The 121896-nt window shown below is 44.6% G+C and overlaps 2 protein-coding genes and 1 long non-coding RNA gene across 6 annotated transcripts; all 3 read right to left on the bottom strand.

Moving 5' to 3' along the window:
• Window positions 1-779: 779 nt before the first annotated feature.
• LOC148835121 (uncharacterized) lies at window positions 780-8777 on the bottom strand. The gene is made up of 3 exons (XR_016091091.1): window positions 8087-8777; window positions 6584-6781; window positions 780-5288 (listed from the first exon to the last, which is right to left on the bottom strand). It is a non-coding gene; the product is annotated as an uncharacterized LOC148835121 (long non-coding RNA).
• Window positions 8778-8792: 15 nt separating this feature from the next.
• sema4gb (sema domain, immunoglobulin domain (Ig), transmembrane domain (TM) and short cytoplasmic domain, (semaphorin) 4Gb) lies at window positions 8793-70451 on the bottom strand. Its single transcript, XM_088917075.1, has 15 exons — window positions 70320-70451; window positions 58174-58397; window positions 40870-41030; window positions 39697-39759; window positions 38392-38490; window positions 37375-37468; window positions 36002-36115; window positions 34540-34694; window positions 23998-24173; window positions 17237-17381; window positions 15709-15931; window positions 14683-14798; window positions 13752-13906; window positions 12898-12959; window positions 8793-10368 (listed from the first exon to the last, which is right to left on the bottom strand). Exons 2-15 carry the CDS (start codon window positions 58283-58285, stop codon window positions 9494-9496), a joined length of 2550 nt encoding a protein of 849 aa, XP_088773201.1. The 5' UTR covers window positions 58286-58397; window positions 70320-70451; the 3' UTR covers window positions 8793-9493.
• Window positions 70452-72725: 2274 nt separating this feature from the next.
• On the bottom strand, window positions 72726-102496 carry LOC148835119 (uncharacterized). 4 transcript variants are annotated; one of them, XM_088917934.1, is made up of 23 exons: window positions 102307-102496; window positions 95531-95574; window positions 93635-93813; window positions 92852-92963; window positions 92110-92510; window positions 89556-89681; window positions 89151-89205; window positions 87490-88592; window positions 86283-86362; window positions 85927-86040; window positions 85271-85438; window positions 83848-83950; window positions 82877-82964; window positions 82467-82608; window positions 81931-82024; window positions 80806-80982; window positions 79830-79924; window positions 79229-79316; window positions 78857-78994; window positions 77997-78074; window positions 77488-77574; window positions 77209-77277; window positions 72726-75617 (listed from the first exon to the last, which is right to left on the bottom strand). In XM_088917934.1, exons 4-23 carry the CDS (start codon window positions 92961-92963, stop codon window positions 75429-75431), a joined length of 3507 nt encoding a protein of 1168 aa, XP_088774060.1. In that variant the 5' UTR covers window positions 93635-93813; window positions 95531-95574; window positions 102307-102496; the 3' UTR covers window positions 72726-75428. The 4 variants fall into 4 exon arrangements, with proteins under 4 accessions (XP_088774060.1, XP_088774059.1, XP_088774061.1 ...); XM_088917933.1 differs by having other exon boundaries at window positions 93635-93810; XM_088917935.1 differs by lacking the exons at window positions 92852-92963; window positions 93635-93813 and having other exon boundaries at window positions 102307-102468.
• Window positions 102497-121896: the final 19400 nt, after the last annotated feature.

Raw genomic sequence — 121896 nt, 5'->3', positions numbered from 1 at the left:
CACTCGTGCCACCTCCAGGGTGTCTTGACAGTTTGTCATCTCATTCCCTTTAGCTTTTGGCGATTCTGGTGGAAAGGAGTACGCGGGGGAGGGGGGTTAGGGAGGAATTTTCTCCCTCGCTCGCAGCTTTCTTAGACCATGGGGAAAGGGGGAGGGTGTGCTTAGTGGAAATTTTAGGGAGGCGGAAGCTATCACTTGGCCTCCCTTAGCATCGCCATTACTGACAAGTGGCAACAAAAATTGTTGGCACAGTGGAAGCTTTACTGCACATTGTCACCGTAAGAGCCTGAGAATTGCTTCCATCACCATCAAGTAACCTCCTTGCTTAGGCCACATGTGCAGTGAAGGGCAATATGAGGATGAAGGTTTTGTTCATCTAATGTCCAGGAGCAGCGTAGTGGTTTGAGTCCCTGCTGTTATACATTAAGGGAAGTACTTTAACCCCCAGTTGCTCCAGTCCACCAGCTGTGTGAATGGGGACTGGCAGTGCCGGGAGCAGGCCCTGACACAGACTGGTGTCCCATCCAGGAAGGGAGTCGTGTGATTGCTGTTAACTTAATGCCATGGCAACCAGGGTAAGCGCTGGATCAATGTGGCTCAAATATGTAACTCTGTTTCTAATGTTATTCACCAAGACAAAAACCCATTGGTGTATGTGCTGTGTTTAAACAGTGATGGACATTTCATTCTTTTATTTTAAATAAATAATTTGTACCCTTATGTTCTCACCAACATATAAAAAATTTCACACATTTTCACAAACAGAAAGCAAGACGGAATTGTTTTTTCAACTTTATTTTACAAAAGAATACATCTCTCAGAAACATTAAACTTCTCTTACAGGAACTTTCAGAAATTTAAAAAGTCTTTTCTTCCTTAGAAACGCATAACCTCTTTAACAAATCAACTTTTTAAAAATATCTTCAGAAATAGTACCAGATATAAAAATCTCTGGCCAGTGCCCTGATCATTATTGTGCCATAAGAAATGCTTTTGTTGTCGGGGGTGTGGGGAGATGTCTGCTTCCAGTTTTTTTATGAAACAGTTGTGCTAAAAAGCTCTATCCTACAGGACTCCCAAGTGTCAGGGGAAGACGGAAGAGAAAAAATGTGGATGTGTACTATCTTCCAGAGCCTCTCCTTCCATTATTAATACTTTAACAACATTTATTCTGGAATTGTGTCCTTTGAATCCTTGGTTTTGGGTCAATCTAACTTGAATAGCATAATGAAGTAGGGAAGGAGTGAGTGGCCCTGTAGTGTAGACCTCTGGGTGCTTCTGTTGCTCACCCTGTGTGACTGATCTGCTGGTGGACTACTGATTTCCCAGGCTGCAGTACACAAGGGAACAGACACCACCAGCCCAGGATGGTGCGCAGTACGTCTCTCCCAGCTGCAGCCTTTAGAGGGTCCTTCACTCCACAAAGTGGAAGGTAGGGTGAGAGGGTGTTAATGTTGAATTGCTTTTCGTTTTGCCAATTATAATTGACCAAAAAATGGGAGTTGGTGTCACCTTCACATATGCAAATATTGCATTATGGTTGTCCCCACAAATTCCTTGTGCATCTGTCGATGCGATCGCCAGCACACCAGATCACTCTGACCCCGACTGTATGTGCGAAGTAGTTTGGCACATAGCTGTGCTCTTTTCCATCCCAGAGCTTTATCACAAAGGTCACCGGAACTAAATTATCGGCAGGCAGGAGGCAGAGCGGGTACATCACACGAACGCTCTAAAGCCACAGACTGCTGAGCTTATTAGTTATTACCATGCAGGACGACGGTAGTAAATTGTGCTGCCACAGACGGAGCATATTTCAGCTGAACATTCCACAAGATTCTGTGCTACAGAACATATTTTCTAGTGCAGGATAACAGTATAACTATATAAAGAGCATATTTAGAAAAACGTGAAATAAAACTATTCACAATCACATACAGCAAGGTACAACAATCTCATCCTTCGAAGACACAAATTCTTGCCCCACTGACTTTTTGGACACAGCAGGAGAAGACAGGAGCTGCTAATGTGGGCTTAAGAGTCACTGCACTAAAGTTGCCGGTTTCAATTGTTTCTTATGCCAACCAATCCAAGCTGAGATCAGTGAGCATGAGAGTTAACCAAACAGATTTCTGTTCTGGCTCTAATCTAGGGTTAGGCACAGCTGCAGCATCACGCTGGAACGGTCTTGCAGCACGTGGTATTTGTGAGCAGAACGCAGCGTGCTTTCCACTCATCGGCATGAGTGCTCCTTGGCCTGTTTCTCACTCTTACGAGGGTCATCTCTGGATCCTTCTGAGTGGAGCTAAGCTGTTGGGGGCCAGTACTTGGCTTTCAGTGAGCAGTGATTGCTTTAACCTGCCCCGTGAAGCCTATCCTCAGGTCTATGGTTGCCTGGGGCATCATGGGTGTTGTGTCCTGGGACACTCAAGCACCCATTAGCTTTAGTTTCCAAAGCAGGAAGATGCACCACATGGTATCAAATAGTCTTTATGGAGTTCTCATATTTGTAATGTAATAGCATATTATAGCCTATGTTTAAGCGTATACTGTATGTTAATATTACTGCAAAAAGTTTTAAATCTAAAATTGATGATTTGATGGTGTTTTAAAAACGGAGGGTCCTGTTGGGTTTCATGCAAGACGTGCAGGCCTGCACACAGGAGAGTGAATGCCAGCTGTCCTGTCTTGAGTGCATCAGCAAGCGTCTTCATCAACGGAGTCTGCAGGAGCTCATGCAGGGCTGGCACGGTTTCCCATAGCAACGACTTTAAAATGACAGTGGGAGTTTTTCTGAAACAGCACACATCTCTAGTCTCTTCTTTCATGCAGGGTTGCAGAAAACCAGGCCAACTCTTGTGAAGTTCCCTCCAATGTACCTCTAGTAGATGTTTCACAGTCTTATATTTAAAAATGAATAAAAGGGCAATTGGGAAATGGTGTAGCCATAGCTTCATTAGTTTTTGTCTCTATAAATCTAAGGTGGCACTAAACTGAAGACACTTTCTCTAAAGCTCATTTTTTCCCACTCTTGACATGCTACGAAGAGACATGCAAGTTCTTCTCTCTTTACAGGTGTTTAATTAAATTGCGTTAATGCATTTCAGAAATTAACACCCCTTTTCAGCCTATTGTGACAACGCTGTGCACTTTTAGTGTTTTGGTGGCCCATTTCCAATACTTTCCTATACATTCCCACTATGTAGCTGGTTTCCTATTACTCCCCTTTCTTCATAACTGCCGTTTGTCTGTAGCTCTTCAGACTGAGAAATGATTTCCATTAGACAGGTGGTTAAGTTCATAGAGAGCCTTTCTCTCAGAAACATCTCTTTTCCCTCCCGTGAGGCTGTAGAGACTCTTGGTCCTTCATCTGAGGTGTGAAGATCTGTCAGTGCTGCACTGCCAGGCTGTGTCTCACTCCTCCAGGTGCTGTCAGCCCTGATCTAGCAACCCAACACTGTTCCTCGGCATCGTACTTCTACACCACTGAGCCTGGAAAACAAGCTGCCACGCCACCACCAGCACAGAAGCTGTGACACAACTCAGTACAGCAGTCACCACACCTTCCTCAAGTTACACCTGAGCTCGTCGCGTCTCACAGGCCAATCCTGCTCTAGCAAGAACCCCTGTGAAGCTCTCACTCTCCTTCCTGGCTGGAGTCGAGATGTAGACTGAATCTTTCTTCGAAGCTGGACACTGATTACCTTTAAGAGGGGTGGCTAATTTCATAGAGATCCAGTACCAAAAGCTTTTTTTTCCCTACTATGGAACTCCCTTCCTTCTGACTGCTCTATACTAACATAACCCAGCCCATGAGCCTTCCTCATAGAGCCACCACTCACTACATTATATATGTGTAATGAATTTTCACTAGAAAAGCATACCATACCCATATTGCCAATCCTGCCCATAATCCCTTGCACAGCCTTTTGCCTTATTTGTACAGTATAATTTGTTGTGTACTGTACTCAGTGTACTTGGTGCATTAGCAATTTTTATGAGAGTTTGTCTCAAAATATCTTACCCTTCTAGCACTTGTCAACTTGCTGTATCTATAGGTAAGAACTCTTGACAGATTATAAATCTCAATATGAAGCCAGACATGAAAAAGACACAAACACTTCAAGGACATGTCCTGTTGTCATATAGATTTCCTATATTCTCAGGTTTCAATTCCCTTTTTCCTTTATACTTTGTCTTAATTAGCGCTGTTTATTTCAAATTAGTTACTGTTCAATATAATAAATGCATATTGTACTATAGTTTACTATAAAATTTCCTTTCTTTTCTCTGATTTATCAATGTATTGTCTCAGGTCACCATATCTCTAACTACTGCCTTTAAATTATTAGGAGGTTCAATTTCATTTACCAAATTTTCACTCAGCAGTTGACCTTTAAGAAAAGCAACTCTTTCAGAAAATGAGGACTGGGGGTTTCCTGTAACATAAATATGTGCGTGCAATGTGCTGTGCGCATCCACACAAAATGGGCTGATCCAGATTAAAAAGCAGGCACCGGGCCTGAAAGAAAAGCAAGTTTCACTGTGGCTAGCCTTTGTGGTCGGCTCTCGGCTGACGCAGCGATGACTCACGACCCCCGTGCACCTCCTCGCTCAGAGAGCAGGGCGCCTGCTTCGGGTCCTCCTCGGAGTTTTGGCAAGGCAAGGTCATCCTTGCCGTACTCGGGAATCAAAGCAAGAGAGCTAGCAAGCAGGATGAAGTCTGCCACCGCAGTCCATGTCCAAAGAATTAGCCCACACTTATTCCATAGTGCAAGTCTATGCGCAGTAGCCTGTAAAACAGGCATCGACGACAATGTTGAGCGTGGGGAGGGGGGAATTTCTCTTCATTGACGAGTAGCACATGGCTCATATTTATTGCTGAAGAAGGGTGACATTGCTTAAGAGTTTATTTGGAATCCCAAAGTCACATGTTTATGACTGGAGTTCCCTCAGTGAGAGGAAACAGCTGCCCTGTGATCATGCAGGAAGCCCTGCTCTGGGGCAAGAGCCTCATCGCCACCAGGGTTTCCATGTCTTGAGGCATGCAGTAGTCAGCAGATGGCCATGCCGACTCCAGCACAGCGCGTGTGAAGAACACCAAGGCCGATCTCCTTCTACCCAGAGAGACAGGCGATGGCAGGGTATTGGCTGGGATGAAGACCGTGAAAGGCCTCAACAGGATCCTTGTCCTGCTTCCTTCAGTACCCTCATCCCGTCCACCGCTCTGAAATCTCCTCCTCCAAAACACACAGCCGGCACAGAACAGCCACTTTGAATATCCAATGCTGATTTTGGGAAAAAAAAAGTAAAGGTTTGCATCAGAATAATGTATTTACTACAGACCTGCCATCTTACTCACCCCACCCTAATGGGGGTGACCTCCCTGTTCACCCAGACACCTGTCAGTCTTTTGTAAGCAGAGAACACAGACATATCTCTCTAGCTGAGCCTCTCCTAAATGATGAGACACTGCTCCTTCCGTTTAGCCTGGATTACTAGGAGGTACTCTGTAGAGGGCAACACTGTCGGTTTCTGGGTTCATAAAGGTTAAACTCCCGGTCTCACTCGTTCCTCACCAAAGGAGTTGATAAAAGAGAGTGTAAGGAAAGCTCTCTCTCACACTTCATCACTCTTATTTCCCTACAGTTTTCATATTATTAATTCCTTTTAGTCAAGCACTTCAAGATACAACAGCATGATAAGGCGCTATTCAAATTAGCATGCACCAGGGAAAAATGTTTCAGTATCAATTTGACTATCCCGTGTAAGACGTTTCCTGCAAAAAGCCTTTTACTTAAAACAGTTTTGCATTTGATAGGGACCAAAGACATGACTCATGAAGCCATGCGTATCCTCTCCAGAAAAGTGAATCATTTTCTTTCAAGCTGACAAATGTCTTGATTAATCAACTTCACCTCTCTCAGCTGCCCTTCAATTTCAAGTGTTAATCACTTTTGTCTGTCTCATTTTGACCTCTGCCCGAAATCGGAGCCTGAGCAGTTCCTAACAGCAATCATTCATGCTGCACTTGTTCAAGCTGCCATTGCTGGTGTGAGAGTGAGTAGGCTGTGTGCCCTTTTTTCTTCCTGGATTAAAAGTTGTAGAATTCATATGCAAGAAGGTATTTTTTTATTACTGGACGGCCACAAGCTCAATCAAAATCAAGAAGTTTTCTGCTGGATGAAGGCACAAACCCTTTGGAAAAAAAAATTGAGAAGCCATCCTCTAACCAGAACCAGGATGGAACCTCTAATGGATCGACAGACCATCAGGAAACACAAAAGAAGCATTTTGAAGACACTTGAGTTCTGAGGAGACTTGGAAGACCCATGTGGTTACATATAGCCAAATTCAAAGTCCAGGGTTGACCCACAGGGAAAGTTAAACAAGATACATTATCATTCAACTTGGCTAACATCCATACACCTATTAATTCTTATACAAATGTTTTTTGAATGAATCTTAAGACGAACTGAGCTGAGAACATGCAATTCTCAATGCTTTCCTTTAGCGCTTTAATAATGTTTGGTTCTGGGCTGTAAACCACAGACTCCAGGTGTACCTACAGGAAAAGGTGTACCTGTGTTACATCTGGGCTGAGATCCTTCCACTGGGCCATGGCGTCCTGTCCCCCTCGAAGGTACCGTTTCATCCCGTCAAGTTTGCGTAGTCGAGGCAGACTTGCGATAACCCAGTTTAACTTTTTCCTCTGGCTTTTCACCTGTCCAACTACACTACCGACCTGCAGGAGCTGAGCGAAGGATTTTATTCCATCGCTCTAAATAACAGCAATATGTAAGATGTATTTTTTTTTATGATGATCATAAACAATCAAATGGTTGCAGGGAAAAAAAGGCGTGAGGACCTCCTGAAGAAAGCTGGCGGTGTGATCAGCGCCTCCTCAGGAAGAAAGGGACAGACTGTTCACCTTCAGGCTCAATAAGTGGCCCTTTTTAAAAACAAAAACGATCGGTTTTACAGTTCAGCAGAAGTGGCCCCAGAATGAAAAGCCTGCTGCGCTGTGTTTACATCAGCTCTACACCAGCACTTGTCTTTCCACTGCGCTGCAGCCCCAGTTCCTGCCCTCCCGGCAGGCCCTCCAAGAGCTCAGATGAGGCCCGGGGCCATTTCACATTGTGAGGCCCCCTCATTGTTTGGGAAGAGGGATAAAAATATTTTAATGTAAAGAATGGCATGATGGGAAGATTAAGGCGTGCATTCTGAAAGTCCTAAAGAATGGGAGATTCAGCACTGAAAGAGCCGTGACCTTCAGTCGAGAATCACAGTATATAGTAAAAGTTCCAAATTCGACTCGATAAAACACAGCCAAAGGCTTAAAGTGGAGGACCGTGCACCATTGGCTGAGGAGAGGCCCACCTGTGAGGTGAGGCCCGGGTCATTTGGCCCTGCTGGCCCCCCCTCCAGTAGGGCCTGCCTCCTGGTTGTCTCTCAAGAGCCGAGAGCCGTTTATCTGCTGTAAAAAGCCTTCAGCAAATCCAGCGAGATCTTTCCAGTGTGCAGAAACAAGGTTAAAAGCATTCTAGAGAGCAGGCCTAATTAATTAGTGGCTATCGTAGCTGTGTGTAGTCCCTGGAGAGAGAAAATGCTATTCCCTCAATCTCTGGTACTGTGTGAGACAGCCCTCAGTCCTGCTGTTGTTCTACTGTTGTTCTCTGTCTGTCAGAGAAGTAAAATCCAGATAAATGTTCGATTTCATCTGTTCACAGCAGGAATATCAAAACTGCAAGGCAACTTTGCTCCCAAGTTTTCTGCATGTACTTTATAAATGTCTAAAAGTTTAAAAGGAAGTATATAACCTAATAAAAATATCTGTAATATCAGCAGGAAAATCAGCTGAGGATAATCTGGCATTAGAAAAACACTTAACAGAATCTCTCAAGAGATACAAAAAAACTCTTTGTATTTGGCACAAATTTGATATTTTTAATGATTCATTACTTTCAGAATTGAAAGAGAAGTCGATGCTATCAATTATACTTCCCCATCTTGACCAAGAGGTGGACCAAGGTCACAAACAACAAAGAGACCAGGCACAAAACAACACAAGGTAGTTATTGCTTACCTCTCGTCTTGCTGTCATGACAATGGGCCCAGTTGCTGGGGTCTGTCCAGCGCCACTTGCAGGTTAGTCAGGCTTACAGCATCCTTTCGTGTCAAGCCCTGGGGCGTGACGCAGAGATGTCAGAGTTTCATCTCGTGCACACTGCCTTTTGGACTGAGCTGTCTGGAGGCAGACAGGCTGGGGTCTTTAATACAGCAGGAGAGATGGGGTTGACAGGGCAGGACCAGTCTTGATGGGGTGAGAAGCAGGGCAATCTTGCTTGGCCTCTCAACTTTAGTCCCTAAAGGTGGAGGGTGAAGGGAAAAAAAACATGTATCCGCAAATAAAGCAGATTACTCCCCATGGTCCTTGATCCGTCTGAAGTCGCTTTATCCCAGACATCCATTCCTGTCGCAGCCCCTGTCTACAGGGTAGAGTGGAGAACTTTGTATTTGAAACTGAAGGCGACCTCCAGCTTCACTGTGGCCACAGATACAGCCGCCCTGTTTCCTCCTGACCCCATCAGCTGCACACTCACGACCCTGCCTGGTCCCATGTCCCGTGCACATCGAGAGCAGCGGCTGAACCAGAGAGAGGCATGTTCTTACAGGGCGTTTCAAGGGGTTAACACTGATTTCCTCGCTCGATCTCCTTCCAATGGAACAGCTTTGCAAAAAAGATGTCAAATCCCTGCTCCGAGTCAAACCACAATCGGTACCAGTCATTACTATGCTTATTTTTTAGTTTTGAATATTTAAGCATTCTACATGAAATATACAGCAAGTACAAAAATATTTACAAATCAAGCAGCTCATAATTTATTGTTTAAAATCGCCTTTTGTTCGGACTTGTATGGTTGGCTGTTCATACGCAGCCATGCGACAGGGTAGCCTTTCCTGGTCTTCTCTCAGACCCTCCTCTGTAAAACAAGGCTGACTGGTGGGTTTCAGTGCCAGCTGCCCGGGCACTCAGCTCCACATGGGACACCTCTGTCCCTCTGTCCCAGTCCAGCACCCGCCCTGCTCCAGCACCAAGCCCCGAATCCCGTGCCCCCCTCCTTCAGGAAACAATCCACACGCAGGCACCACTGCACCTGGAATATGCTGAGGTAGATTTGAGTGGGTCTGGCCATTTTTGTTCCCTCTGAAGAGCACAAGGTCAGGCTCCAAAACAACCCCACCGTGTCTCTTATAACACAACGTTTTTCCAGACTTTGATTTCCTCCCGAGGCGTAACCAGAAAAAGGTGCGACAACTTTTTGCAGCTGTTGTCGACCTGCCATTGTCTCGGGAGTTTTGTACTGAAATCTGTGAGTTCGGGGCGTAAAACAAACAGCTGGGGCTCAGGCACTTGTACAGCAGGTGGCAGCGGATGATTAAATACAGCAATTAGACCGCCCCACCACAAGGGGGAGCCGCTCAGACGGCGCTACACAGAACTCTCGTCGGGCTTGGCCAGTAACTGGGTGTGCTTCCTCTTCTCCAGGATGCGGTTGAGCTCCTCGGTGAACGAGTGGTAGAGGGGGGAGGTGGTCTCGGGGTCGCTCTGCCGCAGCAGCACGTAGCTGTTGCCGTTCATCTTGCGCAGGACGCTGGGCAGGGTGGCGGAAAGGCCGTTGGCGTACTCCGAGGAGGGCAGAGGCGGCGGGGGCGGGGGAGGCGGCGGCGGCTCCTTGTTCGGGGAGGCGTGGCCCTCGCCCGGGACGATCTGCAGCAGCCCGTCGGCCGTGTCCGCCTCGTGCTCTCGCCTGCCCACGCAGTTGCTGGAGATGGTCTGCAGCTCCAGGTGGGAGCTCCTCTTGGCTGCGCGCGAGTTTAGGGAGTACTTCCCCCGCCGGCTCTGCAGGCAGAAAGCCACGTAAAGCAGCACCACTGTCAGCACGAAGCACAGCCCCCCCAGCACCACGATCAGCGTGATGTACACGGCCTCCAAGCTCCGGAAGATCAGGTACCCAGGCTGAGAGGGCAGAGGCGCGGGGAGGGTGGGCAGCTGCGGCTCGGAGGAGGGGAAGACCTGGATGGTCGGTGGAGGAAGATCCCGGCGAACCTTCACGATGTAGGCGGCCACCAGCACTTGGACCCCGTTCTCGGCAGCGAAGCAGCTGTACTTCCCGCTCTGCTCTGGCCGGGCCTCGACGATGAGCAGCCCGTCGGTCCCGATCCGGTAGCCGGAGTCGGCGCCGTAGCCCGGCAGGTCGCTGCCGTCCAGCGTCCACTGCGGGACAGCCAGGTTGGAGCTGAGCTCGCACTGCAGCAGCAGGTCGTCTCCCATCAACACCGAGCGGCGCCTGTGCCCCGCCGACTCTGCGGAGAGGACACAGGAGCAGCACAGTCACCAGACAGCAGCACGCGGAACACAGTGACACAGCAACCTTGCTGTGCTTACACCTGCCTTCCCAAGACAGCATCATCCTAAAGACTGGGCTGTCCTGTCCTCATGCTGGAGGACTGCTGTGTCTGCGGGTTTTCATTCCAACTCGGCTCTTAATAACTAAACCAGCTGGTTACTGGCTTCACTGGACCAGTTTAGCAGTGTCTCCTAGCTCTACAGGTGCTGCTTCTTTAAAGAGACAAAAACCTGCAGAGACAATGATCATGCAGGACCAGGACTGGACACCCTGCAGACACACTGACCCTACAGGACCAGGACTGGACACCCTGCAGACACACTGACCCTGCAGGACCAGGACTGGACACCCTGCAGACACACTGACCCTGCAGAACTAGAATTGGACCCCTGCAGACACACTGACCCTCCAGGACCAGGACTGGACACCCTGTAGACACACTGACCCCATAGGACCAGGCCTGGACACCCTGCAGACACACTGACCCTGCAGAACCAGAATTGGACCCCTGCAGACACACTGATCCTGCAGGACCAGGACTGGACACCCTGCAGACACACTGACCCTCCAGGACCAGGACTGGACACCCTGTAGACACACTGACCCCATAGGACCAGGACTGGACACCCTGCAGACACACTGACCCTGCAGAACCAGAATTGGACCCCTGCAGACACACTGACCCTGCAGGACCAGGACTGGACACCCTGCAGACACACTGACCCTGCAGACCAGGACTGGACACCCTGCAGACACACTGACCCTCCAGGACCAGGACTGGACACCCTGTAGACACACTGACCCCATAGGACCAGGACTGGACACCCTGCAGACACACTGACCCTCTTTTTTCTGATGTAATACAAGAGTATTTTTAGTTTGCTTTTAGGAATAGAACAGTAATTTTAACTTTAGTATTACTGCTAATTTGGCTGATGCTTTTATCCAAAGCAGCTTGTACATTTTTACACAGTATTTATACATTGAAGCATGATACTGGAGCAGTCTGAGTGAAGTGCTGAACCTTGCTCAACAGTAGTGCCCCACCTGGGATTCGAACCCACAACCTTCCAGTTATTTACCCAGAGCCCTGGCCATAGACTTGCCCAAAAGGCTGAGTACAATGGAAATATAGGGGTATTGCCCTTTTCCAGGAATTTAATATGTAGTAAATGGGGATTAGAAAAACATACTTACATAAGCTTGCTTTAAAACACATAATGATATATCTAGCTTGCAAGCTAAAAATACTTATTTTCTGCAGATTCATTCAATGTGACCTGAAGAAGCACATTTCCATCTTCACTCAGAAAGGTGACAAACTCAGCACAGTTGTTCAGCATCCAAATAAAGATTTGAAATACCACAGAATGGCAGAAACACAGAATCTGAATAAAACAAGGACCAAAGGCTGCAAGTGAGAATTAAGAGCAGGTGTGCTTAGGAATGACATTGAGTAGCACTACTTTACACAGAGAGTTGTGGGTGTCTTGAGCTAGTCACCTCACCAAGCTTTTGAGAGATCAGTGGGATCTCAAACATGCCAAGATGAGATTCTTGGTTCATTAATTCATAACAACCCAAAATTAAATGGTCTACAGTGAAAGTAGATATTTTTTATCCCTTATATAAGATATGTAGTGACACTCTAAGGCTTTCATTTGATCAACTGCAATGATACTGTAAAGGCTGAAGATGAACCACACTGTTTTAAAGCATGACGTTCATCCATATCTATTCTTCTTATACAGTACTTCTAGAAAAACAAAACTTACAGCAGCAACGTTGCAGTGTTTCTAATCACTTTGACCTATGAGGGCTGATATCTGCAATGCAGCGGTCAAGATGCACAAAATGTAAATCCTCTCGAGAGAGGAGAGTTTAATAACAGGCAACTGCTGACTGGAGTTTCACAGGCTCTGACTCCACCACTGAGAGTCTCCGCCTGCGATAAAACTCGTCTGGTCTGAAAACAATGGAGTGGCAACTGCATACTATTAAACCCAGTAAAGAACAGCAGAAAACTAGCAGTGCATATTATCAAGACTTCTCTCGATTACTGTGATAACTGCACTGATTACCGATTACCTTATCAACTTGGTGTGATAAGACAGACTTGCTCTGATCTGCACTTACAGTAGATCCACCTCAGCCTCAGCAAGTGACCTTAAAGAGATTTGCTATCGCTGGATCTGTTTAAGGAAACAAGGTGCAGTCCATACCAGAGCCACAGTGGCTCACTGGGCCAGAGCTCATGCTGGTTCAGTAGCGTTAAGCAGACTAGACAAGCATGTAACTCTCTCCCTATCCATGGAGACACACAATTAGCAAGCTATCAATACTCTGCACTTTGTGTTGACACAGAGGTTAAAAAAAATGTGGGTGGTAAAACACAAAAGGGCTCTCAGCCTGTTGTGCACTCGGGGGGCGATCTCCCCTGCCCTGCAGGGATCGCTCTTTCTGAACAAAGGAACAGTCAGCATACCTTCACCTGTGCTGTTCCCACAGCCAGAGTTTCCATTCTTGATGTCCTGGGTCAGGCTGGATCTGGAGGAGAACAAACGCAGCTCGTCACACTCCCTTCACTCTGTGCCCTCCCGTACAGTACACACAGACCACGGACTGGGCACTCCTTGTCTTTATCACCTGCCTGGTCAGGTCAGTGGGCTGTGGGACGTTCTGCACACCTAACCGCAGGTCCAGGAATGGTCAGGAAATAGCCGCACAGCTAGCTGGTCTGTAAGTAACCTTCCAAGCAGCAATTTTCCTTTAAAATTGCTTCATGCACATACATAGTTTCATACTTTTAGTCAGTATTGACTGTTTATTATCTGCCTCATTTAGGAATGTCTCTGGGGTGCACTGTTATCTCATATATTTTCTAAAATGCACTGCTGTGCCAAAGTCTTAAGATAGCATCAGGAGTTAACAGTATATTTATGTCATGAGCATTAACAATTTACTGAAAGCCTCCATTAGTATTTTCTGCTATTATAACAGCTTTGACTGTTATTAAAATAGCTTAGTCTTAGGTGAGAAGAAGCCCTGCTTGTCATTCAGCATCTTTAAGTCACACTGATTACATGATCACAGCAACTCCAGCTCATGAGCCAATATGAAGAGCTGTAATAGTCAACCCCTTACACTTACCAGCCACGTCTAACTGACTCACTGTCTGGTGTTCCTCTTTAGACAACCACCAGGCTAAAAGGCTTTTCTGTGACCTCAAGCCCCTGGACAGTTAACAGATTCAAATGATCTATACTCTGGCAAAGACCAGCAGAGAACAGCATTCATTTCAAAGCCACAGCGTGTCACATTCTGCTCAACAGCCCCCACCTGTTGGTATGCGATGCTATCTCAGAGCAACGGGCCCCGTCCCAGCCGCAGTAAGGATCCCGGGCGAAGATGCAGTTGTAACAGGAGGTATATCTGTGACAGGAGGACAGGGGCAGCTGCAGCACCCCACTGCTGGAGCCCACGTAGATACTCCTCTGGAGGAGGCGGAGAGAGCCGTTATCAAGGAGGATTGGCACACTGGTCAACAGGACAAGGAAGGATCACAAAAGGAAGAAGAATCTAGCTGCCAGGAGGCCTAATATGTCTTTTTCACTAATTCATTTTAATCCACGTGAAACCATTGAAGATCCCACGTGTTCAACCCAGCCCATATATATCCCATCAGGAGATGATGGACTAATTGCAGTCACTCAAGTTTAAACTCTTGTTTGAAGTCCACTTCTGTGGCCTTGACTGCACTTCTAGTGTTCCACCAGCTGGCTGGCAGTGAGGCATTTCAGTTTTGGAGGTGTCGATTAAATTTGCACGGACCTCATTTTCTTTTTCTGCCATTTCTCAAAAGTGCCTGCGAAACAAAATGACCTCATGTCAATTGCTGGTGCAATAATTTCAATTGTGGGGAAAAAAAGTCAACACCTGGTTGCGCTCATGATTGTTCACAGAAATATATCAAAGATAACGATACAGTAACCTTCAAAAAGGAGACAGAGAGGAAATCCATCTCTTCACCCATCTCTTTGGATGAAGAACAGAACAGTTTTTCAGGTGCGGAGAGCTGAGTGTGTCCAGACAGTTTTCATTTTTTTTAAGTTTGAGATTTCAAGGAAAATATAAGCTTAGGTTTCCCAGAAGCACATGGGAATGCCCAATTACTATAGTATCCTGAATCCAAAGAGACACCATCTGGCTGGGACACTGGCTAACACAGCTGCCGCAGTGCTGCTGACTGTAGGGCAGACTCTCAGCTCACCTGGGCCTCGGAGATGACCAGCCTGTCGATGGGCTGCGGCTTTTCAAAGAGCTGCATCTCGTCAATGATGTGCATATGAGGACCGATCCCCACAGCCCTGTGCAGCCAGCCATCATCTGCAGGGGAGCAGGACGTCACGTCAAGACATGAGGACAAGAGCTGGTCACATTACGTTCATTCCTGACTGAGGGCTCCTGGAGACTCATCCTCACTGCTGGGTTTCCTTGATCTTTCAATAGATGGAATCCTATCCCTGAGGCGGGTAATAGCGTCGAGTACTGGATTTAAAATTACATAGGAACATATAAAATATCCAGTATATTTTATTTTCAAATGGATAACTTGCTCAAACGCCAGCTGTTCAAGGAGGATTTTCTCCTTTTAGCAGTCTAACCTGAGGACACAACTGGAAACTATGTGAAAGCAAATCTAAAACACAGGAGATCCTTCTTTACACAAAAAGTTGTGGGAGTATGAGACAAGTTACCCAGCTCTGTAGTTGAAGGCAATACCCTGCCTTCCATCATGGATGAGATCCATGTCTAAATTAGCTGCTGAAAAAGCAAAAGGGCTAGATTGTCTGAATGGCCTCCTCTCGTACATTAAGAGCACCTAATATCTTGACCAAATGCCAATACATTAAGGAAAAATGTGTTATTGTATTTTTAATGAGAAAAAATAGTGGAGAGGGATAAACACTTCAACACTACAGTGACTTAAAGGACTTAAAGTACTAATAAAATACTGTATGGAGAGACACAGTGTGATTTCAAGATATAGAGCTCACCCAATTAAAAATGGACATTATCCAGAAACAAGCAACTGGCCAATTTCCTTAAAGTATCTTTACACACATGGTAGAAATAGTGGCCTTTTGCATAACCCTTAATGATGCTCTGGACTGGATGAGGAAATACTTCTGAGTTTGGGCCTTTGCGTTGTGCCTCTACCATGTTATCTCAACGATGCAGCTGCTCCTCAACATGGGAAACCTCTAGTGTATGTCTGGACACCCCCGTACCCCACCTGTTCCGATGAACAGCACGTCGTAGTTTTGTCCGTCCAGAGCTGTGACTCTGTGCACGGCAATTTTGGTGTAGTCCACGTTCCTCTTGAACAGCAGGGGGCGCTCTTGCTGGGGGCGGACCTGCTGGAACATGAGGGGGTGTCTCCTGACGAAGTTGAGGACGCTGTCTGGGAAGTCCCGCGAAGAGTTGATTCCCCGGGCCCTCAACTCGTTTGTGATGCACTGAGAGGCAAAAGCACAAGTGCTCTCCGATCAGGGAACAGCAGCGTGACACAGGCCTAGCCTGCGCTGACTCGGACGGTCTGGCAACACCAATTTTGCACTCAACCCATTCTAGTGCCTACACCAGCCACAGAGCTCTGCCGTCAGTATAAAACGAGCCCGTCTGTCAGAGCCCTGCTGATTCCAGTGAAGCAGGCTGAGATGAGGTCAGTGGAAATGCTTTACAGTTAGTATTTCAATAAATCTCAACATCAGGCTGGCAAACCACGGCCCAGGTGAACATACAACATGACGGATTTCAACCAGCAAGTCTACAGTATGATAAAGCCTTTCTAAAATAGGACATTTCCACAGGCAGAGATCTGAGAACTCCTTGGCATGGTATATAAAAACTTATCTGAAGCTGTGCTTAATGCACATGGACAGGTGTGTTTAGATTTCAGATTTCACTACTCTGTGGTTACAGTCTACTATAAGGGGCAGAGGTCACCTGAAGCTGTTAAGGGCTGATAAAAAGCAATGTGTACAATTGTGACGTCAGTATGCCCGAATCCCCAGCGCTCTTAATGTGCAAACCACCAGTCAGTCTCACACTTGAAGAACTAAGGCACACACATGGGCAAACAACCACAGTACATACCCTTGGGAGTATTCAAACACTCACTACTAAAAATATCAAATTCCATAAGGCTCAGATTTGCTTTTGAGTAAATTTGCTTTTGATTTTGAGTAAATCGTTACTTAAATGAAGTAACTTGAAACACTACACACCACGGTAAAACATCAGGCATAAAAAACACACAGCAAAACAAAATTTCTTGTAAACATAAAATGAACACTGTTACTGAGCTACATGTGTGGGCTCTCAAGTCCTTCATGGTGCCTTCCATGATTTTCACCTTCTCTCTACCTGGAGTTCTGAATAACTGAACAACCGAGAGCCACTAATGTCACTTAACACGAATGCATTTTTATATTGGGGTATGTAGTGTTCATGAAGGCGTTAAGATGGTGAATTTCCACCTCATTCAAGAAAAACTCTCTGACGTTTGTTGAGTAAAAGCATATTAACCTGAACTACAGCAGCTCCAAGCCTCTGACACTGATAGATATAGGAGGAGTCCCAGTCCCCAGACAGGGTGGAGGTCCCCCTGGAGAAGTGGAGCCAGGCCTCACTATGCCTTTTACGCTCTCTATGAAACGCGGCCTTGTTATGGGTGATGACTCATCCGCTAATCTATCTGCTACTGCTCAGGCGGGATCGTGCAGGGATCCTCTCTCAGGAGGCTGGGACAGTGACCTCACCGAGCCCGGACGAGGTTCTGGGACCTTCCCAGTGTATTCGGTCCACTTCAGAGCGGAGTCCTGGTTCTCCATGTAGGTGCCATCAAAGGCCCTCTTTATGTTCTCAATGGAGTACTGGCAAATCGCAGAGGCCTTGACGTTTTTCCTGCAGGAGAGATAGAAAAAAAGAGTCCAGGGTTAATATTTCTACAAAATACAGACTTTGCTGCCACAAAACCAGAAACTTAAAAGCAGAATACTGCCCTGCTGCCAGTATGAAAGTCCACAGTGGATAGGGCTATTCCAAACATGCGTGTTTACTTGTTCTCCATCTTAAAACTAATTATACTAATTGCCAGGACAATCGTAACAAAAAGTCCAACAGGTAAACTGTAGGCCCCTGATTTTCCATTGCAAATGACCTGGGTTAATCTTTCTGTTGTAAGTGACAGCCTGAGGGTGCAGAGCTGCATTAAAAGCATTGTGACAATATCTCCTGAAGATCTGCTTCATAGTCCTGGGCCTTCTTACACACTTCTGCTTTTCAAAGGGGACATCTGTGACTCATAAGGAAGTTCTCATTCCCTGAAGGCGAGATCAAGTAGACAAAGTATTTGAAAGTTTTGTTTGTTTGCTGTACGTCGGTAATACCTGCCCACACAGGCTTTGCAACAAAGAAGTGAGGCACTTCACTATTTTAACAAACACCCCTCCCGTACTATAATAACCTGGCTGCATCACGGCAGAGGCCACCTAACGTGGCCTTAAAGAGCAGCTGATTGTTCTGTAGTTCCAGATCCTTGTCTGCTGAGTCAGCGGCACCTGATCCTTCTCTGGGCTGAGGCCACACCACAGCAGCATGACTCAGCACACACAGGCACCACGGACATCTGACACTGCAGGGACTCATGAGTTTCAGTCAGGGCCTGAGTGGTCACTTGTGTGATGGAGACAGAGCCTGGACTCTGGCCAAACCTCCCAAGATCAGGAACAACAGAGTGCTGCTCAGACTTCACTAATCAATTATGCAAAATAACCCTAGTACAATGGCCTTTTGTGTCTCCCAAAAAAACCATACATGGACTACAAACACTAAGCTATTGATTCCAGTTATTTTCTACTTCCAAATACCTATGACCTTGTTAAACATCTACTGACGCTTTCAAAGACAAAATCAAAAGCCAGGCTCTACATTTTAAAATGCCCTCCAAAAACAGCATAGTAGAATTGTTCGGGTTTCTTGCAACACACACTTGGGATAAACATCATCCTTTCACACTAGCAGGATCTGCAAGATGCACAAGGCTGGGCTACTGAATCATATTGCTATTGTTTGTGCCTGCTCCGCTCTATGCTAGGTATTGTGCCACCTACTCATTATTTGTGCGCCATAGCATAGCTGCTCTTAAGTAGCTTTGTGAGATAAGTGTGTGCAGAGTATAGAGGTGCTGGGGAAACTTCACAGCAAAAGATTTTCACTGAGTATGGCAAAAATAAAACTGGTATTATCTCTGGGTATAAAATACTCTTTAAAATGAGCCTAAGCTCCCTATTATGTCACTAAGTCTGGCTTTCTACAGTACAGCAGTCTCCAGAGAGCGGGTTATGAATAAAAGATATCATTCTGCCAGAGGGGGGAAAAGTTGTCAGCAGTTTCTCCCAGTCAACACAGAAACAGGCACAGGAGAAGGACATTGACGTCAGCAGGATTGGGGCCATTATTATTCTGGACCGGCCAGTGAGTGAGCTCTTCTCTCGGAGGAGAAGGCTAGAAGCTCTTGGTTTAATAAGTGTACCCTTTATTTTTTATCATTAATTATTTTCAAAGTGCACCTGCATGACATTTTTACGACATACCGTACAGATAACATTTACCGCAGGCCCATTAACTTTACATTGTTATATTTTTTTTCCATTTTCTTCTCAGAATCCTGTAGGTTCTGCAGCTTTTCCTTCAACTTTTGATGGATCTATCCCTCTGTTTGTTCACTAGCTTTATCCCTGTGCATCTGAGCTTCTGAGCATCCACACTCAAGCAATATCACACAGGATATTTCTGTACAACTTCACTCATTTATACAGCTAAGCAAGGTACTGAGTAATGGACTTTGCCCAGGAGCACAACACCAGCATCCTCTCCAGGACTGGAACCCACAACCTTCCACCTACAAGTCCAAACCCCTGACGACTCCCCCACACTGATCCCCCATGTCAGTTCCAATGTGTGAATTTCTGTTCTTGTTAGAAAACACTGCTCAAGCTTACAGGGCTTCACAGTTCACGTCTGTTTGCACTGAGCACCAGGCTGCTGCTGGAAAACATGGCCTGCTCCAGCTCTGGCCTGCCTGCGCTCCAGGAGCGAGCAGCTACACCGATCGTCCGCGACAGAGTCTCTCGGCAGAGAGGGGTGCTTCATTTGCACTAAAAGTGGGATTTTTCCCACTTCCCACTTCATTCCACAACCCTGTTGTGCAACAGGAAACTCATGGAAACTGAAAAGTGTATTTAATGCAGGGCAGTACTCTAGCCACAGAGCAGTTGAGCAGTGCTGGAAAGCAATATGGGAGTTCCCCGAGGGCTGACTTAAGGCTGTATTTAAGGACAGACATGGGCAGTAAATGACTGGCAAACCAGCAAACCCTATAGGATTTCTGTCTAGCTACTGAGAACTGTGGAATACAGCTTACAGTGACTGTGTCACTGTCAGGACCACAACGATACAACAGTGAAGTGAAGGAACAGCATCCAGGGAAATGACCTGGCTCTGTGGTAGGATGCCTTCACATCTTGTATTTTGCATTTGTATGCATTCGCTACCTGTCCTGATAGACTAAACATGATATACTGCCTTTATGTCACAGTGTCAGCTAAGAATTTGTTGCCAGCAGCCATATCACCCTGCAGCTCACAACTGGCAACCCACTGAAGCTCAGCAGGTGTGAGCCTGGTCAGTACCTGGATGGGAGACCTCCTGGGAAAAACTAAGGTTGCTGCTGGAAGAGGTGTTAGTGGGGCCAGCAGGGGGCACTCCCCCTGCAGTCTATGTGGGTCCTAATGCCCCAGTATCGTGACGGGGATACTATACCATAAAAAGGCACCGTCCTTTGGATGAGACGTAAAACTAAGGTCCTGACTCTCTGTGGTCATTAAAAATCCCAGGGCGTTTCTGGAAAAGAGTAGGGGTGTAACCCCTGTGTCCTGGCCAAATTTCCCATTGGCCCTTACCAATCATGGCCTCCTAATAATCCCCATCTATGAACTGGCTTCCTCACTTGGTTCTCCTCTCCACTAATAGCCGATGTGTGGTGAGTGTACTGGCGCACTATGGCTGCTGTCACATCATCCAGGTGGGGCTGCACATTGGTGGTGGTGGTGGAGGAGGACAGTCCCCATTACCTGTAAAGTGCTTTGAGTGGAGTATCCAGAAAAGCGCCATATAAGTGAAAGCAATTATTATTATTATTATTAAGAATTTAACCTAGACTTAAAGTGATTTATGTGCCAACCATCCAAGGTATTTAGATACACGTTTCAGAACGGAAGAATAAACTTTCCTTCGTGAAAATGCAGGAAAATATCTTTTAAGTTGTCTGTAGTTTTCTTTAGATACTGAAGACAGTTTACTAATCAGAAAGCCATTTGGACCATCTAGTCCTTTTTGTAGTGAGTAACTAATTGAACAGAGAATCTCTTCCAGACATTTATTGGAAAAGGCCAGGGTATCGGCTTCAACTACATGGCCGGGTAGCTTGTTCCACACTCCCACCGCACTTTGGGTAAAGAAGTGCCTCCCGTTCTCAATTTTAAATCCCTTTCTCATAAGCTACCTAAACTAACTCCACACCATCACACAGCCCTGGGCTGTAGTGAAATTATCCCATTGTTTAAATTCACACACACGTAAAACCAACTACAAGAACTCTGTCTTCAATGAAATCAGCTGTTCAGTCTTGACTAAGATCTTTCTACTGCAAAACCTTCAAAAACATAAAATAAAATGAAAAAGAAATTATTTTATCTTGGAAACAGCGGGGATGTACCTTGCTAATCTTTGATTTTTTTTCCCTTCCCCAAAGGGCATGTTTCATGAGACCCTGTGCTCCGTGCCCTCATCGGGAGGCAAGGGCCCTATTATTCAGAAGCTCTCTGAATCTAAATCTAGCTTTCAAATCCTACCAGTTCCTCATCAGACAACCTCAGAAGTTTAACCTTACCTTTACATAACCAACCGTCTCAAGCAAACAACACCAAGGAACCAGGTCTTCAAAACTGAGCGCATATTTCAATCAGAGGATCGTCTTTTAAGAGTCTTTTACGAGATTAAGTGTAAACTGAGACTTGACAGAGGTACAGTGACTCACATCCTCAAAGCACCCAAGAGCAACAACAGCCAACGAGGACCAGCCATGAATTAGCATTCCTGGGATTTTATGGAACAAGGAAAAGTGAATTTGGATTGCTTGTTTTGTTTTCCTTATGTATGATGTGCTCCTGATCCATAATAAAAAAATCTTTATTTACAGCTTAGAGCACGTGTAGCAAGGGCCTAGCCTTCTCACAATTTCCTATCTGCTGTACTGTACAATACTATTGCTGTCCCTGTGCACTGCATGTTAATTGCACTTGTCTCACTCCATTCCTGCACCTCCTGCACTGTGCAGACCGCTGTGTTGCACTGTGTAGAGCAGACTATACTGTGCAGATGTCAAAACTGTTTTTGCCTCACATTCTAAGGACTTGTATTTCCTCACTGCAGGCCCTGAACAAAACCAGCCTTGGATAAATGTGTCCAGAGGATGAGAAAGGTTAAAATTTCTGTGCATCTTGTACAATGTCTCAGGAATGCTTCTAAATATAAAATGTGTCCTTTGGATCTGAGAGCTGAAAGACCTGATAGACTAAATGGGCTGTTACATGGAGAGTTAATCCTGTTACTTGATTTGCTTGTCCTGTGGGCAGCTGTGCGATGAATGACAGTGCTCAGCTGGAACTGAAGGACTGGATGTATCAGACGGGCAGGCTGCCTGTCACATAAATGTATTTTCTCTCCCTTTAATTTCCACTGACACATACTGTACAGAAGTACGATACAGAGCTGTTTACAATACTGCTCCGTGGAGTCCAATCCGCTACTTACATATGGTGCTGTAACAAAGAGCATAGCTCTCCCAGTTGATTAAGTGCAAATTATGCAGGAATACTGTCTCCCGAGCTGCTATTATACAACAAGCCACAGAGAATTAGAATGCAGCCCAGCAGAATAGACAGTGTGTGGTCTTGCATGGCTTTTTGAGTTCAGTTTACACATCAGGCCCCATTAGGACCAAAACTGCACAGGAGGTACAACAAGAAAGTGCAAGACTCTGTTCTAGAGACAGTTTCAACGACAGGTAGACATTAGGGAACCCAGTTTCTGGGATGTGTTCTCAAAGTGCACGCTTCCATTTACAAAAATGTTACTAATGCTTTCTAAGTGATCTCTGTCCCCTAACTGAGAAAAAAGCATTCAGGGCCACATGGCTGTTCCGATGTGTTCTAGAGTCTAGAATCTAGACATTCTGTTACAATTCTTGAGTTGCACTTGCGACAAATAAACAATGTGCACAACCTTATTTCTGTTGGCAGATCTCTTGCTCGACCAACTTTAACAACTGCTCTGACATGAGACTTAATTAGCCCAGTAAAAAAGCCTGTGATCAGTTTAATCTGTCAGCTAACTTTCCAATTGATTCAATTACAGATCAGGGCAAAATAATCATTATATGGAACTTTAAGGGAAACTTAAAATGAGCTTTGTTTCATAATTTACAAATTTGCATGGCTTAATTAACAAAGCTGGCTGTCCTGTGATCACAATTAGTTGGCAAAAGCTGGAGACCCAAACAGTAATGTGAGAGGGCATTAGGACCACTCAATAATAAAGGACTCAGCAAATCTTGCTCATCTGTTTTTCAGCAGCTTAATGATCCAAGGACCCTGAGTGACTCAGCCTGCTCAACATGACTGAGCAGCTGTTCCAAACGCCCACAAACTGCAGAGTGTTTGACTGCTAAAGCAATTTCATTCATTTTTCTTTCTGCATTTCTCGACCTTAGAATCGCAAACAGCCATTAATCAGCCTAGCCATGTTTCAGCTGGAATTAGATAAAGACAACATATACATACACATCCTCCAAACGTTTCACCATAAGAGCTTGATCTGCTGTCCACTTGGACTCTCACGGTCAGGCTGACCACCTTGACACTCACACATCAGAATGTCCAGTCTCTGACGTGTCAGGCTGACCACTTGGGCTCTCACACATTAGGCTCATAGAGTACAAAAGCAATGCCAAAACCACAGAGGGACACCCGATGCAGCTCTCTCTGATAATGCTGCATGTTTCCAGGTTCTCAGAACAGCAACAGGGCCTGCTCTTGCTATCAAAGCTGAGGAAGCCCTGGACAACTTTAACTGCGCGTAACCTAGACAGTTCTTGCCAAATTATGTGCACCCCCAAGGGGGATTATGGTTATAGATCTAAAGTATCTCTATACTATTAGGTCCGATGTGTATTCATAGCAGGTGCCTTAACACTCAGGAGCCCCAGACCATCACTGTTCATTGAGTTTCATAAAGCATATCGTGCTGCTTTCTACCTAAATCACCTCTTTAAGATCTGGGTGTAAAAATAAAAAGAGGAAAGTGTGGATTTAGAAACGTGGTCCACCAGCCACAGAGTTGCCCCGCCCATCGGCCGGCGACGCCCCCCTGCGAGTCCCCGCCCAGGCCCCGCCCTCACCACTGCGAGCCGAAGACCCCATAAAACACGCTGCTCCGCCAGCCCTGGCTCTGCAGCACGAACATGCTGCGCAGGATGTTGAAGTGGAAGTCATAGTCGGGCATGGAGCAGACGAGGCGAGCCTTGAGGAAGGAGGTCCACTTCTTCTGCAGCGTCCTCAGACCACCCCAGTCACCCTGTGTGGGTAGCAGGAGACTCATGAGAAATCAACACAACTCAACACAGCACAACACAACAGCAGTCATCTAAATGGCTGTTCTCTGACCCTTTGCGTAGCAGGCACAGGGAAGTTCATGGCTACAGCACAGCACCAACTGGATTTATTTCCACTGGATTTAGTTCAGTCTTTCTACTTCTTCCTTTTCCAATGTAAATACAACTCTGCTGTTCAAGAGCTCACATTCACTCCCATCGCCTCGCAAGCAGCTACCGGAAAAAAAAATGTCAGAAAGCAAGAAGTGATGTGAAGGTTGCTTCCAAGGTAACTGATGTTACACTGTCACCAGCCGAAGATAATGAAGTCGAAACGGAGCTGGAGGACGTGTTACCACTAAGCTCAGTGTTCATTTGAAACATGAAATGTCAAAACTAATACATCTGAAGGGCTGACACTCTTGAGACACTTTCCTCTTAGCTGCCAACAGTGTAACATCAGTTACCATAAGAGTAACCTAAATTAACTGGGCCCTGAGACAGACTTCCCTACATCAGCAATCGGTATTGGAGAGTGGCAATAAGCAGAATTTAAGACCAGAGTGGTTGAGGAGTGTGGAGATAGCAACCCTCCCTAAAGCAGTAAGTCTTCATATCCCGCTGAAAACAGATTGTAATTTAGGGTAAATTGCTGGTATTATGCAGCAGTGTAGAGCAGTTGACAGGACGCTGGACCAGAGGGGTCTGGGCTCCAATCCTAGCTGGAACACTACTGTTGTACTCCTGATCAAGGTACGTCACTCAAGCTGCTCCAGTATACCCTGCTGTACCGATGTGTATTCACGTCATTACCGAAATGAAATTCAAATGGAAATTTGTTCTCAGTTGACTAAACTAGTAAAACAATATATAGGAAATACAGTGCAAGAAAAATACAGCAGCCAAACAACTACCAAGTAGCAGTTCAGCTTGTAAGGTAAACTTTACGGATATTTCTTGTACACCCCCATCCGCCACCCTGAAGTAGTAATGAACCAGTGTAAGCTAAAAGCTGGAAAACAAGCTGTGTGATCATTTGAGCGAGATTTAACGTGAGTCTAAATCACAACATCTCCATTTACCACCTCGCCGGCTTATTTATAACGCGCAGGTGAGAGACACATCTCAGATTGGACCATAAGGGCTTGAAATAAATGCCCAACAGAGAAATAAAAAGCACCATTTGTACTTTTAACAGGAAATAAAAAGATGCCACGCTGTCGACAACAGGCAGTTCTCTCACTCTGTCACTTCCAGTTGGGCTGCGATACATGCAGGGACTTGCTGAGGCAATTGCACATTCGCTAACTCACAGCTACAGTTCCCCTCTTGCCTCTCTCTGTTAATGACAAATACTAGAACAGAGGCACTTGGCAGCTATTATTAACTGTGAACATTGTCCCCATCAACCCATTCGTCCATCCATCTCCTAACTGCTTTATCCAGCACATTGCTGCAGGGGAGCGGGGAGCTGTGGCCTATCTTGGCAATCAACAGATACAAGGCAGGATCCATCCTGGACAGGACACCAGTCCATCGCAGCGCACACAGACACAGAGACACACAGAGACACACAGAGAAGCACAGAGTCACACAGTGAGACACAGAGAGACATAGACACACAGAGATGCACAGAGTCACACAGTGAGACACAGAGAGACATAGACACACAGAGATGCACAGAGTCACACAGTGAGACACAGAGAGACATAGACACACAGACACAGAGACACACAGAGAAACACAGAGAGACAGAGAGACAGAGAGACACAGACACACAGAGGGTCAAGTTTCCCAAAAGTCAATTAACCTAATAGCATATTTTTGGACTGTGGGAGGAAACCAGAGCACCTGGAGCAAACTCATGCAAACAAGAAGAGAATGTACTCCAAACTCCAGACAGATACTGTAGCACCCCAGCTCCAGACCTGAACCTAGCTCCCCAGGTGAATCCAAGCAGCAATGATAACCGCTGCGCCACCATGCCTCCCTGAATATTGTCCTGCAATATTATAAATAAAATTAACAGTGCACATAAAAGAGACAGTCCAATATGTCTCCATTAGCACTTGCAAATACTGGAACCTAGTGTCAGTTTGAGATCCTGCTATTCTTATTTGGAGTTTATCCTGGAATACCATTTTATCTCCAAGATTATTTTTGGAATGCTGCTAAGAGGAACATCAGGCTACTACTGTATGTGGGTCAAATCCAAGTTCAGGAGGGCTGCTGTGTCTGTGGTTTTCTTTCCAACTCAGCTCTTAATGAACTAGACCAGCTGGTTACTGGCTTCAGTGGACCAGTTTAGCAGTGTCTCCCAGCTCTATAGGTGCTGCTTCTTTAAAGAGACAAAAACCTGCAGAGACAGTGACCCCATAGGACCAGGACTGGACACCCTGCAGACACACCAACCCTGCAGGACCAGGACTAGACACTCTGCAGACACACCAACCCTGCAGGACCAGAATTGGAGACCCTGCAGACACATTGACCCTCCAGGACCAGGACTGGACACCCTGCAGACACACCAACCCTGCAGGACCAGGACTGGACACCCTGCAGACACACTGACCCTGCAGGACCAGGACTGGACACCCTGCAAACACACCGACCCTACAGGACCAGGACTGGACAGCCTGCAGACACACCGACCCTACAGGACCAGGACTGGACACCCTGCAGACACACCAACCCTGCAGGACCAGGACTAGACACTCTGCAGACACACCAACCCTGCAGGACCAGAATTGGACACCCTGCAGACACACTGACCCTCCAGGACCAGGACTAAACACCCTGCAGACACACCAACCCTGCAGGACCAGGACTGGACACCCTGCAGACACACTGACCCTGCAGGACCAGGACTGGACACCCTGCAAACACACCGACCCTACAGGACCAGGACTGGACAGCCTGCAGACACACCGACCCTACAGGACCAGGACTGGACACCCTGAAGACACACTGACCCTCCAGAACCAGGACTGGACAGCTCAGAAAAAGATCAGATCTGTCAATACTTTAGATCAGATGAAGCGTGCTACTGTGAATACAAAGCTTTTTGATTTGTCTGAGGAACACACAGTGTAACTGTCTGAGATCGCTGGGAGAAAAGCTTATGGAACACAGCAGTCCTGTCTGACCTGAAGTTACACACAAGCCGAGGGCAGTCTTGTGTTTGCTGCAAGACCCTGGAGTGAACTTTGCACTTGCTTGTTTCTCCATGTTTGTGGGTTGACTGTGTCAGGGTTCATCACCTATCATTCGAGCAAAGAAGGGGGAGGAGGGATCGGGAACATGACCTCTGTCCCTCTGGAGAACAAACAGCAACAGGCTGTAGGAGCCTGTTAACCCCTGCTGTGCCACACTCTCTCAGACACCCTCTCCAGTGCGATCCGCCTTCTCAGCACCACTGTGGCTGAGGAATAAGTAACTGAGGCACTGTTCCTCATTGTTCTTGTTACAGGATGTGATTCCGTTTGGGAAAAGAACTCTGAAGACACTTTTGCCATATAACACACCCCTACTCCCACAGTTAAGGACATTTTCCTTTTGCAAATACCAGGAACCTTTTCCCTTGTTATTTTTCCAAAGCTCCAGTCCTGACCTAAGGTAAACATAAGCTGTCAATAAAAGTGTGCTAAGCTGATCGAAAGACCTTCTAAGAGCATTATTACTCCACATGCCGCTTTTTAATAGTCTGCTTTAGATTGACCAACTTAAAAAATAAAGCCCAAGAAGGATTTTTTTTGTACCAGGAAACAGGGCAGAATTTTTTATTACACTGATGTTCAAATGCTGTGCTGTGAGTTTGAAACGGAATTTACTCATACTTATTCCTCATAGCTCAAGAGTCTCGCCTTGGCCTCAGTTCAATCACTCAGTTGGAGGTGCTTTCCCTGCCTGATATACCATTTCCTTTTCCCCCACACATACGGCAGGGTCAGTCCCTCTTGAACAAGTGCAGCAAAACTGTCAAGTAACTCAAATCCACAGGCTTTTCAGTCCCACCTTAAAACTGCATGAGTCTTCATGGCCTTCCAGTCTGAATTCTGACTGAAACCGGACAATTACATGGAAATTCTGAAAACCTATTATATAAGTTTAACATGAGAAAAGTCATGTGTTTTACGCACCGATGAAGCTTTTCTTAACTGATACCGACAGCTGAATGCAACAACTTCACTGTGTGTGTTGTTTAGGATGCATTTTTATAGATGACAGTGTATTTATTGAAGCCTTTACTTATTTTCACCTTATCTTATATTCAGAGTTTAAACATAACATCATATGATGTATAGCCCAACATTTTTATTTTATTTTGTTTTATTGAGAAATACAACCAAGTGCTGGTTACTAATACCACAAATTTGTTGTGGCACTTTCTGTACTAATGCTGCTGCAGTTATAAACAATATTACAGAGCCAATAATGTAGCTGAGTAGAGCTAGACCATAAATGCTTCTGTTTAAAAAGACACTGGAATATTCTTCTACCGACTCATTATGTGAGAGTAGCTAAGTCAACGCCAGGGAGGTTTTTCTGCAGGAAGAGCTACAGTGCTGCCTTGTTATCCTGACTTCAGCCTTCTGTCTCCAGCAAGTGAAGCAGCTCCACTCTTTCCTGAGGCAGCGTTCATTACTATTCCAATCACACGGCTGGTTCCTCTCCAGCTGCTGTCAAATGGATCTGGCCGTTTTCTGCAGGGGAACAGCTCAGTTCAAGTGCGAACAGCAGTGCACCCTCTCGTCTGACCCAGCAGACTTGGCCAAGAGCCGCCGCCTGCGTAAACGTGCCACACGACTGGTGCCGTGCTGACAGCGGGCCACTATTTCGGCAGGCCCCTGTTTTATCAACGACTGAATAGTTTTCTACCTCCGTTTCATTTTGAGATACAGGAACAAAAAAAACAAACATTTTCCTTAAAGGTTCATTAAGAAGGAGATTGAGAAGAGATTAGAGGCAAGCTCCTGGACCTTGAAGAAAAACGGGTTACATCAAACTCCAAGACGCACAAGCCAGAGTTCACAGGTAAAAACTGAGAACAGAGCTGTTTAGGTCTTAAAGACAGGAGACCTCTTTACACACAGTGCTGTGGGCTAACAAACTGCGCTGCTGGGATCTCCAATAGTATCGAATTCGTCCTTGACTGCCCTCCTTGTGGCACAGCAGAATTCACTGCTGCCTGGAGGAGGCGCAGTGTGGCTCAACACTGGCCGCGGGCCTGACAGGCTGATGGAATCCCTGCTGGGTCGATGCAGTCTAGGTCCCGAGGTTGCTACTGAGTGTCGAGGAGGTGGGGGAGTGGAACAGGGCTCCTCCGGTACGGGCCTCATTAGCTTAAGCCCTGGGGTCACGTGACCGACCTCTAGGCGCACCTGGCTGTGCGTTGTGTGACCTCAGGGTCTGGGAGATGCCTGAAAGACAGCGAATCGAAGCGCGGCCAGGAACAAACCACACCTGCGACACAAGCAAGGTGGGTGAGTGAATGTCAGCCTTCTGGCAGGGGGACCCCCGATTTATGTTCAACTGGGACCCCCGCCCCGCCAATATCAAATAAAAAAAGAAACAAGTAATAGGTTTATTCCATGCTGAAAAGAGAAAAGAGAAAACACAACCTTTCAGCAGTGGAGCCTATTACTATTAACCTATTACTTGTTCCTTTGCAGACTACGCATGCTGACGCAAATACCCACTTAAACCTAAACCTACTAAAAAAAAAAAGTACATTTCTCTTGGTTGACATTACTAATCAAACATTAAATCATGGTCTGTATGAAAACTGTAGTTGTAATTAAGTAATTCAGTTGACTGTAGCATATAACATGTGATAGTATCTTTGTAGTCCTCAGATTTACTTGATCTTCATCTTCAGGAACGCACACACTCCACCTGAAGTATGCTCTCCATCTTCAACAAGTACTTCACACCCGGTGAGGAAATCTCTACCATACCTTTTGCACATTGACATCAAAAACCAAAGAATGGTCCCCAGACCTCAGTTCAGGGGTCCCCTCTCCTGACTCTAACTTTCCTAAATTCTTAGGTCCTTTGTCAGAAAAAAGAACTGGATCTCTTTAGTCTTGAATCCAAGTATTTGAAATCCCCAAAGGCATAGACACAGTCAACCCAACAGATACAACTGGAAACTATGTGGAAGTCCATTTAAAACTGACAACAGGAGGCTTTTCTTTGTCCAAAAAGTTCTGGGAGTTTAGAACAAGCTACCCAGCTATGCTACTGAAGCTGATACATATTCATGCGTTCAAGTCAGATGAGATCGTTGCATCAATTTGTATTTGTAACTTTACTATGTTCTTATGGTCTTGGGTTTTTTTCGCACTGGGGGTGGAAGTACTATGTGACAATGCACAGAATCCATCTCCCCAACTAAAACACAGAGTATCGAGAACCTTTTAAACTCAATGTCCCCCTTCGGTTAATACAAAACCACAGGGCCCCTCTGGTGCATGGGCTAATAATTTTATTTAAACACTTTCTCAAAGTGATTTAATGATTTTCAGTGCTATATGTGAACTTAATCTTACATCAATGAAAAATATATTTTTTAAATAGTGAAAAAGATGATCCCATAGTGAAAGCTGTATGATCCAAATTCAAATCTTAGTGAACTTTGAACTTTTAAATAAACTTCAAAATTATTTTTCATTTTCAGGGTTAGAAAGAATCAGCATTTTAATGACTGCTTTTCAAACCACAATAAAAGTAAAATGAACACAGTAACTTGTAAAACCTCCAATTTACATCACAAAATAGATTAAATTTCCAGGTATGCACAGTGCCATATTCTGTGATTCAGAAGAAGGCAAAAAGACTTCCGGTGAGGTGAAACAGCCCTATGACATTGTAAACAAGCAGACTTGTGAACACATCTTTTTTTATCCAATAGAAATATTGCTCTTAACTTCGAGACAGTTTTGCTGACAAATACTACTTACTTGTTAACTCTGCATGCAGATCACATTGGAACATTTCTACGGTGAAATGTCTGAAGCTGCAATTATTCACTTGTACATCACATTACATGTGTAATTACAATGACTAGTGAGCAGGAAGGGCTGCTTCACGTCACAATTTTTACGAACTCTCGTTCTCGCCCATAGTGAGAGCAGGAGTTAGCAACAACAGTGGAGACTTACAGTTATAAGACTTACAGACTTAAGTTTATGATTTTGTGCTTAATTCGAAATTTGTAATTTTTCCTATACCATCAATGAATTTATTTTGTAACTGAGATTTAATAACCGGTCCGAGAAATTGGACCCCTTTAACGGATCACCTCAAACATGATCAATGTGAACTGTGATGCTTCATGTTTGCCAGAAGATTTAAAATTCCAGGCTCGTGGAACAAAGAGCACAATGCAAGTCACTTTCAATGTAAGTATGTTGCTTCATGTTGATCATCAAAAGTGCAAAAAATCCAGCTACACACGGACAGGTGGACAAAAATGGGTTGAGGATGCGTAGCGCTTACTGTGATCCGATCAGACTTTGTCTACATATAGTGCTAACTAAAGTTTTGATTAGAAACATTTGCTGGTTAGTAGCAAATATATGTCAGTGACTAAAACACTGAATCGGGAAACTCAATCTGAAGGCAAGTCTCATGGTTCCACTTATAAATTCCAGCAAAAAAACATATGATGTCTGAAAAATTTGGTGTGCACTTCGAATGAGCTGTATATAAAAAAACTCCCACAGACCCCTTTGAATCCTTATGTGCTCCCCTATAATCTAGCACTGCCAGTCTGGAACTGCTACAGTATAATCTGGAACAGTAAGAAAGAGACCAGCAGGCTTGTGTCCTGCGGAGCTGCACAGCTTAAAATTACTTACCCTGTTCCCCACTGTGAGAAAGGGCCCATCTAGACTCTACCCCTGCCAGACTGATGTGAATTGCTGTCCTGGCTAAGGCTGTGCTGCTTCAGCATATCTACAACATCTGCCAAGGAACGTGTGTGACACGTGATGCTTATGATCAGATACTACATGCGACTTAACTACGTTTCACTTAAATAATGGCTGGCCTTTGTGTTTTACATCTGGAGCCAAAAAAGCTTGTTGTCAAACTCATTCTCAATCCACTGAAATGTAGATCAATATACAGTCATACAGCAGTCATGTTCAAGGATAAACACAGCAAGCAGATTCTGCACACATAAAAGCCTTTCATTTTCTGCTTTGGACAGGTAATTGATCTAATGTGGGCTGTGCAATAATGCCACAACACTGGATCTGCAATTTCCCTCACGGGATCAATAAAGTATCTATCTATCAAAAACCTCCAATCTGAGCTACAGACACGCATGTTCTTCCTTTTCAGGGGAAGCAGAGGTGCTCAGGGCAGCCCTATATGGTTTGTACTGTGTATCGGCTGGGATTGTGCTTTGTCCTGTATGCACTACAGCTGTAGCTCAAACACAGCTCCTTGATTAAAACAAGAGCTTATCTGTCGGCAAGCAGACACTAAGACTACAGACATTGAAAACCCATGAATTGGTCACGAAAAAAAAATGCAGCACGTCCTAGAAACTTTAAATTCTACAGACGAGGCAGGAATGTTTTTAATGACTTAAAAGAAATACACAACAAAAAAGGGACAGTTTAGCAATGTATGGTAAACAGGTTCCTAAAAGGGTCAAACTCATCCAGATTCGACAGGAGGGTTGTGGGCTCAGACAGTGAGCTGTCTGGAGAATGAAGTGAGCCTCTGTTTTGGCTGCCTAGCAACAGGACTGTCCTGAAAGTCCCACAGAAGGCCGCTGAAAAGACAGGAACGCACACACTCCACCTGAAGTACGCTCTCAAGGTGAAGTGGCCAGCATGCTGTGAAGCAGACCACACACAGAGAGTCAGACTAGACTGGATAGAAAGAGACCTTAAGAAACATGAAAGGGACGAGACCGCAGTAGTATTTCTTGCTCATCTGGGAAAAGCAGATGGCTTAAGGCTATTGCTGAGGCTGAAATGGAAAGCACAGGTTTCATTTCTTCATAATATTCCATCTAATTAGAAGGGAATTTTGTTCTTAAGAACATTTAACAGCATCTGTACGAACACATTTTAGGCAGTATTTTACCCATCTTTCACTCAGTCTTCCATGGTACTAACATGCTTCTGTGATGTTGAGGCTCTTTCCATATCTGGACTCACTCAGGTCCGGACCTCACAGTAGGCTTACAAACGAGAGGAGGCCCATCCAGCCCGTTTGGTAGTTAATAATTAATCGAGGTCATGACCTCATCTAGCTGTTTCTTGAAAGAAACCAGTGTATCGAATTCAACAATATGGCTGGGCAGCTTGTTCCACACACCCACAACCCTGTGTGTAAAGAAGTGCCTCCTGCCTTGGGTTTTTAATGCTATTCCATATAGTTACCACTTGTGTCCTCTGGTTCATGTTTCACTGTTCATTAAGTCCTCTTCTTTGACTTTGTCTTCAAATGCCTTTTAGGGTTTTTAATACTTGTATGATCCTCTGGGATTACTTCAACAAGCTTGTTGAATACACCCTGTTACTCTGTGATTACTTTAGTGCACTTTACTGCAATAGACCGCAATACTGAGATTAATCACAGGAAAGTTCACAAGCATAGTACTGCACAACCTAAGATCTAAGGACTATGTAAACCAGAGAATGCAGTAAAGTGCTATATTCTATAACCCCTTTAATTAGAGAATTAAAGGATTAACATCATGCCCTGTTAACTGGATCATCCAAGAAATTACTTCAGAAACTACAGTATATCCAGAACTGTGCTACCAAAGTGCTCACTAAGTCGAAAATGTCTGAACATTTTTGTCCTGAGCTGAAACACCTGCAGTGGTTACCAGGATAGATTTCAAAATGCTCTTGTTGACCTGTCAGGCACTACAGGCTGTCTCCTGTGCACCTTCAAGAGTTCCTATCCCCACACGTCCCAGTTTGCTCACATGGTTCCGCTGGCTCTAGGCTCCTCAGCGTTCCAAGGGCTTCCCATTGTGCGCTATGGGACTGAGCCTTTCCGGCGAGAGCCCCTCGTCTTTGGAATACTCTTCCAGTCTCACCTCAAGACTTACTTGTTCTTCAATACCGAACTTAATTACTTTTCATTTCATAATTTGTACTTTTTTGTCTTTAATTTTCTTTTTTGCTTACTGTACATTTTAAAATGTGTAATTAATGTAAACTGCCTTAAGAGTGCTCTGCAAGGTACCATATAAGATATAAACAGATTGATGTGATTGTGACGACAGTGCAATGATGATGGTACCAAAGCACAGTGCCAGTACTGGCCCCTCCCCACACCCCAAACCCACGCACACAGACACACCCAGGCTCTCACCTTGCACACCCGTGCCACTCGCGCCACCTTGGCCTGGCTGAAGTAGGGCGTGGGCTCCGCGCTCTTCTCGGTGAAGAAGAAGTAGACCTTGTCGTCGTCACCCACGGAGCTGTTGAGGCTCTCCCTCAGGAGCACCGAGTCCACGAATTCGGCCTCTAGACGCGACAGAGCTCAGAGGTCAGTATCAGCCTGTGACACAGCATTACAAGCCGTGCTCCTCACAGGCTGGGTGATCTGAGGGGATTCACATTCTTCACTGAAGAAATCTCTTTTGTGAGCATAAAGCTGATGGCATTCGAGTAGTAAACTTTCTCACTGTGGTGGCTTGTGTGCTGTCCTACAACCATCCATCAATTAACAAATGTGATTCATTCATTCAAAAACTGTTCATAAGGTGAAAATTTGTAAACTGAAAATAAAATTCCCATATTTTTACAGATCAAACCTTCCAATGTAATCTCAAGGTCTAGAAAATCACCCAGTATTATTGATTTTCTGCATAACTAAGGACCGAATTCTGAAAGTAATAACACAATAGCTTGTTTAGGATAATTACCCTCTTTACCCCAGTACAGCAGTTAAGATTAATAAAAACTCAAAGAAGGCCGACGAACTGAGGACCGGGGAGGAGTCAGTGGGAGGTCATGCTCTCTGTAGCGTCTTTGGTTTGGCTACGAAGGAGGCGCTTTTGTTGTCGTGAAAATCTAGTGGTAACTGGGAAACACAGGCCTGAAAACGCACTCTTCCTTACAGTGAAAATTTGTAAATCGATACATGAATGTAGTGCGTTTTAAAAAATAAATAATAGCAAGCTTTTCAAACAGCAATGCCAGCCTGGTCAGGAAGGGGAAGTCATCTGCAGGCCAGTAAAAGCCCAGCCATGGAGATCTCTCCGAAAGTCCGACTCACACTGTCAAGCCCGCCACAAGTCTTAAAGGTCTCATGCCACAACTACAGCAGACTTCACCTTGTTAGTTGCTGATAGACCAGTAAAAGTCTTTCTGCAAACGAAGCTCAAAGCCCATCCTGTGAACCAGAGAGACGTGTTCGTCTGATGTTCACCTTTTCCGTGCGTCTGCGAAACTGAGAGGGTAGAAATGACCCCTAATACCCCTAGGTTTCTCTGTTTCGAGTACTGTACCTTCCAAAGACATTGTTTTAAAGAAACTCTTGCAAGTCTTTACAAGACACAGCAGCAAGGTGCCAAGGCCAAGGAAATGCAACGTAAATGACTGTTGATGTGGGGTGGGTAATCATATCCACAGTTTGGACCAGATTTCTCTAAAATCACGGACTGTTTATCCTGCTGCGGTTTTTGTCATGAAAAACCCCATAAATCATAAATGGAAGTGGTGTACAAGCTTTCGGCCATCACTGCAGGTGTGATCCAGTGGCTTTTCCAGTGATGGCTTGAATGTGCTGCTCTTGCAGCCCCGGCCTCCCCGGCCCCCACGACCCTCACCGTACAGCCAGCGGGTGGGGGCCTCCTCCGTCTTCAGCGTGGGGTAGGGGAAGTTGCGACGGATGTCAGGAAGACTGCGAAACTCGTACTGCGAGGCGGAGTACATCTCTCCGTCTGTGGAAAAGGGCAGCGATTGTGGAAATGTTAACTGGCCACTGGGAGCGCCAAACAGGGTGACAGGATATTGACTAGTCCGACAGTGCCGGGAATGAATTCCAATAGTCCACTACATGTCACTACATTGCCACTCCCCCCACAATCCCCCGGTCTGGAAAGATGATTGAGTTTTCAAGATTGAAAAAGCTTAGCGGAGCGCGGTTCTCTTATCAATAAGATAATAGTTATTTTTGTTACCCTGAATATTTGGAGGTGGATGTGATATAGTGGTACATGTGAAAGACTTGTTTTTTAACTCACAACATAAGCTCTGTTCACTCTCCATCACACAAATTCCCCCCAGACGCCAGATTTTCCCCCACAATGCAGCACTGCTCCCTCCAGACCGTTCCATGCCTGCCGTCTGTGACGCACACACACCAGCAAACTGCGCGCCTGCGTGTCCACTCTCTGGCCAAGCGCAGAATTGTCAATAACAGCCTGTTATCCTCTCTGGATATCCTCACTCGAAGACTCTTACAGGCGAACTCTACAGATAGCAACTGAACGTAATATGAGATGCTCTTGCATAAACAAAACTGCTCTAGACAAAGAATGACAACTTCCAAAAACACAGAGAATCTGAATTCTGGCTAAAATAATAACCACTTTTCATCCCACATCAACAGAAAAATACCCACTTCATCGACCTGGGTGATGTTTGGAGGCCATTTGTGCCTATGAGGTGAAGGCAAGAAATTACTTCACCAGTTGGATTAAGGAGGACAGACTGCAAGCCCACTGCAGACTTTACTTAGTACACCGAGGTTAACATTAGACTATGCTGGCACCCCTTGGGTGAGATGCATCTCCTCCATGGAACCCTCTACTGGTATTAGGGAAATCTCATTTCCTGCTCTTCTTACATCTAAATTTAAAATACAGAAATCTAAGCTTTCTGCAGGGTTATTTGAGGTGCTGAAAACGCAACACAAAGCAGTGGATTTGAATTGAAATCACTGGCCGGAGGCGAGTAGGGACACAAGATGGTGAGTGCAGCCAGACACAGACGCAGAGACACGCGTCACCGGGCCGGGAATACAACCAGCAGGGAAATCCGACAACTAGGAGCAGGTGTTGCCCACTACTTTTCGAACCCTCTAGCTGTGTGCGTTATCTTTCCGAGATGCCCTCTGTTAGTGAAACTGGGATGAAATCCCAACGGATCTCATCAGAGCGGGATACCAGCAGCTGCGGGCGTCGGGGCCGGGCCGTACCTGCGAGGAGCCCAGTGTAGCCTTTGGCTGGGTCATGGGGACACTTCTCTCTCCCGTCCTCGGGGGCGGACGAGATCCGAAACTGCTCCATATCCTGGGGACAGGGGGGTGACAGGTGCTCAGCAGGTTTCTGAGGAAACTCAACTCTGGCAGGCTTCTGAGAGCTAAAACTGTATGATCCTTTTTTTGGTTTTTGCTTTTATTTTCAAAATGTGCCATTCCACAATATTTTTGCGACAACCGCTCCTTTAGAGGAGCGTGTTCCAAGCTCAGCTGTTTCGACACTCTGACGCACATGGCCTCGATTGGGCACTTTACAAACATGATAGCAGAGGAAAAGCTGTAGGACCAATGCCAATTACCTTATGAGTCAATTAACCTTCAGTGTGACCGATCCCACTGTGGCTTTCCAGCTTCTTTTAATTAATTTTTGAACAGTTTTGAAAAGCCAAATTTTAAAATTTAAAGTGCCGTTTTAGAATGTTACTAAGGCACACGCAGACATAAACACGCACACTCACAATAGGGCCAATTCACACAAAAGAACAAGGAAAGGTTTATTTCATGCTGAAAAGAGAAGAAACACAACGTTTCAGCTGTGGAGCCTACTTCGGACCCTAAGTGGTATGTGCTCAAAACCCAAAGAAGGCTCCACAGCCAAAACGTTGTTTCTTTTCTTCTCTTCTCAACATGGAATAAACCTATTACTTGTTCCTTTGCAGCCTACACATGCTGACGCAGCTACCCACCTGAACTACGGTACTTCAATTTACAGAAAAGCCAATTTAACAACCAGTATGTCTTTGGCCTGTGGGAGGAAACTGGACAAACCGAAGGAAACCACGTGAACACAGGGAAAACATACAAACTCCACCCAGACAGCACCCCAGGTCAGGAATCGAACCGAAGGCCCCAGTGTTGAGAGACAGCAATGCTAACCACTGCGCCAACCCTGCTGGTACTAATTTGTTCTTATTAAGTTCTTCATATAAAAACAAAAACTTTGAAAATCCTCACAATATAGGTGCAGACGGGTCGGAAGGCGTATGTTCCGCAGGTGTATAGGTGAGTTTCGTTGAACCTCTGGAGGAACCGGATGTGATTAAAACATTCTGTCTGCAAAACATTACACACAAGAAATCAAAAAGTGATTCGGAAACAAAGTCAAGCATTTGGGGATAGGCGGTTCTTTTTTAGATTCATTTCACTACGTTGGCATACTTGGCTTTTTTGGTTAAATGTGAAGTGGGGTGCTTGTAGATAAAATTAAAGATCCAGTCACATCACACGGAGGCTCTCCTGGCTCCTCGTACCCTCCTCCTACGTGCTCAAAACACTCCACATGTGTTTGGTGCTCGGAAGTCAGAGAAGAAAATGTGCTGGAAGGCAGAGGTTCAGTCCCTACAGGCGGTGGCCCAGCAAGCCACTCAGTTGCCATAAATAGCCAACTCCCGATGACCTGGGGGGGATTAACCTACTTCAATTAGGCAGATAATTAGTTTCAGCCATTTAGATGAGCGATGGGTTGAAAATCCTGCAATGACTTCTTATTTCTCACACTCCCTGCCTGCTGTGCTGCTCTGTGCTGCTCTGCACTACCTGTGGCGTCACTGTGCTGTCGCGTTTTCGCTCACACGGTCATTGGGGGTGCCAGCTCTGCACCTTTCCTTGTGCCTTACTGCGTTACAGTGACAGGGCAGCTAATGTGTTGGCTCTTATTCTTCTGGGCTCCTGAGCACATCACTCCTGCAGTATACAGTCAGCTCACAAAGCCGCAGGGATGTGGCCAAGGGAAATGAATAGCCTGGCAGATCCACCGGGGTATGTGACGCAATACCCTGGTAGGGTGTCTAGTGTGTGGGTGTCAGAGAGCTACGAACCTTTTTTATCTTGATCAGAGAAGACATTAAGGGGACCTGATAGAAGTATCCAAAATCCCCAAAGGCACTGAGAGATCAAGCCAGCCAATTTGTTCAGAATCAACAGTGATATACAAACCAGGGGGCACAAGAGGAAAAGGTGTGGGAGTGCAATTAAAACTAAGTACAGGAGGGCATTTCTTTACACAAAGGGTGGTGGGAGTGTGGAACAAGCTGTGTTATTGAAGCCAAATCCCTGGCTTCTCTCAAGAAACAGATGGATGAGATGCAGGGATCAATTAACTACATCTAACTACATGGGCTGCACGGCCTCCTCTCGTTTGTAATTGCTCTTTACATTCTTCAATGATTCGGCTGATCAGGCCTTTTGTCTCAAGCGATCACCAGCTGTTCTGAGCCAGTCGGCTACACAGGCATGACTACAGAGGTCCAAGAGCGATACCTGGTTGTCTTTCCCTTTGCTCCAGCACTGCTGCTTTTGATAAAGTGGTGCTTCCCAAAGAATCTGAAAACGAAAATAAAAAAAATAATTGAATTCTCCTATCTACTTAAAATAATGACCTGAAACTATTAAAGGTTTTAACAAATCCAAAGAGCACCAGTAGTAGTCAGGCAGTGGTCTTATAGCTCACAAATAATAAGAAGAAGAAGCAGAAGAAGAAGATCATCAGGCGCCATTCCTTGTTTATTTAAAGTTTCATGTCTTGCCTAGGGCACTATCTTTAGAACTACGATGAAGTGGTAGTCTTGAATACACTGTGCTCAGCAGCATCAATGCTAAGAAACCTCTCCTGCTACAAATGGACTAGATGGTCCATGGTTTTCTCGTTCATAACTTTTTTTATGTCTGACGTAACAACTTCCAGTCCTTTCTGAGGGAGGCGGGAGGATCTCCAGTCTCAGCCGGAGGAGCAGAGAGGGAGCCTGTCCTGCTATAATGGTTTTTGATCTCTGCAGCTATTCAATGATATGTTTGTACAGTTAATGTCTTTGAATGTTCTGTTAATTGAATCTGCTTTGGCAACCCTATGATTCCTCAGTGGTGCCAATAAACCTTGGTGAATTGGAATTTGGAAATTAGACAAAACTCGCTGCGTATTCAGAATTTATTCACAAGTGCATCCGAAAGCACAATAGTTTGCAGAATTAACAACAGATAAGGAAGTAAACCAAGGAGACTGAGATATAAGTATTGATTAGACTTTCAATACAAGCTCTGGTACTGAAGAAATAATCTAGAACTTGATATGAAGGCTTGCCAATCCTGGTCCTTGTGACCCAGTGTGAGCTGCTTTTCATCCCAGATGAGAGTTCTCGGTCACGTAGTTCTGCTTAGACATCTGTCATCCCTTTCTGCTACTTAAAAGCTGAGTATTGACGTTAGTTGTGAATCATGCAGTTGACTGGAAATCTCAGTTTATGAGCTAGAAGCAATAAAATCTAATTAATTCAATTATTATTTCAATAAGAGATGCTATGAAGTAATGGAAACTAGCAGGACACTAGCGTCATGTTAACCAGGACAGGGCTGGTTGTGGTGTCTGGACTGTCCTCTGTTTTAATGGATGAGCAGCCCGCGCTGTGCACTGGCAGCGCTGGGTGTCGGTGTACTCACGGTCCTGTGGTCGCCCCCGGCGATGTTGCTGGCGTTGAGCGCGAACATGGCCCCCCTCGCTCCGACGTACAGGACCCCCCCCTCCTCCTCCTCCTCCTCCTCCAGCAGCAAGGTGCTGTAGTTCAGAGCCGGGCCTTGGAACCAGCGAGCTCCCAGCAGCCCTGCAGCGACACAGGCAGGCAGGGTTCAGTGTGCGCATTGCTCTTCGACCCAGATCCAGCAAATGGGCCAGCCTGCTTCGCTCTGCAAAGGGTTTACACCTTCCATCGGTGTGACGTGGGCCACAGCGCAGCAGATCAGGGGCGAGAAAGGAGAAACTGCTTCACCAGTCAAATAAAGGCGGACATTTAGGGTGGGTAGGTTCTGCAAATCAAAAGTCAACTTGAGCCAGGACACTGGAGTTAAAAACCTTTACCCTTACAAACACTCCTGGGATCTTTCCTGACCAAGTAGTCAGGACCTCAGTTTGATGTCTCCTCCAAAAAATGGCACCTCCTACAGCACATTCTGGGGCACAGGTAGGAGAGTGCCACCTACTGGTCCACCAACACCACCACACCTCAGAGAGTAACCTGGTTCTTCTATAGGTCCTCCCACTGTTGTACAGTACTCTGCCCTGCTGCGTGTTTTCAAGAGCTGAAGTGCACACTTGCCTTTTACAGGAAACTTTCACAAATCTGCTGAAATAACAACATTCTGTCTCTTTTGACTCACAAAGTTAAAGCACTGTGGTTTCTTTCTTGTACCTCTTTACTAAAAGAAGGTAAATGCACACCCTTCAAGGTGACACCGTTTTTATGTGCCCAGACATCCACCCAGAGAATGCGGAAAAGAACAGTACTTATATGTAAATTATACTGCTGCAGTGTATTTGTTATAATTGTCTGGACGCAGTTGGTGAGTCTGCACTGGCAGGGAGAGATGATTTGGGATGTTCTACAGTTTTACAGGGCCAAATAATTGGAAATGGGATGATGATATGAAAATGACAAAGGTTAAACGAACACACTAGTGCTTAAAAAGAAATTGGATTTTTAATCTACAGCAGTCCGAATTCATTTATTCTGGTTCTGTTGACCTGTTTTGCAAACCATGCAACCATATTGCAAGTTTATGCAGATAGCTGCCAGTAAACAGGTACTTTTGCATTTCAGTCTTGTGTCCAGATCTTTTCCTGTTAATGCATGCTACTGTAGCATTCTCCTTCACAGGCTCAAGTGTGCTCATGTCTGCACAGCTACTCATTGCACAAAGCGTCTGATTGGCCTAAGTAATTGCTTAGTGTTCAGTTTACCCATTTCTTTTCAGAACTATGTGGTGACATTTGGGGAGCTATGTTTGGAGTCGATTCATCTTGCACAGGCATCAGCCTGTCACTGGCCTGCACTGTCCATCAAACGATCAAAACAGATGGGGCATTCACAGCCAGGCTGCTCTCTGCTGAAAATCACGTTCTCGCATCAGCAACATTTGCATTTTTATAACCCATTTAACAAAGCACGACAAGATGTGCACATCACTGCAAAAACAGCATCAGGGTATGAAAATAAAAGAGGAAATGGGAAATAAAATGTAATGGTTTATAATATTTTGTTACGAGCAATAACACAGCATTGATAACCCACGTGCTTTGGAAAGTTACCACATGACAACGTCTCACCTTCTTATTGTGCCAGGTAGTCTCGTCAGTGTTATACATCCTGCACTGCCAGAGCTAGTTAATGTGTCTGCAGACGTGCGCGATGAAAATCTGTCATAACACTGGGTATTGACTTAAGGGGATCGATGCCAAAAAGAGGTCTCACAGCTTTAACGAGGATGTAGACGGGTTGCTGAAAAATCCAATTAGCAAATGCCTTAACTTGCTTATAGGTTCAGCTCCAGTGTTGCAAAACAACTCAAACTGGAAATTTAGCACAAAAAAGAGGGACTGAGACTTCAAAAGCTTGCTCTCTAACAAAGGTGTTCATTACACTGGGCTGCAGTTCTGCTTCTCCGATCTGGTGCGATGCCACCCCGGCACAGACAGCAGGAGCAGGAAGGAGCGGCCTGCCAGTCTGCCCTCGCACCCTCGCGCAGACAGCGCAGCCAAGCTTAATTCATCTCGTAAAGAGAGGAGGCAGCCCCCCCCCACCCACCCCCAGTCGTTAAAAGAAAAACACAAGGCAGGGGCGGTAAATCCATTTTAAAGCAGCGATTGTTTTCTTTTATTCTCAGGGAGCTGAGCCCCAGGCTAAGGAGGTAAGAGCCACAATTAACACCTCACCTCGCCCCTCTCCTTCCTGACACAGCGCTCCGCAAGACCCTGCCCCGAGCAGCCTGCGGCGCAGAGAAGAGGGGCTTCTAAAGAAGACGAGCCCTGTTTCTAAAGCATCATCGCAGCGGATCACGGCCGAAACACAGGATGTGCATGACCGTGCTTACAAGGGGTCAGGTCTGCTCTGTGGAGAAAACCGAACTGGATCACTCACTGGATTAGGTTTTTTGGAATCTGAATTTGTATTTTCGCAGATAGCGTCCCAGGATATTACTTCACCCGTAGCATTCAAAACCTTTTTCCAAATAGTGGCAGCTGCTAAAAGGTTTGTCTGAAGCCTCTAACAGTAAAGCATTTTTGATCATAGTCTTTGTGTGCATGATTCCTCTAATCAACACTCACTCTACTCCTATCCTGGTCAGATACAGCTTTTCACTTTGATACTGACTCTCACAACTCATTGTCATTGATCCTGATGTTGACTGCAGACACAAAGCAATGTCTGTTGTTCTGCACTGCAGTGGGTTTATTCTCACACACAGGAAAGGGCTTTTAACAACTATAAACAAGTAACCAGGGCAGTGAAGAGCAGCATCACAGTCTCAACTTCAGAGAGAACAATAGTTTTAACAACAAAGCCAGCCCACGGGACTATCTGACTGAATGAAAATTACAAGGGAGTGTGTCTAGGAATGAAAAACAAAGCTATACTTTGCAAACAAAGGTTTAGGTCATCTGCTTTCCATGTCTGTTTAGATCCTTAAAAAAAAGACAAACTGAGATCCTGGATTTATCTCAACTTTATCACAGTCCATAGATGTGGCTCATCGTGCTCACCTGGTGCCACTTTGTGGTCCCACAGACAGCTGCAGCTGCTCTAAACTTTCTACAATAATGTACCAGAGAGATGTTTTCAGCCATTAACATCAGTGTTACGAACACCATTAGCATTCTGGATTCAAATTCAGAGGTGGGGTGCTGCTCTATTGTACTCTAGTTTAAGTAAGGTAAAGTAATTCACTGGGATTAATCCCAAAAAAGCACCCTCCTCTCACTCTCATGAAAGGCAATAAAGAGGCAACTCCCCACGGTGTTACTGCAAACATGAATTTGCTCTCAATTTGTGTTGAGAAAGGATTAAAGGAATTAAACTATGTGAACTTAAAAAGAGAGAGTTTTGGTTTCTGTGAGTCTGAAGGTCTTTGGCAGGCGGGGCTGTGGTAGCTGGAATGGCAGACAAGGGCTCTGTTCATCTTCCTTCACGTAAACGGTGATGTGAGGAGACACAGAGTGCTCCACTTGAGTTGAAAACAAAGTAATAAACACAGAATAAGGCAGCTCCTGAAAGCGCTGCTCTGCTAATGACAGGAAGGAAACTTTTTTCAAAGAACAGGTTGCTGACAGAGACAAACAACAAAATAATTGAAGGGGTTGCAGATGAGGTATCTCTCTGTCATGCAGTCTAACCTGCTTCAAGACTTTGGTCCAAATCCATTACTGCAAAACTCAGCTACACTGAATAGGACCTCTCTCCTCTGAAAGTCCCACTCTGTTACTCAGTTTATCTGGTTTTCCTACATGAATAGAAAAATACCACTCTGAGGGTGAGTGCAGTCTGAAGCAATGTTTTGCTTCAACCTCATAACTATCCCTCCATCTGTTCATTTCCTTACTGCTTTATCCAATACAGAGTCATGGGGGAGCCAGAGCCTATCCCAGCATGCAGGGGGCTCAAGGCGTGACACACCCGAGATGGGACGCCAGTCCATCACAGGGCGGACAAACACAAACACGCACTCACACTTACACCAGGGCCAGCTTTTCCAGAAGACAATTAACCCACCTGCATGTCTGTGAGAGGGGACCCAAGCACCTGGAGGTAATCCAAGTGAACACAGGGAGAACATACAAACTCCACACAGATAGCAGCCCAGGTATTGAACCCAGGGCCCCAGCCGCCCTGTGCCACCATGCCGCCCACCTCATAAATGTTTGGTCTGTAAATGGTGAAACCAGCACCATGCATCCCTTCCCTTTCATCACCAAACACATTTCACTGTGGTGGGCACTGTGATGTGGCCTCGGTACTGCACCACAGAGCACATGGACCTGCCTCTAGGCTCCTCTGGTGCGCTCTATGTGCTCCTGCGTTGCACATGTCTCCAATCAAAAGTACCCACAGGGATTATAATAATAATTAATAACTGCTTACACTTATATAGCGCTTTTCTGGACACTCCACTCAAAGCACATTAATGCTTTGGTAATGGGGACTCCCCTCCACCACCACCAATGTGCAGCCCCACCTGGATGATCAGAGATCTGCATGGACCCTGTGCTGCCTTGCATGTTTAATCCAGGGCCATCCGAAACTGATCAAAAGCGCCAGCCTCTGAAACGTGATCCGTGTTTTCAAGTCATTTCATTCTTGCAGAACAGATGGCATCTTCCATTTGGGGTTCTATTTGAGGGACTTAGAAATACACAAACACACCGGATAAGTCCAATTGCGGTAAGACACAAGTAATGAAGCAGCAATGCCCACTGAACAAATCGATTTTCACGTCTCCGTTTAATGTACTTTAAAGTTCGAGGACTGCAGTGTAGATACCAAAAATACTTGGAAAGCGTGCAAATTTCAGCAAGGATTCAATTAGTCAAATATGTGAGGATGAGACAAGATGAGAAGCAGCAGTGCTCGATGACCTGGAGATGCTTCAACACGGATCACCTCGCTTGATCCCCTCCTTCACTGCTTGCGCTGGACTTGACAAGAGCTGGGACGCAGCAGGTGTGTGTGGGAGAGGTTGTCCGCGCGGGATGGGGGACATGACCCCGAGGAGACCTTCATGGCTGCTCAGGCTGCCTGTGTGATTTTTCCTGCCTGGGGGCTGCAGGGACAGGGCAGCACAGCTCTGCTCATCAGTATGAGACGTGCGCCCATGACCCTTGAGGCTGCTGTCATTAGTATGCTGGGGGCTGACTGGGAAGGCTGGAGCCAGGCTGTCAGTGTCCTTCTCATAGGATGGCAAGGTCACATCTGTCAAAGAGGAGTAGGGGGGCCATCACACCACTGTTGGATTGGGCACCTGGCCCACAGATATACTGTATATCCAACAGACCCTGGCCTGCTCCCCAGCTCCTAGACTACACCCGCCCCTCAGCCCCTGGTCTCTATCTGCCCCTCTGTTCATGAGCTGTATCTATCTCTCAAGCCCTGGGGTAGATATTCTACCCCTCTGGCCTCAAGCTGTATCTGCCCCTCTGTTCATGAGCTATATCGAGCCCTGGTATATACAGTATCAGCCCCCCTGCCCTTAAACTGTATCTGCCCCTAAGGCCCTGGTCTCTATATGCCCCTCTGCTCTTGAACTGTATCTATCTCTCAAGCCCTGAGGTATATCGGCCCCTCTGGCCTCAAACTGTATCCGCCCCTCTGTTCTTGTGCTGTACCTCTCTCTCAAGCCTTGGGGTACATCTGCCCCTCTGGCCTGGGGCTCTGTCTCCCCCTCTGTTCTTGCAGGTTCATTCCTCCACACAGCCCCCACCACACCCACAAGCTCTGCCCGTCTCTTTACACAGCTGGACCCGAGACTACAGTCCTGCAGAATGAGTGTGCCAAGAGGGGGGTTGTCTTTGCAGTTGCCAGGCTTAAGTGTAACGTGAAATCTTTTTTATAAGATACACTGCGAAGAGGTCAAACTAAGATATTACCTAGGCCTGCATGCACATGCTGTAAAAAAATCTTCCGTATAGTATCTCCAAGCCTCTTAAAGAGCTTCTAATTCCTATTAGGAGACTGAAACCACGAGGAAATCGGCAATCCAGTGCGATGGCTGAGCAGCAGAGACAGAGTGACCTCTCTTCGCCCACTAGCAGAAACCACACAGGCAGGAATGGGACCATGTTAGATTCCCATGCATTCAAAGTACTGTGCTTTGCTGCTCCAAACGAGCCGTGTCCTGTTTCAAAATGTCTAATGTGCACCCTTATAAGCTTCTGCCTTATAATACGGTGTACAAAAGACAGCAGAGCTCTTCAGATGACAACACAAAGCCAAAATCAGGAGGAGACCGACTCAGGTGCAAGACGATAGGACCACCTGGAGAGGAGCAGTCTGACGACCAGCTCAGTAGTGTCACTCAGAGCCTCCAGCCAGATGAGCCAGCTGGAATACTGGGTCTCAACAGTAGCTTATGCCAACTCCATTCTCCCAGAAGAACAGGCAAACAAAGGAAAACGTAGCAAAAATGTTTTACGAGTTGGAATAACCTGCCAACGCATGCTATTGGATGGAAATGTGTGAGCGCCCCCTACTGGTCCCACTGACACCTCTTCCAGCAACAACCTTAGTTTTTCCCAGGAGGTCTCCCATCCAAGTACTGACCGGGTTCACACCTGCTGAGCTGCAATGGGCTGCCAGTTGTGAGCTGAAGGTTGATACGGCTGCTGGCAATAAAAGGAATGATTTCCTCTTGACTTACTACATTTCTTTTAGAGGCTTCATTTAAATCTTTTATCTTTGGAACAGGGATTTGAATATTAAGAGAAAAAGTTTCCTGGGACAACAACAGGAGCCATTTTGAGGAGTGGGTGGGTGGCAGGGAAATCTGGAGGAGTTATCCTGTGTGGGGAGGGAAAGGTTGATTTTGTTTTGTACCTGGACTGCAATGCTTTGAAACACTTCAAATTAACAAAAAAAAAAAGTCTTGACAAAAAAGAAAGCTATCCTGAAGGCGCCAGACAAAAATATCTAAAGGCAGGCCAGTTCTTCTGAAATACTATCAGTACAAAACTCACAGCCCTACTGATCATCTTTCTGTGCAGCATTGTGCCACACAATGCTTTTTATAGTTAGTTCCTTAGGCTGCATTGTGAATTGAGAATGCATTTGTTTAAAAACAAAAGCTCTTACCAGCACTTCCTGATGATTATGTGAATCAAATCTAATCCTGGCTTTAGACTGAACAGAATTAGGTGACTAAACTCCAGGAAACTCCAGCCCTTCCATAGAAATCTTCTTCCAGATTGCGAAACTACTCAAGTGGTAATTTGCCAAGTGCCAAGTGTCATTAACACAGCTACCTTTCAGCTTCCTGCACGCACTCATTTTAAATTCCCTACCTCGGGTTACTTTATCGCAGCCTTGACTACAGCTCCTTTCCAACGCTGCCACGTAGCTTTTTCATGCCAGAGACAAGTGTTTCATTTACACAGCAGTCTGGTGCGACCCTGCTAGGCTCAGGAAGATTGGTGTGAAAATACTCATTCACTTCCTGTCTGCCGGAACAGACGTTTATGTATTTGGCCAGAAGCTTTGCAGTAGTCGTCCAGCATGTGAAGCGCATTTACAGAAAATACTCACGATGATGTTGTCAGTGTAGGGAGAATGAAAGGATTGATTACTGGACTCAACGGCTGGTTAAAGGAAGGGAGTCTCTTTAGTCCTTAACAAAGGAGGTTCCCAGGGAATGTGACTTAAGATTTCAAAGATAATACCTGCCATGAAACTGTGAACAAAGCACTGTGTTCAGACACCCCTGATTTCACATTAAACTCTGCAGGATGTTCGCAATCTCTTGTCACTGTTTGACGGAGTGGAGTTTGCACTTTAGCTCCCTGGCTGCCATATGCTGCTTTAATCTTCGCAGTAAGCAAACCAAACTCTCTTCTGGGTGTGGTTAAGTACCTGCATAATTACCCTGTGTGATTGTTTGAGTAACCCAAGCCAGAATTTTTCCCTGTTGCTTTAGATTGCTCACTTCTTTACATGATCGAACAGGGCATTGTAGCGAGACAGAAAAAAGTGATCAGTCATTCTTTAACATTACAGAGCAAAGGTCAAATTATCATGCAGCCAACAAGCTGTCCATGATCTGAAAGGAACCACAGTCACATGGTGTATGAGAAGGTGGACTAATCAATTTTCTGTGGGGGTATTCTCTCTCAGATGGACCTCGTGCTCTTTTTTTTTTATCTTACAGCATTCCTGAACAAACAGAAGCCCCACCACCACCCTCTGTGGCTGTCTCTTGAGTTCACGGCACAACAGGAATGCAGCAGGGTCAAATCTGGGCTCTGTCCCCCTTCTTAAAGAGATGAGCTCGTCCGCTCTGCCGTCATGCTCCTCCAGAGCTCCTGCACAATGGCCAATCGCAATAGCTTGGAACACCAGCAGGTATGTTCCTTGCTGCTGCACCTGCTCCCTCCTCCCTCCCATACATGAACGGAATCTCATGGGCAGGACCCGGGCGCCGCTGCGCGCCCAGGGAAACGATTCCTCCTGCCCACAGAGCTCTCAAGCACGGTGGGCACCGCGGGCCCACTGACTCACGCTCCCCGACTGATCCCCTGGCTGCAGTGACTCACACAACTGCAAACTCCAGGCCCGCGGAAAACAAACCTTAGCTCTTGCAATCAGTGTTTAAGAGCCTGTGGTTTATACTTCCAGCACTGTGACTCATGCCTAATAGAATGACTACTGTTTATGCAACACAGTAACAAAACCATACATTTGCACAGATGCATAATGCTTTACTGTTTCTGTGCTAATGCCTTATGCTTCAGATTTAATCTCTTCTCAGAAGTGTATGCAGAAACAGGGATTAAATCACCCCAGATGAGAGTAAGCAGCCTGGTAAGGCTCACCTGAAAAACCCTGCCTTTGCACCCCGGAATGTAAGGTAGCCATGTCTGTGGTATTGAACGTTTAAAAGGCATTATGGCTTCCACAAATTCCCTAACATTCAAGACCTGCAGGGAAGTAACAGCGAGGATGTTTATCCCATGGCTTTGTGATCTACAATCAGGGGAGAGACACCTTTGTCTGAATCTATCGAATCAGAACATTCTTAAATTGGTAATCCCACTTAAGCATTTAATAACACAACTGGTGCTACTGTCAGTACTGTTTTCACATTCTCTGATATATCCCTTTGTGAAACTCTTCATTACAACGCACTGAAACCCTCATCATTTTGAGATGTGACAGGAGTGAGAGACATCCATCTGTAAATTGGAAAAAACTAACATAAAACGTGTTCATCACTTTAGGTCTACAGCCTCCAAACAGTTCCTTATTTAGGTTATTGAGGTTTTTTTTTACTCTTTACCTAGGCGTCAGTAGACAGCACAAACAAGTACATACTGTATTTTTGGACAGTATCTACACGCAGACAGGCTGTCTCTGTATGGAAACTTCAGTGTTCCCTTTATTAACGGTAACCACATACCGCGACAGCGTCTCGACTGCCTTTCCAGTGACACAGGCAACACGGTGAAATCGAGGGTGGTTTTATCAGTAACTAGCCTTCCTTTTTCGTTTCATGCTCCAGTGCAGCTGTGGTAAATGCACTTGAAAATGTGGAAAAACCCTGCATGCTTCTTTAAACAGCCCCACAAGACACTGCATCTTTATTATCTTATATAATTTATTATCTTATTATAATCTTTATTCAAAATTACACAACTAATGCCAGTTGAGTTACATCCCGTGTGGCTCACCAGTTTAGAAGCAAGTAATTAACTGTGACAACAGTATTTCTGCACAAAAAGATTTAATCCAATAGTGGACTTCATTACCCACCTGTAATGAAACTGTTACAGGTGAAAAGTTCCAAAAAATAACAAAAAAAAGAGAAAAAGGCTGTTGGATTACCTAAACCATAAGCACAACGGACAATAAATCAATAAAAACATTCACAACATATGCGAACACCTCATATAACCATTAGAAAATCACAAACCGTAGCTTGATAGCTAAATCCTCACGAGTGGGGTGTGTATTTGCTCTGTTCTTGACAATGCCCGGAACTGTGTGCTCATGCTTCTCTCGGGGTGTGGCATACTGTACGATATGAACACTCAAGCTGCAGTCTGAGCCTCGGCTTGCTCAGTGCTGTGCTGTGTGGAACTGACAGCATTTCTTCCCGCCTTTCAGCTGCCTGAAAGTGCTGACAGCAACACAGTCCTGAAAGACAAACTGTGGAAAGCTTATACTTTAAAATAATGACAAAACGCACTATTTTTGGCTTGAGAATTTGGCACCTCTTGTAGTGTACAGAAGTACAGGCACAGCAAAAATGCAGCAAGGATATTATTCTCCTGAAATTTTCCTGAACGTTCAGTTTTGCCCTGTATTGGATAAAATTCAGCCCCTTTAAAAAGACCTCAAAGTACCTTCTTCCATTTTTGCTTAGTTAAAATGACCAGGAATCTGAAAATGATACAGCTCTGTCACTGGAAGCTTTAACTGAGGGGCAACAGAACACTGGAGCATCTGAGTCTCTGTCTTAACTGTCAGAACTTGCAACCATGAACTGCCTTCTTTGAAGACATCTAGATCTCTGACTCTGTGAAAGACAGACAGGACTGGGCTTCTCTCCCCATGCAAAGACACAAAGGGACAGACCACAGCTAACCTGGAGGAGCAACTCTTCAAGAATCAAGCCACATCTCACATGTGCAGGAAAAGAGTGCATTAATGTTTCAGCATACTGTTATTTCTAGTCTGGTTGGCAATTGGGCCATACAATCCAGGCACAATGGCTGTTTTATGTGTTTAGCAGTAAACATGGAGCACAACTTATTTTTTATGCATCTTTGAAAGGCATAGACATCACACCCACAAACTTTGGAACCTCTTTTCATGTGCTACATGGAGAAATAAAAGACAGAAAGGATCAGTGTTTAGGTTTTTCTGTGCTTTACAGTTTTGCAGGGGATGAGCGCAGTTCTTGTAGCAATTCTGCATTAAACATAAATTCTAAATGAATTCATATTGCATAGATTTTCTACGGATATTTGCATGCTACTGGAACAGGTCTGAAAGACGACAGCACAGCCCAGGGCTCTTCCACTCTTCAAACATGCTGCGGTAAGGGAGGTGTCTTCTGGTGTGGTGGGTGGGGCTCTTGAAAGTGGGGCCAATTCAAGTCCAAGGTTCATCCGTGTGAGTTACACTGCGTGGGCTTTGAAGCTTTGTGCTAGTTTGCACCTGTGTTTTTGTACAGGTGCATCTGTTTTTAAAGAAGCATCCAAGCCTCTGTCTATTATTGTATCAGACACAGCCTTTGCACTATGCAAATTCAGATTCCAATCCCTGCTCCCTTTGCCACAGGACTGCCCAGTGCATTTGCCAATGTCCACAGACGGAGATCAGGGAATGCCTGCGTGGCCAATTGCATTCTGACTTGTAAAAAAAGTAACTGAGGACATGACCTCCAAATGCACACCGCAATGATGAATGTGTGTGAACTACTGTACTGAGTTCATCTAACAGTAAGGCAAAAGCGCCTTTTTGTAAGTGCATTGCAGAGAATAAAAGGAGATTTATACTTCACTTTGTGGCTTAGCTATGGTTACCAGGTAAACATAAAGAATTGTATTTTTTAACTTGTTTCTCCTGTTTGAACACTGGGATTGTGTTACACAGTATGTGTCACTTCTTTCACAGAGGAAATATAATGGCTGCTGTCAGTCCAGCCAGTAATTTAGTCACTTAGATGACCCTTAACTGTTTAAGTGGCTATACCATAGGTCAGTTCAATATGGAAGAGTCAAGGCTGCCTAAACCTGGTGTAAGACTTCACAGTGGAGAGCAGCTCAGGAGATGACGGACAGAGATCAAAAACATCAAGGGAAAGTATACCAAAGGAGATTTGCACTTGTCAGTATCTGAACGTGCATTCATACAAAGTTAGCTCATGGTTTTGTCAACAAGACAGCAGCAAACTGTACAGTTCAGTATGCTGGAGGACTGTCCAGCTGGTACATTTATACTGCAGATAGCATGCAGACACTGAGCAATGCAGTCACTGACAACTGCAATGCAATCTTTATTACTGGCAGAAGATTACCAGGTGCTGATTTCCAGAGAGTTCAGATTTTTGGCTCTGAACGAGTCTGAGGATCTAGGTCTGAAATCTGGTGCATCAGAGAACATGGAGAAAGGCCCATAACTGGAACACATCATTTCTGCTATGAAGGACTAAACCTTACAGAAAAATACAGAACAGATTACAGAAATGACTTCTCTTGCAGAGAAGATTTTTAAAAAATGGCCAAAGGACAGCACTGAGCGTAAGATTTCAAAAATTAGGAAAGATAAATTATGCAATTTGTGTGAAGTATAAAAGAATGAGGTCTGTGGGTGGAAAAGAGCAGTCTCATTTACATTATGCTTTGCTTTGTTGGAATTCTGCTTATAATACCTGTTGCGTTTAAGACAGCTGAATCTTATATGCAAAGTGACCTACAGAGGTTCCAACCAGCTGTATTTTTGCTCTTAAGATCTGATACCCGATCAGTGCTGCTGGAGCACTCTGGGTAAAGTACCTTGTATAGTGTCCCCATAGAAGATTTGAACCCAAAACCCTGTGCTCAATTCCCTATTCCACACTGCCACCAGCCTCTTAAAGGCTCATATTTCTCATGGAAAGTGCTCAACAGATACACAGTACAGGAGCTCAGAGGACTGAGGCAGTCTTGTCCTTTTAATACCCACTTCCTCTAGTCCCTCTCCCTGCGAGTGACTTCAATCTTCAGCCTTCCCTCACAGGGCTCAGCAGGGTGTGACGACGCATCACCATTCTGGCCACAGACGCCCGGCTCTGATTCAAACACCCTCGATTCGAATTTGCACCAAAAGGATAGCGAGCAGGATAGGCACGCGCAGGTCAAGCAGGGAGGTGGAAAAGGGAGGGAGGAATTTTAATAAAGAATAAAGAATGGGACGGGGGCAGGAACACAGCGTGTGGCAGAAGAGAGGAGACGGGGGGATGTCGACGAGGAGCGAGAGAAAGCAGAAAGAGGAAAACAATTCCCACCACCCTGGAGGAGGAGAAGGAGGAGGGGGCCGGAGACACACTCAGGCTGGAAGGAGAATGCGGGGAGCTGCTGGCGATAGTGGTTTTCTCTGCTCCCTGTACTACATTTTTAGGGCCAGCACAATAATCACATTCCCAACCTCCATCCCCCCCCCACGCTGACCGCAACGAAGGCCGTCAGGGCCTTGTACCACCTCCAGTCCTCCCTAACGCCTTCCGCGCTGAAGGAAAAAGGACAACGAGCAACCCAGAGCTGTGAAGAGCTACAGCCCACAAGGTGAAAAATTGACTTGGGAGCCTTCTTTGAAGCTGCTGGACAGGGGCCTAAACAAACAGCACAGATCAGTGACACGAGCCCACTCTGTACGCAAGACCACGTCAGCGATTAACATCGCCCACTGCCAACTGAGGCCCGACGGTCCCTGACCTGAGCCTTGTAAAAGGCCTCTTTTTTCTGTAAGTAGTAAACACAAAAACAGTGTATAAATCTGACCATGAGCAGTGTGACTAATCAGCGCTGCTACTCGTTAGGGAAAGTACTGTACCCCCGGAGTGACCCACTGTTATATTTAACGTGACCATATTCCTGCAGGTGACACCTGCCCAGCGGACTTGTGAAAACACCATGTGTGTGTATTTGCCCGTGGGTGTGTCTGTCAGCATGTGTGTCTGTGTTTGGCTACGCCAATGCCCAGATGTTATTCAGACATGTGAAGGGAGGACCTCTAGTAATGATCACATTGTTATGACAAGCATCCAAGCTTAATTTTGACGACAACACACAGAGCATGCATGAGGTCTGAGAAAATGCAGCTTCGCCCAGTGTAAACTAACACATTGTTTGTTCAAATGCAAATGAAGTTCCCAATAAAATGCCATCTTTCAGTTGTGTCTTTATAGCACTACACTACTCTTAACGTATTCAAGCACCTGTGCCTCCTACCAGTCATAGCAACAACATTGGAACCATCTGTGTTGCAATTGTGACAGATAATCTCTACAGTCATTTCAAGTAAAAGAATGTTGTAAAGGTTGTTTGTTGCACATAAGGACAAGAGGAGGGCTACTACTGCAAGGAGGTTACTTGGCCAAATGTGCTTGTTTGCATACATCTAAAACCTCTATAAAACCTAAAACATCATCCCATCTGATACTAGAGCGCTGACTAACCCATGAAAGCTGTATAGTAAATATTCAACATTTCCCAGCCCCCCTGCCACTGGTTTACATTCTGGTGGTCAAGCACAGAAATCTGCTCGCCTGTTCTCTGCAGCTGCAGCACCTGCCCAATATAACGGACTAATGAACCAGTCTGAAGGGGGCAGCGGTCTGAGCTGGAAGAAGGATTCTGCAGGAGAAGGCTGGGGCAGAACTAAGGAGAGCCAGCGACAGGCAGCAGGCACGCCGAGGTGAGTGGAGATACACGAAGGGAAAATCCCAGAAGAACGGCCGAGCAGACGAGAGACCCAAACGCTAAAGAGAGGGTCCACGATACCGGGCGATCCCGCTCCAACACTGGAGAGAGATACGAGCCACGGGAGATCCAGGAAGAAAGGTCTGAGGCACAAGCGAGGAGTCGAGCTGGGATGAATGGCAGCACACAGGAGAAAACAACAAGGGGGACAGGGGCTAGTGCCCAGGCCGAGCACTGTAATGTAGGTGTGAGAATAAACCCCCTGCTGTGAACAAAGTTAGTGCCTTTTAATTACAGGCCGGAGGTATTTTCGCCTGACCGTGTTGCCATGGGAACGGGCAGACTGGACAACTGACTCGGTTATTGACCACTTGCTGGGGTGTTATGGGAGCTCGACACAGCACTAACCCGAGCACGAGCATTACACCCAAGTCGTGGAATGACCTATCCCATTTTTAAACCTGGTACCTTATCTGTCAGCCATATGTTGTGCGGCTTTTGCGCATTGTTAACGAGGGAGTTCTGACAGTGTCAATCCAGCCTGATTCAAGTAAGGCTTTAACATTTCATCGGGCCCTTCCTCTTTCATTATTTTTGTCTGATTTATCAGGCTGACATCCTTTTACACAGCTGGGCATGTTGCTGAAGCAGTCTAAGGGCTCAGCGCACGTCAGCTGTGGTCCTCGTGGGATTTGAACCCACAGCCTTCCAGATTCAAGCCCAGACCCTAACCATGAGAAGTGCCTTGCAAAGATTCTAACGTGAAAGAGACAATAGGATGGCTTTCTTTATTGCCCATTTGTTCCTGCTGCAGCAGCAAAGTGAAAATTCTAGGTTTGTACCAGGTTGGAAGCAGATGTTCCTGCTCTCAATTTATTCTATAATGAAGCAGCTCTGGAATTACAGAATGTGTCTGGAGTGCAGACCCTCACATCTTCATGTTCATGGGATCTCAGACATATTCCTCTTTCCGCCAAGGGACGAACGCGCAGGTAGGCAGGTTTAAAGACAGCTGCTACCTCACGTGAAGCAGTCTGGAAACTAGAAAAGTCGGACTCCTAACCTTCAAGCACAGAGTTACAAACCGGCCTCTTCTTTCTCTCTGGGAGGTTACACTTCACAGACCTCTATCTGCTTTGCTCTTTGACAGCACTGCTCCGGTGCTCCCAACAGAAAACTGCGATTTTTTATTGTGAGTCTCATGAATATCACCCTGTGGCAAACATATGACTAAATGTTTGCATAATATTTTGAGGCAAATGTGTTCTGCGTGTTTTTGTTAGATCACCATAAAAACAACTTTTTTTTAGTAAAACTGTAATGCCAGGTAGTGCTATTTGCTCACAAATCTTTGGCTCTGGTTTTGATTCTAGAGCCTTCTATGTGGATCCTGCATATTCTCCAGGTTCCTCCTATCTTCCAAAGACAGGCTCAGGTAATTAGAGCCTCTACATGGTCCCTGTGATGGACTCAGGAAGAAGTGACTCTAGATAATGGATATTATGGTGAATTTTACTTGGATTGATATAAGTTCAAAAGTCTGTGGCCTCAAGGGGCTACAAACGAAAAATAAAATGTTGTCAGATGTTAATGTGTTAAAGGGCAGCCGAAAGTCATGCCAGCCTTTGTCTAATCACCATTTTCCTACAGCTCAGCGCTCTCTACCCCAGCGTTTACAGGCTTGTATCTCTAGATCAGCAGAGCCAGACAACAGCATGAAAATACCCCTCCTCTGATCTGAACAGCCCTGCTCTCTGCCTAGCCTGGAGCTGCACTCCTCCTTTCTGAGAGCGGAGCTGCAGCTCTGCGGAGAGATCGGACAGGGGGAGGCTGGTGGGTTTGAAATCCGAGTTGCTAGGAGAAACTCATAAAAAGTGCAGGTGCTGCTACGCTCTTCAAAATGAGGTGTCTCTCACATTTGGCGCAGCACAGAATGATAAAGCAGTGCTAAAATAATGTGTGTGGGGGGGAGGCACTTGCAGTAAGTAAGTGTGAGCAGTACTTCTCTTTTTAACCACTGTTATCTCTTCTGAGAACTACAGCTAAACCTGAGCATGCCATTTCTATTCTCTCCCTGTTGAAGCCCTCAAGAGCCCTAATATAGAATGTATCAGCCTCCATCGCTGAGGCGACCTGAATGGGGATGACAGCAATGCTTATAGGAGATAACCACTGATTGCCTTGATTGCTTTCACACCAGCAACATGAGGTCTCTTGCTCTGGATCAGAGATGTGCCGGATCCCAGATCACCCAGTATTCCCTGCTGCACGAAACCTCTGCCTTTGGCCCAGCTGCCCCAGTGCTGCCCCAGTGCTGCCCCAGGTTACCCAGGGGTAACACCTCACCACTGTGCCAGTACAGAGACCCTAGCAGACCTGACCTTAATGAAGGTGGTTCTGTTCATCGTCCTGTCTTTAAACTCGCAATGTCAGTGACCCTATGCCCTGTAACTTTCCCCTCCAGCTCCCATAATTCTGTGCCCTGACAATTCAGATTCCCCAAAAGACATGCTTGTTTTCCGTGATGTGCTACAAAGACACTTCATTTGAAGAAAAAAAGGGTTTAAAATGGGGAAAGAATTAATCGCTTTTATATTTGAAAATATAACAATTAGTATCTCCTACATGTTGATTATTGTCAAAATATATGGAGTACATTTGGCACCGTAGCTGGCGATTGTAAGTTCTTCACATATTTGGAAACACCAAACGAAAATGGCTCTGGCTGTTTTCTCTGTAGTTGAGCTCTTGTTATCAGGTGAACAGCTGTCTCACACTGTACTCCGCGTAGGAGCAGCTGGTCTTACCGCTGTAGGGCACTGTGATGCGTGGGGTGATGTCCAGGTCCATGCTGGGTCTGAAAAGGTGCCCAGAAACACAGGAGCAGAGCAGCAGCAGGACGACAGCACGGCCGCGCATCTTCGCTGGACCAGCCGAACCAGAGGAGAACAGGGCCTCCTCTCTGCCGCAGCTGGGCTCTTCTCCGCTCGGGGCTCCGCCCACACTAACTCATCTCCTCACCGCGCCGGGTCTGCAGGCAGAGAAAGACACAGCACTCAGACCGTGAGCCCGATCCCTGGGTCACACCCTGATCTCCACCAGGCCTGCAGGCAGAGAAAGACACAGCACTCAGACCGTGAGCCCGATCCCTGGGTCACACCCTGATCTCCACCAGGCCTGCAGGCAGAGAAAGACACAGCACTCAGACCGTGAGCCCGATCCCTGGAGTGACATTAATGCCGGCTGACGCAGCAGTGAGAGAGTTTCATCCACAAAGCCGTCAAAATCAAGTGCTAACCTTCATCCACCTGCTGTGCAACCAATTTTTCCAATCTGGGGTCACGGGGGACGTCAGTCCATTGCAGGGCAGACACAAACACACACACACTCACATTAGAGATGATTTTCCAGGAAGCCAATTAACAAAGCAGTATGTTTTTGGACTGTGGGAGGAAACCGAAGCACATGGAGGAAACCCAAGGGAATACAGGGAAAACATACAAACTCCATACAGACAGCACCCCAAGATCAGATCTGAACACAGGACCCCATTGTTGTGAGGCACCAATGTTCATCACTGGGCCAACTTGCCCAGTAAAGTGTTAACCTGCAGAATGTTTTTTTTGGGGGGTTTCCAGACATTATAAAACAAGAAAACGGATAATAAATCCTTGTATTTTTGGACCTCCAAAGAGAAAAATGTAAAACAGGTCACATATACAGAGTCTGTTTCTGTTCGAAATGCCCCAGCCGGGAGCAAATCTTGTGACACAACTCCAATACACGGAAAACACAAACATCAGGCAGACTCACGCACAGGAAGATAATGTTCATACTTTGTCCAGGATAAAGCAGGCAGCTCCACTCCCCTATTTCTGGCTTGCTGGTTTTAACATTTATCCATAAACTTATCTCTGCCTGTCTGCCTGCACTTTTATTGATCTCACATCTCTCCCGTCTGCTGTGTCTTCCAGCTGAGCTCTTGATCAACCTCACCGATTTCAGGTTTCTGTTTGAGACATATTGGCAAATTTGCTTTGAGCTCTTAAAAGGTCAAATGGGATCTATGATGATTATCCACTTATTCACCCTGTATGAGTTTCAGAGTTTCAGACCTGCCTGGTCCCTCATTCAGTTGTAGTTCTTGAACTGTTACCACTCAGGCCTCTGCAGAAGAAAAGCTGCAAGGGCAGTGTGCTGGAAACTGTACCCTTGAATCTGGGGATTTCTGACATTCAGCACCCAGAGAAGAAACAAGTTCAGTAAAAGTTTACACAAACGAGCAAATCATTGAAGTCATCAATCAGCACTGGAGATGCAGAGCTCATCTGCAGTGAAAACCAGCAGACTGTGCTCCTCCAGGACCAGGGCTTTATGTATCTACACTGGCAAACGAGATTCTTATAATGGTTAAACGGCCACCGGGGGGTAAGTTTGAAGCACACAGGGTCTTGACGTGTTCCTTACCAATAATGAGAAGCCTGTCTGATTTATTTTCTGATAAATCCAGGTTTATGTCTTCATTAATTACAAATAGCCTGTCGTGCCCCCAGAACTGCCTGGTGTTCTGTACAAGCGGTATGGCATGATTTAGCCATTCGCAGTGTCCCTGCCAGCGATGCACCCGGGCACACAGCTCTGTCCGAGGGATATCTGCTGTGAGACAGACTATCTCACTGCTTTGTGTTGCAGATCCGGTTGGAGGGCCTGGCCGCTCTTGCAGAGTGAAAGGCCATTGTGCGACCCCTGTCCCAAGGCAGACTGGACCCGCGCTGTCAACCGGCTCTCAACAGGGAGAAGGCAAATGATATCCCCATCAGTTGGCCTTTCCCTCTGAAACCCCGCGGAGATGGACTGGAGGTCCCACCGGTGAGTTGCTGGTGAAACTGGCCTCTGCAGTGGGAGATGGACCTCAAGCCTCCCATGTCCACGAACGCTGGATATATTCATTAATAAAACACATAGTGTACAGGTTTTATTGGATTGTGGAGGTTAGAAAGAAACACCTGATGGTGTAAATTCATTTACACTGAAATGCAGTCTGATACCACTGCAGCTGATACAAGAAACACCCATCCGTCTGACCACTGATCAGAGAGCCACAGGGTCAGACCTGCGCCTATCCCCGAAGCACAAGGGTCAAGGCAGGACAACACTCTGATGGGACGCCAGTTCACTGCAGGGAGCCCACACAGCCTCCCTGGAATTGGATCTCCCAGAGAAAGCCCATGTTAAACTGGAGAAGACCGTGCAGACTCCACACAGAATGTGCCCCAGTCCTGAGTCATTCCCAGGAGGTCCCTAGACCTGTTAGGCAGCAGCACTAATTGCCCCACTAACATACCACCCAAGCTGTCCAAGTGTCTCAAGTGTCCCAGACCTGAATGAAAAATCACAGCCCAATTCCAGACCTTTAAATTCCCAATCTGACCACTGCACGGGACAGTGGAACAGGGAACCAATGACATCATGTTACACGGGTCACCCTGATTTCCTGAAAGGGAAACCACTGTGGGAGGGACAAGTTACCACTGCACAGATACTGTAAATTAACAGTTAATTCAATAAGTACCACATTAAAATACATAAAACAAGAGTGGAGAACCAGAAACACCTACACAGAAGGTTTAGTAGGAGTTTGGACATTAATTGTATAGTATATTAATGTTAGTTATCAACCATTGTTAATGTATATTTAATATGTCCATGTTAATATGCTAATAAAAATAATACATACATGCTCTGAGGACGATGTGATTGAACATAAAAAATCGGTTTGCTGTCTGATTGCAGTTCCATCTTGTCTCTGATTAATTTAACAGGATTCCTACTGAGTACTCTCATTTGGCTTTCCCAGAAGATAATTTATTTCTAAAGGCTTTTAAGTACATTCATAATAATGCACAGGTTGCCGTTCATCTATCAATATGATTGCTTGTTGTTATATTTGTAATATAAATTGTAAAAGTGCTAACAAAGACTCAGAATAAAGAAGATCCGCAGCGCACAGACCTACCTCGGACAGTTTAGAGACCAGGTGTAAGAGCAGGCAGCTGCTCTGAATTGTCGTTCAAATTCCATATGATTCCTGCTGTCCTAAGAAGCGAGTGAAAAGGTAGATCAGTCACTCATCAAGCGTGGAGCAGCTCTCTGTGCTCCAGCCGTGTCACACTGAGGGTCCTCTAAAAGCACCTGGAGCCGTCGGTGTGTGCGTGCGGGAATCTGGCACAGGCCCAGAATCCTCCTGGCCTTGCCTGGACTGTGGACACACAGGCGCAGATCAGAGCGCCCGAGTCGAGCCCCGTCAGCCTGGCACTTCGTCACCAGCTGCTCCCCTCTGAGCGCCGCAACTCCACTATCAGCGCTCGTCTGGGAAATTCTGAACGAGCCGGAGCACTGGGGAACTGCGCTGCTCCGTGCAGATTTTTTTTAAAGCTGTCGCCATAACAACAGCTTGGGCTTCGCAGCTGCGACGCTGAAGAGCCACAGCGCACAGGAGCTGAGAAACCCTCACACGGGCACCGCTTGGAGGCTGTGGGCCTGCTCCAACGCGCAGGCTGTCTGGACATTTCGCGGCTGTCAAGATCGCTCCAGTCACCGGACAGTCTCTGACGCTACAGAGCTCCAATCGGGAGAAAACTGAGGAGCGAGCTGCTCTGAGTTCGAGGGTGACACACGGGTCAGTCCATTTTTATTGCACACATCGGCCACTTGTGGGTTAGCATCACTACTCTCAACAGAGCCATGTTGTGGTATATGCTTCCAAGCACAATTTCATTACATGAAAACATTAATTCCTACACAGCAAACAAAGAGAGACTTAGTGTACATTTCAAACCTTACAAGTTTACAGTAACAGATCGTATGGGAAGCATAGCAATGACTGCCAGTCAGTGCGGAGGTAGCCTTAAGAGAATATGGAGAAACCATAGCTAGAGCTTCGGAAAATCACACGGCTACAAGAGCCCCCAGCACTCAGTACTCACACGGGGACAGTCATCTGTGGATCAGATCTGTTTATTCAAAGAAACCAGCGTACCAGCTTCGATAACATGACTTGATAGATTGTCCCATAGTCCCCCAATCATCTGTGTAAAGATATGTCTCTTATTCTAAGATTTAAAGGCACGTCCAAAGAGTTTCCACTTCTGTCTTCCAAGCTGCCACTTTCCACAAATTCACATCAAACATCCAGCTTCTGCAGTCAGAGTGATTACAATCTCTTCACACACACCTCTCTTGACAGTGCCTACAGACATGCCAGCCTAGATTCTAGACTTGTTTACATAATCACTTATTGCCTGGAAAACAGAAGGCGTGCTATGCGCCAGGCAAAGCTCACAAGACAAACTTTACTGGCAAGTGTTTTTTTTGCTATTCTGGTGCCGGCTGTTCAAGACACCTTTGGAATTTCACAAGGAAAGGGTATGAAAGCAGAAGAGCTGCTGGCAGAGACAGGCTTTTCGAAAATCGGTCAACATCAAGCTGGGAACAGAGTGCAGCACAGACCAGGGTTCTGGACCTGGAACAGGAGGGTTGTGGGTTCAAATCCCAGGTGTGACACTGCTTGTTGACCTTCACAGCACTTCACCTGAATTGCTTCTTCTCCTGAAATCCATCCACCCATTTTCTAACTGCTTCTTCCGATACGGGCTCACAGGGGAGCTGGAGCCTATGCCAGCAAGCAATGGGCACAGAACAGGGTACATCAGTGCACCAGTCAATCACAAAGCACGCACAGATACTCACACCAGAGCCAATTTTCCCAGAAGAGAACTAATATAGTTTGTCTGTGGACTGTGGGAGAAAACCAGAGCACCATGAAGACACCCACACAAACGCAGGAAGAGCATACAAACTCCACACAGACAGCCCCCATGTCCAGAACTGAACCCAGGCAATGCTAACCACGGCACCACTGCGCTGCCGTCTTCTCCGAAAATATTCCAATAAAATACCCAGCTGAATAAATGAGTGCAAATCCTTGCAGATGCGATCCTTGATTCAATCACCACACAGGCTGGGTGGGTTGAATGTAACTGTTCTTAAACTTCAGTCCTTTTGGATAAAAGCAACAGACTGATACAAGAGCAATAATAAAGCGTTGATAGTAAGAGAATGAGACGAGCTCTAAATCACCGCTGCTGAAAAGATCTGTCAACCAAGAAAACGTCTGTAAATTAGGCTAGCGTCCATTAATAGCCAGTGGCTGATTAAATTAACACAGGGAACGAATTTTAAACAGGAACAACACCAAGCTTTCTTGAAACTGAAGATCTTATCTGTGAGAGAACTCTTGCAGAATTGCTGTCAGTTCCAACAGAGGAGACAAAAAATGATACCCAGAAATCCCCAGTGGCACTGGGATCAGGGTCATGGTCAGGCTCAGGGTCAGGATCGGGGTCAGGATCAGGCTTCTGGAGGCCACGCATTCTTGCCTTGGATCTGCCAGGAGTTCCCTTGCTTGAATTGGCCCAGTTGTTTGACTGAAACTAAAACTCTTTTTAGTAACGAAAACTTTTTGTCCTAAGGATGCTCATCAGGGTCTTGGCTTTGGATCAATGCACCTGTCATGCTTTTTAAAGAGCCTGAACAAATGTGGTGTCTCATTGATCAATAACTGCTGTACATCAACGAGCACACGTGTGGTTTGCTCAGGGGTCAGGATACGATCTGCTGTGTGTCAGCCATGTCCTTGAACCGGGAACTGCAAAACGATGTCCCACAAATACACTGCAGCTGGTCATGTGACCCAGTGCCTGGTCACGTGACCCAGGAGGTTTGAGGTTGACTGGGAGCTTCCAGAGCTGTGGCTGCTTGTCCTGCTAAACACCCCCTATAAAGAGAGCAAAAATCAAGCCCCCCGACACCCACCACCCACAAACACTGCACTTTTCTGTTAGCTTGTAATTGACGAAACAGGGGGAGATATGGACAGCAGCAAGACACACCTGTCTTTAAAAATAAAGCATTGCAGTTCTGGCTCTTCCATGAAACGTGCTCATCAGCGAGCAACACGTGCCATTTCGGGGTCCAGTGGTGGCCTCAGCAGGTGTTTCAATATAAGACCCCAGGCAAACACTGGGGTTGAAAAGGAAAAACCAACAGAACTTTCATTACTTCTGCGTGCTTTTGGTTTCACTTGTTTAGACGGCTATCTTTCAGCTGGAGCGGAGAGGCGAGGGTGTTTCGCCACACTGGCGCGCTCTCTCCTCTCTCTCGGGGAGTCCTGGTGAAGGGGGCGGACAACCGCAGCCCTGCTGCACAGAGTGACACCCGAGCAGCTCGTCCAGGGGCCAGGGTTCGACCTGCAGTCTCTCGGGCCTCCTCCTCTGCCGAGCGCATGCTCATGTCACCCAGGGGAGTTCACACACCAGTCAGGCGTGTGTTAGTCAGGATGGCCGAGCGGTCTAAGGTGCTGCATTCAGGTCGCAGTCTCCCCTAGAGGCATGGGTTCAAATCCCACTCCTGACACAGAGCTTTTATGGGGCGGAGCGGTGGCTCTGTGGCTAAAGATCTGGGCCTGTGACTGGAAAGTTGCTGGTTCAAATCCCACAGCCAGCAGAGGAATCCTACTCCGTTGGGCCCCTGAGCAAGGCCCTTAACCCCAACTGCTCCAGGGGTGCTGTACAATGGCTGACCCTGCACTCTGACCCCAAGCTTCTCTCCCTGTCTGTGTGTCTGTGTCTCATGGAGAGCAAGCTGGGGTATGCGAAAAGACGAATTCCTAATGCAAGAAATTGTATAGGGCTAATAAAGCAACATTATCATTATTATCATTATCAGTCAGGCACCAGGGGGTCACATCGTCCTAACCTCATCCCGAAAGAGCCGAAACCCAACCCAGCTTCGAGGCACAGTGTCGTCCCACCTGTGGCCACGAGCTGCTTTCGCAACCTGACAGACAGTGAAGTGTGTGAAGGCAGGAGAGCTGAGGAAGTGGATCTCCCTGATAACAGCCACTGCTCAGCAGCGGAGCCTTATGTAATGCAGAGCAGTAGAACAGCAGAACAAAAGCTCTGTTCAACGAGGTGGCACAGTAGACTTACATAACAGACTGAGCTGCAAATCGGGATATTCATAACCAGACTGAAGTGTGTAACAGCGCTGTATCATCTGGGTGCTTGAATAAAGCAAAGGGTCACGCACTGTCACCAGAGTCTGCAGCATTCTTTTCTAAGACTTCCAGTCACAGAGGTGATTATCTGGAGTTTATCTGACTCCTCAAGAGAAACGATCCTAAACTGCAAATATAATTTACACACAAAGGCCAGATGGGCATCAAGAATGATCAACTGCATTTTCTTTTCCATATAATCCGCAGGCTTTTAAAAGCTGAAGGGCCAAAGCTTATGTCTGAGGTTCTCTGGGAGATAAATTGCTTTACTGATCAATCGATAGCAGCACAAAGGGTCCAGCTGAAAGAAATGATGCAACAAAGGAGGAGATTCAGCACTGATCTTCTCAGCTTTGGGGAATTGACCAGAACATTAGGAATACAGGGGCGGCACAGTGGAGCAGAGGTTAGCGCTGCTGCGGTGCTGGGGTGCTGTCTGCGTGGAGCTTGTATGTTCTGCTTGTGTTCACCTGCAGTTTACTCCCACAGTTAACTGGCTTCTGGGAAAACTGGCCCTGGTGCGAGTGTCTGTGTGTCTGCCTTGCACTGGACTGGCGTCTCATCCAGCGTGTATCCTGCCTTGTTCCCATTTCTTGACAAAATACGCTCTGGCTCCCTGAATTGGAAGTGATTAGAAAATGAATGAAGAATACTTTGCGGAAGAAATCGCCATTGTGTTTGCGTGTTTTCCATCCAAGGCATGATAATACATGGGTGTTTAAAAGTCAACTTCCCTCTTCTTCACTCCCAGATATTGTCCACAAGTGATATCTTGTTTTTTGTTTTTGGAGTTCACAAGTAGCCCTTTTAAAGTACATCTCCAGAATCACAGAGCAATGACAACCCTGTGCCAGCTGGTCAGGATCACTGCAGTGCAATGCGGAGTCAACCACAATCCGCTGCACCTCGAAGGGCACTGATACGTGCTTCTAACCTGATGGCACGGCACCTGAACCTGGACATCCAGGACACTCAGAGTGGACACGGAGAGCACAGGATTTACAGAGGTTCCAGCGTCAGGGCAGTCGCACTTTGACAAATAGTCCTCAACCAAAGGACATCTCTGATCTAACAGAGTGCAGGGCTACAACTCCAGGTTCACATTCGATCACTTCTATTGAATCAGTAAGCGTCTGTTTCTAGCAGTCTTTTTCCACTGGAGTGGACTGCAGTTGATGCGTATTGACACACTGCTGTCAGACAGCCCACAGGAGCTGCAGTCCTCAGCCAGACAGACTCACACAGAAGCACCCAAAGGCAGGACCCTGGTCCAGTCCCCTGTGCTATCATTGTCACCTGAACTCACCAGAACGGAATCACTGACATGCATTCAATCAATTAGCTTTAGTTTGCTGCTTTTTCTCTGGTTCCTTCTGAGGGAATCCGGGCCTGGGTTGGGGTCAATTCCCTGAGGTTTTCTATCTCAATTCCCCTTTTTCCAACCCCGTTCCCAAAATCCCACATCCTCTTTTACAGTCAATTGGACTTGGAACTGGGAATGGGTCTGAAAAGAGAGAACAGGAACCTAAAAAATTAGAATTGATCTGAACCCTGAATCCAGCCCAGGTTATTGCTTCTTTGCAACATAGGTCTATAAACATATTAACAAAATAATTCTATATGCGATATATTTTTCTTGGGGGTCTGAAAAACAAAATTCTCTCTTTAACATTTCTGCCCTCTGGCTGTGTGGCTTTTCCACTACAGTGTAGAGGGAGAATTAGGGGTCTTTAAGAATGTGGGAGCAGCTTCAGACACACAAAACAGGCACAGGTACTGAAATAACATCCAGCCGCTCAGCCACAGTCCTCACTGTGACTTTAAGCAGAAATTCTAACTTTTCCCTGAGTTTCCAAATGACAGATCCCACACTGTCTCCTGAGGTATTGTGTTACACTGACCCTCCAGGGGTGGGAACCCAGGGTTAATATCTCACTACAGCGCAGCTTCGAGAATAAGATGCCATTCATCGAGAGTCACAGATAAGACTCCAGCCGCACAGTAACCTGATCCATTTCAGGTTTTTCTAGCTGCTACCGCTGCTCTTGCGCAAGTTACCCTGATGAAGCAGAAAAACAATCAGGCGAAATACCACCAACCTGTTTATGCAAATTGAATTCCAAAAAGGGAGCAAGGTCAAAATATCCCAGAAAAAATACAGTAGGTTTTGGATTCAATATAATGAGCTGTAAACTGCAAAGTCTAAACGGGATCAAACAGTCCTGCAATGCACGGCTTATCTGTTTGCCTACTTTTATATCACAATATCCCAAAGCTGCAATAATTTCCCGCACCTGATCACACACAGTAAGTTATAAGGCAAAGATGAGGATCCAAACCCCACTTACATCTGAACTAGCACCACTCGAGTGTTTCCAGGAAGGACCTCACTCTACAAGCATTGCGAAAAGCACATTAATCTCATTTCACTGGGTGAAAAAGCAGCATGAGAAAGCCTTGTCGTTGTAATGGGGTCACTTGTAGAAACCTTTCGAGGTGGAAACCATGGTGCACTGCAGAAACAAAGCCTCTCTCTCACAATGCTAATTATCGTGGTTCATTTTCACCGTGAGCACTAGCACAGCAATTACCAGGACAAAGTGTGGCACTGAAGTTAGCTGCCAGTACATATGCTTTGGTTTATTCCAAACTACGATATTTAATTTTGTTCATAGAATCCTGTAGTACAACACTTACTCAATTGGGTTTAAGAGGGAGAAGAAAGACCATTAATCTGCATTAAGCCATAATAGACAATTCTGAGTGGGATTCTCCCAGCCCATTGGGTCATTTTTCAGAACTTTCTAGAACAAAACAAGCAAGCCAAGACACTTAATTTCACTGGAGGTACTGTTACATTTCCTTGGAACTAACACTTCAATGTACTAGTCCAGAACACACTCCTGCAGAGACCTGCGAGACCCCAAACGTTACTCCTCCCCATCCATTTTCTAACAGCTTCTTTCAATACAAGGTGCTGGGGGAGCTGCAGCGTATCCCAGCAAGCAATGGGTGAAAGGCAAGGTACGCCCTGGATGGGACACCAGTCCATCGCAGGGCAGGCAGACACAAACACACCCACACTCACGCACACATGGAAACCTGGAGGAAACCCCACAAGTAAGGAGAGAACATGCAAACACCATGCAGACAGCACCCCAGATATTGAACCCAGGGCCCTAGCACTGCAAGGCAGCAATGCTGACCACTGCTCCACAGTGCCACTCTAGTTCTACCAGTTCTGGCTGAAGCCATATGAAGCACCTTTCTTGCAAATCCACCTTAATTCTTCCTTCAGGTCAATGTGATGCGATACATGCAATAATTGCTAGAATGCTACAAATTAACAGGTTGAACTCTGGAGCCACTACACAATTAACTTAAAGAGCTTGTGCTCAAATGGACAAATTATCGTTTGGCTATGAAAGGTCTTTTTCTCCATTCAAAAAACGATTAAATTGGCTTTTCCGTGAAGAGAAAACTAACGTTTCACATTGCGTCATGTGAAAAAAGGTGGGAGCATCAAAGTTCGGTTGCCAAACAAAAAAACTGAACTGAACTGGTAACAGCTCAATCCATTCGGAAAAAAGACAGAGTACAGTTCGCTTCAGAAACATGAATGCAAACCAAAACACAAATGTGTTATATACTAACAGCTACAGAAAAGGACGTTCCTGGATATTTCTGCACAAACAAGTTAGGCAACACTGTCCAAAGGTAACAAAACAGACAGAAAAGGAAAATGGATTCAGCAAAATTTAGATGGATCCCCGATAGAACACTGAAATCTCTCCAATTTTTTTTTTACAGAGGCTGAGAGATAGAAAGCTTACAAGCAGCAGTGTCGACATAAAAAACGGTGCATCTCATGTATTTTTAAAAAAAGCACACAAAGGATAACTAACTTTATGTATCTAATGTACCCTGCAATGAACAGATCTACTCTAAAATCCAGATTCACGTGATGATTGTAGTGTGGATACAAGTGGTCTGAGTCTCCCGAAATCAAAGGAAGTAAAGCAAGAAAAACTCAGCTGAGTAAGCAGTCATTGTTTCAATTCAAGCCATCCCGTCCAACAGCCCGAGTTAGGAGAAGTAATGTGGAGGAGTGACTAGGGGCCCCGGGGCTCTCGACCAGAGGGTTGTGGGTTTAAATCTCTGGTGAGGCACAGCTGTACCCTTAAGCCGAGTACAGTACTTTAATTACATCGCTTCATGAAAATATACCTATTGTATCAACGGGTGCGGATGTAAGTGACTGAATACTGCGCTAGGCGCCCGGTAAGCAGATCGGCAACGTCACTGGGACCACTTCCTTAACCTGGGCTGTGGGACACGGGCACCTCCAGCACAGCCTGGGAGCACAATTAATACGGGCACGTGCACGCGATGCTCCAGTCCCACCGATCAAAACGCACTCGCGCAGCTCCGGTATCGCAAGCAAGTTTCGTATATGAAGCATTTCGTGATTTTTATCTATGGCAAATCGACGTGTTTGCATGATTGTTCTAATAGGACTCCACACTTCAACTCTGCATTGAAAAGACGCTACACAAAATACATACTAACGATAAATGCACTCGATGTACAAGTTAAAATCTGTGTATCAAAAATATGATGGATTTTAATAGGTATTCCATATATAAAATAAACATATACATTGACCTTCAAATGCAGATAGAATAAACGGCTTGTTTTGTTCTGTGATCGGCGGAGTAGCTATTCCCCATATGGTTGCTATAGCAAGCTGTTCGCTACGCGGCACACCGCAGGTTTAATTAAAACGAATTGTACAAGGATTTAAACATTAAAGACGTCGTAAGCTTGGGGACTTACCTGTTTATTATTGGCGCAGAGCGAAAAGTGTCACTGGGCGAAACCAGAGACGGGTTTTCTTGCTCCTTCGGTTCCTGTGTGTGACGCTTCTTTCAAAACCCCGGTGTCGCACAACAGCGGAGCACTGGACCTGCAAGCGAGCGAGACTCGCTTCAGCTCAGCAGTCCAGGACCGGCGCCCCCAGGTGTCTGAAGACACGCCTCTGCTCGTTAATATTTATTCCAGTCGCCGGGGCAGAACAAGGCTAGTTTTGACCCCTGTCCTCTCCAGCACGACGGTGCGCAAAGAGAAGTCTCTTGACGCAATATGGTCAGTTCTGCTGTGTTATATGCAGTTTATGTGTTATTTTCCCACACTTGAGGAAGACATCGATTAAAGACAGAAAAGTGAAAAGGTGCCAGGCACGGAGAACCCGAGTATAATATCGGTCAAGGTGATAAAAAATTGATAGCCCTCACTACCTCACCTGTTACATATAATGAAGATCTGTAGCGCGTGTAATCACCGCTTAACCTTTAAAAAACAAAAATAAAAAGTGTGCTGTTAAGCCAGTGTGAACTGTGAACGGTGTTTAGAAAAATAAAGCTGATCTCGCAAGTAAACGCAAAATGCGACAGGGAATCGACATTACTATATTGATACCACTGTCCAAAATAAAACTCGGGCAAATTAATATTGCTTTACTTACATGAAGAAGGCGACTCGTTTGTGAAGAATGTCTTGAGGCCAACAAGAAAAACAAAACGGCGCTGAAGACTTAAAGAGCATGGTAGTGAGCTGGCACGTTGTCGCAATGCTCAAATAGCTCGCGACCCACCAAGGTGCGGGGTAAAGTCCTGGCAGAGGAAACCTGCCAGTTCGACTCCATAGCGTTGCCTCATCTTATCTAGGCTAGAGATTGACTAGAAATCAATCTTACAGCAAATAACACTACTCCTTCTAATGTCAAAAGCTAGGTCTTAAGATTAAGATTTTGACCTGCTAAGATCTTAGGTAGGTCACACAAAAAGTTCTTGCCGCTGTACAAAACACTCCGACAACAGCCATCATGCCTGAAGCAGGAATAGAGGAGAGGACAGCAGTGGACCTGAAGCAGGAATACAGGAGACTACAGAAGGTGACCTGAAGCAGGAATAGAGGAGAGGACAGCAGAGGACCTGAAGCAGGAATACAGGAGACTACAGAAGGTGACCTGAAGCAGGAATAGAGGAGGACAGCGAGGACCTGAAGCAGGAATAGAGGAGAGGACAGGAGGAGTCCTGAAGTATGAACACAGGAGACGATAGCAGGAGTCCTGAAGCAGGCTTGGCCAGTGTTGGTCCCACAGAATCACAATCTAGGTTTTATAGGTCACCTTAGACATTAGTTTCAATTCCCTCATAACTAGTGCACATTTTGGGATCAATTCAGCAATTTAACCAATGAGATAAGGAATGGGCAGCCCTGATCCAGCAGTAAGTACATATTCTTTCTGAATTACCTCTAAATTACAGTAATTAAATTGACATTGAACATGCTTACACAGTAAATTGTTTCCAAAAACTACTAACAATATGGTTAGGGCATTCAAGGACCAGACCTAGCCACCTGTAGTGCAATATTTGTCAAATGCAGTTCTTGAAGGCCACGGCTGTCGTGGTGTACCCTGTTGCTTGCCAGGATAGGCTCCAGCTGCCCCAAGACCCTGAATTAGAGAAAGCAGTTCAATGATGGGTGAATGGGATTCCAGCTCCCATGTGTTTCACATACAGCAGGGTCAGTGAATAAGACCAGACCTACTAAAACAGCAGCAGAAAGCCCATCTTCAGCTGTGACTCCAGACTTTGTATTTGACCTATAAAGGGCAGGGATCAGTCAAGGGGGCACATCACACTCAAATTCAATCTTTATGAAGAACCATCTCAACACACTGTACAAATGAACGATGAAATAACATTGGAAACCTGAACTCCTTTGAAAGAATACTGAAATACTAATAAAACAGAATTAAAATATTGTCAAAAGGATTAGTATTCACTCGTGATTTAAAAGTGCTGCCTTGCAAGATTGAATATGGGCCAGTTGATCATCCACAACCTTGAAGCAACTTAAAACTTTTTAAAATATCTAAGTTTATACTCATACCCGTTTCTGATCTCATAAAGCATTTTAAGAAACAGAGATGGTATTTTGTTTTATAAATAAATGAATGTTATATGAATGGATCACATCGAATGTAGAGAGCCATGTGGCAAGGACTTCAAACTTTGAACTGGTATTTTACTGCCACCTGCTGGCTAACAGAGCAACTGAGTTTGAACAGTGATTGCTTTGGGGCTCCTTGCAGACAACCTTCTTGGTCTGTTTTCAAACCCCCTAATAAGGACTTTGCTGACAATGCATCACTGATTACAAATAAGCAGAACAGACATTGTGAAACTTTTTAATTCCATACCTTGTAAAAAAAACAAACCCAAAAGGCTGCATAAATATAGGGAAATCCAAAAACTTTTCCATTTAAAGACATTATACATTATAGGGACTACTATTGTCCTGACAAAAGTAGAATCTTGCTTAACTTTACAATTCAAACATAGGCCCCATTTCCACATACAACAATGACAATGCAGGTGCTACTACATGAGGACACCACAAGGCTGATGAGATATTGCCAGTGATGCTCTGTCAAATAAATATGTTTAACAATTCATTTTACATTCAGTTTGCATTGAGGCATAGTGCATTGCTATTGTCTTTGCTTGGAAACTAGGCAAGAGAAAAGCTCTGAAAGGACAAGACTCTTGCAGTGGAAGTCAGGTGTTTACTTACATCTATGCAGTTCAGAGACAGATATTGAAGGTATTAGTGGGGTCAAAAAAGGCAGATGACCATTGTGTGCTTAACAAAAAAAGTCAAACATTGCAGTGAAAACATTCAAAAAACGAAGCCAATATACTTCCCTCAACAGGGGCTGTGTTTGAGTTCTCTTTAGGAAAATAACCTTCGTTCCTGATGTGGGGGAATGAATGCCACCCTCCCCCCACCTCTTTGCAGATTCCAAGAATTTGAGACAAATAGGAAAGATGTAACTATTACAGAACGTAAAAATAAGTACTAACTCTCATTTATCAAAAGTATTATCTAGACAGAACCTCTCCATCCACTACTTAGGACACACCAAAACATTTAGAAAAACTTTAAAAAACATTTGTAACTTTTCAAGGTAGAAGAGTTTAAAGATTTCTGGTATAGCCAAATATATACACATAAATAAAAATATGCAGTAAATAACAGCAGCATGGCTTAAAGTGTGCTACAACTCTAGTCACACTTTGGGGCTAAAATAAAGCTTTTTTTAAAAAAATTGAACAATTTAAAGATTCAAAGTGCAGTGGTTCAAAATGTACACAAAAGCAGCCCATAGTCCTTGTACCAACTGGGACTCATTCTAAAAAAAGGGACATAAAACAGAAGAGGCGCTCAAACAGATCTGTGCTGCACAGAGAGAAAACAAGACTTTGTCTGATACCCCTGCAGTGAGGAAGCTATCCTGCACAAAGCTTGGCATTCATACTATTGATATAGGAATGCAATGTCAGTGTAATATAATGTCAATTTAGCAACCTTTGATGTGTTAAATTTCCTCAATCCTAAATGTATTTGATCATAATATTAAGGCTTTAAAACTCTTTCCAATGTATTTCATAGGACTGTTATCCTTTAAATTAATATTATGCCCACACTATAAGATTCACAGCTTATTGGAAAATACAGACTAGTTTTCTGCTCTAGACAAAAAGTAAAAACCTTAATCGATGTACTTGTTAGGAATCTGACGTTCTGTGTTCCTCCCATCAGGGAGCGTTCTTGGTACCTCTGTTGAGAACAACACAGACCAGGTGCTTCTCACACACACTACGAACACCTAAAGGCTAGTTACACATCTTGATTTTCTCACCAGGCCTCTAAAGCATCAATTCAGCTTTCAAGAAACAGCAAATGCCCTTGACACTTGTTCAGAGAGAACTCCAACATCCTGAAAGTAACAATTCAGTGCTCTAAGACACATTTATATCCATGGATATTCACAATCTCAAAGACTACTATGTTGGTTGCATTTAGCATAGACTATAAGACAAAATAAATGAAAATATATAAAAAACAGAAAGAGTCGACTATAAAGAGTTCAATATTTTTTGCTTACAAAATAAATGCTTATGATAACTGAAGGCTAGTTTAACTAGTATTAGCTCTAGACATTGCCTAGTCTTGTTAACTCTTGAACGTGTCTGGTGGGTCTTGAATAATTACTATCTACACTATGTTGGCATCACTACACTGCAGGGGAGGCCAGCAAAGTGAAATAAATCAACACAAATTAAGTTAAACTGAAAGCTTACAAAAATCAGTGGCTGTGACACTTAGAAGATCAGAGAGGCAGGAGAGCAGTCCTGACTATTCATTGTTAATTTATAAACCTATTGCATTGGTCCATAATATGGGAAAGATAAATGTGCAATTTTCCCTGTTTTACATATACAATATATTATGATGAAAGTTCATGATAGCATAAAAAAGTAAATGTGCATGTTTCTCAGTAGCTATCCAGCTGGCAATCAGATGGGACTGAACAAGCAGATTTTCAGGAATGAGGCAAGCACCTGGTTCACCAAAAAGTAGAACCAAATAGATCCCTGGCTATAAGTTAAAATTTTGAATATTGTCATAGCTCTGTATAGTGCTGTATATGTATAGGCTTTAGTTTTGACAATACATGTTCTAAAATTTAAGAGTAGAAAAAAACAATAGCTATTGAGCACTGCCGGATTTGGATTCTAATTTGAGTGATGTGTGGGACCTGTCCCAAGCAAACACCCAACTCGACACTGAGGCTGCTGGCACCACACAGATGCCTGAAGCCATGCAGTGCCTGTGCAGGACATTATGCCCTCAACACCTGAAAGTGAAGAGTAAATGAAGTTTACATGACAAAGGGTACAAAACACAGAGCTGCTAAGAAGACGGAATGGTGGTGAGAGTCCAACATTTGTTAAGGCACCAGTCTGTCAGAGCCCTTAAGTTTTTAAAACAAGTGTTCAACTGCATCGCCCCTGTTCAGAAGGTAATTACTTAGAAGAAATTCTCAAGTCCGCATGAGGGAAGAGACCCCTCGACCTCCACAGGGCTTGCACCAGCTTCCTCCAGTCCCATCTGCGGTGAGTCTTCTGTGGTGAGCAGCTCTTTCTGCTCTTCCTCTTCCTCGATACTGTGTGGCACGGCATCCTCTGGTGGAGGCTCCCAGTAGTCATACAGCTTGCCCTAGAGCAGGCACAGGAACTGAGTAACAGCAGCAAGACACATCCTTTCCTTTCCCATACGTTTTCAACCCCCCCTCATTTCATAAAAAAATATCTTTCGCAGGTGTCAGTTGCTCGAGGTTTTATATTTTCGCCCAAGGAGCAATACTATCACAATATATCGACTGTAGTTGGCTCTCGCCTCCTGTTTCACAGTGACCTTTTTTACACACTTAACATTGAAAATTCAGAGGCATTTCCATCGCAGAAGTGCCAACTCAAAATTGACTGTGTGCGGAGCTACAGTAACAGCAGCGTCCAATTTCTCTTTGTGAGTCTCCTCTCAGCAGATTGTTGTATTACTAAAGAGAAAGATTGGACTCCTACATGGAGAACTAGATCTGAGGATGGACCTATTGTCAGCAGTAAAACAACAGGTGAAATTAAGAACCAAGTCAGGGTGTTTGTACAGCACCAAAGAGTGACAATGTCAACCAATTCCTGGAAGATCACAGGATCGCCTTGCATTCTCTCCATCCAGCCACTGCTTTAGCTGGTTTAATTATAGGGCTCTGTATCACATCTGTACTTTGAGTTAAATAACACTCTGAAAATCAGCTTTTAAAAACCCTGAATATACAATGAATTTGTCATGTACAAAAACGACGTCAGTTAAGATGTCCAAGGATGAGCACCAGAAGAGCCTGTGTTCAGGACCTGAGCACAACACCTGGAAGAACAGTTTAACTCAGTTCCTATAGTGGCAGGATTCCTGTTGTCCAGTTGGAGGATGATCTAGAGAGCCCTGCTACACTGAATGAGAGCTCCCTCCAGTTATACACAGCGCAAACATCCACATCACTCTCAACACTTCATAGTCTGTGGTATAAAAGGTCAGGCTTGTGCATGAGCATCCATGGTCAAACTACAAGTCCTCGCTTTAATTGTGTCTGTTTAATTGTCTCCTTGGTATTTATCACATATATATGAGGTCTTCAGGAAAAGACAGACCATTTTATCAGGCTCACACAGCAGTTCTGACAAGTGTGGAGTGGGTGCTGTTGGAACAGCAAATGCCAAGAGATTTTATAAACAACCTAGGCAAACCAGTCATGTGGTTAGTCGCGGTCTCTATATTCTATGCTCTTTTTCTTTTGGGGAATCTTAAACAGCGAGTGCCCAGAACAGCCCAAGGACAACTGAAGACTTTAAGAGTCACAAGGGGCACTGTACAACAGCCTTCAGCTGCAGCAACACAACTTCAAAACAAGGACTGGCAAATTGTCCCCAACCTCTCAGAGTGGGTGGTGCACATTGAAAAATATTAATATGGAAAAAAAAATCCCAAAAATGTTTCCCAGTCTTCTACACATTAAAACTTAAAGAAAAATGCAAGATATTGCTAACAAGTTGTTTGAGCAAAAGAAAACACAAGGTCCTTTCCTGAAGAACCGAATGCCCTGTATTATGTGTGAGCTGATTTTAATATGGCAGTATGCTGGAAGCTGTCTACCACAACACTTTTCAGAGCACAAAATGTATGTAGAAACCAGGCATTTGAGCAACTGCACTGAACATTGAAATCCCAATATGGAGTAGTCAGAAGTCAATACCTGCTGAGGTCTGGATTTCTGAAGGAGAACTTGCCACCTTGTGTAGATCCGAGCAACAAAGTCCTTTACCTGCAAGAGAAGACATTTCCGACATGAACATTACTACCTCACGTGACCTTACCGCTGCTCAACCTGCAACAAGAAGGGCAGCACTCCCATCCACACCTGTCCACAGACCCTTCGGGACAACACATGGCACAGCTTTGATATCCCCAAAGACAGCGACCTTAACACACTTAACACACTTCAAAGCTAAAAAATCACAGACATTGTACCAACCTTGCTCCTGTACAGGAGCTTATCACTCTCCCTGATATCACACTTGATGTGTTTGTCCAGTTCAGCGGACAGGATCCGCAGCTGATCCTGAAAGGCAAGGATTGAAATATTATACCTTAAACCAACACCCATTTGTGTTGACAGAAATTGTCTTACCATTCCGGTCATTACCAGAGGATGAGCCAGTTAAAATAGTGTGTTGAAAAATCACTCTTTCAACATTTGACAAAATCTGGATTAAATTAATAAACGGTACATAAAAAAGATTATATTTTAAAGGACCCTCTCTGTCAGGTGCACTAACTTTTTTCAAGTCCTCCCCTGCAGAAACTTTCCTTCAGTGCTCAATTTCACTAAAATGACTTAAATCTACCAAATGGAAACAGTTGATGGAGGATTACATTAAAATGTGAATGATTCTAAAACTGGTTGACTTTTATTAAGAAAATAAATTTCTTAGTAGACTACAGATCAAAGTAAATCAAACCTTCAACCACCAAGACACTCACCCTCTGTTCAGGAGGAATGGAATCATAATTAGACACTTCATTTGTTAAGGCCAGCAGGCTGCTGCAGAGGTAATAGGCCTAGAACCAGCAAACACAAAGTCAGCACTTGGGAGTACACTCTTTAGCTACTAATATAAGCAATCCAGAAAGAATTAAAAACCTGTCACTAGAAAATTAGAACTCTACAACGTAACGTTTGTTTTTTTCCCACAAAACACTGCCATGTAAACGGATTCTTCTGTGTCATCAAAACAAAACTGTGCATACTTTCCACTTCTTGAAGACTATAGTCTACTGTATACTGCACTCACAAGGATACTAAGAGGCTGATAATTTTTGTACCCTTTTCCAGATCTATGCTTTTCAATCACAACTTACTTTGAAACCTCTTTAGTATTTATGATTCAGTCGTTACTGAAATTCACTGACCACGAAACTTTACAGACATCTTCAAATGTATTTATTCTGAAACCATGTAAACCTCTATTATTGCACGCAGAAGCCACTCAACCGTGTGGCCAGTTTAGGTAATTTTGTGTAACTAAACGTTTTGGCGCAGAAAAGGGATTGAATACTTTCGTAAATTGTGACTTTTCCACTTTTCTTGCATATATTATTCACTTCTTTCTTTTGTTTAGAATACATGGAGTATGTTGTATAGGAAACAAGTATTAATTGCTACTTCAAAGTGTCATGACTGCAGACTTTAGAGTAGTAAGATGTGAAAACTGTACAAAGGACCTGTGTACTTTTTTATGGTACTGTAGTTATTTTACAATCACTCTCTACAAACTAAGTCCTGACTCCTTTGGAGCCCCCTCTTGCCCACAGACAAACACTTATCCGGATATCCTCCTCACCTGCTGGTCAATGCCTGCCGAGCTCTCGGCCTCAACCTGGTCCCCCTCTCCCACAGCCTCCCTCCTCTTCTCGGCTGCAATGCTTCTGGACAAAGATGAGGGCTTCATTCGGGACAAGAAAGGGCGCAGCTCTGACAGCTGAAAAAGTATAAGAGGTGTCAGCACCAAGCACATCGCTCATCACTGTGCCAGGCGTGCAGGCAGCTGCAAGTTCACAGCTCAGGGCACGCCACAGCACTCCTCTCACTTCCTGAGTGGCACAACAATTAGCAGCATCCTTTCTATCTGTCCAGATTAAAGAATGTAATCCTGTGATCTGCCGAGTGCCTAAATGAACTGCTTATGTGAAGGTACAGAGAATATTCCACACACCTGTAGCTCGGCATTTTTGGGCTCGTATGTGCATCTGTTGTTCAAAATTTTAGAGATGACAGATAGGCTTAAATGCTTCCTGAGTAGCCTGTAAAATAAGAGAATATACATATTAGCTTATTATATTTTAAAAACTCTTATTATTACTAATTATTTTAATTGTTCACACCTGCAACTGTAAATACTCTCAGACAACCTACAGACTGATATAACCAGCCCTGCCACCTGATCCAACTACTCTGAGCTTCTTTTTGTACTGCTGTATGTCCCTAGATTAATGATTGCACTCACCTTCTACTTTTTCTATTTTGCTGGTGACACACATTGCATTGTAATTGTGCTTCTTAACCACTATACTGCACTGTGTTGTTGTTCAACCAAGGAACAACTGCACAAGATTTAAGTTATTTTTTGCACAGTGTTCTGATCTGTACTAAATTGCATTCTTCTTTAAAGTTACCGGCAAGTTGCTAATGCTTCACTTTATATATGGTATTAAGTGAAGGCTTGGCTCCATATGTGAATAGACAATAACATGGTGGTATAATTAAATAATACACCCTAAGCACAGGCATTTCTTCCACCCACTTCTGTTACTTACTTGCCACGCCTACTATCAGGCAGAATATGGACCAGCCTGCGCAGGTTGTGGTGGTGGTGTGCTAGGTCAGACACAGTAAGACAAACCTGAGGTAACTGGAAAAAAAAAGCAATGGGTCAAGAAAACTGAAGTTCATACATGTTAAATCTCGTTTTCAACTTGCTGTGTGTCTGTTATCATGACACATTCATTGAAGGTTTCATTAAAGCAGTTACCTACGTTAAGAAGACACGTTTGCCTTGCATCGTAAGATCCAAAAGATGGACATAAGCAACATGGACAGAGGCAAGATGCTGATGAAGTGCTAGAAATAGAGGGTCAAATTAAACTATATGACACAGGCTTATTACTGGCCAAAGAAAGAGTGAAGGGGCACCATGATGCCAAGAGACAGCAGGATCGAGCATTCCTGCAGTCAAGACATTTGCCAGAGTGGGTGAGAGGTCAGTTTGGAGAGAAAGGAAGATGTGGGTCTCAATCCCTTACCCACTTTGAGAAAGAAAACCTTCACTCTGCAAATATCATTATGCAGTAGCTCCAACAAGCTATAAAATGTTCAGGGTTGCAGGTAGCTTGCTGGGTAGGCATGGCTCCAAGTGAGGCTTGAGGGGTGAAAGGTAGTTAAGCTGCCTCTACAACAGCTGCAGTGAATGAAGATGAAGATTTCCTGTATTCCTGCATCTTAAGAGTATGTTCCCTACACAGATTCCCACAGCTCAAACATCTGATCCAAGATTGAGCTGCAGGTTCTTTAATATTGTTTGAGAACGCAGACAAGTAAAAACAAAATTAACTCCATGACTTTTCTACACAATTAAACTTATAAAAGATAAAGCACCTGCTATTGGTTAACATCCAAAATCCTGCAGCACTTAAAACTCATGCAAAGTGAATCTCTGGAACTGCTTGACTTGCAGGCCTGAGGCAAGAGCATCAGAGTGAGCTCCCCTGTCTCAGGGCGGAGCAGGAGACTTGCCTGAGTGTCCCAGTCCCTCATGTTCTTGAGCAGGTAGTGCAGTAGACAGCTCACGTTCTTCACGGGGAGCAGGCAGAGGTGTTTCTCCAGGCTCACCCTACACACTACAGACAGTAGCAGCAGCAGCTCCCGGTCACTGTAGGCCTTAGGGCAAAGTGAGGTGCACACCACCAGGTACTGAAACACAAAGAGACACCGTCAAACCCTGTCTGGAAAGCTCCCTAGAATGCTACTACCTATACTAAGCTGTATGCTATTGTACATGTGCTGTGGATTGAGTGCGAATTTCATTATCACAGAATTACAGTGATGCCAAAGCATCAGTCCAATTCACCAGACTACCCTCTTTGCCTAACATAGGTGTGTACTACCTAGAGTGATGGGTAATCCAAAACAAAGAGCTTCAAAGTGTATTTTTACTCAAAAACTTTCACCAAGGTTTCTCTGATTTTAGAAATGTTCTGCACAGAGATCTCTCTTGTAGAAGAACACAATCAAAACAATAAGAACATAAAGAGAAACATGAATAAAAGCAGTCTGAGATTAAAACAAGTTGTTAGCATGATGGTGTAGAGGCTAGCCCTTGGGTCACACCTCTTGGGTCATGGGTTTAATTAAGTCTAACTCTTGGGTTTAATTAAGGACTGGCCAACTAATGGTATGTTCTCCCATTGCTAATGTAGGTCATCACCAGGTACTCTGGTTTTGGTATCGCACAACAACATACATCTCATCTCACCTCAACGTGGCTCTACAAGAACAACTCTGCAAAGCACAATGAGGGCAGTGCCAGCTTTTCCACAAACCACAGACTTATCTGGTCAAGTCTGCACACTGTGAGCCCCAATGCTATACTGCAGTCAGCATCAAAAGAAGGAGGGATTCAGCTGTGAGAGAATACACTACATGCTCACAGCGCACAAGCAGTCCAAGGAAGCACCCTTGCACCCACAGAAAGCTGAGAATACCTCGACCAACTTAAACCCACCCAACTCCAGAGGTTTTTAGCAAACAGCTCTGCTACCACCTGGCCAATCCCAGTCTCAGATTGAACTTGTGATGTCTGATCTGTGGGGCTCAACCTGCACTCCAGAGAAGCTCTTCACTGGCATTGTAGAAGCTCACCTTGATGACATTAACAAAGTTGTGCTCTGGAAAGAAGTTCAGACAGTGTTCCTTGCCATTTGCCAAATCTTTTGTCCTGGTGTTCACCTCAGGTCTGGTGCACAGGAGACATAAAAACCTTCAATCAGACTGACTGCATGGGATATTTTAATGAAGAGATGCAACACACATTAGGGCTTTTGATATCTATTTCATTACCAGTAGGCAGAATTAAAGCAAAATCTGCTACACTATTGTTACACAATAGGATAAGCAACTTAAAATCCTGTTAAATGTATTTTACATTTTTGTGAAATTTCCCACACTTGAAAACTGCTGTTAACCTTCCTTTACAAACCTACACTCGTGTGACCAAATCAAAGAGATCATTGTTCTGGTCAGCTGTTCACTGGAATGGATCAACAGCAAAAACTTAAGGGTTAAACAATTAGTTAATCAATTTTGCCTAAACTAAAATCAAATTGCAGGAAATTCAGATACTTGTTTTCAGTAGCTCTGTAGAAGCCCTGTCACTTGGTACTCGGCCCGGTACTCACATAAGGTCCCCCTCAGAGAAGTTGGGCTGCAGGGTCTCCAGGGGGAAGAGACTGGCGAAGGAGGCTCCCATGTTGAGGAAGACCATCAGCACATCCTGAATGGAGGGTGTCCAGACTTGGAACCTTCGGCTTTTCCTTTCCACTAACATCCAAAATTAAACAAATTCCACAATCAACGTTTGTGGAAAAAAATCATCTCCTCTCCATTATCTTTTATCTGCATCTTACCAAGCATGAAAATTTAAAATAAAGCCATTTCGGCATATTCACTTTTAACAGTGTCACTGAGAGGTGGGTCGGTGCTGAAGAAAGAATTTCATCAAATAGTCTTATCCGATAATCATGAACAAACTAATCACAACAGACAAGTCCAAAGCAATGTCCTCTTTGTTTTGTAGTTACAGACATACCTATCTGACAAGCAGCATGAACAGCTATGTCCTTCATCCCGCAAAGGATCTGTGTAGAAATCCTCCTGTCTGGATGGACAGACATCATCTGTGTGTAAACATTTAACACAGGACAAATATAAGTCAAAACATGACATATGTAAGAAATGTGGAAATGCCCCACAAGTACAGGAGAGCCCCTGAGAGTTTTCCAAGACATGGACACTGAAGACGAAATAAATGCCTTTTAGTGTCATTCCAAGGAGATAATTTGATATGCAAACAATTTATTTAAGGAGTAGTTTCAAGACTTTAAACAAGTAAATTTAATTAAAAACTGGTCTTCTCAAATCACACACCAGCAGCATCTCAAGACAAACCAGTCTTCTCCTTCAGACCTCTCAATTCATCCCCAGGTCACAAGACAAACCAAATCTTTTCTATATTACTCTTTCAGCTTTTTCACACGGCCACATCCTGTTATGTTATTTAGGTTCAATTGATTGTTTATTCTTCCAGTGCTTCGTCTTCTATTCAACAAGTCTTGACCATTATCGGTGAACACATAATGATAACTAGAACTTTTAAAATCGGAAGAACTTGCAAAAAGTCATACTGTAATTTGTCAGGTTTAATAATTGTATTAAGCCCAATAATATTTGTAAATTAAAACAGTGATTCAGTGATCATAGTAATAACGTTTCAAGGTGAATAAAAAGAGTTCATACAAAATTACGACAAAACAATTTGTTGTATGAGGATATTCTGGTATAATGGTGATATAGAAAAAAATTTAGTGACACCTTCTTTTGCACATTTTAGGTACAAAGTCCTCAGTAGAGACCAGACCCAGGCTTGCTTCACTCCAGAGACCAGGCTACAAGGTGGCAATGCTGCTGTCAAGTCAAATGTCTTCCCTTGGTTTGTAATTTTACTTATGATCTGTCCTACACGCCATCCCTTTGATTGTAATACCGGTCAGCTAGACTTACCTTGAACAGCCATCTGGACATGGTGGGGTGGCAGGGCACAGTGCGGTAGGCCGTTGACAACAGGCCCAGGCTGATGAGGAAGGTTTGCTCATCAGGCCCGACTCTGAAGAACAACAACAACAACAGGAGCAATGTGGTGAGGGAAGAGCTAGTGCTATAGCGAGCCTACTCCCAGTTTAGATTTCTGACTGACAACCGAACCTATCTAACTCTGAGTGAATATGGAACAGACTACCCAGCCATGTTGTTGAAGCTGATAGCCTGGTTTCTTTCAAGAAATGGCTAGATGAGAATCTTGGTTCAATCAGCTACTACCACATGGTTTAGATGGGCCTCCTCTTGTTTCTGACTGTATCCATCAGAGAACTACACTAAAGGTACAAGGTTTTTATTTGTGTGGCACACTTTCTGTACTGGTGCTGCAAGGCTCTGGAAGGATCTCCCAGTTCATATCAGATATTGCCAGTCAATCAGCATTTTTAAATCTGTCTAAAAACATTGCATTTACAGATCTTTTAATTCTGTTTCTTTTGTAGTATAAAATCGCATATTCATGTTGTGTTTTGTTTTATTGCAAAGTGCCATGGAGATTGTGTGTCATGAAAAGTACTATAAGATAATTAAGATTATTAAAGAGAACTGGAGACATGGACTGCACATCTCTTTCAGGTGCTAACTGAAGGAATTTCTGTCCCTAAACTTCAAACTGGTTCAGTGCACTGGAACAAGGATTACATGAAGCAAAGCAAAGGCAAGAAGCCATTGTCTACAATAGATGTGAGTAACTCGCAAGACTAGTGAAGAAACACCTGATTACAATTGGGGATGAAGAATGAAGAGATAAGAGAGATGCCCAGGAAGTGGGATAATAATATCATTTTCATGTTTTTGTATGTTTTTTGCAAACTATGCAGTTTAGTGGCTTGACGTAGGTTTTGTGCTCCAATGTATATAAAGATGCTGCCTGGCCTTGGTCAGTAAGATAAGGGCATGTATTTGGTAAGCTGGCTGTACGCCCAGAACATAAAAAGAACTAACTGTTGTCTAGTCTGCAACTTAGATATAATTAATTGGCAGGTGATGCTTTTTCATCATTTGTTTAGAATGTGTCATAGTAACTCTTTGTGTTTTAAGGTATAAAGGACCATCTTCAGCTACTTATTTTTTAAGTCTGGTGGTTGCAAGCCAGACTTCCATATGCATATGAATAAAGAGACTTCTGCTTCACAGACACCTGAACTTTGTCATTTGTTTGACACTACAGGGATGGAAACAGATATATTGATCTAAGCACACCCAGCATCAACATGTTTTCTTATTTTAAAACAAGTGCCTACCGTTCTTTAATTTGACATAGCCCGAATTTACATAAAAGTATATTAACATTTTAGAAAAAAGGCAGTATTCATGCTGTTTGTCTTACTGCATAAAGATTTTCTGGGTGTCATTCTGCAGAATCACTCCACATTTCCTCAGGTCCAGGCTGTGCTGGTTGAAGAGCTTCCCGAAATTTGACAGCGTGAAGATCTCCTCTCCTGGATGCAGATCGGGAATGGCGTTGGGAATAATGGAAAACTTCTGGACAAATTCCCTACAGTCAAGAATAAAAGACACTTTCACATTCCGTTTGAGAGAGGGGCACAATCATGAAATAAGACGGACCCCAAATGGCTAATATTGTTTCTCTGGCCATGCTGAAAAGCTGAAAGGTAGCTTGCAGTCATGCACATGAGAGACACACAATTCCTCCCATCAGGCCTCACACTCCTTCTGGCACTCTGAACTGATAAAGTACCCATCACAGCTAGTCCAAAGACAAACAGCTCTGAAAGGAGTGCTTGTACACTAGTCCTCCTTTCTGTGGCTGCAGTGGCAGACTGAGCTCATTGACAACTGTCAACTCCACACTCGGTGGGCTATCAAATAAACAAATTATCAAATTATCTATCAAATAAATTCACTGGCAATGAATTTCAGGTATGAAAGCTTTAAGGTGGTTATTATATCGGATACATAATTGGTCTGAACACCTTTACAGAACAGTGCTAAAAACTGGTGTAAGCAAAATGTGTCGGTTACCTGTGCTCTTGCAATATACTCTCCTCTTCGTCAGCACCACTCTCTACCTCCTCTGCCAGCTTCAGGATGTCCTCCTTGCAGGACAGTATTAACTTCATCTCAATGTCCTTCACCCTGGGAAAAATCAGACACGATCAGCCCGTTGAGGGAAGGAAGGTCAAAAATGCAACTGTGCATGACGCAAGAAAACAGAGAGCAGCAAAAGCCTGGAGAATCCTGGGTAATAGTCCTTCTTCTATAGCTTGACACGTGGTCTTGTGCTAATACCTTGTTAACTGCACTCATATCAGGGTTCCTAGCTCAAGTCACCAGAATGACCAAACACCAGCAAGCGTTGAAACAGAAAGCCAGCTCACCTCTGGTCTTGCTCTTTTTCCTTCAGCATGCGCTCCAGGCTGTTTTTGTAACTTAACAGTCGGGTGTTGGCCAGCAGGTCCTGAAGTTAAAAGAATAAATGTGAGTAAGGTAGGGAAGACGAGAGAGAGAACAAACACTGCTCTCCTCATTTCCTTGACCTTTCAATGCAACACACAAGAACGAACCTAAAACAGTTCTCTCATCCCATCACCAGTATGTTAACTTTGGCCCTCTCCCTTTCATATCCTTGGGACTGAACCCACTAGGACATAGTTAACACCAGGGATAAAACCTGATTAATCGGGTGCAGGCTGCTTCAAACTTTGTCTGATACCAGGAACAACAAAAGCCTAACTTCTCACCCATCACCCAGAGGAATTATGAATTAATTATGAAATAGTGAAAGCTGGAAACTAGTATGCAAAACTATTCGATTTTTCAGAAAAAGTTCAAATTTTCAGAAAATGTTTGTTTCAAAATAATGTATGTAATTTTCTAAAACATTAGCCTTTGAAAATACAACAACATCCAAAAGTGATGTCAAAGGACTGATTCATCCACAACAGTGTAAAGGAGTTTTAATTTCCCAGCACACATCTAAGCAACCAAACACAACCAAAGGTTAATGGGAGGGCAGCCTGACTGGTGGAAATACATGCTCCAGTGGATGGACCCCCATCCCCTCTCACGTCTGCATTAGCAGTCTGCTAAAAACAGAGGACTATAATGCAGTTCAGTGACACTGAAAATACATAAATATTATGGTACAGTCATGGTTGAGCACATTTTCCAAATTACAGCGCCATGACAGTTACTTTATACTAGCGTAAACCTGCATATTGAACACAACGTCTAATTTACACTGCTGTAGGAAGTCCTCACTGAAAGGGCTGGTTAGTCATACAATAAAGTGATGGAGCAATCAGCAGTGCTGCCTCATAGCTCAGTGTTTTGGCTGCCGAGCCTTTTGCAGGCGTGTGAGAGAGAAAGGTGGCAAGAATATAGAGCTCAGGAGAAGAAAGGACAGAGTAGGTGATAACGGGCAAACAGGTGACTGTGCAGACACTGAGGAAAATGTTTACCAAGAATGCCTAGACACACATTATAATTATAACGCAAGTTATAATCCCTTCCCCCCCCCCAACTTTTCTGCCTTTGCAAGAACAGGCCCATCATCACCATTTCTGTGAAGAGATCTGTGCTTACCGGTGCAGAGGACACAGGCGTGCTCGGCTCGGAGTAGGAGCTCTTCTCTGGTGTGGCCGGGGGCCGGGTGCTCCTGGCCAGGAGCTCCTCCAGAGACAACAGGCCCTCATCCTCACTCTCGCTATCACTGCTGGGCAGGCAGGTGCTCACACTCATGTCCATGCTTTCCCACCACTCTTCCGAAGAAGCCCTATCCGCGGAGCCTCTCCCTTGGCCGCCCTGGTGCTCCGTGCTGGCAGAAAGGGGGCGTGGCGTTGTGGAAGGATCCTCAGTCTCTAAAGTAGTACCATTGCTTTTTCCTGGAGAAGAACTGGAATTGCCACCAGGAGAGTCCGGCCCAGGATCTGGTGAATGGCAGTGCTGGGTCAGAGGTGGAGAGCTCTGTCCTGACTTTAGGGCAGAGGGAGAAAGCAACAAACCCTTGTGCAAAGTCTCGCCGAAAGACCCTTTTACTCTGTCATTATTACCATGGCAGTGCTCGGGGCTGGAGAGAGACAGCCGGGAGCTGGTCCCCTGTGTGACAGCGCGGTCTCCAGTGCCTACATTTGAATGCCGCCTGGGGCCCTCCTCTCTGGAAGAAGGGCTCGATCCCCCTTTGCTCACTTTAGCCATCCGACGCAACAAAACAGTTTTCAACTCCTTATGGTCGATAGGTTTTGCTTTTCGTTTCAGGGCATCAGAAAGGGATCTATGGTTCTCCTTCATCTCCCTGTTAATCCCGTGACTCTCTCTCGCACTGGGCAGGGAGCGGGCAGAAGAGTGCTCATTCCCCCAGCTGGCACACTTCGCCACAGGGGCTGGCCTGCCAGGAGCTCTGTGGGAAGGCGTCACTGTCTTGGCAAAATCCGACCTCAAGTTATTGGATTTGGTCACATCGCTGGCTCCTCTGCTAGATTCCGAGAGACAAGGCCTCTTTCCCTCCCTGCTGTCGGCATCCGAGACCAGGTCTCTCTTCCTCTTCCCATGAAATGTCTCCACTGAGGGCAGGGAGTGACGGTCAGGGGAGGGAGAACAGAACAGACGTTTCTTGATGTTCTTTGTAGGCAGCTTATTTACACACGGCAAAGTCTCTGCAGTCTTCGCAGACAGAGCTGAACTGCCATCTGAAGGTGAGTAAAAAAAGTTTAAAAAAGTAATGTGACAACTAGTTCTTAAGTCATTACTAAAAACAAATTCTACAACTGATCTGTATCTGAAAAAAAACATTTATTTAAGCCTCAATTACAGATACCAATTAACAGCACTTATATGTTTAATGAATGCTTATACATACTGGAGAGCGCAAATAAAGATGTTCTAGTAAATTAAATCACCGGGTGCCAAACCTTGTGCAATTGTATATTCCTTTGTAACCTCATTTGTGAAATCAGCCTGCATCTTATCCTTTAACAAGCTTTCTTTGCATTTGAAAGTCCAATGGCAATCAGAATAAATTACATCATACACAGAAGTGACGTACAATAAAATGTGACATCTTGGATATGAAATTTGAGGATCTTGGACAAGCTACCAAATCGCCACAAAACGCTATAGTGAAAGCCAGGGAATCAATGCAGAATACAACTGTTGTAAGAGAACCAAGCCTAGAGATATTTATAAAGACAATCTGACAGCAATATGTATTATTCTAGCACCAACAGCATAGAGGCTCTTATCCTCACCTGGAGATTTGCTAGAAACAGAAGATAATCTCTTGTGTTCAAACGATCCATTTTCCTGGAGGGGGAAAATCAAGATTTCTTTCATAATGTGTACCATACAACACACAAGACAAGATCTAAAAGCAAAAAGTCCACCTACAAAGTACATCACAAATCAATCCTTAAGTCTATAAAACACTTCTTCCCTAAGCATCAGCATGAATCACAAGCATCACACAACAAGAAGGGAAACACATGATTGCCAACAATGTTAGGAGAAAAACACTACAGAACAATCTCTTCACTTGGAACCTGAACCTGCAGGTTTTAGTCCCTGGAAAAGTCTTCATCCACATTTGGCTAAAGGAAATGCATGAATTTGCTCCTTAGATTGCTTAAAGAAGAGAAGAACTCATGCTGACTGACCCAGCGGTGAGGCGACCCAGGGCTGGCCGTTGACTGGTGATACCTCTTCAGCCTCCACCTCTCCTTCCTTTCTCTGCAGTACCCGTCCAAGACGGTGCTACTGGGGCTCCTTTGCTCGGGTCCCACCTGGCACAACAGTTTTGAAGGATTGATCAGCAGTCAAGGACACGAGAGGAGAGTGCCAGTGGGCCTCTATCTCAGACAGCCAATATTATCTGCCCGCAGCAACGAGGGAAACTTTCTTCCACAAATAAAAAGGTTATTTTAGTCCAAGAGGGAAACTAAACTTCTAACCAGAATCCCTGGTTTTTAAGAAGGCTTCTGACTCCAACCCAACAGAAAGTTGTCATCAATTACTAGGTCTGTTATTGAAGACTAGCAGGCAGGCTGATGTTCTGGGTATTAACTAACAGAACGGCACATACAGATGCAGCCATCTAAAATGAGCAAGGTGTCACCATGGTGAACTGGACAGCTGCGCGTTATGGCTTATTCAAGACTACACTACTCTCTAAAACTGCACAGTATAAAATATATATTAAACCATTAGTGCTTTGCTGCACTAATCATACTGTATGCATACTTTATTAGTAAAAAACTATTTCATGAAATCCAGTGATTACATTGTTGAGATCTGATGTTACAACATTGCTTACATTACAAAATGAGTTGTCACAATACTGTGCAACAATAATAGAATTATCATTTTTTAATTACAGTGTCCAGAAGTATTAGTAATTGTATTTAAACAAATATTTAGGAAATGGCTAATTTAGTATTTTTAAATATACAATTATACATAGTAGCTTTAAAAATATTGTATTTAAAAGCAAGCAAACACGAAAAAAAGAGGCAAGAGGAAAAGGTCTGAGTAGTGATTTGAATGACTTTGTCAGGTACTATAAAAGTCTGCACCAAATTAAGATCACAATATTTAATTGTTAATATTGCAATTTGCTGTTGGTACAGTATTCACCACTCAAAATATTTTAATTAAAATTAATTTTAATGATCATTTACAAAACTAGTGTAAACACTGTAATAGCATATAGATTAAGACAGTTTGCAAGAATGACACATACTGAAGTTGATGTACACTATTGAACAGTGGATATTCACGTTTGTGACACACTGGGGAAACTTAATTTCCTTGTCCATGTACTTGGTTCACATGCAAATAAAAACTACATGCTATGACACTTTGTGTTTCGTTTTAAAAAGACTCTTTAAAAATAAAAAAGGAATTGTATCATCTTTAATCATTCAGAATTTCTGAACCACAGCTAGAAAAAGAGAGAAAAAATAAAAATGAATCTCTGAGAGAAAACACTTGTGTGCCCCAGCAGTAAGGAGAAGCAAAAAGAAATAGAACCCATTTTTCATACATAAAAAGTGGTTAACCATCTATAATTTAGTTTTATTAATTTTATAGTATAAAAGGGCAGAGCGGTAGCTCTGCGCCTGTGACTGGAAGGTTGCCGGTTCAAATCCCGCAGCCGGCAGAGGAATCCTACTCTGTTGGGCCCCTGAGCAAGGCCCTTAACCCTAACTGCTCCAGGGGCGCCGTACAATGGCAGATCCTGCGCTCTGACCCCAAGCTTCTCTCCCTGTCTGTGTGTCTGTGTCTCCATGGAGAAAAGCTGGGGTATGCGAAAAGACGAATTCCTAATGCAAGAAATTGTATAGGGCTAATAAAGAAACATTAACATTAAAACATTAAAAAGAGTTTTCTATAGCTTTTAAACTCATGCATTTGTGATGGGGACATATCAGATATTAAACTGAGAAGCACATTTTTATTAAAATTCATCACATATCTACAAAGCATTGCTTGGAATGAACTGGGTATAAAAAGCCAGCAGAATAGCAAGGGCTATCAGGAAAAGAAGGGTAGTTTCTAATTGATGGACAGTACAGCAGGGAGCATATCTGGGAACAACGGACGGGAAATTTCACATCTGAAAAAACAGAAATTCATCGAGAAAGGTGTTTCGCACACAGGGAAAATGCCTTGGACTGTAAAAAGACAAAAACTTAGAAATCTGAATGTTAAAAAGGTTATTTTAAATTAATTTTAACAATGTAGCTTCAATACATTGGGAACAAGGCACTATTTTTAAAATGCATTTTTAAATCAAATTTACAGTACATGACACAGTCATTCAGATTGCCACTCAAAATGTTCATTTTAATCTGTCCTTTTTTTATTTTTACATGTTTATTTGCTTTTAAATACTTGTTTTGAAACCACTATGTATAATATATATTTTTATGGCAATATTACCAATTTCTGTTTTGATTTTGTTTTATAGTCACTCTGTGAAATCCATTCTTTACTGAGAATTTCTGTGAAACCAGCCACATTACAAAAAATGAGTTTTGACACACAATGTAGATGTCTGCATCTGTATCTCAGAACACATATTTCAGATTTCGGACAATGCTGCACATAGTCAGAATCACATCTGCACCTAACATGCATATGAAGATACACTGCTGACTTCTAACATGCAGCATCTTTGCATTGTTGGAGACCAGGGGCTCAACACATTACCTGGATGATCATCTGCTCTCCATTCATGCCACCACAATGGCCATTCCTGTGGACAGACGGCTCTGCCTTTGGGGAGAAGGGGGTGATCTTGTCATTCTCTCCAACTTTGAACGACGAATGTGAAGTAGGAAGACGGACCTTTTTCACAACCACGCTGGGTAAGTGGACTGTGGCATGTCTTCCTGTGGACCCACAGCTTGGCGGTGTATCATCCTGAAGTGTAGTTCTACTGAACTGCTCTGTGACCGGGCTTCTGGTGGGCACACTCTGCCTTGGGAGAGTGTCACTTGGTCTGGGTTTCATAGGGGGATCAGAGGGCGGAATGCCTGGTCTGGTGTAGATATTCGTTTTGCCATCACTGCTCGGGCGCCGGGGGGTACCAAGCGGGATGAGATCTTTCACTGTAGGGCCACAAAACACAGCCGAACAGTCAGAAACTAAGCACACTTTATTATTACCCACAAACAATTACACAACAGTGAGAAAACAAAAAGGTTGGTAAGAGGGATCCATTAAGGATGATCTGCTAAACCAAAACAAAAAGCCAAGAAGAAAAAAAAGGGGAAAAAAAACAAAATATCACAAAGTTGTTTCAGCATAGAAACAATATGCAAGCTTCTATAGAAAGGCAAAAGGAGCCAGGAGAATAATCTGAGATAAGAGCTGCAGCAGAGGGTACTGTGTGGTGTTAGTGTGATTTGAGGCAGCTGTACTGCTATAATGTGTATGTACTGTGTCTCACCCACGGTGGAGAGGTAGTTTCGGAGGCGACTGAGGTCAGTCATCGTTTTTATTTTTTGGGGAGTGCCACTGTCTTGGATGGTGAGGCAACCCTCTCGCTCCTGGTGGGTCATCTGTGTAAAGTGAGAGTGGGGGGTTCTGGTCGGCACGTCATGCAAGAGATCTACCAGTTCCAGTCTGGCATGAATCGCTCTAGGTTGCTCATTAGACTTTAACATGAAAGCATGTTGATTCCTACAGCTCACCGCTAGCTCTAAAACAAAAAAGGGAAGTGCTGTTAGAGAGAGAAATGAATAAACAGGACTGCACCTCTTCTATGTGCCTTAGTAAGCTCTTCAGACCTGTATGCTGAAGTTTACTTTTTGCCTTCTAATACCAGGGTGAAGACATTTTACCAACACTGTAACCATCAAGATCTTTCTGAGCAACAATTATAGCAATTTTGAGTCTAATTGAGTCTAACAAGAGAACTCAAGGTATAAATGTATGAAAATATAGCTTACAGAGGGTTAGGTTGCTCAGAACATATTCAATAACACAGGAATGTCCAATCTAAAAACACAAATATAGCAGAACTGCAGAGCTGCAAAGACCTGGAAATAAAGATGGTCTGTAACTGAATTGTTTAAAACTACAAAATAGTAAATGGGATGTCCTTTCATAAATCCTTACGACTGAAAATTGATAAACTCATTCATACAGGCCAAAAAACTTCATAATAATTTTGTTATGCATACATTTACCATCTTATTTTAACTGTAGTTTGTGGATGGAAATTCCTTACCTTGTCAAGTACTTATGCTCAACTTTCCATTCATTGTGTAAACTTTACTTACAATGAATATTCAGTTTTTACAGATGCCTCCCGAGCTTGTCTGTTTAAGTGAAACCTGCCGTCATTCAGATATTTTGTTACTGTTCCATTATCCGTGAAAAAACAAAATCTACCCATTGCAATGTCTGCTGCAAACGGAAGATGAAAGAACAAAGAGTTTTATTTAAACTATTGTAAAATGACCTGCTAAAAACAAAAGAGAGCTGTGTTAAGCTATGATAACACATTCACACTTGCATAACAAGTTACTTCCTTAGGTTTATTCTCCTGTCACTGTCACTCCTCCCAGGCCTGAGACTGCGGTGTTTGTATCTCTGAGGTTCTGCAGTGCGGGGCCTCTGCACCACACAATGTCACACCTCCCCTGCGTGTTGCCACATCTGTGGAAGTCAAGTGTTTATAGTCTGCCTCTGACTTCCTTCTTAGTTTTTATACTGGGTTTCAAGGCTACTACATCCATTTTCAAGATGTCATGGGGCTTCAGCTTGAAAGCACCCTCAAGGCTGCTGCCCAGTGGTCTGCACGTGGCTGCCAGTGAGCAGCTGAGGGCTGTGCCAGCTCCCTGCTCCAGCAGGATACTACCCTCAAACCGAGCTTGCAGGCTCCTCTGACCACACTGGACATAAAAATGATAGTCTTTCTTTTTGCCCGATATACTAGTACCCTCTGCTGGAAAGACATTATTATCATTTATTTTTATTTTGGGATTACAAATTATTTTCATCCACCTCTCCCCCTTCAGAATCCCCTCAGTCAGATCGGCTGTTACTGCTGCGACCCCCGAAGCACCAGAGCACAGTGGATGAGCACTGGGCACACGATCTTCTAAAATCCTATGCTCCACAGCAGAGCCGGCAGGAGCCTGATACTCTGCCGGGTTTAATGTTGTGTGGCAAGGCAAAGAAGGCCTGGAAGGCTGAGCTCCAGGTATTTTAACATGCCTTATTATAAGTGTTTATTTATTTTAACTATTAAAATTATTTTAATACTTGTCTTTAACATTAACCATTTAATCGCATCAGATCTCCATAGCCTAGCTAGGCTGGCCCTGACGGGACTGGGATAGAAAACTTCCAAGGAAAACAGGCTGCACCTGTAATGGTGCTGGTGGACCAGTAGGTGTTGCTCTCCCATCTTGACACGAAACCTGACAGGAAACCAGTGCAAGGATTCCAAGAAAGGAGTAATGTGATCACTTGCATTAGACCTGGTCAGGATTCTGAACATACTGTAAAAGGTCTTTTATTTAACTGGTACTGTGTGCCCTTGGCTTGTCTCTGTATTGCATACCCCCATATACTGTTCTATTTCTTCCTTTGTTATTGTTGTTGTTCAGTAAAGTGCTTTGAAAAGCCACTTTTAAAGGTGCTATAACAACAACAACAACAACAACAACAACAAGTAAAGGTTTATTCCATGCTGAAAAGAGAAATAAGAAACAACGTTTCAGCTCTGGAACCTATTTCGGGTATTACCTGAACAAGGCTCACCCCCGAAAAAGGCTCCACAGCCAAAACATTGTGTTTCTTTTCTTCTTTTTTCAGCATGGAATAACTTTTACTTGTTTGCAGTCTACGCATTATGACACAGCTATCTACTCAAACTATAATAATATCAGGATAAGAGTTTCCACATCTCTGTACGATGACAGAAAACACTGTGCTATTAGGGACTCCGTCCTCTAGGAACTTTTCAAAAGAGCAGGAGTGTTAAATGCCTGCCACACATCACCACTGCAGTGCTGGATAGAGTGCTTCCCCTGATATATGTAAAGAACTTTGTATGGAGTTATTATTACTACTATTATTTTAATTCACACTCTAATGAACAAAAACCAATACATACCTGAACTACTTTTGGGTCTGTAGAAATCTGTAATGGCTCGATTCCTGAAACACAAAGAAACACAAATAGATGTCTTACTGCATCCAAGTCTAAACAGCCTAAAATCTAGAGACTTGCAAAACCGAGGCTAACCTAATAACCTGTGAGCAGAAGCTAGGACATGCAGAGACCTGTAAGTGAACCTAGAACTTCCTGAATTAATAAAACGTCACATTTTAATTTTCTGAACCAGACATACTTTATTTTCTTTCATTTTCTCAAAGTGTCTCACACCATTGTCAGGAAATTATTTCTTCTGTACATTTCACAAAAGAGTCAGGACAGTAAGCAGCAGCACCCAGGGATGGGGAAGCTGGGCTCGGGCCAGAAAACAATATTACAATGTTACACCACAGATGGCGTAATTCACGTGTTCTGGCTCTCTGACTAGTTCAACCTGCTCAAACGCATGCAGAGTTTCAAATGGAGTCAGACTAGTCAAGGCATCAACAATACGAATAAGTTTAAGTCAGTAATGTGAAAGATCAGTGCTGATCTGAATGCTTGCTCTTTCTAGTGCTGTAACAAAGTCCCACAGAACAATAGAAACGTTGTGTTAAGGACAAGGTGATCAGGACACCTTCTGGCTCAAATGAAATAAAGGACATTAAATCAGCATGTGCTGCAGAGTGAATATGTGCTCAGTTAGATACCTACACATCATTGACAGCACTGGAGTTCACTCTACAGTATGCAAATCAGCACACAAGCTCATTATTTCAGTTTAGTCTAAAAGGCTTCAGTACAGAAAGTAAACCACACCAAGTGAGGGCTGAAGCTAAGAAATTCCATAGCATTTGTACTGAAATATCACACTAAAGGCACTGCATTTATGTACAGTGCAAAGGTTTTAAAGAGAAAGATGGCCATGTCAAGTGATACTCTGTTGTGTTAAAGACATGGAATCTCTATACTTAAACACTCATGAATGCTAAAAATTGAAGTCATTTCAAAAATGAAAAGTGCAACCCACTAGTTAACTTCAGCACCACCACCCTTCACTGAAAAAATGCAGTCAGTTTTCATGATGTTCACAATCTACTAGAGAAGTCTTCGGTCACCTCAAACAGGTGATTTGCAAATCACGAGGTAAATAATCCTTAAATAAAGGTGTTTCCAGAATGAGTGTTTCACTTATACATCAAAACCAGCCACTTGTCTCTTCAAAGTTGTTAGTGTTTTTAAAGCAGTACATTTGCACAAGCAAAATCCTTACTGCACCTTGTGAAACCCGGAACAGTTCAACCCCAGTAAACAAGTAAACAGAGCCAGTTTACACTGTTCATACATCTACTCTGCAAGAGAAGAAACACTTTGAGAACATGTGGACTGGGGAACAAACAAAGTTAGAGAAAAACGCATACATGTATACAGATACTGCTTAAATGATCTAGAAACACAGTACACAGTTCTTTCTTCCTTTGCTGAAACATGCCATTGCTTCAAAAACGACAAATCTTATGAATGTCATAAAATAAAACTTCATATGGTCAGATAAATTCAAAAAAGCAACTAAAATTCAAAAGACCACCTTAAAGAAAGGACTAAAATTTGGAAAGTCCTTTGATATGCTGAACTCTGCAAAGTGAGTCTATAACCACATGCAACATGCAAGCTATGCAACTTAATTTTAAGAATCAGAGTTTGAGCTGAAAATAACTGTATATAGGTGTTTTTCCCCACATCAGCAGAATCAGAAGAAGCACTCATGGTGCAGGTCAAGCACTGTCTCTACCAACTTCCTTTTCTAGCTCTTGGAAAAAAAAAATATTCAAAATGAATGGAAACCCAGCCATCTCCACAGCGCGGATCACTGGTGCCCCTCATTCCCAGCCACCTACCCAGCACGGAACACTGGTGCCCCTCATTCCTAGCCACCTCCCCAGCACGGAACACTGGTGCCCCTCATTCCTAGCCACCTCCCCAGCACGGAACACTGGTGCCCCTCATTCCTAGCCACCTCCCCAGCACGGAACACTGGTGACCCTCATTTCCAGCCACCTCCCCAGCACGGAACACTGGTGACCCTCATTCCCAGCCATCTCCCCAGCACGGAACACTGGTTCCCCTCATTTCCAGCCACCTCCACGGCGTGGATCACGGTGCCCCTGATTCCCAGCCATCTCCCCAGCACAGAACACTGGTGCCCCTCATTACCAGCCACCTCCACGGCGTGGATCACTGGTGCCCCTCATTCCCAGCCACCTCCGCAGAGCAGAACACTGGTGCCCCTCATTCCCAGCCATCTCCCCAGCACGAAACACTGGTGCCCCTCATTGCTAGTCACCTCCGCAACCAAGGTGAGAAACACTAGTGCACTTTATTCCCAGCCATCTCCATGCCTGTGGTGTGGAACACAGGTTCCCCTCAATCCCAGCCATTTCTGTGACACTGTGTGTTGTTTCTGGCCATCGATAAGGTGTGGAACGCTGCTGCACATTTCTCCCTCCACAACAAGAGCTGGCATTATTGGCAAAAGATGAATCTCACAGAAGGTCAGGTATTGACAGAGGGGGAGCAGGCCTTTGACTCCTCCACTCAGACTGTTTGAAGTGGCAACAACAGACACAGTGGCTGGAACAGCGTAGAAATTGCCCTGGGCCAACTGAGTGCTGCCCGTTGAGAGTTCTGCATAAGCACCACACCAATTTTTTTTTAAGGCAGTTAAACCAGCCGCGCTTTTGCATATTCTCCCTGTGGCTATGTGCTCCAGTTCCTTCCCACACTCCAAACACTGTCTGTGCTAAATGGTTTCACTATATTTGCCTGTGCGGTTGACTCCAGGCCCATCGTGCAACCGGCATTTCCAGGACAGCCTTCTGGAACTCCTCCGCAGGAACAAGCAGCTTTCAGATAGCAGCAAGATGAAATAAACCAGCGTAGAAATGGCTTGTGGTTGCGATTCACATTGTTTTCATTGCCCTCACAATCACCACCTGCGCTGCAGTGCTTTCTTAAAAGCAATTTTTTACACATCGGAACCGAAGAGGTGCTGTTGGCATAGCCTTGAGCAAGGCACTTCACTCAAGTAGCTCCTATGAATGTCCTACTGTCAATGAGCTCTCTCTAGGTTCTCGCTGCAAATGAGCATTCTTAAGATACTTCACCTGGTAAAATCATATAAAGAGATATGACTATTTTTTGCCTTGGTCCAATGGAGAAGTCATGCTTTCCTGCGTGTCCAGTAACCATCATCCCAACACTGTAACACAGTGATATCTAGTGAAAAATTATTTCTTTCTCTATTTCAGCAAAATGCCAGCCTCAACATTTCAGTATCTCCTGCTGATAAGACGAGGGACCCGCAGACACAAAGAATGATTGTTTTAAGAATCCCAAATAATTATTTTGTGTAGAATAATAACTACCTGCTTGAAGAAAACACTGATATAGCTTAGTTGCGTAGACATCTTCAGATTAAAGCAGAAGTTTGCTTAACCAATAGAAATTAATTAAGACTAAAGTTTTCTTTCCTTTTTGAGACTTAAGCTCTTTGTATTCCTTATCAAGTAAGTGTATAAAAGGTCAGCTGTAACTTTTATTGTTGGAACCATCTTCCTAATTGCAAGGAGGGTGCTTCTCTTTGGCTAAATATACAATAAACTCCTATTCTGCTCAGCAAAAAGGTCTCCAGGGGATTTTTATTCTACACTAGTAAGAACTCATCCTCCACCAGGAAATGCATAACTCAAGCAGATGTAGAGAGCCCAGCCAAGGTTATTCAGCATCCCTAAACCTCCCGAAAAACATTTAATATCAGAACCTTCCGCCAAAGTAAAACAGCACATTTCTTATTCCTGAACAAATACTCTAGCTCATTACTTAAGATGAATAAAGCAGAGATTCTTGGGAGTCAGAAATAACTTAGAATTTCCCATTGTTTGTCAATTGTATGTCAAAAGGATTCTGAACCAGCAAACATAGCGTTCTGTCACAACAGTCACTTCTGCACCCATATGGGGAGGAGGAACAGCAGACAAGACTCCCTCCAGCCCCTCTTTCATCCTCAGACTCAGTACACACTCCGAACCCGAAGTAGAGCAGGTTCGTCACTGACCGGAGGGCAGCAACCCTCACCGACTCCACCACCAGCCCGCAGGTGACCGGGAAGATGCAGCGATCGCTGGAGCCCCAGGACTTGGCCAGCCAATCCCATTCCAAACCCCAGCAGCATTCTCCCAAACGTGCGCTTTCACAAGGGGGATAACTGATCACAACAAGGCGACATAAGCCTGGCTCGAACCCTCACCACCTGGATCCCAGTACTTTACTCATTTGTATCTTTTTGTGCTGAGCACCTCAACAGGTTCGCTCTGTGGCTATGAGGCTGACAAAACGAATAACAAAACCAAAAAAGGCTGCTGGGTCAGTCCTCTAACGTGTTACCTGAATATATCTTCACCTCGGTGCCAAGCACAAACCTGTGCACAAACCCCTCCCCATCCCAGCTACGGCCGGCTCTGCTGCTGAGCAATGTTTTGAACTAGCTCCAAAGAGAAAACTCCTTTTCAGAGAATGAAACTCCAACCCCGCCAAAGACTCCTGCTTAAAGGCTGCTATTTCCCAATAGGACCAGTCAAAGTATAATGCCAAGGCCAGCTCCTCACATAACGTCATAACCAGGCTCTCTGCCAAACCCAGTGGGTACAAGTTGTACACTTGCTCAAGAATCACAAAGCTAATTTTCTATCAAAGCATTTCAGCGATTATTCTGCCATGTATCCAAATCAGCCACCCTCAGACCCTGTTTCCTCCCAGTGGCATCAAGTGAAGGCTAAAAGCTTAAGATGGGCAATGAACCATATCAGCCTAACCACAGCCAGCAAAGATCACATCTGCAAAAGGACCAGACCAGCACCCCGATTTATATACACAGCTGATTTTACATCAGTAAAGGTCTACACAGACAGGCGTGGTATTTTCCAGTGTGCTTTTATATGGTGCTGAAGATGATGGAGGGTAGCCTGGCAGTGCAGTGGGTAGCATTGCTGCTTGACAGTGCTGGAGCCCTTGGCTCAGTTCCTGGGCTGCTATCTGTGTGGAGTTTGTATGTTCTCCCTGTGTTTGAGTGGGTTTCCTCCCACAGTCCAAAGACACAGGTCACAGGTAAATTAGCTTCTGGGAAAACTGGCCCTGGTGTGAGTGTGTGTGTGTGCGTGCCCTGCGATGGACATGTGTGTGTACCCGCTGTTTGCTGGGATAGACTCCAGATTACCTGTGACCCCGGATTGGAAAAAGCAGCAAGAAAATGGATGGGTGAAGGGGACAGACTGGGATTAAGCCACTATGTTGTCAAATTCTGTTCTCCTTATCAGCGGAAATATATCAGCCCATAAAATAGCTAGTCACCTGACTCATTTATAATGTGCAACCTACCCTTCAAGACATCTCTGATAAAGTTTAACAACTCTAAGTTGGCAACAGAGACAGAGCTTTACAACAAAAACTTCACTCATTTTAAAACAGCAGCAGAAAACAAGGTGACTTAAGACAAGACCACGACAACTGACAGGTAGCTCATCACACAACTCCCTTCCTCCAGCTTTCCTGGTTTTATATATCAAATAAAACACTGCATATAATTGGGTAAGATCTTTAAAAAATGATTAGACTTTTTAAAAGAAAGCTATATATACAAAATAAAGTTTACTGTGGCAAAGTGCTGTGACAGCACTACTGGTTCACAGATCTGGACTTTGGGTACTTTCTGTGTTAAGTTTCTACACATATACGCACGGATTTTCTCAACTTTTAAAAACATGCTGGCAGGATCACTGCCTCCCTACATACTGTCCATGTCTGTGTGTATCCTGAGAAGGTCTGGTGACCTGGCCAGGGTATTCTCTCCTGCTGGCACCCCGTGACTCAGAGATAGGTTTCGGTTTGGCGAGAGTTTGGAGCGCCGCCTGTACTGAACTGACTGGAAGGACCGGAGCCCCCTGTCCCGCGCGACACGGGGGGGCCTGCCGGGACAATAAGCAGTAAGTGTGAAAAACGACAAGCAGTCAAGATATGCGCAGTGGCACCTCATAGACAAAGCATCAAGTGACTTTTTTAAACTAGTGGGGTTTTTTTATGTTGCAGCGCGCACACACCACACCCCCCCACCGAGACAGTCACAAGCTAGGCTGGTCAGGATGATCAACTGTAAATGGGGTGTGCTCCGCAGCCAAAAACAACCCACTGTCGTCATTCGAAACGCAACGCAAAAGCAGCTTGCCCAGCTCGAATCACACGAGGAAAACAGCCACACACAAAAACAAACCACTGTCGTCACTCGAAACGCAACGCAAAAGCAGATTTCCCAGCTGAAATCACACGAGGATAACGGTGTAGTCGGCTGCCCCCTGGGGTCCTCCGCAGACAACTGGGCGCCACGCTGCTTGACCACCTTCTGTCCATCCGGGCGGCCCACTACTTTACTTCTGACTTCTCCTGGCGTGAGGTCAGCCTCACACCGGCAAACCACCGCCGACCGGCGCTTCAACTTGCACTGGGGTACATGTAGGACTACACCCTAAACACGGAACAGGGGCTTCTTCAGAAACAGCACCGCTGTCCAAGTCAGCAAAGGTCAGCTCACAAGTCATGGACGAGAAAAAAGAAGAAACGCTCGGTCTATTTAACTTGTTATGGCCAGCGTGAATGCTTTCCAACAACTACACAACAGACGCAGCTCAGTTGTGCCGCAAAGCTTCCGTTGCTACTCCACACATTTCAGTGCTGAAATTACTTACCCTCCAGTTTGCCCCAGCGGCTTTCTCTCTTTCATTGTGGGGAAAAAAGGAGTTAGAAAACTCCTGTACCCATTCCGAGTCTCGGTTCTTTCTCTCAAAAATGAATTAACCCCTCTCCCGCCCTCAATTCACCGCTCTCTGGACAGCACCGCAGCCGCCATATTTTTGGTGCTGGTTTCGAGCCGGTGACGTAAGAGATCTGGGCAAATGGAGAGCTGACAGCCGCGCTCGCGTCGCGCGGGACTGGCGCAGCTTCTGCGCAAAACCCGCCCGAGTTCGCCCTGTGCGCGAGAGTCTTCGGAAGTGACGTCACTGGCTCTCGCAGCCTCGAGCGGTCAAAGTCTATGCAGACATGTAAAACTTCAGATGTGAGGACTTTGATGTTTTGTTTTGTAAGATGTACCACCGGAAATGTATTCATAATAAATCTGTTATTAATAATTGGTAGATACATATCATATGCACGAAACAATTGATCCGGTGCTACCTCCCTCTTTTAATGTCTATGAGGAGGAAATTCAATATTATCTAAACTCGATCATACATGAAAAATAAGGCAAAAAGAACAAAGATATCATGTTAGTTAATGAGTTCGGATTTGTAATTGTCTCGGGGAATCCTGTTGTTCCGAGGCTCTATTGCTCAAATTTCTTTATGGGTACTGGAAAATCCTTATTCGTATTGATGGATACTCAATCTCCTGGGGGGGCAGTGCGCTGGACAGCCGCTCATGCCAAACAACTCAGGAGACTTAACTGACAAAGAGGTGTGTAGGCAGCCAGATAGAAACCTCAATCCAGGCGCTACTGCCACCTACTGCAGGGGGTAGAAATTACCTTCAATTCCCGTGAGGTTTTTCTTCGCTATTCAAGGCGAAAAGAGTTCAGTTCCTTCTGGCTTCCTATCAGACTGTCAGCGTGGGACGGGGCCTTCAGCTCCAGTATCTGGTTGCTTCTCTCTGGACTGATGATATATTTTCTATAATGTGGCGACCAAAATTGTACACAATATTCTAAATTACATTTCACTAGTACTTGATACAGTTTTAACACATTTAAATTCTATGCTTTTAACTGTATACCTTAACATGTTTTTCTTTTTTTTCTTTCTCCACATTGTGTGGAAGAAGTAACTGATGTGTTAACATAAACAGTCTTTTTAATAAGTAGTCTCTTCTGTCTCATTGTTTCCCTTTTTTATTTACAGTGTATGTTTTTACTACCTGCATGCGAAACCCTGCACTTGTCTCCATTAAAAATAATCTGACAGGTGTTGGCCCAGTCTTGAATTTTATCAAAGTCTTTTTTAATTGAATTTGCGGCTTGACAGTTGTTTTTACTATATTACATTCACCTGGGTCTAACATAACCACTGAAATAAAATGAAACGCCTTGATTTAAATTCCAACACAGTATAAGGAAGAAATTAATGTGAAGAGTAATTATTTTTTATTAGATATTGGCTAGAGCCGAGATAATTAATAATAATTCCTTACACTTATATAGCGCTTTTCTGAACACCCCACTCAGGAAATGGGGATCCCCTCCACTACTACCAGTGTGCAGCCCCACCTGGATGATGCAACAGCAGCCATAGTGCGCCAGTACACTCACCACTCATCAGCTATCAGTGGGGAGGAGAACAGAGTGACGGAGCCAGTTCAGAGATGGGGATTATTAGGAGACCAGAGGGGAATTTGGGTAGGACACCAGGGTGACAACCCCTACTCTTTTCGAGAAATCTTTAATGACCACAGAGAGTCGGGACCTCAGTTTTACGTCTCATCCGAAGTACGGTGCCTTTTTACAATATAGAGTCCCCATCACTATACTGTGAAATTAGGACCCACATAGACCACAACTTATTGCTGAATGTGTATATAAATATGCACATGATTACAAAAAAGCACCAGCACAATTATAATGGAAAAGTAATTGTACTTGCCAACAACAGTTACTGACCATGAGGGGAAATTGTTGCATGTGTGTTAATATGAAAAGAAAAATAGTGCTACAGTAAATGTTTCCTGAAATTTGAGGAGGTAGCGCCCTTGTGATTGTAGTAAAGATAAGGAAAGATTCTAGATAAAAATAAATGAATTAATTATTGTAAAGAAGCAGTGAATCTTTCAAGAGGTCTTAATGTTTCGGTCATTAAGTTAAGCCATTGGTTAATGGAGATGTTTGGCCTGTGCTTCTAGATGGCATTATTAGTTTTAAGGTGTGACCAACATAAAAACTGAGAATCGCTGAAGTTAATAGAAGAAATACCTTCAACTAAACATACAACAGGGAGACAGGAATGTTACAGCCCAAGATGACAGATGTCTCAAACATTCTCCTGAAACTGGATAATTGTTGGCCAATACCAGAAGACAAGAAAGCAGCTATCCAATACATTGTGAGCAGATAGCTACTCTTATTTTCATCAGGCTGGAGGATAATAGGCTTTTAGCTGTTTAATGAACTCAGTGCAAACGTTTATATTGAATGGATGACCCTTTTCCCTCAATGGAAGCAAACAGGAATAGAGTGCAGGAAACCCACATTTCCTGCAGGGTATTTACAATAATCAGCAGTTGTGTCTTACCACTGTCATGTTCAAGGAGCCTTATACACAACAGATACAGGGCTCAGAGAAAACATCCTCTGTGCAAAACTCCATTCCTATTTTTGTTTCCACTGGGGGAGAAAGGTTCACACAACCTCATAGCAATCTTTAAGAGAAATATGCTTATTTGTGCGCACCTACAAACCAGTTACTTTTCAAACTCTGGTCGCTGCACTGCTTACCGGTGAGCCTCATTAGGCACTTACAGATGCCATCAGTAGCCAGACCTTAGTTAGAAAAAGATCCAGTCTTTCTGTTAGCGGGGATTAGGATTCCATTGGTAAAACCAAATATTGGATATTGGAGAAACACCATGAGTCATATTAAAAATACAAAATGAGTTAATAGCAGTTTAAAAGTAGCTTCAATGTGTCAAGCTTTTTCAACAATTCATCACCAACTAATCATCCAACAGCTCTCTAATTATTTATCCGCTATATACTTCCAACAATTGAGACGAGATGCGGACATGCACTTAAAGACAAAGTCCAAGATTCAAGATTTTGTATTTGCCATGTACAACAAGTGTATTGGGATAGTTCAGATGGGTAGCTGCGTCAGCATGCGTAGGCCGCAAAGGAACAAGCAAAGGTTTATTCCATGCTGAAAAGAGGATAAAGGTGTCAACTGAAGAAGGCTCCACGTCCTTTTCCTTCTTCTCTTTTCAGCATGGAATTAACCTATTACTTCTTCAGGTGTATTGGATTGCTTACTCGTTCAGCTGTACCCAGTACCAGTAGAGAAAAAAAACCCTTGTTCAGTTTTAACCAATTTAAATTGCTATTTGAAATCTACATGGAAATGCAAACATGAAGAGAAGGCCCAGAATGTCAATAACCCAAATTAATCACACCCATTACTGATTGGGAAATCACAGGTGAAATAAAACACCTCCTTTATCTGCACGTGTTGCCTACAGCTGATGTGGGAGTGGGAATTCAGGGACGTTTTTGTTCCTGTGGGGGTCTGTCTTGTTTCCGAGAACTCCGCGCACTTTTTTTTTTGATTGTTACACATCGATGACAGAAAATAGGTTTATCTTTGGGTGTACATTCGTTCTCTCACAGTACGGTCTGTAAAACAGATGGGAGTTCTTTCAAGATCCTGAGGGATGATTCTCAGGATGGAAGCTGATAAAGATAATGGAATTCTCTCTCATTAGCTGGTATGAGTATCGAATCTCACTGGCGGAGCAGAGGAAGGCCCAGGGCTCTTCCATTCCGATCGGGTTACTTGATGACAGGAACATTAATTTAGACCAATCAAATCTGTAACCTGAAATGTTTCCAAAATGATTTATAGCACTGAAAAATATGGGTGCAAATAGTATTATTTATAATAGTAATATTTGATTGTTGTAAATACAGCAATATATCATCATGCATATAGAGTGCTTTTATGTCTTGTTTAGGTTTCTACACATTTATTGTGTTATTCTGATGGATAGCCAAAGGTTCAATAAAGACAGAAAATAGCCACAGGGATCTTGTCTAGGTCTTCTAAATAGCCTCAAGACTTGTATAATGAATGCATTTGTTATTACAGATGGTGAATGAAAATGATGAAACATTTTAATCCATCTGATAAAGATTTTGCCAAACCCAGATGTTCTGAAACTGTTAATAAAAACACCCCTCTCACTCTGTCAAATGCTTTTCGGACACAGAGGGAACACCCCCACAGCACCCCCATTTCCTTCTGAGAAAGGGATCGGGTCAAACACACGTCCTGTGTTGTCAGACGATACCTGTATTTGGTGAAGCCCTCATGAATCACAGACTCCTACAGGAATCCCTGAGCAAAGCAACAGGGCATTAATCTGAGAAGTGAGAAAGAGTTCATAGATTGTGAGATCCTGCAGGAGGAGGTAAACTCCTCAATCATTTTTATGAAGTACGGAGAAACGAGCAGACAGCAGCGTTTCTAAAATTCTGCTGGACAATCCTCCTTGCCGGGAGATTCTACATTTTGCACATCGAGTACCGCTCCTGAAATCGGCCCGTCTATGAGGCTGCAGTTACAGGAGAATTGCCACTGGAGGCCGCCACAGGCCCTCAAACAATTACAAATGGTTTCACCAGCGAGGGGACAGCAAGGGGCTGTGGCTAACTTTGCTGCCCCGAACAGATGAAGCCCAGGGTGCTATCGGTGTGGAGTGTGTATGTTCTCCCTGCGTTTGCATGGGTTTCCTCCCGTAGACCAAAGAAAAACTGTTAGGTTAACTGGCTTCTGGGAAAACTGGCCCTGGTGAGGGAGCGTGTCTGTGCTTGTGTCCATCTGCCCTGGAATGGACTGACTTTCCAGTGAAGGTGTGCTGGGATAGGCTCTGTCTCCCCTGCCACCCTCTACTGGACAGTTAGGATCTGGAAGGTCATTCCTTGGGAATTATCATTCAGAACAGTGGAGATAATTCTGCTGTGATCACCCCACCTTATGGAGTTTTTAATGAAAGTTCGGGAGGAATGAAGGCAGCCGAGCTCATTCGACACAGCTGCCGCAATTCCCACTAATTCTGACGTAAGCAACCGGTCTCCATATATATCAAACGTCACCCTCTCTTCTTCCTCGTTCATTTTCTGCATTCCTCCTCCACCCCCTCTCCACCTTTGCAGCTACCCAATTGGTCGCATGGGGGTCCTATCCTCCCCGTCCAACGGCCGGGAGGTTGGCCCTCAGCCAAGCGGGTTACGCCAAATCTCCACATCCCAATAAACGATTCTAATTTCTCCCAAGCTTTCGGCTGCTGTCATTCCTCGTGAACTCTTGTTTGACTAGTGGGCTGCCTAGGATTTTCTCTGGCTTTCCTTGCCAATCTTATTCTTCCATTCCTCTGTTTACTGCAAGCTGACATGCCGTGTTGCCCACAGACTAAAAAAAAAAACCTCTTTCAGCTCTCATTCTGTCCAATTTATAAAATTCTTTAAAAAATAACAGGATCCAGTTAAAGAAAAGGAGTACAATGGATTGCAAGCACAGGTCAAATAGTATATTATAAAGACCAAGAGAGATCGAAAGGAACAATTATAAAATGTGTAAAGGACAATAATGGGAAACTTCGAAACAATGAAAGGGAAATGGCTGACGCATTAAACAAGCATTTCACTCAGCTGCTCACTGAGGAAGAAGCCAACAACAGGCCTCAGGCAGAGGAAGGACAGGGTTCTGTTTCAGTCAGTATCAGTGAAGTGCGAAGTGTAGCAGATACTGGAAACACTCATGATGAATAACTCCCCAGGGCCTGATGGCATCTTAACCACAGTGCTTGTTGTGGGAAATTCTTCATCAGAAGAGCAGGACACAGTCTTGTGCAGATTCAGTTTTATTGAGCTCAATAATTACATCAACACGCGTTGGGTCTGCCCCGCAGGACAGACAACACTGCAAGGGTTTCCCAGCTCTTATATACAGTATGATCTCAGGAAGATGTCTTGTTTCGCCACTTCATGGTTATTCGTCTTGCCCTTTGATATGTAGCATGAGTTGACCGGTTTGTCCTGTCTCAAGTCCTGTCCCTTGATGTGTAGCTGTCCTTTGATATGTAACATGAGTTGACCTGCTAAGTCCTGTCCCAAGTCTTGTCCTTTGATGTGTAGCTGTAATTGTTGGAGCTGCTTAAGATATGTTAAAACAGCCAACATATTACACAATGCGCCTGAACCAACACTGTAGTGTTGAACACAGATCAATTATATATATATTTTCCATCAATAATATATATAAGTGTTTTTCTACTTCAGTGCTCAAGGAAATGAGAGACGTTATGCAGAAGCCATTGACACAAGTCTTTCAACAGTCATTCAAGACGGGTAGTAAACAGGGACTGGAGAATTGCTATTGTAGTGCCCATCCATAAAAAAGGTGATAGAGGTGAACCAAGTCATTACAGTACAAAAGGGCTGATTTCTATTACTTGTAAGGTTAAGGCAACAACAATTGGAACTACACCAGAGTATCATGCATATAGAAATAGGATCATGGGGATCAACATGCATTTTCCCGGTGAAAAGGTAGATCTTGATTAAAAAACGAATAAATAGTAATAACAGTAAAGGACACACAGAGCGTCTAATATGGTGCATTTAGATTTTCAGAAGGCTTTCGATTAAAGATCTTCGTGGTTTCTCAATTTACAGGCGGTATGTGTGGGTCTGTATCAAGATTTGGTCATTAGATCGAAAACGGTTCAGATAAGGAGTGAATACTCTGAGATGATGGCATTGAAACGTGTGTTGTTGTAATAGTTTGTTCACCTGTAAATTTATCATTTCTTTACAGATGTCTCTAGAAGCACCGTGACTATTGAAAATACTCCTTGCAGTTTTGAATGCTGCGTCCTTTCTCCATCACTGACATTACAGTTGCTCACCTGGTTAAAGAAACGGTTGGTTTTGGAACCCCCAGACCATTGGATTGAATTTGTTGGTAATAATAACAACAACAATTTCTTATGCTTACATAGCGCTTTTCTGAATACTCCCCTCAAAGCACTTTACAGGTAATGGGGACTCCCCTCCACCCGGATGATGTGACAGCAACCATAGTGCACCAGTATGCTCACCACACATCAGCTATCAGTGGGGAGGAGAACAGAGTGATGAAGGCAGGTCATAGATGGGGATTATTAGGAAGCCCGTGGAAAATTTTGGCAGGACACCAGGGTGACAACCACTACTCTTTTCGAGAAATTTGGAATGACCACAGGGAGTCAGGACCTTGGTTTTACATCTCATCCGAAGGAGGGTACCTTTTTACAGTATAGTGTCCGCATCACTGTACTGGTGCCCCCTACTGTCCCCACTAACACCTCCTCTAGCAACAACCATAGTTTTTCCCAGGAGTTTCCCATCCAGGTACAGGCCAGGCTCACACCTGCTGAGCTTCAGTGGGTTACCAAGTGTGAGTTGCTGATTGATACAGTTGTTGGCCATATCTAAGTCACCTGTTCTGCCACCCGACCTGAAATAGTCAATTTTCTCAAGTCTCGTCTGTCAGCTACTAAAACCCTGTCTTTTTAACACATCGTGGGAGCCCCGTATCAGAGGTTCAGTGCTGAGTGGAGGATAGGCAGGTCCCTCCCACAGTCCACAAGTCACTGAGAGTCCCCAAGCCACATCGGCCGACTGCCACTGCCTGGAGAAGACCGGCCTCAGGTAGTGAAGTGACCGAGGCTCAAACCCGTGGTCATGCAGTGGCTCTGTGTCTAAGGATCAGCGCATGTAGCTGGAAGGTTGCCAGTTCGTATCCCACAGCCGACAGAGAAATCATACCCCATTAGGCCCATGAAAAAGGCTCCTAACCCCCACTGCTCCAGGGGTGCTGTATACAGTATATGGCTGACCCTGCGCTCTGACCCCAAGCTCCTCTTCTTGTCTGTGTGTCTCATGGAGAGAAAGCTGGGGTATGTGAAAAGTCACATTCCTAATGCAAGAAATTGTAGATGGCCAATAAGGTGATCTTATCTGAACCCACCTACGGACAAGAGTCTCTGTTTGTCCAGTTCCTTGGAAGGTCCCTTAGCTCCAGTGATCTGTCTGTAAGTCATGTTGAAGGGGTCATTATTCGCACTTTAAATACACAAGGGTAGCAATGAGGACTGTGTGGCAGACCATCAGTTAGTTTTCAGTTTAGATATCATGATTCTCAAGAAACCCACTTCCTCAGGTGGCCCAAGGCTGTATGCGCTGGTTTTAGGTGATGCTGGAGTTTTCTTCAGGATCAGCCTGCTGTGAAAGATAACTTATTCTTAATTCTTCATACTCACATTATGAATCTGAATCATGGCACTGTGATGTATTCTGAACTTGCTAGTGGAGAAATTTGGTCTCCTGAATGTTAAGTGTACAGTGTAACAGAGTGTCAAAAGTGGGTGTAGAGCAGTGGCATGGGGGCTATATAGACTTTTAGTATGCATATAATGGCCAGGGTTTCTTTTTGGGGTCTTTTGTATTTTGTGGTATTTGCTTTCTTCCTCCAACCAAGGTGTTCAAGGCCTCCAGGCACACACAGTAGTGCAGGTGCTCATCGACAAAGATAGAACGACACACTATTTGCCCAGGCGCCTCTTAATTAAGTGCTGACATGTGGAGTTGCAGAACAGGCTTACCCAGACCTGGGACACAGTGCCAGAGAGGAAGGAGAGACAGAGCTTCACAACACCTGGCAATGTACAGACAGTTAGTTCATCAATCAGTCCCCACTGCCGATCCCCTGGTGATCACCCCTCGTTTCAGTCCCGAGTTCGGCCTAGGATGGAGCTATTGAGCATCGGCCAGGATTGGTAGAAGAAGGCTTTGGGCCAGAAAACAGATAATTTGGACCCCAGGACACAGGGAAGGAGACCGAGGACAGAAAGGGACTCAAAAAGAGCAGCAGAGGAAAGCTCAGCCACCACCTTGTCTCTCTGCAGCAGGGGTACATATTGAAGACGTTCAGGTAGGTACAGTAGCTGCGTCAGCATGCGTTCACTGTGATGGAATGAGTACTTCACACCCGAAGAAGGCTCCACCGCCGAAACGTTGTGTTTCTTTTCTTCTATTTTCAGCATGGAATAAACTTTTACTTGCTCCTTTGCAAGGTACAGGGCTGTAAGCAGAGTTCTGTCTCTTCCTTCAGTGTGGCGGATGGTGTTTCCCCACAAACCGAACAGAGATCATTCATGAAACTGTTGTTGTTGGACTTCTTTTCTTTTGGAACTTTGGTTTTGGGTTACAAAGATAAAGTAGTTTTGGGTTAGTAAAACAACATTTTATCATATAAAAAAGATAATATGTCAGTGTGTGTCCCTTTTTTTGTGTGTATTTTATTTCAATGAAAAATGATAGGTTATAGGTGTCAGAGAAATTAAACTAAAATTACTTGGCCTGTCTGTAATGTAATGAGACTCCTGCAAGTCCCCACAAGAGAATAAGCCGATGCTCACCTGTAACTAAGTTAGGGTGTATTAGTCATTTATTGGAATACATTTCTACTACACTCTAAAGTTATCATGAGAGTGTTGTATCAGAAGCATTCTGGCTATTATATGTTGTGTTTTTTCGCATACCCCAGCTTGCTCTCCATGAGACGCACAGACAGGGAGAGAAGCTAGGGGTCAGAGCGCAGGGTCAGCCATATACTGTATACGGCACCCCTGGAGCAGTTGGGGTTAAGGGCCTTGCTCATGGGCCTAATGGAGTACGATTCTTCTGTCAGCCACGGGATACAAACCGGCAACCTTCCAGCCACAGGCGCGGATCCTTAGACACAGAGCCACCGCATGACCACGGGTTCGAGCCTCGGTCACTTCACTGTCTGAGGCCGGTCGTCTCGCCCTACCCAACAACCCCCTCAGCTTTCACCTTCCAAGAAAAGAGTGGTCCACTCTGAACTGCTTCAGGACTGGTCATGGTCCATGTCTTACCAGCCTCTATAAGTGGGAACCAGTGCAGCCCTCCTTTTTCCTGTGGGAAGGAGCAAACTATCCAGCACAACCTAGAGGACTGTCCCATCCACAGACTCTGTGGAGGACAACACACACCCTCCACACAGCTGGATCAGAAGCTATCTCTGTCACGATCGTTACTCCTCCTCTTAAGGGCGCTCCAGCCCTTCCTCGTTCTGTCCCATTCCCCACACCTGTTCCTTATTCCAGCACCTCTTTAGTTCCACCTTAAAGCCAGACGCAGGCGATTGCTCGGGGCTTCTCATTGATTTCCGTGTCGTGAGAGCCCGGGGTCCTGCCGCGTCTGGCTCCGTTATGGTTTTAGTTTCCTGTTCCTGATTCCCTGCCCCGCCGGTCCCGACCCGGTTCTGGTTTTAACTACGGATGGATCCCCTGGTTTTGGACTATACTGCCTGTCTTGGATTCCCCCTCTGGATTTACCCTTGGATTGTTCGCCTGGATTCACTCCCCCTGGACACTGGCACTGCATGGACACGCCCCCCTGTCTCCTGACCGACTCCTGCATGTTATTTTTCCCTATTGTTTCTTCACCTTTCGGATCGTGTCGTCCGCATAGGGCCCGGAAAGAACTGTTCCTGACAATCTCTTGGTCTTAGCGACTTTGCTTTCCCTAGATAAAATTGAAAGAACACCCCCCATTTAACATGGACAGATGAATTCTAGTGCTAAAAAAAGGACTGTGTAATTATTGATACTAAATATTCCTTCAGTTAATACTGAAGATTTTAATCCTAAAATGCTTTCATTTTGTAGGGGCTTTAGCAATTATAAAAATCTTATATTAACCAATGATTTAGCTAAGAACGTAATTGAAAAGGTACAGTATGTGGACTAATATTTTGTCTTTTTATTTTGAACTTTTAGATTTTTAAAATGAGTGATTCAGAGGTGGGTGGCACAGTGGCATAGTGGTTATCATAGCTTCCTCACAACACTGAAGCCCTGGATTCAGTTCCTGGGGTGCTGTCTGCGTGGAGTTTGTATGTTCTTCCTGTGTTAGCATGGGTTTCCTCTGGGTTCTCTAGTTTCCTCCCGAGAGCCAAAAACACACTGGTAAGTTGATTGGCTATGGGAAACTTGTCCCTGGTGTGAGTGTGTGCATGTTTGTGTCTGCGTCTGCCCTCGGATAGACTGGTGTCTTAGGCAGGTTATATTCTGACTTGTGCCTATTGCTTGTGCCAGGATAGGCTCTGACCCTCCACGCCACCCAGTACTGGATAAATTGGATGAATGATTCAGAGGTTATCTGCTTTAACACTATCATCCCAGAGAAACCAGTCAAGAAACTCAGTGCACTGGGTCTCAACACCACCCTCTGCAACTGGATTCGGGACTTTCTGACAGGCAGACCTCAGGCTTGGAAACCACACCTCCGGCACACTAACTCTGAACACTGGGGTCCCCCAGGGGTGTGTGCTTAGTCCATTGCTCTACTCCCTCTATACCCACGACTGTAAGGCCAAACACAACACCAACTCCATCATCAAGTTTGCTGATGACACCACAGTTGTAGGTCTGATCACAGACAATGATGAGAGGGCCTACAGGGAGGAGGTCAATCTCCTTACAACGTGGTGTGATGACAACAACCTCACCCTCAACGTCAGCAAAACCAAGGAGCTGATCGTTGATTTCAGGAAACTGCAAACCGGACATGCCCCTATCCACATCAACGGGACTGAAGTGGAAAGGGTCAGTAACTTTAAATTCCTTGGCATCCATATCACCGAGGACCTCACATGGTCTCTCAACACCACCTGTCTGATCAAGAAAGCGCAACAGCGCCTGTACTTCCTAAGACGGTTGAAGAAGGCTAAGATATGTCCCCAGATCCTCACTAACTTTTACAGATGCACTACAGAAAGCACACTGACAGGCTGCATCACAGTGTGGTATGGCAACTGCAGTGCTGCTGACCGCAAAGCCCTACAGCAGGTGGTGAAAACTGCCCAGTCCATCACTGGGGTTACCCTCCCATCTATCTACCTCTACCATACATGTCAAAAGCTCACTCCCCATAATTTCTATCCCTTTATTTTATTCTGTTGATGCATATTTTTGCACATAACCTGTTACCTTTTTGTTGTTTTGCACATTGCCTGTTGCTGTTTTTGCACATCGTCTGTTGTTGTTTTTTGCACACTGCCTGTTGTCTCTGTCTTTCTTTTGTTACACAATTGTATTGTTGTTGTTGTGTTTTTTTTTGCTCTTTGTACTACTTATCGTCTGAGAGCTAGCTAAATAGCATTTCGTTATACCATATACATGAGTGTAATGACAATAAACTTGAACTTGAACTTTTGCTGAGAACATGGAAGTTGTTTGTTACTACAGTGGCCCAGAAATGTTCAGTTAACTCTGATTCTTCTGAAAATTACATTGTCCCTTTTCCAGATTACTGGATATGCTGCATTGTGAGTGATAACACAATACAAGAACAAAATCTTTTCATACAACTAAAAACTTAAGGTCATGTTAAGTACTTGACACTGAAAGATATGATTTGCAAACACGGTGAAAACCTGTACAGGGTGTAATAATTAACACAGCTACCGCACTAAATTACTAGTGCTACAGTTGTGGTTATCATTGTAATCATAATGGGATTAAAGGTAGTATTATGTGGCAAAATGAGAACTATTCTGTTCCACTGTAAAGGTATAGGACCAATAGGGCCAGCTTTCTGTCCTAACCACTTCACAAATATTCATGAATTGCTATATTTTCATTTGGTACATCACTGTATTTTTAAGTAAAAATACACAGTTTGAGGGACTCATGATATTGTAATCAGTCTGAGAACTGAGAGGTTAATGGATGATAGTAGCACCCACAGTCTTTTGTCACATGAGATTGAGTTTGTTTAGATGCCACATTGAGAATAATGTCCACAGCTTTGGTCACCACATTAGAAAAAGGATAATGGTGCTCTGAATCAAGCCAGAAAAGATCAATCAGATACTGTACATTGGAGGTCTTAAAGGAGTGTCCTACACTGACCGGCTGAAGGAACTGGATCTGTTAAGTCTTGAACAGAGAAGACTAATACAAATTCTCACAATCCTCACATTGATAGTCAGAACCAACAGTGAAAAACAAACCAAAGGACATCAGTATAAACTACATGGACGTGTATTTAAACATGAGATCAGAAAGTCCTTCTTTACCCAGAGGGTTGTGGGTGTCTGGTACAAGCAAATGTATCTAGTAATGTTCTTGAAGCTGATACACTGCCATCTTCCAAGAAATGGCTGGATGGGATCAATGAGCTACTAACAAATGTATTTTGTAACCTTTCTTATGTTCTTATGTTTACAAAGTCCTGTTAAACAATCGTGGTCTGATTTTCACAATGGCATTCTGGAAACTAAACACCCTTGTGATAGACTTTCTGTGTAACTGATAATTTGCCCACTAACCTCCAGTTATGTATAACTAATTCACTTTCACAATACTTGCACACTTCCTGTGAATTTACAATTTAGCCAGATACTTCAGGAAGAAAGTCTTAGATATACTAGCATGGAAAAATATGCAGAAATACTTTTTTCTTCTTTTGAAGCATTGATATTAAAAACTAAAATCATTTCCCAAATGTGATGCAATTTGCATGCTTTTAAAAACTGAAGATACTGATAAATATTTTTTGGGAATTTTTAGCAATTGTAACACTCTGAGAGTGGTCATGACATGTGCACTTTATATTTTAGATGCATTTTTGTCTTTTTGGGAGGAGTCAATTCATGGTGTGTTAGTGACATGTAGGATTTAGTGTTTAAACCTGGATTTTGCTGTTAAAATCATTATTTGTGTATTAATTCCATCCTCCAGAAAAAAAGGGTCAAAGGTCATGACCTTTACTAGGAAAAGGTGTCAGTAAGTGACAATGACATTAGAGAAAAAACCAAAAGCAAGTGAGGAAATTGTAGAGTTATCCCAGGATATACTGCTAATAATATGCCATTATTGGGGCGTAATATTGAGTTTGTCTTAAGAAATTAGAGTGGAGTCATTTTGGAAGTACATACAGAATGAAACATAATATTTTCTTGTGAGTAGGAGTTTAAAATAAACTGTGATGTGATAGTAGGGTCTTCACCTAGTGCCCTGTCTTTCTACCCATTCTTTGGTTTTTGATATTTACCGAAACCACAATTTGTGGCTTTCCTTGGCCAAGTAGTATGTTTACCATCAGTTGGGGGTTTCAGTGTGGGAGTGTGTTTCATGCAGACACTATACGCAAGTGAACGCAGGAGTTCACTTCCTCATACTTTCCTGTACACACGATTTACATACTCTGCCATCAATAGAGCGGCAGTATGTAGTACATGTTGTCTTCCAGTAATGTTACAGGTTGTGAAGCACGAGGGAACTTACAGGCCAGCATTTCTGGGAGCTGATGAAGGAAACAGGGCGAGTTGACCTTTTTGGGCAATTTCCCCCGTGTGAATCAGCCAAGAGAAAAACTTCTATTTCTGCCACTCCATGAAAACATTATTCACAGCTTATCCTGATCAGGTTATCCTGATCAGCCTGAAGAGCCTCTGAAACGGAAGTGTGCTTCATATTTCCTATTTTTTGTTTCTGTCTAACTCAGGGAATCCCCCCATCCCAACTATAAAGAGTATTTTACAGTGTGCACTCCGAAGAGTATTGAGCTACTTGACTGTGACTCATTCTGACCGTATTTTAATTGCTATTTAAATTGAATATAGTTGATCATTTTCCCAGATGCCCACACTTTTAAATGAGCAATAGCCAGGCTTGCCTGGGCTCCACGAGCCTGGTGTCGCAGAGTCAAGTCCAGCTCATGTAGCCGAACGTTATTCCCCAAAGAAGGTGCGGAACAGACAGCCAGGGATTTATGTTCCCAGCTGGCGTGGTGGCACAGTGGTTAGCCCTGCTGCCTCACAGTTCAGTTCCTGGGGTGCTACTGGCATGGTGTTTGTATGTCCTCCCTGTGGTCGCATGGGTTTCCTCCAGGTGCCCTAGTTTCCTCCCACTAAAGCACCTGGACATACCGATAGATCAGCTTCTGAGAAAATGGGCCTTGGTATGATTGTGTGCCTGTCTGTATTTGTATCTGTGTGTGCTGTGTGCCCTGCAATGGGCTGGCCTCCCATCCAGCATTGTGTTGCTCCCATTGCTTGCTGGGACAGGCTCCAGCTCCCCCACGACCCTCGATTGGAAAAAGTGGTTAGAAAATGGATGGACCAACAGTGACAACACAGTGATCCCCGACATCTTCCTGCACACGCGTCGTCTTGCAGTGCTTTTGAAGGGGACAAGCACCTCCAGCCAGGACAGCAGAACCTGAAAACTGATAAAAGACAAGCGGCTCGAAGGTGGGTGAGGCAGGAGAGCCTGCCTGCACTTCAATCCCCCCATGTGCTGCTTTTTAGCTGCAAGCTGAAACAGGAGAAACATGCAGCTGGCGTTTAAGGATTGGGTGGGTATGATCTAAAATAGGTTTGAAATTCATGGAAGAAACCTAACCCAAGCCCAAGCCGGAAAACCAAGATGATTGTGTACAGTTAATCGACTATTTTGCTAATAGTCTGAATTCCCCAGCTTGAAGAACTGAAAACAGTTAACTAGACCTCACTCTCCTAGGTTAGTCAATTGATGATTTTTATTGTGACTTATGTTATTACAATTTGCAAGAAATATATGAAACAGTGATTTTTCATTTTCATTTCTTAATCTAGATTGAAAAATTAAATGGAGGTTTCTAGGGCACAACATGCTCATGAGAGTTTCAGTATGTACAGTGTTGAGTAATGAAACTTGGTAGAGCATACTGGGTGACATGTACCTGCCTCACTCCCACTTTGACACCCATGACATTAACAGCAAGTACTTGCATTTTAATTATTAATCAGAAGCTTCAGGTCTTCAAGCAGCCACAGAGCGGAGGATGAGCTGGGGTTCCCTGCCCTGCACTAGCTTACAGTTATTGTCATACTAACACAAAAAGCCCACTATGCAATATTAAAAATGAAAAACAACCACGAAGGTCACAGGCAGGTATGGCTCCCTTCTCCATACTGCAGGAATGAGAGGCAGCCTGGTTAGTGATTGAGGGATAGCCTTGAGCCTGCCTTACTAGTGTCTCAGCCGTGCACCTGTGAGGTGAATCACCAGGACAGCCCGTGTCACTGTTTCTCACTCTGCATGAGAGAAGAAGGACAGCTGAAGGGGACATTCAAATTCATGGCTTCAAAGTGGTCAGGAGGACAGAGTAATTCCCATTCTGTCCCTGCTTGAGAGACACCTAAGAGTAACTGAGCCCATGAGGGCCAATTCATGTTGACAGAAAATGTGGGCAACACATTTCAAAACAGCCAGAAGAACACCAAATAAAAAAGCCCCAGGCCCCAGGCACCAGGATGATCCCTAAATATTTGAATCCCTTTATGTCCGACTGCAGCAGATTGCAAAGAACAGGCCTTTTTCTGTAATTGGTGCCACATTTCCACCCAAAATGAAATAGTACAACCAACTGTATAATAGCAGCATCAAATGTGTTAAGAAGGGGGTTCCTATATGTGTTTGGGGGTTCCTATAGAGACCCTTATGTGAGGGTACCTGCTGTTAGTGCTATTAGTACATTGTGCAGTCTCAGCAGGGAGAAACCCTCCACCTGACACAACACCAAGCCCAAAACAGAGGAGGCACAAACACAGAAGCGTCTGGTTCATGCAGGCTCTCATGCAGCTGCCTGCAAGTTTCTGTCCCGAGGCACTGAGCATCATCCTGGGAGGCGTCCCAGAACATCTTCGCTACATTTGCTCATCTTGAAGTGGCCTCTGCCCTCACCGCACCAAAGGCCGGCCGTGCTGAGCTCGAGTGCCGGAAGGCTCTTCCAGCAGCCAGTCGGCCTTTGCGACAGCTCTGTAAAAAAGATGACACAGCCTTTCAGCTCAAGGTCTCGAAATCATGGGGGGGGGGGGCGTCAGGACGCAAGCGGTCGCAAGGTTTTCTTTTCTATTTTCAGTTTCGCAGAAAGTGAGGTTAGACTCATGCCCAGACACACACACACGCGCTGCTCTCCCACTGCCTGTCACACACAGCGCCTCAGCAAGGTGCCTTTCTGCTCTCGTCTACTGCTGTTAAGCAATAGGGGAATTCCTCGCTCTCTCACCAACAGTAGGAGAGTCCTTTTTTTTCTTTTTTTTTGGTTTCCATTTTATGGGAACTGAGGGCAGAGCCAGTCAGCTGTTTTTTCCTCAGAAGAGCTCGGTATTGATTCACGGTGCGGGGGAGGGAGATTCCCTCCCACTCCTTCCTCCTTACTGGGAAGTGACTGCTGGACTCACCGAGCTAAAAGAGAGGCAGGCAGTGAGCGAGAGGCAGATGGAGGGCTGAGCCGGACAGGGGTGCTATTTAAGAGAGCCCGTCCGCGGGACGCGGAGGATCTGCTCGACGGGCCCGGAGGCTGGAGATCCAGGAGAGCCGGCCCAGGTAAGGTGGCACCTTTCAGTCGATTCAAGAAGGGGTCAGGGGAGAGAAACTCTGGGCTACGCTCAGCTTGCTTTCCTGGTCTGAGGTAAGCAAACTGTATCCAGCTTCCCATGAATCTCTTTTCAAACTGTCTATTGATAATGCGGACCTACAAAGGTTAAAGCAGGGGTCTCCAACCCTGGGCCTGGGGGGCCTCCATCCAGTTAGTCGCACAGGTTAGCTGTAACTTATTGATAAATAAAACATGTAAGAGGTTTAATTAAGAGAACTCTGGTCCTTCGAGGGCCAAGGATTTAGATTTCAGCCTAAGTGACATGAAAGAAATTATGGAATTTAACAAATCGCTTGTTTACGTGATCCAAATAGCGTAGTTCCATATCTTTAGAAATCGATGACTTGGCATCTGCTGGCCCGGGGGCTCTCCAGGACCAGGGATCGCTGGGTTAATGTTATCAACATTTATATGAAATGCCCAGGAAAGACTGATCCATTCTGGTGGGTGACGCTGGATGTTTAAAAGTGTCAGTTCTGGTGGAAAGAAGCCAGTGAGACCAGCGTGTCTAAGTCAGGATGTTTTTCATATTTGCAGCTGAACAGAGGCTTCTGAGCTGCAGTTTTCGTTGCGTTGGGTGTTATCATTTTTGAAGAGTACGAGTATTATGTTCGGCCATTGCCATTTAAATTAAAAAGAAATGCACTGTTTCCTGCAGTGACAAGGAAAATGTATTGCGTTCTCAAGAAGTGTAGAAGGAGGTGACGCGAGTTCCCAAGTCAGCGGAGCAGGGGGGTCTCTGTGACTGGAGACACAGCTCGATTTGTGCCAGTCAGCGTGAGCTCCTGTTAATGAAATGACCGGAGCAGCATCTCAGGAGTGGCTGCTCCATGGCTGGCGCGAGGAAGCACAGGTGTGTACTTCCACCAGCGTGTCAGGGGGGGCCGACTTAAAACAGCAGGACAGAGAAATGAACTAACTGAAATAGCATTGCAAAGTACACAAACTTTGTCGTCTGTTGCGTGGCTTCATATAGAGGGATAAAAAGCTCCCAGTGTAATTACAGATAGAAACCAGGACAACTGACAAAGCACTTTTCTTGTCTTGTGATTATATATATATATGTGTGTGTGTTGTCTCTACCCTGCGTGACTTTTACTGCATTTGCACATGAATTTCCCATCACTACCCTAAAAAATGGGTACATTTATTTCTGTGCCTGAAATAGCTTGTAAAAAGATTCTCCTGTAAATAAGGACACTGCATGCCACAGGGAATTCCAGAGAGAGGCAAACAAAGGAAGTGGAGATAAGGAGGGCAGAGGGAATTCACAAATCCTGAACGGAGCTGGGAGTCAGGGATGTGACATGTTTATCCACACAGAAAGGTAGAGCAGTTCCACGCCAGTTAATTGGCTTATTTTCCATGTTGAACCACTGGTTAATAAAACACTGTTCATTTACACCCCACAATAAATAACATATTTATTTTTGTACTGTCTAAAGTCTTGTCTTGTATGAGGACTTCGGTTGGGCTTCCTAACACTATTCTCTAAAGGCCTGCGATTGTGTCTGATGATGCACGCTCCCCTTGTTCAAGTGGCAAGAATCCAGCCTGTTACTCCACCTCTTTCAGGTTTACAGCCACATCCCGACTGCGTACATAAATATAATATCCGTTACTCCTGTCTTGAGCAATCGTCAGTGGTGTTGGGCAGGACGTTACCGGCCGTTTTAATCCATTTACTGTGCTGTCTCCTGCAAATCACCTGAAATACGTGTGCTTTAAATTAATTCCGCAAAATACACGTAATAATGGGCTTATGTAGCGTTTGTCTTTTGCTACTTGCACTCCTTACTTTTGATTCTCACGTACCTTTTTTATCTTAGATCACTATCTTATTACTACAAAGAGAAAAAAAAGCACTTTGCATAAAGCTACACACTGTGCGGTGTGACGGCAGTTACTGAGGTGAAGAAAGCCTGCCGCCTTGGGCAGGAGAGGAGACGGAGGCAGCTGCGGAGCCCTCAGGCCCCGAGAGCAGCGCACTTCCTCCAGCGGCAATCTCACAGCCTTCCCCCGA

Source organism: Atractosteus spatula, chromosome 5 (genome assembly GCF_055471065.1).
Source record: "Atractosteus spatula isolate fAtrSpa1 chromosome 5, fAtrSpa1.hap1, whole genome shotgun sequence".
Lineage (NCBI taxonomy): Eukaryota > Metazoa > Chordata > Actinopteri > Semionotiformes > Lepisosteidae > Atractosteus > Atractosteus spatula.
Note: the sequence above shows the minus strand (reverse complement) of the source record. Positions and strands in the feature narration are given on the sequence as shown.

Coding starts and splice junctions, on each gene's coding strand:
- LOC148835119 (XM_088917932.1), bottom strand. CDS start 93,068: ATGTTAAAGTCTAATGAGCAACCTAGAGCGATTCATGCCAGACTGGAA. Junction 83,951..85,270: donor ACCCAGAAAATCTTTATGCA/GTAAGACAAACA, acceptor GTTGTTCTTCAG/AGTCGGGCCTGATGAGCAAA. Junction 78,075..78,856: donor CGGCAGGCATTGACCAGCAG/GTGAGGAGGATA, acceptor TGCTGGTTCTAG/GCCTATTACCTCTGCAGCAG.
- sema4gb (XM_088917075.1), bottom strand. CDS start 58,285: ATGCGCGGCCGTGCTGTCGTCCTGCTGCTGCTCTGCTCCTGTGTTTCT. Junction 24,174..34,539: donor GAGTGGCACGGGTGTGCAAG/GTGAGAGCCTGG, acceptor CTACCCACACAG/GGTGACTGGGGTGGTCTGAG. Junction 10,369..12,897: donor TGGGAACAGCACAGGTGAAG/GTATGCTGACTG, acceptor TCCTCTCCGCAG/AGTCGGCGGGGCACAGGCGC.